The sequence below is a fragment of the Pagrus pagrus genome, assembly GCF_965226575.1.
Source record: "Pagrus pagrus genome assembly, chromosome: 10".
Taxonomy (NCBI): Eukaryota; Metazoa; Chordata; class Actinopteri; order Spariformes; family Sparidae; genus Pagrus; species Pagrus pagrus.
Genome location: NC_140194.1, coordinates 27,574,938 through 27,696,833, shown reverse-complemented (window position 1 = coordinate 27,696,833; position 121,896 = coordinate 27,574,938). Strand labels below are relative to the sequence as shown.

Sequence of the window (121,896 nt, the reverse complement as noted above, 5' to 3'; positions counted from 1 at the left end):
TTACATCTAACAGGTAAAAGAGTCTGTGGCTGCTGCTACAGATACTACTACTACTCCTATAAATATCAATAACTACTCCACAACACATTTTACTATTAATACCCATTGTGTGGAATATAACATAGTATATTTACTCAAGCATCATACAATAGCAAGAACAAGTGACTTACTTTAACTTTTTACTCTCCACTCCATTTATTAGAGAGTGATGATTATAGGACTCATTTTGATCCTATAATAAAGTAATTCTAATAGCATATATTAGTACTACAGTACATTGATAATATAATATCACATTAAATCTTTGTTTCTTTCTTAATATGTTTTCTTAAATGTGTGAATTGCATTTTATTATAGGAAGCTTTCATACAGTACGTGTTTATACTCTTTGTTTAATGCTTTAATGAACTGGCAGGAGGGTCAATGACAGCTTAACATCTTGAAGATATTCACCTCTCCCGTCACTTAAACTCATCTAATACCTACTAAACAGGATACTACTACCGTTTACAATTAGTTAAACATTAATTATCAATTCAGTCGGTTCACCATAAATGAAGGACCTTTATTGTGAAAGTCCAGCCTTCCTTGGCTCGGCCCGGAAGTAACTGCTCTGTTTTCTCGAGGTTCCTCCAAGCAGCTCGTCCGGCCGAAGCGTGTCAACATAGTGTTTAGATGTAGCTGAGGTGACAGTGTGACTATTTAAAATATATTTACCGTAAACGTTCACGTTAAAGCTGTAATGCCCGTCAGCCTCCACTCACACGGCCCCGTCCGGTTTAACATGGTGAACGCGGATGAAGTCGCCAGGTTGTGCTACGAGCGTTTCAATCAACTTCCCCGGAGAGGGAAGCCTGAGCCGGGCAGAGAGTGGACCCTGCTGGCCGCCGTGGTCAAAGTCACCCGGTGTGCTAACTCTGACACAGGTTGGACAGCGGAACGAGCTATATAGCTACAACATAATTTCCCCCCCAAAATACTTTATTTACTTATTATCATCTCTCGTCCACCATATCTAATACAACAACGTTAACAGTAACTCCACTCAGGTTTATTCCATGTAGGCTAAATGTGGCTGTCTGAACGAAGACGCAGTCAAAATAACGCCGCAAGGGAGAAACTTTGAATAAAATGAATGTTTGAAAAGTGTTCTTTGATATGTAACGTTGGGCTTTTCAGTAGCACCTACAGTCGTGGTGAAAAGTGTATACACTTGTAAAGAACGGCATTTGGTTAACTTTGGGAAGGCCATTCAAAAACCTCAATTCAGCCTGATTGATCCATTCCTTCACCACTGATGTGTGTTTGGGATCATTGTCCTGTTGGAACACCCAATGCACCCAAGACCCAATCTTCTGACTGATTATTTGAGGTTTTCCTGAAGAACTTGGAGATAATCCTCCTTCTTCATTATTCTGATGCACCATGCTTGACAGTAGGTCTGGTGTTCTTGGGGTTAAAGGCCTCACCTTCTCTCCTCCAAACATATTGCTGCTCCTTGTGAAAAAACAACTTGCTTTTTGTTTCATCTGACTACAGGGTTTTCCTCCAGGAGGTTTTTTCTTTGTCCGTATGATCAGCAGCAAACTTCAGTCGAGCTTTAAGGATCAAGAGCTTCTTTCTTTCACAGCAGCCTCTCAGCTCATGTTGATGTAAAACACACTTGACTGTGGACACTGACACCTGTTCTTCCAGCAGCTTCTAATTCACTGCAGACTTGCCTTTTGGTGGTTTTTGGTTGACTCTTGTTCTTCCTGACCAGTTTTCTCTCAGCAGCAGGGGATAGTTTGTGTTTTCTTCCTGATCGTGGCAGTGACACAACTGTGCCATGCACTTTATATTTACAAACAGCTGTTTGCACAGTTGATCTTGGGACCTGTAACTGCTTTAAAATGGCTCATAGTGACTTCTGCAACTATAGACACTCAAATGAGAATACAAACCCCATGATATGAAAATGAGTTCAATATTAAGACAAATGTGAAAGTACAAAGACAAAATATCTAAAAAATGACATTCTAATGAAATGTTTTTTCCTTTTACAGATAAAATGGAGGTTGTTTCTCTGGGAACTGGGACCAAATGTATTGGACGCACTACTATGAGTCCCAAAGGTGTGTGGTCTTGATGTGGTTACAAAGTATTTACATATTCAGTTGCTGAAGAATCAGTGAGTCCATCTTCCATACAAAGAGGATATATTTGCATCCCAACCAAATAGATTTTCCATCCGGAAAGTATATTTTTTGTATTGTTGTGTTCCATCTGTCCATCCAGCCGATCATAACAAAACACTTCTCAACTTGTGGACAGCACTGACATCAAGGACAGCATGTTAAAGTCCATTGTCAAAACCATCATTTAAAGTATTGTCTTAATTTCTGAAAACAACCTTTATATCAATCATCAGATCAATTTATATCAAAGTTTTTATTGTTTTTCTTGACTCTCTCATCCATTTAGGTGACGTGCTTAATGACAGCCATGCAGAAGTCATTGCCAGAAGGGGATGTATCAGGTGCGTGATGGTATTGAATTTTGAGTGTCCTGTAGCTTGTTGGCACTGTAACTCCGTACTGACAGTTGATCGTACAATATGAGTTTAAACTCTTAGCGTTTTGTGTGTGAAACTGTAGGTACCTGATCCAGGAGCTGCACAGAGCTGTGAGTTGCGGGGACAGCTCTGTGTTTCGTCTGGCAGATCAGCAGGGCAAGTGGAAGCTTCAGCCGGGAGTTTCCTTCCTCTTCTTTACCAGTCACACTCCCTGTGAGTCCAGTATGCTCCCAGTGTACCTAACTGGCTGTCTGTTTCACAGGAATTGTTTAATGGGACCACCAGTAATTTACATAAGATAATCCACAGGATTTAAATCAAGCTATGTACTTACTCATGTACTTCAGATTTTTTTTCTTTCTGTGGAGTAGTGCAGGATTTATCCATGAACCCTGAGTTGTTTGACATTCTATATGATGTTTTCTTCTTCTTTTTAATCTTTGTTACGACCAGGCACATATGACCAGGGTCATAACATCTGTCTTCACAGTTTCTGTTTATTGTAGTTGCTAAAAAGAAGAGACTTTGAGTCTGCCATGTTGATGTAGATTCTGTTTTAGGGACTTTTCATTTAGTCAGACAATCTTAGTACCAAAATATCAGTAGAGCTGCAACAATAAGTACGATTAACGTATTAGCCAACTATTTTGATCATCAGTTAATCCCTTCAGGCATTTTTCAAGCATAATTGTCAAACATTTTCTGATTCCAGCCTTTTCTTTGTAATTTATGATAGTAATGAGGAGTCTTTGGCTTTTGAACAGTTGGTTTTTGACATTTTATAGACTAAACAACTAATCGATTAGTCTTTAAAATAATCCGAAGAATAATCAATAGTGAAAATAATGGTTAGTTGCAGCCCTAAATATCCGTATCTCACTCTTCATAAAGGTATAGCCGAACTCTGTTGCCATGTCAGTGGTTTGTCAAGCAAAAATCAGCCTAAAAAGTCTTGTGTATTGCCAGGTGGTGACGCCTCCATCATCCCTATGACTGACAGTCAGTCTCAGCCCTGCCCTCCTGTCACATCTGTAAAGGGCCATGGAGAGACTGTTGGAGGAGGCGTGAAAAGGAAAGCAGAGGAACCAGGTGAAGGGAAAAACACTAAACTTCCCCATCTGGAAGAACAGGAGACAGATGTCGAGGACAGAGGAGACCCAAAACAATCCCTCTCTTCAAATTCATCCAGGAGCGAAGCTCCATCACAGAGTCCTGCTGCAGAAACACCTGAAACTGTCTCACAAGACGCAGCACAACTTGATATAAGAAGTAGAGGCCCTCCTGACAGTGCTGGACTGCAGCCACAGGCCCCAGACATTCACAGAACGGGTGCCAAGTGTGTTCCGGGTGGCCCAGCGGACCCCCTACACCCTGGGATGGGGTACCATAGCACAGGGGTCCTCCGGGTGAAGCCTGGACGAGGAGAGCCGACTTTGTCCCTCTCCTGCAGTGACAAGATGGCCTGCTGGGGGGTGCTGGGCTTCCAGGGCGCACTGCTGTCCCATTACCTACAGGAGGCGCTCTATTTCAGCACTGTGGTGGTGGGCAAGTGTCCATACAGCCAAGAAGTGATGCACAGAGCTTTGGTCACAAGGTGAAGAGTAATGAGCCAATTAATAAATATCATTTTAGATGAGATATCTTTGAGTGTTATACTGTTGATCAGTGGGCGTTGGGAAATTACTGTTATTGATTTTTTGACTCTGTTTGACTCTGGATTAGAAACTTGTGAAAGTTTCCACAAAGCTGGAAAAAGAGCCGTCTAAGATCATCTTGATCTTTGAATATTCTCTCAGGACTCAATTTTTAAAACTGCTGTAATTAATTTTTGCCCACTTGGGGGCAGTGGAACAGGCTGTTAACAGCATCTTTTATGGTGAATGTGTTGGCAAACAGTTGCTACACCAGCAGACACAGAGCAACATTAGTATTCATTTAGAGTTGTGTCTTATCTAGTAAGTAAGGGAAACTCTTTGTGCACTGCCAGCCACTTTATAGTGCAGGAGTGACATGTATAAAATCATGTGCGATTTAAGGGGATGTGGTCAACAAAGCAACATAGACCAACAGATGTTATGATGGCAAATGTTAGAACTACAAACCAAATAACTTCTTCTTCTTCCTAGATGATGTTAATACAGTGGAAAAGATCAAAATTGAATATTAGGCCTTGAATACTGAGTGACCATAGTACATCATGAGGCCAATACACTGGTTTTCTGACGATAATGGCTTTTTGTCATAAATTGGATATTAGAGTTTTCCATCATGGAAGATAGAAATGTAGCAGTTAAAATTTTGAGCTATTCATATAAAGATTTTCAGATGCTGAATATCTACACTTTCACCAGCTTCATAAACCTCAATATCAGTCCTGTGGGAGAAATCCACGATACATCAGTCAGTGTTACTTTTAACAGTCATAATCAGCAGGCCTTCTTGAATATAGTCCTCTTGTACTTCCCAGGTGCTCCCATGTATCCGACCTCCCTGCTGGTTTCTCTGTGTGTCACCCTGTGTTGCTCCAGTCCAGCCTGGAGTTCCCCTTCAGCCAGGGCCAGACCGAGCTCCGACATAAGGACGGACAGGGACGAATCTCCCCCTGTGGGGCAGGTAGGATTGTCTCTCAACATCCACGTCCTAATTATGATAGGAAACTGAAATATAAAAATGATTTTGTGCACGTGAAAGTGCCTGAATACTAAACAAATGCAGCCCAGTCAATGTTACATCGTCAGTGCACTGTGTTTTACCCGTGTAACTTTCACTCTGAAATTATCCAACTGTCTGAGGACGTGAACACTTAAAGTAAACGGGGACTCTTGTCCACTGATCCCATGTAGATGATAGAGATAATCAAAACCAGCATGGCGTGTTTCTCAACATGTTCTTCAGAGTTAGCTTTTAAATTCTCTCCCCTTTTCTCCTGGAGAGTGCAGAAGGGCCTGGCATTGATATTGTGAGAGCTGATAACTGTTAGTGAACTGAAGTAGAATTGAATAGAGCTCTTTGTTTGCTTTTGGTTTATTTGTTTTTATTGTTATGAGTTTCTGAAAGTCTGTTTATGCTGTTGGTGATTCATGATTATATGAAAATGTTTTAATGCTGCCCCCTTGGTGAGGGGCTGGTTCTTCTAAGCAAGTCCAACCAAGTCTGATGCTCGTTGGGTTACCTGTCTTCACTGACCCGAACCTAGGTAATCCTGGAAAACTGGTAGCTGGTTATCAACTGACTGTTATGATATTCAGTGAAATGAATCACAAAGTGGCTTCATGTTGTTTTAAGCTGCAGTGATGGAGTAAAACTGTAAAAGGTATCAACACTGTCAGGAATTAAAGATTCTTTGCATGTGATGATGCATAACAGTAATGCTATTGTTCTGAACTTAGTATTTATCACCCACTCAGGACCCTCTAGTAATGATGACTATGTGTTTCCAGTGATCTGATTGGTCAGTAGTTGGACAGGTATTGATCAGACCCTTTGTGTAATGACTGTCACTGCTAGAAGGGGGAGACAAAAGTTCTGCACAGCACATTCAAGCTGACAGATAGCCAGCCAACCCACCAAGCTCACTTCACGGTACAGGCCCCAGGTCTCTTACATGTACCTGGTTTGATGAACAGCTTTTTACCTGTATTGGTTGATTGGTGAGGTCACTGGAAAGACGACCTCACCTTATAAAAGTATCCACGTACAGGACGTATGTATCAATTACGCATTGCTGCTATTTCACTTTTAATTAGAAGAAAGTCCCAACAAGAAAGCTACAGCTGCACTGTTGGCCACCTAAGTTTGTTTGGTATCCTGTTCTGGTTGAAGTTTGTGCCTCACACATATCTGTTTCTTCTTCTCTCTTCTGGGGTTTGCAATTCTAGATTTTTCAAGTCCTCCTTAATTGCAGCATACCTCATTTTAGGGGAGACGCATGCACCATAAAGTTGGGTATATGTAGAAAAACTGAGATCATTACATTTTTTTTCAGTTTGTTAAAGACTGCGTTCCCAGAACTCTCCCAGCAGAGTCTTCAAGGGCTCTCATTTTTACATCATGAGTTACGAAGTCACCATAAAAAATATGGTATTTATATTGTGATTTTTAAGAGCTCACTGAGTGTTTATTTGAGTGTCTTTGGTAAATACAATCCACATGTGTTACAGCCATCAGCTGGTGCAATGTGACTGAGCAGCCAATAGATGTCACTGCCAACGGCTACAAGCATGGAGTCACCAAGAAGGCTCTCGGCACAGCTAAAGCCAGGTAGAGCCAACAAACACTCATCATAAATGATAATATAAATGAGAGAGTGCATGTCATCACTATAGATTAATCATGTATACCAAATGTAAGTGACAGGTATGCATGTTTGTGTGTCTTCAGGTCTCTTCTGTGTAAACTGGAGCTTTTCCATGTCTTTCTGTCTCTGGTATCGGCCACTGACCCTTCAGCACTTCCCAGCTCTCTCAGGTAACAAACAAAAGGCTCTTTGATGATCTCTCTGAAACATCTGATCAACATAAAACACTAATGAAGATCCCCAAACCATGGTCTGGCTTTCATCAATTTGTCCTTTTTGGTAACTCTTATCTTATCTGCTGCTGAAGCATGTCGAATTGACAGTGAGGCAAACCAACAACAACAATAAGCAACTAATGTGTCACAGTCACAACATTAAGTGTAACCGGAATTAAAATGCGGAGGTTTTTGTTTCAAGGATCTGGTGTTTTTCTTCAAGGAGAACTCATTTAAAGGACCAGTTCACTATCTACTCACCCCTTTGCTGACAGAAAGTCGAGTGAAGGTTCGTCGTCCATAAAATATTTCTGGAGCTTAAAACAGCATTGCAGCGTCTCCTAAACAACTGGAGCAGACGGAGACTTGTTCTGAAACGTTAAAAAAACAACCAAGAACAACCAAAAATTGGATTTTGTTTTTGTTTGTTTTAAAACATCTACTTCAGTTGTTCAGGAGAATGCTGCAATGGTGTTTTGCTGTGAAGCTCCAGAATTTTCACTCGACTTTCCATCAGCATGAGGGAGTAGATAATGACTGAATTTTCCTTTTTTGGATGACCTGTTGTTTAATGAATGTATTGAAAGCTTCAATCGAGTCACAGTAATATCTGGATAATTAAAAAAAAACAAGAGAACACAGAATAATGAAAGACTCATGAGTTATGTCTGTTTTTTGTACTTGACCACACCATGTCCCAGTTAGTCCTTTCCTAAGAGTGTAGGGTGTCACATAGCTTGCTGAGATTACACCAAAAATTGTGTCACTGTGTGTGTGCTGTGGTGTTCACTGTGTCTTTGTATGTGACATTTAGTGCTCACATTTCAGTGTTTGTGCCTCTGTGTGTGTGTGTGTGTGTGTGTGTGTGTGTGTGTGTGTGTGTGTGTGTGTGTGTGTGTGTGCGCGCGCTGATGGCTGAGAATCCTCACCAAAAACGAAGAACAGGGGTCCCTCTGTTTTATCAGCATTTCAGCAGATAACCTGATCCCAGCCCAGTCTGTCCCAGCCAACACACAGGTCCACTGAACACTGGACACACACACACACACACACACACACACACACACACACACACACATAGACAACTTATGCACCCAACCTCAGTACACAATGACAACATTATCTGCAACGACGATGGTATGTCTGGTGACGAGAGATAACTGAGGGGATCAGGGAGAGTCCACTTGTCTGAGTTTTGAGTCTGACGGGACATAAATGTTTAAGTGAAGCAGTCGGCTACTTGAGATCCAAACTGCACCACATAATCTGCATAAGAATCTGCATTTTGAATTGTCATAGTGTGAAAAGCAGCAGGTATTGATGGCTTTTGATACAGTTTTATGGGGATCTTACAATACATTTCAATATTTTTAGACTATAACACAATACATGATATATACATATTTTTTTAATCTTCTCAAAAGCACTTCATAAATGCTAGGACTGGACGATAAAATCAAATATCACAATATTTTTACCAAATGTAATAATTCACCATACTTAGTCTAATATCAGGACAACAATATACACAGACCAGCCACAACATTAAAACAACCTACTTAATATTGTGCAGGTTCCCCTTGTGCAGCCAGAACAGCTCTGATGTGTCAAGGCATGGTCATAAGACCTCTGCGGGTGTCCTGTGGTATCTGGGCCCAGGACGTTTGTAGTGGATCCTTTGGGTCCTGTGTGTTGGGGGTGGGGCCTCCAAGGATCAGATTTGTTTCAGCACATCCCACAGATGCTCGATCGGATTAGGACCTGGGGAATTTGGAGGCCAGGTCAAGGCAAATTGGTGCAAATGTGGATAAAGGGATGAGTCTTTCTCCCTTTCTTTAACATTGTGAGATGGTGTGTTTTTCCACATTTTTGTACATTTCTCAGGGAATAATGCATGGATCATGATGAAAAACATTAGTATTTAGGTGGCTGCTATCTTTGAGTGAGTACAATTTAATGCAGATCCAAGATCTGGTGATCTTAAATTATGGTTAAGCTGCTATGAGTGGTTTAACATGTAGAGTGATACAGGGGATTGAATTTGATATTGGATGAGGCTTGATTGAATTAAAGGGGACTTGCCAGAGTCATAGTCAGACCCGCTGCCATAGCAGCAGTTTTATCAGAACTGGAAAATATTTCCTCATTAGAAAGAAAGAAAACAGTTCCTAGCGGCTCCTTTCCAGATGGCTTTGTGAAACTAACCATCTGGCATGTCAGGTTACCAAGTTCAGGCCATGTCTTACAAATGACACCTTTAAATAATCATGTAAGCATTATGTAAACAAGTGTAAGCATTAACTGGGTTTCCATTCGTACTTTTTGGGTTTGTCTCTTCAGGAGAACAGAACTGCAGACCTACTGGGACTACAAGCAGGCATCTGAGTCATACCAGCAGGCCTGGCAGCAGCTCCACAGCCAAGCCTTCCCTCAGTGGCCCCGTAGTGACAGAGATCTCCTTCTCTTCCACTGAAAGCACACTCTCTCCAGCTGAAATATCCTTATCACGGTTGATGAAGAAGTGGTTTTGTTGAAGCAAGAACCATAAGGTCACAGGTCAGATTAACTGCTGGTCTGTATTGTTTTGTTTTTCTCAGAGCCTGTGAAACTCACATTTCAAACTAAAGATGGCAGTAACATACTGGTGAATAAGAAACACTCTGAGTCATGTTCACTATGTCACATTTTTAATAAAAGGACAAACTTGACTAAGTTTGAGAGTCTTCATTTCCTAACCTCTGTTGGGTCAGCTGGTCAATCTGGATAAATATTATTTGACTATATTTGACTCTGACTCTCCTTGCAACAGCAGGACACCCTGCTCTGTCCTGCTGTTCAGAGGTTGATGACCCCTCCTCAGTGTCCTCAGATGATGCTTTTATTTTCACAATGTGTGTAACATGCTGTGTTAGATTCCCTGTCCTTGTTTGAACGCTCTCCCATAGTGTCTTCTTCCCACAAGCATTCTGCACAGTTATGATTGTACATACACCGATCAGACAAAACATCAAAACCACTGACAGGTAAACTGATTATGACCATCTCTTTATAATGCAACGTTCTGCTGGGAAACCTTGAGTCCTGGTATTCAGGTGGATGTTCTTCTGACACCTAACAACCATCTTAAATCTGGCTGAGTCCTGTGGGTTCTGAGTTGGCACCTCTATGGATCGGACTTGGTCCGGCACATTGCCGCCATGAAGGGGTGTGCTTGTTCTGCAGTGGAGTCTAGATGGGTGTTATGTGTTAAAAACATCCACCTGAATCCACCTCTATTCAGCCTGTGATGACCAGTAAACTTCGCCAGGCTGTTCTTAGTGTGTGTGAGAACAGATTTCAATCCTCTTGGACAACTCACTCATACAAAAGACAAAGAATAAGTTGAACCTGCACATTTTTGCACAACAGTCAGGTCCTTTATTGAAGTCCAGACACTGAATCAGTGCAGGGACTCAGGGTCATTGGCGTTACTGCTTTAGGTCAGCAGATTGCACTGACAAGTAACAACCCAATTCAGCTCTGCTAATACTGAACAGCACATTGCTGGTTACGACCATGAAGTCTTACATTGTGTATTTAATACTATTGTCAGTCCAATGCTGTAGAGATTTTTAGAGGTTGGGGGGTCTTGGTTGTAGCTGTGACCAACGCCTCCAAAGATTGCTCTGTCTGTCGATCGCTCCACAAAAGAAAATGTCTGGTCACAAGCTGAAGGACAGCTGGTAAACTGTGAATGCCAACTGGAAAAAGGGGATGTGGCAGCTGGAGTGGCTGATAACAAAAAGGCACACATGCCAACCTTCAAGCAACTTTTTATCTATGAGCCTTAAATATATTCGATGGAGGTCAAGTATTGGACAACTAACAATTCTGATCTTATGAGGACTCTAGATGAAAAGCCAGTGGTTGGACAAAGTGAATACAGTTCATCTTTCGGTGAACATGAATCTTAAGTTTGATCAAATATTTGTTGAGATGTTGCACTCTGGATCAAAGTGGTGAACCGAGTAAAACTGACAATTAGTTGTGTGCTCACGTGTCAAAACTTGTAACTCAATAGCGCCTCCAATGCAGCACAGAGTACCTTTAATTGATGAAGTGAAAGAGTACTGACATATTAAAGCTGCTGTAAGAGTTACTTTCTTGTTGAATAAGTGTTAAATAGCCCGATATTCCAACAGTAATCACTGTTATAGAGTGTTTGGTCAGTAACCCATGTCTCTCCTCTCCCTGCAGTAAAAGAGGAAAGACATTTTCTAGTATCCCTGCCCACTTTAACCAATCAGGACAGAGAACTCCATAAAGAGACTGTCCTGTCTGCTCGTAAACACACAGAGAGCAGGATCCTGCTGTTCTGGTTCCTACACTGGCATTGGCAGAACAGGAAAAGCTACAAATTCTAGCTCTCCTGGCAACGTCTTGTACTACCAAACAGACCAAGTGGTGAAAACCACTTGGAAAAAAGGAAAAGGCAAAGAGAGCTGCCTCGAAAGAAAGAAAGGGAGTCCTGCCAGTGAGGATACATGGAGAGAAGGGAGGGGATTGCTAACTGCAAAACGGACAAGAAGTTAACTAAAACGATGAGGCTTACAGCAGCTTTAATTATATTATGTTTTACTAAAACAAAAAAACTCCTACGATTCATTTTACATTCATTTTTATTGGTCAGGTCTTCCAGCTACCTCACCGTTCAAATATCTAAAATGTCTTATAGATATATTTAACAATCATACAACACTGATGACATTAAACAATGCTGAATATCTTAGCATTCCATCAATATATTACACATCTACATAACATGTTTGAAAGCCTGAATTAGCTTTGTGGTGCACAAATATGAATACATGGGTCAATGGGTCAAGTAAGTAAAGGGTGGATATATCTTACTGTGAATCAGCACCAAAGACTACAGCTGAAACCAAATGTCAGCTTCAGAGTTGTCTGAGTGAAGAGAAGAAAGATAACAAGTGGTTCTCATTTTGAAACCTCTGTAGCCAGAGACGTGAGCAACTCTTTACTTGAAGTATCTGAGACGTGAATTACAGTTTGGTATATTCTGACCTTGGCCCATATAAAAACAAGGTTCATTATAAGCATGTTTAATATGTGTATGTAATAATAACAGTAATAACAATAACTTGCATTTGTATAATGCCTTTCAAAGTACCCAAGGTTGCTTAATTATTAACATGTGAAAGCACTCTAGCACACTAAAAGTAAACTTTCAGTGATTTTATTAACCAGCATTTCCACTGAGAGCCTTCTGTATACACATTGCTAAAACATGAACAAGATATAATGGTCAGGGACAGGGTCAAACACACTCATGACACACTCATTCCAAGAACATACTTGGTGATAGCGTGACCTGCTTTGTGTTTTTGCTGCAGGATGTGATTTCTTACTTTTTGCAGAGTGCTCTTCTTTTAAAATCACAAGCTTTCTGCTTATCAGGGTCGAAGACTTTTGCACAAAACCCAACATGACTCTTAGGTTCAGAGTTAGCAAGTAATATACAAAATGCTGTTTGTCAAGTGTTTGACACTTGCATTCAATGATTATAAGATGTTTCATATTATAAAACAACTTATGAAGTGGTTTTGGCTAAAATGTTAGCAACATTAGCAGTTGCCAACCGACATGTCCAGTGGATATGGAGTAACATTAAAATTCATTTGAAGTGGTGTTTCACCTGGTCTTTTTTGCTCTGTTTTGGTCTCCACCTGCTACTAAGAAACATTTCTCTCATTAGCAGCTAATTTCACCAGCTATCGGCTAACTGTCTGTCGTTTGTTGCTAAGGAAGTAGTGTAAAGTAGGTTTAGCAGAGCTTTTTCACTGAAAATGGCTGCCTGCCACGTCTGGGTTGATAACATTCAGGATTATGGATCAGCAAACCAAAACAATGAATTGAAAAAGAGCACCAAGAGCAGTTAGTGTTACATGGAGAGGTAAAATGGCAGTGCTAGATAAATGTAGCAGCTGTGGACTGATGATGATGATCAGATAGGATTTACAAATGAACTCATTGTCATGTAATCAATTGCTAACATAAAAGTCTTCATTAGTTCTACTTTAAATTTTGGATTCATTGTTCCCTTTAATCTGTTTTGTAGAACATGGTGACTAGGTGTCACAATCTTTTAATTAGAGACCATTATGTTATGCACTTAATTTATTCATTTTAGATCAATTTAAACAATGACATCACATTAGCTTCAATACAATTGAGCCTGACGTTAGAATTTTCATGTCTAAACCATTGTCAGCCAGGTCAGAAGATCTGCCAACAGAAGCTTTTATTAACTTTTTTCACAGTACATATTTGACCTGTCATAGCAGGAAAGCGCAGATTAAATTAATAACACAAACAATGACTCCATTCCTTTTAGAAACCAAGAACGGAAGTGAAATATAGTCATTATTAACATTGTTATTTGTTGTTTGAAAAGTCAATAAATGTTTATCTAATGGCATTCTGGGAAGTGTAAACCACTCCCTGATGTAGAGGGTAGACAGAGCAGGTTAAGGGAGACTGGGTAGTGCAACATTTTATCACTGAGTATCTCTTAGACAGAATGTCACAGATTGATCATGTACCGGTAAGAAACTGGGTGAGCTTGGTTGTAATTTCTGTTTGTTGCCCTGTGATGACAACGTAAAAATATCACAACATTCGACTCAATAAACTTCAAGTAAAGTGTTGGATATCTTTAGCAGTTCACAGAGGTTCATGGCTTGTTGTTGGCATTATGGGTCTGATTCGTGAGTGGTGCTGACATTTGTTCAGCCAACATAATGTGCAAATACATAATATCCAGGCTGGCAAGCACTCAGTAACATCCCATAAACTGGTGCAGGTCCCTGGCCCCTGAGCACCATCATGCACCATCTCAGTAGCATGAACTGCCTTCTTTCATATGCTTATGTCCGCTCTCATGGCGCTGAGTGGAATTGAAGTTAAATACTCAAGTTTTTTATACATGATATGAGTCATACAAATACATCCATAATGTGGTTAATGATTCTATTCACATGATTATAGGGTTTCTCTCTCACTTCATTAAAACACAAATATCAGTGACAACAAATCTGGACTGAAAGAAAATGTAGCATGATTGGGTAACGTGTGATGATTGTGTGTGTGTGTGTGTGTGTGTGTGTGTGTGTGTGTGTGTCAGAGCCTAAGTGAGATTTTTTTATTTTTTTATCTGACACTGGAAAATGAATTTATATCTGACGTGCCTATAATGTGTGGTGATGTTTGTTTTACGGCAGTGTTAAAGATATTTCTCTCCACAACTGACCTTTCAACAGTAAAAAGACCAACCATTAAGTCAAGTAGTTCTTGACACTAATGGTCATCTGAGACTGTCAAAAAAACAGTTTGATTGTGGTGTCGTTAATTTTCCACCCTAGATGTCTAATTTTTTAGTATCAAAAACTGACCATAAATGTCTGTGCCAAGTGTATGGTGCATTACTTGTGTAACATTGTACACCAGGAAATGTCAGTGTGTGTGTGCGTGTGTGTGTGTGTGTCACTAGTATTAAGTGAAGCATTAACCCCGTGCTGTATAAAAGGCCTTGTAACCAAAGGTGTTCTCTCCGCTGTAGGCCACGTAGAGAAAGCCGTCCTCGTCCTTCTCCTTGTCGTACAGCTGGCCCATAGTCAGACTGCAACACACAGCAGAAACCACATTAGATCAGACACAATGTCAAGCAGAATTGATTATATTTACATATGGGTTTGTGAAGATGCAAGCATCCAATAGTGGTTATTTTGTGCTGATCAACAGAATTTCTGTTTTCAGTCCTAAAACCTGCAGTGGATCCTCAGAACAAAACACATGCTGCAGGTACAAAGATGTTTGTAGTGTCCTTATTTCTGAAGAACATAACACATACATACACATATGCAGTGAAGAATTCATAGATCATGTTATTTCTTATTCCAAAGTCTCTCAAGGCATCATCCAACTTGCTAACTGAGTTGAACCCAACCAATAAATCAGCATGGCAGATATTATTTGAGGGTTTATGATTATCTAAGTGATACAGTACAGTCATAGTAAATGACTGCTCCTGCTGCTCACCTGCTGCTGACCAACGATGTCAATGTCAGCAGATAAGTTCAAGAATTGTAACAGAACTTACCATGAGTGTATGTATTGGTTCGGAAATGGCAAATAATATCAAGTATGATTGATATAATTTTGAAACAGTGTTGCCATTACATAGGCTGTCTAACAGAGAGCAAACTTTTTCATTTCTGTTGTCAATTTCAACTGTAACTGTAACATTTAAGGTGTTGTTTGACTTGCTACTCATTGCTCTCTCTAGCTATCTTTGGCTGTAGAAACTAGCTGCCATTAGCAACTAGCTCTGTTAGCAGTGGAGTTTTAGATTTTAGCTGATGGTGAGTCTGTCTGCATAGCAACCTCAGATGACAGAGGGAATCACCATGGTCAACTGGGCTCAGTCAACCGGCCTCCCAGTGAAGTGGCCAGATGGCAGACTGGGACTGAACACAGCCTCTGAGACCGACAGATGCCAGTTTGAAGACAGGGCGTAGAGTACAGAGGTGATTTACATAACGTCAACACTATTGCTTCGTCACACTCTGTTGATAATGTTAGTTCATTATTTTGAATGTTTTAAACAGAATAATCTGACCATGTCTTACAAATCGCCCTTTTAAAGATATATAGTTAAACATGGTGGTCTGACGTCTGTGCCGTGCTTCTTTTAGTTACTGTTGCTTTGCTACCATATTTGATAAAGCAATCTACCCAACAGTGACACTTCACCACCAGTCGGACTAACTGCTAGTTTTAGGTAAACTCAAAGTGTCATTTCCTTTGACCCCAGCGGTAAATGAGTCGGCCAACATGAGTGAAAGTGTTGTTATCAAAGCATCGAACATGCATTTTAGATCACTGAGAGGTAAAATAAGAAAATAGCTACCTGACGCAGGGGTTTTCTACCTGAAGTTGTTGAAAACAAACGCTGTGATTGGTTCTGTGGGTCAGCCACTAAATAACAGTATTAATTGTATGATTAATGTAAGTATAGAAATTCAAGTTTGCTAAACTCCTCCCTCAAACAGTCATAGTTAAATCATAGTGTTATCTGAGCCAAAAACTGGTCCTCATTCTAAAAGTAATTTCTTGTAACATTACAGATTAAACATTCTATTTGAAAATATGACCAATCAAGTATAAACCTTAATACCCTGGGGCTAGTGAGAAGGACACATGGGCACTAAGAGGGTAAAAGCTACAACTGAGAAGAAGTTCGAGAAAATTAAAGATATAATCTATGAATTTACCATTTGAGGAAAAATCAGACCGAAAAAAGATTAGGTACTGCAGCTTTTTAAAAGATCTGTATATGTTTGTCAAGGCATTGTTTAGTAAGGAGAAAAGTTGCACCCTGAAAGGAACAAAGAGGGAGATGGCGGTGCTGCATACAGATTAAGATAACGACAAGGATTTAGGATTACCACTATGTCCTGTGTTTCTGGCTTTCATTTAAAAGCATGTCTCCTCTCGCCCCTGTACTGCAGCAGTCCGAGAACTGACATCTCTTTACCAACTTAAAAGCCTGAAAGTTTATTTTTTTCTACATAAATTTAGCCTTTATTTTTAAGTTTGTGAGTAGGGTTTATACCTTAAATTTTCAAGTCCAAACTTTTCATATATATATATATATAAAAAGATAAATACACACACACCTTTTTCACCGATCACATTTTGAGTTGTCAAAGTAGAAAAATAAAAAAACAGGCGTAAATAAGGAAAACTAATGGCTGAATTCTCTGTCCTTGTCTCTACTGGGACACTTGAATGGAGCAGAGCCATAGTTCATGTTATTAGTGACAGCTGAGCCTTTCCTAATAGTCAAGATGTCTGCTGTGGAAAAGGGCTATTCCCAAGCCTTCTTTTATATTAATCTTTGTCCCAGATTTGAGGATGTCTTAGTCTTTAAGGTAGCTCACTGAACTTGCTTTTTGGATCCTGGGGCTTCAGGGGATTTAGACGAGCTGTATAAAGCCATGTCTCAGTTGTTTTTAAACTTTTTAAAACAAGTCCCCATCTACTTCAGTTGTTTCAGAGAATGCTGCAACACTGTCTTGCTGTGAAGCTCCAGAATTGTTTTGTAGACAGTAAAACTTCACCCAGCTTTCCACTGGCATGGGGGTGAGTAGATAATGACTGAATTTTCGTTTTTGGCCAAACTTATTCTTTAACATTTGTGCTTTCAGCCAGGAGGGAGTCAATAGATCCTCATGTTTAAATAGGGCACAGTATTTTGGAGTTTCTTTCCAGAGTCCCATAAAAATTGAACAATACACTTGTTAGACATGATCACATTCCTGTGTTACCACCTAGGGAGATGAATCATTAGAACAAGGAAGTGGTGGCGGTAGTATTCCCTTTTAGCTCCTACACATCCAGATTCCTCTGTTGACTCATGTATCTCTGCCCTGATCATCTTTAACCCTGCTGTATCCTATTCCAACACAATGGTCTCTAAAGGGGGCTCTAATAGGATGCTTTTCACAGGAGTGTGAGGTCAAGTGGTGGGGCATGACTTTTCACTCGAGGGAAAGTGAAGTAAAAACCCTAAAATATATCCTCATGGTCAGTAGCCTACTGTTTGCTGCTGGGGATAAGTGTCAACTGGCATTCATTTGACACTTATCCCCAGCAACCCTAACTAAGAAGTAGCAACTAAGGACTTAAAGTTGTCAACCTTAAGCCTTTTGATGACACGTGGTTAAAATGTTTGACAGCAGTTTAATATAACAGTGTCTCTTTTCACAACACAGCCAAACAAAGTCTTTGTTTTCATAAAGAAATCAGTCAAAAATAATTGCAACCCTCATGTGATTTAATGCAGTGGAGGGTTTTACATTCATTGCTATTTGTATTATTTTGAGGAAATTACTGTTGCATAATCTGTTTTATAAATAAAAAACAACTATTAATTTACTATTATTTAGGTACAAGCAAAAGTGCTGATGAAAAACAGAGAAAGTAAAGATTATAACTTTTAGGGAGTCTAATATGTCAAGGACTCAACGCTAGGCAAGTACAAAGCTGCAGTGTCTTCTATAGGTTTAAAGGTCGAAGTTCGACATATCTGACATCACAGCTGGATGTGGTCAGGTTTCGTTCATTAGCGTGGCACTGTAGTGCCATGCTAAGAATATATGAACGCCAAATTTACATTTTAGGTATTATCAACACAATAGCTGTGAGAAGCAGGTCAGATTCCTCAGATATACTGCATGTTTTTGGACAACACCAGCATGTCAATAGGTATGAGTGTGAAATGAATCAGATCAGTGTAAATTGAGAGCACAGGTGTGGCTTCATGGTCCTCAGAGGGAGATGGATTCCTCACACACGAAGAGGTCACATGTTCCTGCTTTTCAGTAACACAGATGTACAGATAAACACAAATACTACACACAGATAGGAAGGTCACACCTAAGCTTTCACTGCATTTTGATTTAAGGAGGCCAGGCCCTTAAAAAACAATACAATGTGGCTTAGAGCCAGATGATACTGGATATTTGAGGACAATGCAGATATCAATATTTAGAAGGTGAAAAAATGTTGATGGCATGACATGATAATATCATGATAATCATAAAATAAATAAATACAAGAGTAATAAACAGATAAAATTATAATATAGGCAAAAGCACTCATCCAATTCATCACGTAAACAAACATTCTTGATATGATTTTGATTTTGACATGTTTGTTTTCACCGAGATACTTACTAAGCATAATATTTTACAGACAAGCAGCTTGTCAGTGCTCTGCTGTAGACAAACTATGAGATAGTGACAGTGTTTCTAAATGATATAAAAGCTCCTCAGTTGAGCAGTAAATCTTTCCTTCATGAAGGTTCATATGTTTATATGTTCCTTTTTGATTTAGAGATGTTTATTCAACTGTATTATCATTTCAGAGGATGTAGCTGGTGGTGCTGTTGAATTAAATTGTGTTACACAGATGTGTTTCTAATATTTTGCCTATCATCATTGATATAAATGAGTTGGACAACATTTTAGAAATTTGGACTTAACAAACACTTGTGATATATGTTGATTTCTTCGAAAAATGTATTTTTAATTTCTGTATGATTTAAACATGCATTTACAGAGTGTGCTCAATTTATGTAGCTTGTTCATTTCATTTGGCGAGAGGATTTTCATTACTCAGAAGCTGAATACAGGACTAGAGCAGTGACTTGCTGCCATGTCAGAAAAGAACAACAGATCACTATCAGTGTTATCCTGTGGAAGGTTTAATGTTACAACTTTATAGACATTTTTTTTATGTTATAACAAGATATGTTCACGTTATTGCTACATGTCCCATTTTAAACAAAAACATTTTTAATATACTATTTATCTTCTTATAACGTGAAACACTTGATGTTAAAATGTGATAACATATTGTGGTAACATAAAACAGGTCATTTTATAACGTTATAATATAATGTGAAAATATCTTATAATAATGTGAAACATTTCTTGTTGTAACAAGATAAATAGCATATGGTTATAACAAAAAAGGTTTGATAATATGATGTTAATATTTTACTACTTTACTTACTTATTTTTCTTTTTGTGGCTGAAACATGCTTCCAGACAGATGTTTACACCATCCTAATTGATACTTGTTAATAAACGTGGATCAATACAAAGCAAGATGGCTTTAGTACTTTTTCAAACTAACCATTAAATCATTTCAATTCTGAGAACTGACCAGAATCACCATAAAGAAATGAGACCATCAGCAAAAAGCTCCACAGTCTATAACAGCTGCAGAATGAAGTGTTGCTCTCACCTGGATTGGGGAACAGTTTTGTCAACGAAGAGGAAGATGGCTTTCTCTGAAGGCAGCTGGATACGTTTCCTGATGATCCACATAAACTGGGCCACTGTGATGTCAGAGGGCACCAGGTACTTCCTCTTATCAATGTCCACTATCTGAGAGCCAGAAACCTTCTCCACAATCACCTGGAGCACACACATCAACAGAAGATTGAGCTTTTAACACTGTATGGTATGGCATTGGTTTCAATACTCAGTACACTAATATCTACAGCTGTTATTAGCTGCTCTTTGCAGTTCACTGCTCTAAAATAACTTTTACGGCTGTTTTTTGACATGGCAATATCAGTTTGTCTGACTCAGCTGACCCTGATAAAGTACAGCCAGACCTTGTGTCTGGAGTGAGTCCTGTCCATCTGGAACATGTCTGATGTTGGCTGCTCTAGCCCATAAAATTTCAGTTGCATATGTCATCAGTGTTATTGCTGAGTCTGACAAGCGAAGTCTAACACGTCCTATAATGGCCACTTCAGGAACCTTGTTTAAGTTCAGTCTTCATGTAATCTCAGGAATGTTTAAGCTGCGTTAATCAGTTTTTTTGGCAACATGGTGGTAAAAGTTCACTCCAACAAGACAATATTATGGCTTTACAAGTTGGTATGTCTAAGGTGCTTACAAATAGTTACCTATTTACACATCCAACACAGGAACATTCACTGCTAAACTACCATTTAGTATGCCACAAAAGATTAAGTATGTTCCATTACATAGTATACCAAATGCTGTGTGTCAAAAATACCAGGATGTCTGACTGCATCTGGTAGTCTTTTGTAGTATTCAAGCCAGAATGCTTTACTGGCTATTCTGACCCTTAGTTTGAGAAAAACAATTGTGGTGATGCCACAGTTGTACTGGTTCTACCATGACACTACTGTCCTCAGATGCTCCATAAGGATGGCTTTCTGTATCAGTTTTGAGCAACTACATGCGCAGGCTCCTGAACCTAAAACATAACCTCCACGGCAGAGGTAACAACTACGGGATTTGGAACGCAGCCATTATTGGTCATTTGGAGTCATCTCTCTGACCACTGAACAAATGAAAGTGCTTTCACTCTGCTTTTAGGTCTGTTTTTTCCATTTGGAACAAGCCCTGGGGGAAATTTTATCAGGGAAATGCCCCATTACGTTCACCAGCTATGTACTAACTTCGTCTGTCTGCCATATCAGATGCCTGCTGTGTCAGAAACATGGGTATGATGAAAGCACTGGGGCTAAAACAACACAGTAAAGTTCCGTAAATTCAAAACATTGTGGTGAAACAAGCTACACCACTTCATTAAAGTAAAGGAAACAGCAGGGTGATCATTTGCTGTGGATTAATCACAAGTGACCCCTTTCACGCGACAGTCATTTGATCCATTGTTGTCTGATTGTGTGTTCTTCCTGTTCCTCCCGGCAGTTATTTAACAGGTGCAGAATGGAAGAACTAGTTAAAGGGATTGAGTTTAACTGGCATTATCACCCACACAAAAGGCTATGGTATAGATTTCCTCAGATCTGGCTGTTTAACACCTTATGTTGTCCACAACATCACTTTGTATGCAACAATGATCTGAGGTGTCAGTCTTCAGCACTGCTATATCCCCCTCCTGCCAGTGTGGCAGAAGTTACCTCAGTGGCTTTTTCAGAGGTGTTCAGAGCCTGGGTGAGAAAAATATTTTAAAAAAACAGGGCTGGACCAGGTTTAGAGCCACAAATCAAATTCACAAATTCAATAAAGATTTTTGATATAATCAAACAGATAACATGAAAGGAGCAGATATGAGGTTTCCTATCAGAAGCTAATGGTGGTTTCTGACCGTAACTGAAAGATTGTGCTAGTTTACAAGCTTGTAGCTCACAAGCTCTTTTTAGTCAGCTTATTGTGCTGTAAATCAATGTTGCACATACAGTGTAATATCAAATGAATTATTTAGTCATGAACGTACACAGCACAATACAGGACAATAACTACTTATTACCTTTAAATAGAATGAAAAATGGAAAGTCAGTATTTAGCAATAGGGAGCAGCAGGAATGAGGTATTTTTGTAGGCTAACCTGGAAGTTAGCATTGGCCTGGTTACCTCTACAAAAAGCCTTTGGGATTTTTAAATGCATTTTGAATTATTGCAGAAAATAAGCTCTGTGGCAAACACAAGTTTGTGATACTTACCAGCAAGGTAGTCATCACAAACTAATGCCACTTTAATGATGTTTGAATTCTAGATGGAATCGCCAAAAGTAAAAAACTAACATGAGGCTATAAACGAACTATATCACAGTCGCGTGACTTCTGTCATGATTGGAAGCCTTGGTGTGGCTGTCGTGTTTTTTGTACTTTTGTGTTTTCAGAGGTGCTCTGCAGTGGCTGGGTGTGGCTTCCCTGATGGCTGGAGCGGCCTCCTCTCTCACACCTGCAGCGCAACTGATTATCAGCTCCTGGCTCACATACCTGCAGCTCATCCTATCATCAGCTCCGGCTTAAACACTCCGGTATGCTCTACACTCACTGCCGGATTGTTTTCAACTCCACATCGTGATAGATGGCTGACTTACTCGTATCTCTCTCCCTACTATATACAGTACATCTGTTCTTAGACTTGTGGAACCTTGAAGCTACTTGATGTGAAATTGCAAAAACAACACTGTGTTTAAGTGGTAAAATAAAGGTTTACAATTAGTCCAATACATTAGTAAAACCAAGGGGAGCAGAGCTGAAGGGACCACCACCTGCTGAGTTGTGACCCAATTATTCTTTCATTGGCATTGCTAACATGGGGTGGTTCAAAGTCATAGAATATCATGTTAAATTTACTAATAGGTCACTTTTCAGTACACAAAAAGGTATCCTCAGACATGCTCCATTGACAAAGCAGACATGGAGACACTCAGATCTATGAAAAGTCATGGAGAAGTGGGATTTTACGCAGAGGTCAAAGTTAAAACTCTGGTTCTCTTAATTCTATCCAAATCCTAATCCGTCTATCAAGTCATTACTACTCTCTCATTCTCTTCTTTCCTATCCAAAACTGCCATTCACTCTCCCAGCCACTACTCCTTATCTCTTGACTTTCTGACACTCACTCCATGTGTGCCCTTAACCCCCATCCCACTGCGGAAAAACAACACCTCCCCCTCACTCACCGGTACTCTGTCAGGATATTTGTTGCGTATTTTGGCTGACTCCACACATCGGTGCTCTGAAGGAGAGACAGGAAACAAACAGGAAGTCAGAGATTAAAGGGATGAGTAAGGCCTCTCGGGAATCTCCTCTCGTGCCTTACTGCCAAATACGGCCAAGCCTAGTCAGATATAGTGATCCATATGCAAGAGCAAGGACAGCGTAAACACTGGCAGCAGCCTGAACAGACAGAGGAGTGGATGTACAGGATGCAGTGTGATTATCACAGATCACACCAGGTCTTTATTAAGTTATACTAAACATGTCAGTACTTATCATTATCAAAGAGCAAGTGATAGTGCATCTATTTCTGCTGCACTTTGTGGGCAGGACCAGATGTAGCAGGCAGACACTGAACAGAGAGATGGGTGATAAGATGCGGTGGATCCATTTAGGCTCAACACGTTACGTGCCTTCATTAGCCCAGATAGGAGGCCTACTTTTGGAAACATCTCTACCAATGTGGCAGCAGTGTTTCTTTAAAAAGGACACTTGAGAGAGAATATGAACACAGAAGGTCAAAGATGCTGAGGAGCTTAACAACAGTAAAAAATATTTACCCTGGCAATCTGAGAGAACTTTGCACCGAACTCAATTCACAATTCTGGAAAATGAATGTTTCCCTAAAAATCTCAAAATGTTCATATCAGTGTCACATGTTCAAAGCCCTGGAACAAATACTGAGTAAACACTGATCAATTTGGCATTCATCTAATACACACTCACTAGTTATTTCAATCATACATCTTTACATTTTTTTCACTTGAAATTTTCGCTGTCTTGCCAGCAAACTATACCCTGGCGGATGGTAAACACTGAGTAGTTTGAAGCAATGCAAAAAGTTAATGTGCTGTTGAGAGAAAGTGCTTCTTGGTGGAGCAGGCTATTTAACTACTACACTAGAGCAATTTGTTACCGAGGGTTTTCCACCAGGTTCACTGTAAGCAAGGCAGCATTAAATGGTCAGACTCTTGGCATTTGGCGATGACATGTCTCCATGCAGAATACAGACGCGTCTCGAGGATACTGTGTATCAATAATGTGAGGTGGACCCGATTCTGACAGCGGTCATTTGACTTGCAGGAAGAACATGTTAGCATGCGTTGCAAGTCACGCAACGTTATCCATTATGGATTAACATCAGTCATTTGCGGGCTGCCGTGACGAACATGCACTCCTGCACCTATGTGGAATGATATGGCAGAAATCGACGCTGAGAGAGCAAAAACAGAAAGGAGGGTGCATGACATGACAAGAACATCTCTTGTTTCATAACAACCCAAACCCCTTTACCGAGGGAATGGTCCTCTTTAAACATCCATTTCATCTTTGCTGGCTCCCCGCACTGACGCGTGATGGTAGAGTCGAAAGGCGGGCTTCTAAATGTGCCGATAATGTCGGCGCAATGTCCAAAAATCCAGACGAATGCGATCAAAACAAAACGTCAACAATGTCTCTCTGCCCGAAGCCTCCAACTGTCCGTCTAGCTGTGAGGTGACGTCACTGTCTGACAGAGGGGTGGGGGTAACGATGCTGCCTTCAAGTGCTCTCGGAAAGAATCAGTCCAACATGAGTTGATCCCTCACGCACAATGCAGAGTGGCCCACATGCAGGGTACTGCCAAGAGACTTAATTTTCCTGGCAAGACAACAGTTGTGGATGCAGAATTAAACCATTTTATAAAATAATGAAGTATAATGTGCTTGTAAAGACATTAAATACATCATCAATTATCTACACATTTTACATTATTCTCGTATTCTCTCTGTTATTTTAAAGACACTTAAAAAAATAAAAAATACATTATTTTGGTTTGGTTGTTATTTTTTATTAACAAGAATTGTCTGATCTGGCCAGAGAGATTCATCTCCCCTGAACTATTTTCTTTCTGTATCACTGAATGAAAGAAAGAAGCGCACAGTGGCTACTCGTGGAGAGGAGGCTAACTAACATAGCCAGCTTTTTCCAGCTCAGTCAAGAAGGATGCGTCAATGTTTACATCCTGTGTTGTCCATGAGTGGATGCACACTTCCTTCTGTGCAGTGACACAGTTGGCAGGTGTAGTCCGGTAGAAAGGAAATAGTTCCTACATAAAACTGCTCACAACAAGGTCTGTGCATCATCCTGAGTAACTGAGTCATGATTTCTCAAAAAGAGACATTGCTGTTCAGTATTTCAGATGTATTTTATTGGCGCTTCAGGCACCACAAGCTGAGTGTCATCTAGTTTTATAATATTGGAGGGATGGCAGACATCTCTACATCTGATATCAGATATCAGTTTAAGTGTCTGGTTTAAACTGTGTATTAAGAGCGGGAGTTGTGAAAGTTGGGGAGCTTGTAATTTGTTACTTGACAGTGTAATTCTAACTTTAGCGTATATATGCAAAAGGTTCTTTCATCACATTTTGCATTCAATAAATATTTCCAATCAAAGAGTAGCCTTCCAGTATCTAAAGGATCTAAAGGTCTTCCGAAAGGGAACATTGAATTTTAATTTAAAGCAACATTATGTAGAAATTGGCATTTTATGCAATCTGGCGCCCATCACAGTTTCTAAGTGCAACGTCGTAAATACAAACCCCAGGTCTGTAGCACTTTCAGTAGGTGCTAACTCAAACAAAACTCATCACATCATATCAGCGTTATATCTCGAAAACGTGTATGTTGAAGTAAACATGTATGTAACACTGTGATCCTCCCCTCTCACTGAAGTTACATAGTGCAGAGACAAGTGATGAGGGGGCAGATTGGCTGAGACAGAGACACCATTCAGCCTATCAGAAGACACTGTGCAATCAAAATACTTTAATTCAGTCAATTTAATTTTTAGATTTTGTTTAATGTGATTCTAAATAGCATATATTGTTGTTCAAAGACAAATCTATTATTGTATTACAATTAGGTACTGTTATTTACTGTCATGATATTTAAAAAAGTGTTATCAGGCTTCCAAAAAAAGAGGTTTGGTAGTTCATTGCAAAATTAGTGCAAAATGTAAACCATACTTTGGTGTTTCATTTTTAATTTTTTATCTCTTTTACCTTTGTTTCAGGTGTCATTAAACTCTTCTTTTTTATTTTTACAAAATGAACTTAAAATACTTAAATGTTTGTATGTTAAATCACAAGCTGGCAAATATTTTGCAGTGTTTAATGACGCACACATTTCCCCCGTTTGCGGGACTAATAAAGGAATTCTGATTATTAATATTATGCTGATTAGTGAAGTAGCATTGCTTTCAGTTCGATGAACAGCCACAGAAAGTGCATCAGCTGCAGGTCTATCATCACCGTCTCTTCATGTTACTGAAGATGTCAGACGCGCTGAGCTCAAGAAGTGGATAGGCTACTAAATGTTACCTCAAACAGTCATTTGCAGCAGTTTACACTGAAAGGAAATATGCCACACTAACATCAAGTTGTCTATGTTATTGTGTAACAATTATTCCATATACACAATTTTAAGAGGGTGTTTTTTTCATAAGTAATAACTTTTAAAATATGTTCACTTGCAGCATTTTGATCAGTTTCATTCTTAACGAACATGATTGATGCAAATAATTCTTCAACAGCAGAAACATTTCCATGTCATTTGAGTTGTTCTTATATGGCTACATCTATGTTGCAACAATGGGCTAGCAAATAAAATGATTGTAGTAATGTCTTATTTGGTGCAGTCTTTAATGATAAGCCAGTACTGATGTAGTAGCGTACATTTAGGCAAGACAGTGGATGTATTAAGGGGAAGGGGGCCCGCTGAGGCTTCATATATTGATAGGTTAGGGGCCCAGATTTTTGGTGCCACGCCACTGCTTCCACTTGGTGAAAGAACTCAAAGTGTCAACACAACGTTAGCAAAATGGCTACAAAGCATCGATTTAGGTCATTTAGGAGCGTTTAATGAGCTATGCGTAGTTTGTTTGTGTCTGCTGGTTGTTTGTTCATGAATCACTCCAAACATTTAACACCGCAGAATGTAGATAGGTGGATATAATGATGTGACTGCAGGGCCAGCAGCGGTGCCAGCAGTGTGGACAGCCTTTATGTCGACATTACAGGAGGTCTTCCTGTCCTCGCGCTGCACCGGTCTGGTCTGAACGGGGCGTGAACGCTGTCCCTGGCAGCCATGGTAACCGTGAGACGCTAAGCTAAGCTCGGACATGGCGCGGTGCATGGTACTGGACTAGCTAGGGGCTAAAGTAAACAGCACGTCAATACGCTACGTAACGTTTCGCTAAAAAATACGCTGTAAAATGCGAGTTCGTGTCGGAAGCTGTTAGATGGATGTTACTTAACGTGGGTTAATCCATGTTTGCTCAGTTTTTCGTGGACTGTGAGCGCTGGTCCTGGTAGTAGTGTGATCTACTTATTTAGCATTTATGCTAGCTTGAACATTAGCTAGCCGGTTGCCTTGATACACAACACTGGCGGTTACGGACGCAGTTAATATCTCTCCCTATGGCTTTCTATGAGGTGTATTCTCATCCGGCTTTGATTCGGTACAAAACGAGTGTTTGCACGAAAGCCACTTTGTTTCTGGTCATTGTTCTGTGCCTTACCTACATCCCACCTCTGCTGGTCGCTTACAGGAGCCAAGGTACACTACTGTAATGTGTAACTCTTGTGATTGCTGCTTCTGTCCTTATTGCTACATGAGGAACTTTACATATAAGTTATACTATGAAGTTTAAATACGCCCCAATGTAAATGGTTTTTTAAACAAGTAGACAGTCTTGCTCGCTGGTTAAAGCCATGTCATTTTTAGGTTTCTGGATAAAAAGAAGCACTTATGAGGAACAACCGGTGGTGAGGTTTCAGTACCAGACTCTGCTGGTGGTAGCGACCAGTACTCGGGGAGACTACGTCGCCTGGAGCACCTTTCCTCATCTAAACAACATGCTCGGAGCCAATCTCCGGATCCCTGCTGTCTTTGTAAGACATTCACCACTGTCCCCTCACATGAGCACCACTAATGCCTAAGTGGGTTTCCCTGTATCTACATGATCATCGCCTTTAGATCTTGCTATTTTTGACTGTGTTAAAACACAGAGTCAAAAATACAATCCCAGTTGTAACAGTGATTTGTCATTTTGATTAATGGTACCATGGATTTGAAAACCACTCCACAGGTGAGAGAAGAGGACCAGAACCAGGACGGGAAGTTGGACCTCTTGCTCTTCAACCTACAGCTACCTCTAAAACCTGGAGAGCAAGTGTACAGTGTCCAACTGCTGATCACCTTCAGCTACCAGCTCTTTGTATGTATTACCTACCGTCCACCCACTGTGTATACATTAGATGTGGATGTCAGTCTTTACTCACCCCAAAGTAAAACAAATCATGCAATAACTTGTATTCTTTGTCAATATTCATTACATTTAAATGAATATATTTTTCATTCTTTCTTTATGTTCTGCCAGCGGATGTCCACAGTGGTGATGCAGAGCCTGGCCTATGTGCAGCACTCTTCCTCTGTCCCTGGAGCTAGGCTGTTCATCAGTGGAGACCTGAGGCTGCAGCAGAGGACACCCCTGCCTCACCGAGGACTGTACAACATTTACAATGTGAGAGGACTTCGACTTTCTCTCTTTCTCTCTATACACCTGCTCTGTTTCTCCCTTTGCACAAACACAAAGAAAGGTAGGAAGGTGAAGCTGGTGTGGTGGTGGCCAGTAAACAATTACTTTTGCTTATGTAGGTCATATAGAGGCATCAGGGTTAACTGAAGACTGTTTCACAGGCAGTTAAAAGTTCCTTGTAGTATGTTTAAACTTTAAAATATCTGGCCTCCATTACATGCATATCATTTTCACGTGTTTGAAAAGTTTGAGGGATCATTGCAAAAATTATGTGTTTATGCATTTATTCTGTGTATACAAGAATATCGGCCAATATTCTTATATGCACAGACACTTCCCAGCATCAGCATGAATAATCAGTTATTGTTCATTCTTGATTTTTTGTTAGTTTTAGTCTGTCCACTGCAGAGCATAGGAATCATGCAGAACATTCATTCACTGACTCATTCACTAAAATCCTGTTCACTGTCTGGGTTTACCTTGAGAGGAGACGCTGTAACAGTGGATAATGTACTGATATTTCTATGGAGAATATTTAGAGGAGGATTAGTGGGTTGGCTCTCAACAGCAGTCCTGCAACTGACCTGTTCGTTGTGATGGCAACACAAAGGATAGCCAAGTGAAAGTAATGGTAATGTTACATGACAGTTACATTAGCTTGCTTTTTTCATAGTACCTATTCATAGTTTGTCCCAGCTGTTTCTTGTCTAACTCTTAGTGGACTGTAGACAATTTAGTTCATAAATAAAAAACACCAAATAACATTACTTACAGAGACGGAATGTTACTGAATGCAAAATACTTCTTGTTAGAGCTAGTGCAACAGCTCAAGCGACTAAATGAGCTTCTCAAGAAGATATATGTCAAGATACTGAAGCTTGGCTACTGTTTGTGATGCTGCAGGTGCCTGCGGGTCATTGAATAAGACTTTGAATTTGTAGTGCATAATGTATTGATAATAATTTTGATATTTTAAAAAAAATAATATTGATATTACATGTAATAATACACAGCAATAATACAATAATAATAAATCCAGTGCCTCTGAAATCATCTCTGTTTCTGTCACTTTCGCAGTGCCATAGTCAGGGCATGTACCTTAATGTTTGTTACCACATGCTATAAAATGAAAAAGATCACAGTACAAATATTTGATTACAGTAGACTACTACATGCTGACTAACGTGCTGACACAAGCAGAAGATCTTCATTTGTTAAGGTACTGTTCTGTTTGTCTTTTTTCTCTATTAATGCCAAGGTGTCAGTGATCAATGGCTCCAGCCCCTTTGCGAGCGCGTATGACCTTGACAACATAATAAGGAGCTACCAGGAGAGAAACTGTAAGTTCACAAAGGCTCTTATTTTGTTTGCTTGCTTTTATTAGGACTGAATATACTGTGTAACTAAACCAGCTGGAGCTGAACCAAAAAATTTTCCTCCCACAGTGACCACAGTATTGTCCTGTCCCATGCCAGTCTGGACTGTGGGACGAGCTGCTGGGTCTCCCTTTCAGCTCAACGCTGAGATCCGTTATCCTATGGAAATCATTACATATCCTTTCGTAAATGCAGGAAACAGTGTGTGTGTGTGTGTGTGTGTGTGTGTGTGTGTGTGTGCGCGCGCACATGTGCGTGTGTGTGGTTTTATTTAACCCCCAATTTATTTTTTTACTTTATAAGCACTATATGAACATTTGATAAATTACTTATAACACACTTTTAATCAATGTATATAGATACAAAATATAGGTTAAAATAACCACAGTGAATATCTATCAAAATATGATTTGAGCTATATTCTATCTATCTAGCTATCTAGCTATCTAGCTTCTTGAATCCTTGCCTTACTGAAATGCATGAGCTTGTCAGTTGATATCTGTTGATAATTAACTTCAAATTTAAATCAAACTAATTAAAAAAGTAAACAACTGAATACATTGATATATGATTAAATGAACAGTGATATGGGATGCTTTAATTGTGGACAAATCATGATATTGCGTTAATTTAATTCCAAAAACAATACTCATGTGCTTTATCAACTGCAATATCTCTCTGCTGCTCTTTATAGTATATGACACATGTATACTGTCGAGTAGAGTCCGGTCATTTTGACATGGTACAGCACCTAGCTCCAGACATTTGTTAATTAATGAAAAAATCCATCCAGATGCAGGGTAGAGTGGTCAAGATTTTCTAAATATATATAGTTTGTTTTCCAGATAATATACAGTATCCATATTTTTTACACTTTCGTCAGTGTCTTTTTAATTTAATATTTAAACAAATTTGACTACATCTAAATACAGTTGTAAAAAAACAACGTTTTCGAGTGATTTTATGAAGTTTTTGTCATCATTTCTACCTTAACGACTCCATCCACCTATCGCCCTGGCTTCTGGGAAACTATCAAATTTGCCTGGATTCAATATGTCAGTGTCCTCCTCATCTTCCTCTGGGTGTTTGAGCGCATACAGAGATTTGTTTTCCAGAACCAGGTTCTAACCACCGTACCCATACCAGTGGGAAAACCTCACCTCTCATGATGCAGTGGCAGTGCTTTAACCGTCAGGTATACAGGAACCACCAGGTTTCCTTTTTTCAGAGACAATATTTCACATCTCATAATTACTCACCAACACTGATACTCTTTGACTGAAATCTAATTAAAGCAGCATTATATAGAAATTGGCATGTTGTGCACATTGGCACCCCCTGAGTGCAGCACCAGTTACAATTACAAATGCCCGGTCTGTGACAATTTGTCAGACATGATGTAGATGCTAACTACAAACAAAACTCATTACAACAATGTTATGTCTTGAAAGATTGGATCTTGAAGTAAACATGTATGTAATGCTGTGAGAGGGTAGGATCACTGAGGTTACACAGTGCAGAAACAAGTGATGAAGGGCAGAGTCGCTGAGACAGACATTCATCCTGTCAGAAGACACTGTACCGTCAAAATGATTTTGAATCTGTTATTTTGCCCGGTCTGTGACAATTTGTCAGACATGATGTAGATGCTAACTACAAACAAAACTCATTACAACAATGTTATGTCTTGAAAGATTGGATCTTGAAGTAAACATGTATGTAATGCTGTGAGAGGGTAGGATCACTGAGGTTACACAGTGCAGAAACAAGTGATGAAGGGCAGAGTCGCTGAGACAGACATTCATCCTGTCAGAAGACACTGTACCGTCAAAATGATTTTGAATCTGTTATTTTGAAGTAAAAAAGTTACATAATGTTGCTTTAAAATGTAATCAAACATATGCATCTCTGGCAGCTTTAAAACTAAATATAGAGGAACTAAGTGGTTGTGGCTGTTTTATGCTACTGTTGAAAATAAGTAGTAGTAGCAGTGACTTGTTAAACTTTATAATATAATATTTTTGATAACTAACTGTTATCTCTTGAATATTTGTCTGGTTTTCCGTCATCACAGCAAATTGACCGATGAGCCTCCCATAACTGCCTTTAATTCATACAGATATGCTGAGAGACACACTAATTCATTTATATTTCAGCGCTTTCCTAGACAAGTTTCCATGCAGTCCCTCCTCAACAGGAGCTACGTTCTCTCTTTCCCTGGAAAATACATTCCTTCCTTTACTGCAGTTTGAAGCAACCGAAATGTATAGAAATTACAAATAGGTTTTCTATATTTTTACTGTGTATTTTTATGACAGTTTATAACAGAAATTAAAGACATTTGTTGATGTGCTTGTACATTTTTGTATTGTACAACTTTAGGTGATGATAATAAAGAATTTGTACATTTTGTGTCGTCTACCCATGATGCTTTCATTTACTTAAAATATTCTCTTGTAACTAACAGCAGTGAAACTTATCTGACTACTCTCATGTAATAATGATGCTATTATAACATGTCAGCACTACCTTGAAATTTGCTGTCAATTACGTTCTACTGCTCTCAGTCATTTCTTATAGGAACAGTTCACCCAAAAATTAAGCTACAAAGCTTAAAGTGTTAGCGAGCACCCCGTCTTAAAGTGAAACTACGTCGACGCTCTAGGAGCTCTCTGTCTCCTCCGTGTTGTTACGTCGCACTTGGAGATTGACACTTGACTGGCAGGACGGCGGCGAGCGGAGCAAGCTACTGCAAGCGTGAGTTGTTCAAAAACCTTTTTAGTAAACTCTGTACACAAACAATGCTCTCAGTGCTCGTGTTCATGTGTAGAGACCCTGGTGATACTCCGAGCAAAGTTTCATGTCATGTCGAGGCTTCTTAGTGTTTTAAAAACAGCGATTTTGATGCTACCGTAATGTTTCCCCTAGCACGCCGTTGAAAATTATTTTTACCCGAAAACGAAATTACGGTAAATGTTAAAAGTGGCTTTTTGGTCGTAATTATGCTTTTACACGAAGGTTTGACTCGGGTTTCTTCACAAAAAAAGCCTAGGTTGCATTTTGCCGAGAGTTACACTTTAAGTGATCTCGACCATGCAAACTCTATGTAAACTCCTTTCAAATCAATTTGGAATCCCAGATCATCCTGAGACTTTGGTTACACCAGATGAGCTATATAGAGCCATTTTATGTTTTGCTTTGTTGCGAAATTATATTATGTGAATATAATTTCGCAACATACAGGTGTACACACCCATCTGCGGTTTGCAGAAATGTTAACTGCCAACATTTTATTCTGGTGGTGACTGAATAAAATGTTGTCTGTTTAGTGATGTCACATGCTTTGCTTAATGAGCTAAGGTGTAGGCACTTAACACACCTGTATTTTAGCTGAGTGGCACCACTTACACTGATTCAAGACTCACTCTTTAAAGGAAAGAAAATATGACTTGGTACTAACTTGAGACCTTTTACACAAAGGTTTGGTGACACCAGATGAGCTATATAGAGCCATTTTATGTTTTGTTTTGTTTTTTGTTGTTGTACAGAAATAACTACAGGTGTTGTTGCTATATTTTTCTTTTCTTTTCAATTCTAGCCTCTATGTCATTATCTGCCATATTAATGATGTGTTTTGACACCTGCTTCTAGCCACTAACGCATCAGTATCCCTAAAAGATAACAAATCTGGATAATAACACATTGGTGTATTGTTAAAGACATGAAGGCTGTGCATGCAATGTATGCTCATTTGGCCTCATAGCTGCTGATATAAAAGTCAGATCATACACATATTTTGTGAATATAATTTCGCAACATATAGGTGTACACACCCATCTGCGGTTTGCAGAAATGTTAACTGCCAACATTTTATTCTGGTGGCGACTGAATAAAATGTTGTCTGTTTAGTGATGTCATGCTTTGCTTAATGAGCTAAGGTGTAGGCACTCAACACACCTGTATTTTAGCTGAGTGGCACCACTTACACTGATTCAAGACTCACTCTTTAAAGGAAAGAAAATATGACTTGGTACTAACTTGAGACTTGTGTCACAAATTAATATTTCGTGGCCATGACACATGAGATGACACATGCTTTGCTTCCTAAAACGTCTGCTTAATGAGCTAAGTTGTAGGCACTTAACACACCTGTATTTTAGCTGAGTGGCACCACTTACACTGATTCAAGACTCACTCTTATAATCGATCATACTGAAAGTAATTTTCTTGTCTTCGTAAATGGCGATTGTAAAAAGCTCTGCACATACAGGTGATACTGATTCTCTTTCTGGAAGTGACACATTAGCATACAATGTCACGAAACAATGCTGTACTGAAGTCCTTCCTCCATGTAGTAAACTAGGATGCTCTGTGGTCTCACTTGTTGTAAAAGGGCGGAGGAGTCATGTGAATGTGAACTTAATTACTATACACACACACACACACACAATAGTACACACTACAATTTCATAAGTAAACAGATGTCCCTTATAAACTGCTATATTGCTGTACTCTGTAGGAGGGTCTGCAGTCTTTTAGAGGCGAGAGTCATGGTTTTCATTTTTCCTCTGACTCAATGTCCCAGGAGGTGTTAGTAAATGTGCTTGTCCACACCAGTTTGTGTGTGTGTTTGTGTGGATCTGGACTGTATTAGATCATTTAAACCACTCACTCTGCCAGTTTGTGTTGTTCCAGACAGTTTACTGAGGGTCACACCCTGTTCACTCAATAAGGCTACATTTTAGAAATTGTGAAGCAATGGATCGCTACAAATTCAGGCTATGTTATTGGGTATTGAAAATAAGGACAAGCAAAAAGGAAAGAAGGAAACATATTTTTGTTAATTGTAATGTATGGCATTTCCATTGATGCTTTGTAATAACAGAAAATATGAAAGTGCTTTCTATGTTGCACAAAGGCTGTATTAGTTTTTCTCATTTATAACTTTAACATCTGATATTATTGTATTCTTAAAACTAGGGTTAGTAAATTATTCTATTATTTTTTATATAAAAGAAAATCTCTTTAACGGCAATCAATAAATCAAATGCTCTGACAAATAAAAGAAAAGAAAAAATCCAGTATCTGTGGCTGTTGCAGGCTTCTAATAAACCCATCCAGTCATTTCATTTGGCCCTAAAAGATTAAACCACTTGTCTGTCTGTACCTGCCTGCCAGGTCTCATGGTGTATGACTGGAGTCTTCCACAGGGCTAGGTGAATGTATTGCTAAAACTGTTAGTGAGCTAGTGACACTAGAATGGCTGAGAATGTGCAGCCCAAATTTCTAATTTACTAACACACTAGCTTGACAGCAGTGAGTACTAACAGTAGCCATGTTTGTTGTTTACGTTCATTACGATAATATTAGGTGTTTTCTTACATGTGAGTGAGACATGACCACAGCCGTGCTTTGAACTAAATGTTATCAGCGTACTAACATCCTCACATTGACAATGCTAACACGCGAAACCTAAGACGGTACAGTGCTTGTCATGTTCAGCTTAGCTTAGTAATGTTAAGGCTAGCTAGTAAACCTAAATTGTATCTACCAGATGGTTTGTAACTCAGAACCATCTTATGCCAGGTTCCAGACAACGTCATAATTTCCTAGTTGAAACTTTGAACTTCTGACCTCAAAGCGTTCCAGGTGCACGACAGCTCTTAGGCAAGCGTACACAGAATTGAACCCTCAGGAGTGCAGCCTCCTTGCACTATGAGCGAATAACCCACTGCGCAAAGAGACGTCCAAACGACGTCTTTTCCAAGTCATTTTTGCACGTCTAATTTTGGTCAACTCAAGGTGCAGACTGTTACTCCAGACAACGTCTTTCTTTCAACGTATACTTGACGTCCATTTATGACGTCCACAGTACCGCCGTGCAGGAGCTATTTCTAGTCCAAATATGGTCGTTGTGGACGTCTTTTCTACGTCAAATTATAACTCATATTACTCTTTTTTTTTTTTGCTGGTTTAGTTCCTATGCATAACCAAATGACGCTACAGTAAAATTAGCTGGTACAGGAAAACAGGTTCCTACCTTCTGGACACGTTTCTACAGTCACGTTATAATAAATCACAATCAAATCCTGACTGTTTTGTCACCCATTTTTAATTGCAGACGTCAGTTGACAATACAACAGCAGGCAGTATATACAAACGTGTAAAAAAAAAAAAAAAAAGGTTAGCTCTGATGTTCATCTTCGCTGTCATGACGCAGAAGTTCATCCATGTCTCTTTGGCCTTTCCGCCATTGTCTCATTTTCATAGCCATCTGTAGACACAGATGCAGTACAAGTCAGTTTAGTCTGACAATTTATTTGACTGGGTGTGTGCAAAGGAGCATGAGGTCACAATCTGTACCTTGTTTAGGTGGCTTCCAAAGGGCAGGACACCTCACTCACTTTCAAAAGAGGACCAAACACCACCTGACAAAAGGATAAGAAAAAAGGATTTAGAAACACCTTACTAACGTGGCTGTGAAGCGCTCCCTCCCCCCGCCTGTATATTGGTCTGTGCTGCTAGCCCCATTAGCTGTCCCGGGTGTTAGCAAGTGCTAATCTTTCTCTCTCTCTGTCTATCTCAGCAGCAGCACGTCAAAGAAAAAGAAATAAGCGCTGGAGCCGCGGACCCATAACCGGCTGTCACCGACAAATAAAGCCTCGACCGCTAACAAGAAAGATGGCTGTGTTGTGAGGTAGCTCGATGCCAACTTCGACTAGCATTAGCGGTTAGCATCCGCTGCTAACACCCGGCCGCTCCCCAGCTCAACACAATGGCCCTCCTGCTCGTTAACACTGGAGGCCTGTTGCCGATAACGGTCGTGTAATGGCCCACGGCTCCAGCGCTTCACTCCATGTATTTATTTTTCGCCGGTTTCGTTGTACGTTAAACAAAGTTGGTCGTGTTCAAAAGCTAACGTTAGCAGATGTAATGCTAATTGTAGCAACAACAGGTTTGAGGCATAAAGCTAAAACGGCAAACGCTATAAATGCATAAATGAACATAAAATTAACTTATGGGTCTATGTGCTGACCGAACTTACCTGCAATTTAGTGGACGACGCTGATTTTCGGGTTGTTGTAGAGGTCGAAGGTGCACAGAGCCGAGCGGCCATTTGCTTTCACCGTAGAGAAACACCTGGGCCAATGGGAGAGGCTCTTATGATGTACGTTGATGACGCAATGCCTCAGCCAATCACAATGGCGTTGACTGTAACATCCCCCCCCCCCTTCCCCAAAGGCTACACCTTTATTGTTGTAATAAACAGAATAACACTATTTTAAAAGAGAAAAACAAAAATGTAAACAAACAAAAATATTACTTTTATTCAAAAATAATGTGTAATCACAAAATATGTCATCATGCCCATACTACTACTACTACTACTACTACTATGATAATAATAATAATAATAATAATAATAATAATAATAATGTAAATAAATAAATTACATCATGTCAATTACCTGCACCTGTCTTAGACGTCGAAATAAGTGACCTAGCCCGACGTTCAAATGTTCAACTGCATATTGACGTCCAAGTGGGGTCATGATTAGACGTCCAAATAGCAGACCTAGTTTGCACGTCGTGTAGTGGTCCAGAATTGGTCTTGGACCGACGGACGCAATATAGACATGATCTGGACGTCTATCAGACGTCTAATGTTTGGTGGGAAGAGGAGGAAAAATACGACACATAAGGTAACAGTCAACATTATAAATTGGATATTAAGACACTTTTGTAGGCTAGTTGGAAATGAATAATTCATTCATTAACCTAATACAAATAGTGTCTACAAATACACCCTTGTCATACAACTGCTCCCTCGTGAACTCAGAGAAGATCGATTGGCCGCAATTTTACAAGCAGGAGTTTGTAAGGGGCATGCCTTGTTTTCTAGTAGGGTGTCAGTTATCTGGAACGCAGCATTAGAAACTGTCTGGAAAAAGGCCAGCCCTATCAGAAAGTACTTTGTAAAGGATTGGATGATCCCTCTGTCTCCATGGAGAAAGCCTTCAGTGCCACTCTCCGCTCTTCTTTCAGTAAAATATACTCTCCAGTTCTGATATCAGTTGCTATAGCAGCTCCGCTAACCACTTGAGGATTGGCCATTGCTGTCTTCAAACTAACAATCCCTTCTCCCACTGGTTGTCCAAAATACATCAGCCACGCATTTAGCTGCCAGCAGTTCCTTATGTGACACTGATTGGTCGAACTACTGTGGTTGGCCCAAAAGCGTATAGCTTGAAGTCGGTCAAGATGGACTTGTAAAATGACATGATCACAAGATTTTGCAAATCCAGCTGCCTCACAAGGTAAAGAAAGAGGCTAAGAGACTGGAGCTTGACTGTGCAAGAGGACAGACTAGAAACAAGAGCAGAGCTGAGTCTTTGTAGGAGGCTTGATTACAGGATGGGATGCAACTGGTGGGCCTCTACTCTACTCAGCACACCTGTCTCCACTTAGACACATGTAGACACACAGGGAGAGTGTGGGCTCTTCTTATTTCCACACTTTATGCCTGTTCGTCTTCTCTCTATTCCATCCTCTTGCCTGTGAACCCAAAACTGATCTCAGAGCACCAGGCTTGCTGGCGGAGCTATGACTGAGGATGCACAGTTGTGTCCTGGGCAGAAACCTTGAGTTGTGAATTACAGCTGAAATATACACCAATCAACTACAACATTAAAACCACCGGCAAGTGAAGTGATCTACAATGGTCATCTTGTTACAATGCAGTGTTCTGCTGGGAAACCTTGACTCCTGGTATTCATGTGGATGCCATTTGTCATACACCACCCACCCAAACACCCCTCCAGACTAAGTACACCACCTCATGGCAATGGCACTCCCCCATGGCAGTAACCTGCTCCCTGCCACACTGCAAAACTGTTACGGAATGGCCTGATGACAACTGACGACTGATGATGACTCCAATTCACGGAGGCCATGAATTGGACTTGCCATGAGGGGGTGTACACTCAGCAAAACAATTTGGTTTTTCTTCACAGGTGTGCTTTGGACTTTGGACTGTAAGCGGCCATTGAAAAAATATATTGATTCGGCATTAATTATTGACTTCACATGACTAGGCTTACAGATGTGCATTTTTTGGTAACTGCTTCTATTCGTGTAGTACTTATCAAACAAACATTTGCAGTGCTTCGCACCACAATATGTATGGTTATAAAGTAGTTGTCCTCCATGTTACTCTCTCTCCTTGAGGTAGCTCTCAGTCTTAAAAAGGTCTACCTGTAGATTGACCGATGTTGCCATTAACATGATTGATACCCATACTGGGGGTCATGTCTCTTAAGTTTGTTTGTTTTGACTACATACGAAACAACCTTTTAACGAGGTGTGTTAGAATCTAACAAGCCTTTTTTCACACCTTACTGCAAACTGATTCTACATCAGTGCCCTGGGGCAAAGTCACCCTCTACCCCTTCCACTCCTCTCTCCTCATCCAACAAGCATTCAATGGTGACCAGAGAGCTTTGACTTTGGCTGGAGAGAGCAGATTGACAGGATATGAGTCTGGCTCATACAGGAACCAGGTGCATCCTTTCATTTTTGTGTTGTATTTTTTTTTTTCTTTGGATGAATCTTAGGATCAATCTCTGAACAAAAAGCTTAACCAAAGCCAGTACTGGATGGTTTTGTGTAGTCCTCATACCAGTAAGTTGATATTTTACTATAGTAGAACTGTCCCTTCCCCCATAATTTGCATCTTTGCCGTGGCATGTTTGATAGCGTACAAGAAGGAAATGCTCCTGAATGAGGCTACATGTATGAACAATGAAAAACACAAGCGGTGTCTGAAAGGTTACCCCATGTGTGAGAGAGACCTGACAGCTATTGAATTCAGTGTGATCACTCTGTGTTTACTCCCCAAACCCTCACACCCTACAAGCTGCAGACGTAAAGTACGAGCACTGACAGTTGTAACATGGGTTTCAGGTGTATGAATGCAGTTGTTTACAACAGTCCCACCATCAGCACAGACAGTCTGGCTTGACACCCATTATAACAAAATGTCCCTCCTCTTCATCCTCTAACTGGTTTAATAGTGGAGGTGGCACATTGTTTTTACTTTTATAGACAATATTATTTGAGTATTATTACTGATGTATTCATATTTAGGTAGCATTTAATATTGTAGTTTAAGTTCTGTTTGTCATTATACAAAGCAGTATTGTGCAATAAATGCAGTTGTAGCCCCCAACATGCTACATCAGCAATAACATAGAACAGACTTTGTGCAGAACTAAAAATAGATTGTATTTACAAGTAGAAAATAATCATTATAATAATAAGATATAATAATAACCATATGACATAATACATTTACTACTTATTAATGATGATCTTTAAGTGTTACCCTTTTTAGTAATCCAACAGATTATATTCTAAATGACAAAAAGCAATATAACTATGCAACTATAGAATATATAACTTCAGATGAACAATATTCATAGTACAGAGACCCTGAGCCCATATCACACAGCATCATTGGAATAATTTGACTTGAGTCACTGTGACTTGGACTCAAGACACATCTGGACAATAACACATTGGTGTATTGTTAAAGACATGAAAGCTGTGCATGCAATGTATGCTCATTTGGCCTCATAGCTGCTGATATGAAAGTCAGATCATACACATATTCTGTGAATATAATTTCGCAACATACAGGTGTACACACCCATCTGCGGTTTGCAGAAATGTTAACGGCCAACATTTTATTCTGGTGGCGACTGAATAAAATGTTGTCTGTTTAGTGATGTCACATGCTTTGCTTAATAAGCTAAGGTGTAGGCACTTAACACACCTGTATTTTAGCTGAGTGGCACCACTTACACTGATTCAAGACTCACTCTTTAAAGGAAAGAAAATATGACTTGGTACTAACTTGAGACTTGTGTCACAAATTAATATTTCGTGGCCATGAATTAGTATTTCGTGCGCAGGTTATAGCTATATCGTGGCCACAATTTAATTTTTTTTTACCATGTCATGTCGAGTCTTTATAGTGTTTTAAAAACAGCGATTTTGATGCTACCGTAATGTTTCCCCTAGCACGCCGTTGAAAATTATTTTGAACCGAAAACGAAATTACGGTAAATCTTAAAAGTGGCTTTTTGGTCGTAATTATGCTTTTACACAAAGGTTTGACTCGGGGTCCTTCACAAAAAAAGCCTAGGTTGCATTTTGCAGAGAGTTACACTTTAAGTGATCTCGACCATGCAAACTCTATGTAAACTCCTTTCAAATCAATTTGGAATCCCAGATCATCCTGAGACTTTGGTTACACCAGATGAGCTATATAGAGCCATTTTATGTTTTGCTTTGTTTTGTTTTTTGTTGTTGTACAGAAATAACTACAGGTGTTGTTGCTATATTTTTCTTTTCTTTTCAATTCTAGCCTCTATGTCATTATCTGCCATATTAATGATGTGTTTTGACACCTGCTTCTAGCCACTAACGCATCAGTATCCCTAAAAGATAACAAATCTGGACAATAACACATTGGTGTATTGTTAAAGACATGAAAGCTGTGCATGCAATGTATGCTCATTTGGCATATCAGCAGCTATGTGTATGTGACAGATGTGTATGTTGTGATATAAAAGTCACAACATACACATACAGGTGTACACACCCATCTGCGGTTTGCAGAAATGTTAACGGCCAACATTTTATTCTGGTGGCGACTGAATAAAATGTTGTCTGTTTAGTGATGTCACATGCTTTGCTTAATGAGCTAAGGTGTAGGCACTTAACACACCTGTATTTTAGCTGAGTGGCACCACTTACACTGATTCAAGACTCACTCTTTAAAGGAAAGAAAATATGACTTGGTACTAACTTGAGACTTGTGTCACAAATTAATATTTCGTGGCCATGAATTAGTATTTCGTGCGCAGGTTATAGCTATATCGTGGCCACAATTTAATTTTTTTTTAACATGTCATGTCGAGTCTTTATAGTGTTTTAAAAACAGCGATTTTGATGCTACCGCAATGTTTCCCCTAGCACGCCGTTGAAAATTATTTTGACCCGAAAACGAAATTACGGTAAATCTTAAAAGTGGCTTTTTGGTCGTAATTATGCTTTTACACAAAGGTTTGACTCGGGTTTCTTCACAAAAAAAGCCTAGGTTGCATTTTGCAGAGAGTTACACTTTAAGTGATCTCGGCCATGCGTCATGTATGTAAACTCCTTTCAAATGAATTTGGAATCCCAGATCATCCTGAGACTTTGGTTACACCAGATGAGCTATATAGAGCCATTTTATGTTTTGCTTTGTTTTGTTTTTTGTTGTTGTACAGAAATAACTACAGGTGTTGTTGCTATATTTTTCTTTTCTTTTCAATTCTAGCCTCTACGTCATTATCTGCCATATTAATGATGTGTTTTGACACCTGCTTCTAGCCACTAACGCATCAGTATCCCTAAAAGATAACAAATCTGGACAATAACACATTGGTGTATTGTTAAAGACATGAAAGCTGTGCATGCAATGTATGCTCATTTGGCCTCATAGCTGCTGATATAAAAGTCACAACATACACATACAGGTGTACACACCCATCTGCGGTTTGCAGAAATGTTAACTGCCAACATTTTTTTCTGGTGGCGACTGAATAAAATGTTGTCTGTTTAGTGATGTCACATGCTTTGCTTAATGAGCTAAATTGTAGGCACTTAACACACCTGTATTTTAGCTGAGTGGCACCACTTACACTGATTCAAGACTCACTCTTAAAAGGAAAGAAAATATGACTTGGTACTAACTTGAGACTTGTGTCACAAATTAATATTTCGTGGCCATGAATTAGTATTTCGTGCGCAGGTTATAGCTATATCGTGGCCACAATTTAATTTTTTTTTACCATGTCATGTCGAGTCTTTATAGTGTTTTAAAAACAGCGATTTTGATGCTACCGCAATGTTTCCCCTAGCACGCCGTTGAAAATTATTTTGACCCGAAAACGAAATTACGGTAAATCTTAAAAGTGGCTTTTTGGTCGTAATTATGCTTTTACACAAAGGTTTGACTCGGGTTTCTTCACAAAAAAAGCCTAGGTTGCATTTTGCAGAGAGATACACTTTAAGTGATCTCGGCCATGCGTCATGTATGTAAACTCCTTTCAAATGAATTTGGAATCCCAGATCATCCTGAGACTTTGGTTACACCAGATGAGCTATATAGAGCCATTTTATGTTTTGCTTTGTTTTGTTTTTTGTTGTTGTACAGCAATAACTACAGTTGTTGTTGCTATATTTTTCTTTTCTTTTCAATTCTAGCCTCTACGTCATTATCTGCCATATTAATGATGTGTTTTGACACCTGCTTCTAGCCACTAACGCATCAGTATCCCTAAAAGATAACAAATCTGGACAATAACACATTGGTGTATTGTTAAAGACATGAAAGCTGTGCATGCAATGTATGCTCATTTGGCCTCATAGCTGCTGATATAAAAGTCAGATCATACACATATTCTGTGAATATAATTTCGCAACATACAGGTGTACACACCCATCTGCGGTTTGCAGAAATGTTAACTGCCAACATTTTATTCTGGTGGCGACTGATCATTTTCAGGAAGTGACATCATCTACCTTTTATCAGGAAGCTGCCAAACAGACAAGTAAGTGCTCCTCTCTTTTAATGAATTTTCATTGAGTTGTGTTTAGTTTGACTAAAGGGGACGATCATAGTGTGACAACCCGCGTTACCATAATATCATGTATTAAAAAGTTAAACATTTTAAATTAAAATGTGGCATCATGGTGTGAACCACATGGCTCGTAATGGCTGCCTAAAACATATTTCGTCAAACCTGTTACTGTCAAACCTGTTACTATTAACCCTTTCCCTGCCGTGTCCAAAACACACATTATTTATACAATACATCATTATTAATGTTATTTATATTAAGGATAGCATGTTTTGTCCCTAAATGTGTTTGTAAGCTAATTAAAATGATATATATATATATATATATATATACATATACCAAATTATTCATATGTTATTGAACACCGATGTGTATTTACCTCATATAATCTCGTTAGGTTTTGAAACTTCTTCAAATCATACAGAAATATGTTACAATATGAAATAACCTATTGTGAGCAAGAAAGGTGATTTAATATGCATTTGTATTTTACATGCTTTTGTTAAGATGCCTCTATCTGCAGCAGAGAAACAGCGCCGATACAGGCAGCGTAGGGATGCTGTGGACCCTGCTTGACGATATTGTGAGGCTCATTCCTGCACCCCAGAATGTGTCGTTGCAGCATGTAGAAATTCAGAAAGACGTCTGAGCAGAACTAACTGAATAGAGAAGGCCAATTCAATCAATACTTACCTGTTATGTTTACTTACCTGTTACAAGAGAGTTTTAAGCCAAGTACGCTTGGCCTTTGCTTGATCCGAGGAAAATGTTACTTTGTCAAATTGTTTATTGCTGTTGTTTATTGTTTATTGTTACTCAATCAATTTGTGAAATTGTTTCTTAGTGTGCTGTGACAAATATTTCCTGTGTTACTTCCTATGTTACCGAATATTTGTTTTGTGTGAGCAAAAGTTTGACCAGATTGTTGAATTTGCAGCACAGTTTGTTAAAGGAGAGGCTGCTCTGCTGTTTTTTATCAGATATTCCTGTGAGATTTGAATGACACCGATTGTATTTAGGAGGATGCATCAGAAAGCATCATTTCAGGTTGATGTAAATGAGTTAAGTTTTTAATTATTTCAAAATGTTGATAAAATAACTGTTTTACATGTATGTGTGTCAGCATTCATGTCCATAATGTTCTATGCGAAATCCACTTACATACAGTCTAAAAACAAACACATCTCCTGAACAGGTATTCTATTGTCAAACTTGTTACTCTTAGAATACTCTCTATAATAAATAGAAAAAAAAGACAAATATAAATAACCTATTTTAATGTTAAGTAAAATATAACAATACCCCTTGAGTATTTAGGATATGATTTTAAACATATTACTTTTCTCATGATTGTTTTCCTAAAAACTAACATACAGTGGCTTGGCCGATATGCATTGAGCATATCCATCCATGTAAAAAAAAATGCCTTGTTATTTTCATTTATACACACTCTGAATGTAAACAGGGATGATCTATCTTTCATAATATACCAGACTTATTTTGAAGTGTCACTTCAAATACTTACTTAATACAATTTGGTGTTGGTAACGGATTGACAAAACACACATGTGCATGTTCATTATTTTAGGAAAATAAATAAATATATAAGATAGCCTGAGAGGGCACCACATTTTTTTCTGACAGGTAAGGGTCTACTTAAACCAATAAGTCCTTACACACACAAAAAAATAATACTTTGAAAATCAGATTTTCAGAATGGAAAAATGGCACGTTTTCATAGAGTGACCCATATGCTAAATGTTTAGTGGTCCGGACCTGTAAATTTAGCCATGCCTCAGACACAGGACCGTGCGGGCTTCTCTCGCAGCATGCCGCTTCTCTGCTCCTGCTGCTGGGACATTGAATGAGTTGGCTCCGCTCCCGCCTGCTGCACCACACCCACCCACCACCACCCTCCTGTATCTCGGACCACCAGCCCCCCCCCCCAGCCCCACTGCCAGTCAGCTCAGCACAGCCTCTGGCCACGTCTCAAAACACCGCTTTGTACACAACCGGACAGTGGAGGTAGTCGAGCAGCTGCTGGCCGGGGACAGAGGGGAGGAGACGAGTGGACCGCAGGGTGTTGGGACGCTGCGCACCGGCTCTGTCGACAGGCAGCACGGCCGAAAGCTAAGCCTAAAGGTAAGGTATTTATGCTAAAAGTAGTGAAAATAGGACAAGTTAACGGACCCCTCTTCGGCCAGGACCGTTTGTTCTGTTCAGCTTGGTGAGTCGTGGAGCTAGTTTCCGAGGGACCGCTGGGAAGAAGCTTGCGGACGCACTTTTTGGGACAACGCATGAATAATTTCGCCCTTTTCGTCCTCAACATCGAGACTAGTAAGGAAACTAGCGGTTTGCTTGGTGACAAAAGTCATAGATAAAACTATGCGAACTTCAACTAAACTCGGAGTTTATTAAAACCCCAGAAAGACACGGGGGGCTCCATGACACCCCATTAAGTTTTGTCATGTTAAACAGCATTAGTATTGTTACCATTAGTGTATATGAGAGGAGGACCTGGGGTCATTGCAGTGATAAAAATGAAAACTCCATGCAGAGACATTAATGAATCACCCTCCAGTGGGGTGTCCCAGTTTGAGGCTCAGTGACTTAACGTTATAGCCCCAGAGAGGGGGGCAGGGTCATGGAGGTAAAGTGAGAACACTCTGTATTTGGGTTAGTTTCACAATATTTTTGGTTTTTGACTATTTTTCTGATATTTATTTGGCAATATATATTGCAACATCAGGCAAAATGCTTGCAATTGTACTGTAACTATACTAAAACAAAAACTTAAACAACCAACATTCATTTATGGCACTCCCCAGCCCTCATGGTCTACTCTTATGGAAGCTAACAACAAAGCTGATGATACATACATCTGTATCCATACTTTCTTTAAACACATTCCCTGTCATGAATGCATTAAGTGATTTCATTTAATTTGCCAAAAAAGCTTTTTGCTGTATATCCACCAATGGCCTGAGCTCATTTTGTTGAGATTGTTGAAGAAGACTGCATGACTGAGTAGTTTATTTATCTTTTGATCACAGGGCTCTTTCCATGCATACTGATGATGCTTTTTATGTAGTTTGGAGCTCTTGAAAGTTATATTCACAACATTTACAGTGATGCAGTCAATGGCATTACATTTATAGTTCTCACGCTCCCTCAAATAGTGCTCACACAGTTTTTATAAAAAGAAAATCACTAGCGAGGACAAATGGAAGACAAAATAGTGCAAACATCAAATATATAGTTAAATATAGTTAACATCTAATGGACAGGTAAGAACAAGATGTGCACGTAACTATATACACTGTGATGTTTGAACATAAAATCACAAAACATATTTACACAGAGATGTAAACAGGTAGTCAGTGTTAAGTGGAAGTAGTATAAAGATAAGGTGACATCCATGTATCAGAGTGATGCCAGTAAGGTGTCATAGTGATGAGCTCAAGGGTTCAACACACTTGTAAACTTGCAACATAGATAACAACCATTTATGACAATGTAACAATAAACGTTATTGTCCAAACTGACATTGCAATGAAACTCAAAATGTTATAGCTATGCAATACCCCAAACATCTTTTTCTGAATTATGTTCTACAAAAAAAGTATTCATATCAGTGCTTATCCAACATATACAATGATACAGATAAATCTGTGGTAGGCCAGTATTAGCTGACCGATATAGCTAAATAAAACTAGAAAAATCATCCCAGGTGTTGTCCATCCTCATCCCTGAAACGGCTTCTGTTCATGTGTGATATAGATTTTTTTTTCAGCTAATACCAATTATCATAACCTGCTTCTCATGACCGATACGATAAGATAACTGATTATTTTACATTTGGCTATCATTGGCTGATAGCTGATTATATACATTCCTTATTAACTGGCTGATAGTTTATCAGCCCATTATATTGTGCATCCCCAGTTCTTTCCATACTCTCTTGGGTGTTTAAATAAACATTAAAGGTTAGACACATGATGGCTGCATCACAGTCATACATTTCAGGCTGTGATGAGCAAATAGCAGATTTTTTAGCCTGCACATCCAAAATTGAACTGGCTATCAGAATAACCTCCAAATGAGCAGATGACAAAATGTACATTATACAGACCTTCATGTCTATGAAAATGACAAAAAGTAGGCTTTGGACTACTCCTAGTGTATTATTCTAAGGGTTTATAAGCATCAAGAACACGATCCCTCTCAAACTCTGACAGTACAGCTACATTTGGGGGGGATTGAATCTGGGTCTTTGCAATGTAAATGAAATGCCGTTTTCATGTCACTGACTCAGTCACACACATGTTTAGGCATACAAATGTGCTTGATACTTTATAAGAAAGACAACGTAGGCACAAAGGCAGAAAAGGCTTGCTGTTTTGTCATTTAACAGCATCTCCGTTAGTAAGGATGGTAAGCTCTCTCTTGTCGAGTTACTTTTGGAGCACATTCAACAGTTTGGCTCTGCAGTGCTGTATCGTGCAACATTAATCCTGGGTTGACAAACTGTTGAACAATCCAACCTGGTCTAGATTTCAAGGATATAAGAAGATGTTTGAAACTGCCGATTATCTGCATCCAGTCCCCATGAATCACATCCGCAACCACTTAGAGGAATTACATTATGTGACAACTCAGGAGGAAGCATCCTGCTTTGGGCCAGAGATTCAGCCAGAAGTTTCAGATAGCAAAGGATAGTCGGAAATCATTCCAGAGAATGGAAGGGCCTTATGATTCACTGAATAGTAAAAAAAATCACCAATGACATTCATATGACAAAATACAAAACATTTATACACTGCCTGGCGGAAAAAAAAGGTCACCACCTGGATTAATTTAGTAAATAGGTTAGTACCTTCCATTGGATAGTTACTACAGTGATTAATATGTTTCATCTGACAACAGGTCAATTAACCCTAACTGATGCAGTGAGGAGCTTCTGATTTCTTAAACAGCCATGTGGGAAGATATATCCTGTGGTCGTGGAAAAGATGTTACTCTGAAAAGATCGGACTCTGGAGCGATGGAAAAAGGTCATGTGGTCTGATGAGTCCAGATTTAACCTGTTCCAGAGTGATGGGTGCGTCAGGGTTAGAAGAGAGGCGGAAGAAGAGATGCGCCCATCATAACTAGTGCCTACAGTACAAGCCTCTGGGGGCAGTGTTATGTTCTGGGGTTGCTTCAGTTAGTCAGGTCCAGGCCCAGCAACGTTATGTGCCCAAAAACTCAGCTGACTACCTGAATATACTGGTTGACCAGGTTTTTCCATCAGTTGATTTTTTCTTCCCTGATGGCACGGGCACATTCCAAGATGACAATGCCACAATTCATAGGGCTCAAACTGTGAAAGAGTGGTTCAGGAAGCATGAGACATCATTTTCACACATGGATTGGCCACCACAGAGTCCAGACCTTAACCCTATTGAGAATCTTAGGGATGTGCTGGAGAAGACTTTACGCAGCAGCCCGACTCTTCCATCATCAATACAAGATCTCGGCGACAAATTAATGCAACTCTGGACGGAAATAAACGTTGTGACATTGCATAAGCTTATCAAAATGATGCCACGGCAAATGTGTGCTGTAATCAAAGCTAAAGGTGGTCCAACAAAATACTAGTCTAGGACTTTTTTTTTCAGCCAGGCAGTGAATATCAAAGGGGAGACGGGATGAGTAGAAGCTACAGACACCAACATCGAGTCTTTGTTTCCCTAAATGACAATTCCAAAAGATATATCTAAGATATCTGCATTAAAATGTCTAAAATTGTCTAGACTTTTGTTATATATTTTGTTGAGTTGTGTACCTCCGTTATCCCAAATGTTTCCAACAATGTTCAAACTCAGAGAGATCGACAAGTTTGTTCAAGGTAACATTGCGTTTCATTTGCTGCGCTAGTTTGCAGGATCATTTGCATTTTGCATAATTTTCGTTTATTAGTGGTTCCCTTTGCCCCAACAGCCAGATTACTGCACAATATCCATAAAATAACAAGCAACAGCACACACTGAGGGTGTGAATGTCTGTCTGTTTGAATTCAGGTCAACCTCTCACTAAACTCAGCACTCCGGTTTCCTCTCTTCTTTTTCCCCTCTCTTCTCTGTATCGTTTCGATCTTGTAATAAAGAACATTTCCTGTACAGCTCCAGTCAGCAGTCAAATTTATATTACTTAAACACCAATAATAGAGGTCACCTCCATGGATCGCTGCCCACAGTCAGGTTGATGAACAATCGATACACTTTGTAATCCTCTGCTCTTTACCCATCAGTAAACTGCTCCAGATCAGGGCAGAATCCGATGTGACTCCCGGTGTTTATTTCTCCAGAAAGTCTGGCTCTGCACCGGGCTCTCTCCTTCAGAGCTGGCTGGCTCTGATTATCTGAGCAGCAGCTCTGCTACCCCGCGCCTTCTGGCTCTCCCCACACAACACTCAGCAAACATCTGTTGTTTTAAAAGAGAGACCTCCTGGTCAGAAATGACATATTGTACATTTAAAGTGATTTTGTAAAAATATAGCCAGTTTAGCCTCAATGGGATTTTTATTAAATGACATTAATAGTTCATGCTGATGGGTGTTTCACCTCATTGACTGCAAAGTTTGGGTTATCAATCATAACAAGGGTGGATTCTTACACTGTACTGGAGTAAAGTTGCCAACGTGTTTTTATGTTGAGAAGATCTGATCTGGGTTCTAAGTAGATAAATGAATGCAACCTGAATAGTGTGTATATGTGGCGTTAACGTTACCAGCTATTGATGATTACTAAGGCTTAATGATAGGGAGAGAAGGAAAATAGAGGAAGAAGGATCTGTCATGATCTCGGATGTTTACCTTTGTATCCTGAGGGTCTGAAGGTGAGGAGCTCATGTCGGGGCTTGTTCAATAAGCACAACAGATTATGGTACGCTTGCATGGATCACCTCAGTCAGCAGTGACTTGTTCTTGCACTGGAAACTTCGAAGGACAGTCCGCAACACTGTCTGTTTCTTCTTTTCTCTCTCTTCACTGTTTCAGGAATAAATTAATTTAGCGGCTGGATAGACCACTAAGTAGGTGTGGTGGGTGTTGCTGTTTCTATCTAACTCTAAAAGAATGATCCTCCCATAATGGCTGCAATGCTCCTAAGGAGGCTTTTCCACTATGAAATGTTTTGGGGAAACACTTATAATCTGTGTTTTCCTAAATGCTTTGCCAGAAAGAGAGAATTCTTACTAAAGAAAAAAAAGACAGATTATGTAAAGCATTGTTAGCTCATCACTGAGCATTGGATATGGCTCAACATCAAGGCATTAGAGCATCAAGATTCAATTATTCTGGACCGTAAATTTCCCTCCTTACACACACACACACACACACACACACACACACACACACTTCTAGCTCCACATGTGGCACATGTGGAGATTCAGTACTTTATGTTCCCTTTAGTCTACTGGCTCTTTCTCTTAGGCCCACCTACACTTGTTTTTTACTAGGTGATCAAGTTGAACTCATTCACATTATAGACTGCAGGGGTGATAAACATGTGTCAGCTCGTTAGGTTTTATTTGCTTCACAGCAGCATATATAGCAATAGAGTACATTTTACAGTAGTTGTTTGTACTTGATTAACAAGTTCATGTGACGTGAGTTTTACAGGATCATTTTATTAATACAAAAGTATACAAAGAGATTTGTCACACGCTGTGGATTTACTTAACACACTAAAGGGGTAAATAAATCATATCAGTTTTTATTTATATAGCTTGAAATCACAAGCACATTGCCTCAATGGGCTTTACAATCTGTACAGTGAACGACATCCTCTGTTAGACCCTCGATTTTCAGGAGGTCTTAATCTACAGGGTCTAAAGGGTTTCCAGTTGGTAGTATTTTCTGTCTTTTAGCCCGGACTACATGACAAGGAGAGCCATCTTGTAGGATTCTTAGTCACCTCAGTCATCACCCTTACATATTTCTTCCTGCTCTTATATTACCAGTGCCTCCTGAAAATTGAGCCCTTGCTAACTATTACGTTAGGTGTCATTTTTATGTGTTCCTTAACTGAAATACTTCCTTATACAATGTTAAGCATGATGTGCAGAGATAGACAAAGCTTTTATTTAGGTATTCTGACAGAGAATTTTTTGTCATTATCCACTGTATTTTAAAGGTGATTTGTGCATTGTTGAAATATGTATTTAATAATATTAATGTATTTTATATTCAACATTTCAATTATTTCTCTTTCTCTCTCCTCTCCTTCTCTTTCTCTCTCTACTTCCATTCCAACTTTCTCATTTACCCTCAGCTTTGTCTCAGGCAGAGGCAAAACACATCTCCACAAAGGACGAGGAAGAGAAAGATCTGCATCAAGCACCTGAGACTGACAGTGGTCCGCCGCCATCATGCTCCGCTGCAGAGTGAACCTCAGCACCATGATTTTCCTGGTGATCCTCCAGGGGGCAGCAGTGGTGCTGTTTTGTGGCTGGTACGTCCAACTCAGTCCGTGTGGCTCTGCCCCCTCCAATGGCAAAGTTCACGTTCTGCTGCTGTCATCGTGGCGATCAGGCTCATCCTTCCTGGGTCAGGTGTTTAGTCAGCATCCATCAGTCTTCTACCTCATGGAGCCCGCTTGGCACGTGTGGACCAAAATGCAGAAACCTGGTGCACGGGTGCTCCGAATGGCAGTTAGGGATCTGTTGCGGAGTGTTTACCAGTGTGACTTCTCTGCGATAGAGCCCTACCTTCCAGAGCAACACAATGTGTCTTCGTTGTTTATGTGGAGTCACAGTCGGGCAATTTGCTCACCGCCGGCCTGTTCTCTCACACCTCGCGACCAGTTCAGCAACCAGACTCTGTGTCACCACACATGTGATGCAAGAGGCCTGCGTAGGGTGGAGGAGGCATGTGGCACTTACAGTCATGTGGTGTTAAAAGCAGTGCGATTTTTTGAGTTGGAATCCCTATACCCACTCTTGCAGGATCCAAACCTAAATCTCCGCATCATCCACCTGGTTCGAGACCCTCGGGCTGTTGCGCGATCTAGAGAGGAGTCAGCCAACGCCTTCATGAATGATAATGCCATCCTTTTGGAGCAAAGAAGCATTCCAGCAGGCGAGGTGCAGTATCAAGTTATGCAAGAGATCTGCCGTAGCCATGTGCGGATCAATGAGAGGGCCATGATGAACCCCCCTCCATTTCTCAAAGGCCGCTACAAAATGGTCCGCTATGAGGATGTAGCGCTCAACCCACTTGGGGAGATAAGTGGGATGTATGAGTTTGTAGGTCTGGACATGAGCACACAGTTGGCAGAATGGATCTACAGGGTGACCCATGGGAAAGGCAAAGGCTCCAGGAAAGAGGCCTTTAAAATCACTTCACGAAACGCTGCTGATGTCTCTCAGGCTTGGCGCACCACACTGCCCCATAACAAGGTCAAACGTATCCAGGAAGTGTGTAAAGGGGCCATGTCATTGCTCGGGTACAGGACTGTTAACAGTGAAAAAGAACAGAAGAAACTTGACATAGATCTACTAGTACCACAGGAACCATATCAGTTCAGCTGGATGCCAGCTAAAACAGACCAACCAAGTGATAGTTAAAACATGAGTGATGAAGAGATTAATACCAAGAGACTACATTGGTCTTGGTCAGGGCCTATATTCTTTATAGGCTCTAATAGCTGTTTAAGTCTTTTTTTCATTTTATAATTATCTTTAGGTAATTTCATCCCCATGAGGTTTTGCTTTCCTCTCTTACCAACAACCTGAGTAATAATACCTTGATGGATAAGCTGACATATACTATCCTAGGATGGTGTGAGGCTAAATTGAAACATTAATACATTAACATACAGAAGTCATAAATCACAAGATACAGACACAAGTGCATTTATATCACATTTATTCATCTCACACCTAACACATACACCTCTCATCCCAGCCCCGACATAACACACACATCCTCATTTTCATCACTTGTGGGGACATTACAAAGACTTCAATTCAGTTCCTGGAGCCTTACCCAAATCCCTAACCATAACCACTACTTGTCTAACCCTAACCCTTTACCTTACCTGAACCTAACACAACCCCACAAATTCACAAAAAAACAAGACCACACACACACACACACACACACACACACACACACACACACACACATTAATCATATGTCTTGTGTTGTCTATTGGAGGCCTCACTTTCCTTCCCGGCTAGTTAGTTTTTAATAATGCTTCCATTCCTCATAGAAATGCTTAATTTGGGTGTTATCTTAAGAAAATGTCTTTTCTCAATCTTTCTAAATCTGTTAAGTGTGTTAAGATTTAAAAATTAATAGCTGTAAATCAAATTTTTGTTTCAAAAGATATATATTCTTAGATTTCATTCCAGACTTTGTTTACTTTGGTACAAAAAGCAAAAGTGATTGTCATGAGAGCCACACTTTTGTATTGTATTAGCTGTAGATCTTCATTTCTTTTTGAGTTGGCTTTAAAATGGAGATCTTACTTCCACGTATCATACAACTTTAGCAATTAGCAATGTTCCGATTGTTCCTTTAGCATTTTGTATGCTTTGTCTGTTAATTTATTCTTCTATTCTCTTTTGAAAAGAACATCCTCATAGGGTCCTGGCTCCAAATCATAGTGTAAATTACATTTTGAATTTTATATGATAAATGTTTGATTCCCCTTGTACAATAAGTGCCTCCTGTGAGCTACACATTTGAGGTTTTATTGATTGATTATTCAAAATCTGTGATTCCTTAGGGATACTAAATTGCACTCCTAATATTTTTGTACATTTTATTATGTGATTTAAATGTGCTATTTATAACAAAGTTAGATACTTTTACATTTTGTTTTGTAATCAGAGGTGTAAATAGGTTGGGAGGCTTTCACTTTTTGCTTTTAATATTTATCCACAGTTCTTAAACTGTGTTATGTATTATATGATCTTTATAAAACATCAGTGGGCCATAATAATACAGCTCTAAATTTAGAAATCTGAGACCTCTCTTCCTGCATTTTGCAGAAAATTTCTGCTAAACTGTGCCTTAATTAGACCAGACAAAAGAGGTGAGTAAAGCATTATGTTGCATACGGAATTACCTTGGAGGGATTAAAGTTAGAGATTGGTATATAATAAGAAATAAAATAAAAATAATCATAATTTTCAGCAGATCATCAACATATTTATCCTTCCAATTACATTTATGGGCAATTCTGACCATTTGTATACTTTTAGGTTCACTAACTGAAGAAAGAAAGTTATCCTTGTATAATTGTGTTTTTTCAGAACTTATATCACAACCTAGGTACCTTAATGTTTGTTCAATTGAAAACATCTTAGTCTTTTTGAATGCTACATGGTCCTTTATTAATTTGCATAAATTTGTATTTTCAGTGTTCAGGATTCATGTGATTCAGGATATTACCTGATAGTTTTGAGAAATCCTCTACGACCTCCATTGCCTTTGGAAGAGATGTTTAGTGTTATAAAAATAACATCAAATCATCAACAAATAAACTCGGTTTTTATTTTTCTTAATCACATTTATGCTGCTTACTTCCTCTGTCCAATTTTCTGAGCCAAAGGTTGGGTAACATGTAAACATACATGAGGGAGATAATGGGCAACTATCTCAGAAGAAGTTCCATAAATCAGTGCTGTTGTTGACTTATCAATTTATAAAGATAGGCCCATTCCAAACTTTCTCTGGTTTTGCTTCATTTGCTTGGCATTAGTTTTAATGAAGTATTAACAGCTTCTAATATTTGTTTTGAGACTTCTATCTTGTAAAATGTCTGTTTGATGGTAGCACTTTTTTTTATTATTTCTTTTTTTTTTATTATTTATTTATTTACAAATACAGCACAAAACGAAAATGTTTTTTTAACAAACTCACCATGCTGCCTGCACTCCATAAAGAGAGATACAAAATTATATTTATCTATATGGATTAATCATTAAATCATAAAACAGTAGGACCAAACAAAATATCATGGGATTTCAAAAAGCAGGCAGCACATTTATCATTTTCACATCCCAGCATATGATTTGAAAAGCAAAGTGGCCTACATAAACAGACAAACTAACAAAAACAAACAAAACAAAACAAAGACAAAACAAAAACAAGAAACAAACAAAAACAAAAAGAAGAAAAGGGAACTGTATAACATCGAGGCTAAAGGAGGGAAAAAAGGAATAGAAGATAATTATGTTCATGGCCAAAGGAATGCAGAAAAGAAAAAAAATATCAAGATCTAACTCCTATATTGACTTATATTGGTGTTGTGGTGGCATCAGCTCATCGGCAGAAGAGCTGAGCTGAGAATTGTTGAATATATGTTATTGAATTGTTCAATTCAGTTGGGGTATTATGATTTGTTTTGAATGTGTGTTGAGTGTATCTAGATTGCCGAGTATGCATATGGAAGGAGAAAGTGGGATGTTACAGCCAGTGAACTGAGATAGTGTGGTGGTTACTTCTTTCCAGAAATGGTGTGTTGGTGGACAGAGCCAGAGTGCATGGAGGTAGTCATCTGTTGTATTGGGTGTACAATGAGTGCATATGTCTGAACCAGTTAATTCCATTAAGTGCATTTTGTGTTGTGTAATGTGTGTTCTGTGGATGATGTTGCATTGTATTAGTCTTATGTTGGCCTTCCTGGACATACTGAAGGTGTCATTGCAAATGTTATTCCAAAATTGGTTATCGGTGTTGATGTTCCCATTTGTTTATTGGAATATGGTGTGTACTGTCAGTGGGGCATATAAGTTCATATAGTCTTGAGAGTGGTTTGTTTGATTTTGTGATTTTATTGATGCTGTCCAATAGTGGTGGTTGTTCCAGATGTGTGTTTGATATGTCTATTTTTGTCTTGATTGTATTTTTTTAATTGGATGTATTGTAAAAATAGTTGTTTTTCGATGCCATATATATCAACGAGTTGTTGGAATGATAGCAGGGTGTTACGGTCAAAAATGTGGTGAAGGTGTGTGATTCCTTTTTCTTTCCATTTAGTGCCTTTCAGAGGTGATTTATTTGCTAATTTCATCTGGAGTATCTTGACTATTCGATTATTGAGGACTTTGGTAATATTGTCACTACTAATTAAACTTGCAGGTCCATACTCTGCTGTCCTGGTTTTGGTATCACACTGATTATTGCCTGGTGCATTGTTTGTGGGAGAATATGGTGCCTCCATGCAATGTTAATAACATTCATAAGTAATGAAATAAAAAAATAAAAATAAAATTCTTTTGGTAATCCATCCATGCCTAGCGCCTTTTTCCTTTCCTTTTTTTTTTTTTTAAAGAAGGCTATCAATAAGGCTTTTAACTTCCAATATTGTTATTTCCTTTCTTAGATCCTGTTTCTGTTCAGCAGATCGACATTTAAACTTGACTGATCTTAGAAAGGCCATTGAGTCAAAATTCTTTGTTATTATGTGAAATGTATATACATTTAAATGCTGCAAACTTCTGATAAATTCTACTTCATCTGTTATTTGCATGTTGGAAACGGTGTCCTAATGCCACAGTGTACCTTTTTACTACTCTTTACCCTGTGTCTTTACACTAAAGTGCCCAGTTATTTACCTGTTTTATTTTCTGATTTATAAGATACTTGATTTGAATAATGGCTTTTTTAAGGAGCAGATTTTCATGTTCAAATTTAATTTCATCCTGGGCATTAGTATTGATTTATCTACTCGGTCAATCTCTTTATCTTTGTTGTTCTTCTTTTTATCTAAAAAAATTATAGGATACTAAAACACAACATCCAGACAGACACAGTCTGTTCACCCTGCTGCCATCTGGCAAAAGAAACAGAACTATCCACAATGTACCACCAGACAACAGAGCAGCTTTTTACTCCTCCTGAATTTATTCTCAACACTCCATCATAAAAAAAGTGTGTAGAAGTAGAAACTCGATGCAGATTACAGATCATGTCTAACATATGATAGAAGTTCTCTGATATGAAATTGTAGCGATACGTTTTTGCATGTGAATAATATACGTAGTCTAATATTGTGGAGTGAATTACCCTTCATACACTGAACAAAAATATAAACGCAACACTTTTGTTTTTGCTCCCATTTTTCATGAGCTGAACTCAAAGATCTAAAACATTTTCTATATACACAAAAGAACCATTTCTCTCAAATATTGTTCACAAATCTGTCTAAATCTGTGTTAGTGAGCACTTCTGCTTTACCGAGATAATCCATCCCACCTCACAGGTGTGGCATATCAAGATGCTGATTAGACTGCATGAATATTGCACAGATGTGCCTTAGGCTGACCACAATAAAAGGCCACTCTGAAATGTGCAGTTTTGCTTTATTGGGGGGGGGGGGGTCAGAAAACCAGTCAGTATCTGGTGTGACCACCATTTGCCTCACATCTCCTTCGCATAGAGTGGATCAGGTTGTTGATTGTTGGGTTAGGGTTAGGCACAGGTGTGCCTTAGGCTGGTGGAGACGGCTTATGGTAGAGAAATGAACATTCAATTCACGGGCAACAGCTCTGTAGGACATTCCTGCAGTCAGCATGCCAATTGCACGCTCCCTCAAAACCTGCGACATCTGTGGCATTGTGCTGTGTGATAAAACTGAACATTTCAGGCCTTTTATTGTCTCTGGATACGACAAAGAGCGTGTTCCAGTTCCTGCCAATATCCAGCAACTTCGCACAGCCGTTGAAGAGGAGTGGACCAACATCCCACAGGCAACAATCAACAACCTGATCAACTCTATGCGAAGGAGATGTGAGGCAAATGGTGGTCACACCAGATACTGACTGGTTTTCTGACCCCCCCAGACCCCCCCAATAAAGCAAAACTGCAATTCCCGAGTGGCCTTTTATTGTGGCCAGCCTAAGGCACACCTGTGCAATATTCATGCTGTCTAATAGGCATCTTGATATGACACACCTGTGAGGTGGGATGGATTATCTCGGCAAAGGAGAAGTGCTCACTAACACAGATTTAGACAGATTTGTGAACAATATTTGAGAGAAATTGATCTTTTGTGTATATAGAAAAAGTTTTAGATCTTTGAGTTCAGCTCATGAAAAATGGGAGCAGAAACAAAAGTGTTGCGTTTATATTTTGTTCAGTGTATATATCCTGTTGTTTCTAACATTGTAGTGTATGCATGTGCAAAAGTCACATTGCAGGACGCACAATGTCAAATAAGGTAAATTAACTAAAGATTTCTCATTCTTCTCATTTTCATTAACTACTGTACAAGAAAAGTGTGTCTGATGTCACATAATTTAGTCTGATTGATGCACTGAGTTTGATCAGTTCCTAATGTGCTCTGGTGAAGGATGCTCTTCATCAATTTATCAAACAACAAAAGCAGTCTCCACTTTAGTCGACTACCACACCCTTACAATGAAGATGACTCTGTATGCACAGTCTGTGTAAACGTCCATGTAACGCAGCTGTCACAGATAGTGTGACAAAACATTTTAAAACATCCAGCAGTAAAGATTACAGAACTGCTTGTATCTCAGTGGAGACATCCTGCACTGTGTCCTGAACATAAAAACTGAGTTTACATCAGACAAAGCGGGGTGTGGGGGATACTGTGCTAGTAGTGTTGCTAACCGCTGACAGCTGTGTTAGTGAACTCCCCAATCATCTTCCTTTCCACATGTTTAGGTGACCTAAGCAAGACACTGAACCTCAGTGCCTTGCATGACATCATTGGTGTAAATGAGTGTATAAATTGTAAAGTGCTTTGTCCTTGACTGTAGAAAAGCCCTTTATAGGATTACAAGACAAGATGATATCTACTATATGGACATCTTTGTTGAAGTTAGACATTCTTTCCCCATTGCAGACATTGTAATGATGACACAACTAATAAAGTGGTACAGAATCAAAGTAGCTGAAGTGAGGCTGAGCTCAGATGTGTGAAGCACTGACTCTGATGGTTGCTGCTTGCAGCTTTACTTTTGGGTCATTAGTCCTATTTGCTTCAGTTGTCATTAAAGGGGAAAACCACCGCTTGAAGCTTTATTTTGGTATGCATTCTTACAGCTTTCTGTACAGTTAATGTTTCACCATGAATTCATTATGCATTCATATCCCAGATATAAGTCCTATGAAACTGGGACACAGGCCTGGTTTAGCTTTACACACTGGTGCACATGATGCATTTGGATTAGTGGTGCAGGAAATTCAAAACAGGTACTCTCGGGGATTGTGCCACAGAGCAGCCCATCACAATGTGAAGTGGTGGCTGTTGTTTGACTTCTCTTAAGATTGCTCAATGAGCAGGGGTAAAGATGAGGGTCTGACTCTGTGCTCCACGTGTCTGTCTGTCTGAGACATGGAGCATACGGAGCAGAGAGCTCGCTGAGTACACTGTGTTCTCTCATTGTGTGTGTGTATGAAGGAGGGGGTGTGTGCAGAAATGCTCATGGATTTTCCAGTGAACAGAGTGTTATACTGTGTTGGCATGCTGCTTTTGCATGCTGGTTTGTCATTTGATGCATTTAAGGTCCAAAGATTCAAAGGTTCATTCAATCATGATTTGACAACACAGGGTTTTAGTCCCTTTATGCTACACAAGAAAAACTATTTTTTAGGATAAAGTGCTGATGATGATATCTGAAGCCTCACAGTCTGAGGAATGCAGCTGCTCTGTAGTCTGGTGGTATGGCAGCAGATACTTCTGTGTCATCGGGTGGCGGAAGCAGGTGCTGGTGTCAGTCTGATTGCCAAATGGGAATTAGAGAGCTCTCCAAACATAGCCCTAAACCAGCCCAAACCAGCATTTAAAAAACAAACAACAAAAAAAAACTTTAAAACCTCAACCTAAACAAATCTCATAGTTTTTAAATTAAAATTTTTATGTGTTATATTTTATATTATTTACACTATTGTGAATTGTGTATTATGCAGCGCAAGCAAGTTGACTTTGATACCGATCTAAAAGTAGTGCAATCAAGGAATGTTTTGGTGAGTGATTAACAGAAATACAATCCATGATTAGGAGTAAGGTGTTCTGAAGCAGTTGTTCCCTACCCAGTGTTTGGGAAAGCAAGATAAATCTGATGATTAATGTAAATAAATATGAATATGTCAATGTATGTTACGGACCCTCTAACAGAAAAGCTCGTAAAGAGGATGCAACATATTCAAAAGGACGCTCAGACAAACAAATTAAGGAATAAACCAAATGTTATTAATAAATCAAGAAAAGAGTAAAACTAAATACCAAAAGAAAAGGTTGGAGAACCCAGCCGAAATAAACAAAAGGAGAAAATCGCTGGGCCAGCCACGCAGTGGGCCGTCGCACCCAGCTATCCCCTCTGAACTAAACAAGAAAAAATTATTCTAATCCTAGATTAACTAAAGAAAAAACAAAAACTAGACTGCTGGTGATCTCCAAAACAAGACTACAATCAAATTAACAAAACAAATGCCCCAGCACTGAAAACATGTGGGGGACAAAGGTAACAAAGGAGACAAGGTGAAAAATCTCCTCCTTTTGGTGTCAGCTGGGCAGTGGCTTCTGAGAGAGCGTGGCTTCCACTCAATCCTCCTTACATGCTCTCAGGTAACTGCGACACCCCTGGACAGGTGTGTCTTCCTGAAAGAAAACAGACACAAAAGGAAGAGAGGGCGCCAGAGCGCAACAGAGAGAGAGACAGAGAGAGAACACAACCAGTCGGGCACAACAACCATCCCTATAGGCCCACACATAACAATGTAATACAAATGATATAATACAAATCAACATACCATTAAATGCAACAGAAATATTATTAAAAATAAATGTAGGGTTAAATACATTTATGAAATATGACAGAAACATGACAGACATTGTACTCCTTCTGAGCCCTCCAGACTGATATGTGTGTTAACTGATAGTATTTGAATATCCTGACCCATTTATAACTCTAGAGAATTAAAAAAAAAGATCAAGTTGATTTTCATTCTGGAATTTATTTAATGTTTTGGAGAAAGTTTCCACTGATTTCATAAGGAAGTTTCTTGTATTAATCTGAAGCAGAAACTATTTGGTATTAATGACAGCAATAAATATTTACTTGTGACCTTTGGCTATTTTTATTATGTTGCCTTTCAAAGAAAGCTGCTTAGAAACCTGGCTCCATGATGTTTCCTCAGTAGGACATCATTTATGTTTGGGCGCCATCTGTTGGCTACTCATTGAGGAGGGATCCTGTAAGAAAAGGATATAGGATATAGTAACTACTGAATTAAATTACTTTAGTTTTGTAGTATATCAAAGTAACCACTTGTTATTTAAATGTCCCACTTCACAGCAAACACCTTTTCAAAACATAGTGTACAAAGAATTACATATTTATGACCATTATCCTATTGACATACTGCCAATTATTAGTCAACGTATGGTCTCCCATATATTTATATTAATTTGTACATATACATATCAACAACAAGACTCACCCTACATGTCTTTGATATGTATTTGAGCATATCTCATTAATATTTTAAAAAATACATACAACATGAGCAAAATAGACACAGGTAAGTGGTCGTGGAATATAACTAACTAGGCCTACACTTCCTCAATTACTGGGGTAACTCCACTAGTTCTACACGTTGAAGTGAGTTTACAGGTCTTGGGCAGAATAACTGCATATGTGGAAAAGTAGTATAAAGCCTTTTGTGGCCTTTTGAGGAAGCTGCATGTAAAGTGACAAATTGCCTCTCGTGATATCACTCACTGGCAAGTTGCATTGTGGGTAATGTAGGTGGCAGGCTTTAAAAAGGAAGAAGAATGTGTGGAATAATAAAGGTCATATCTCTGGTTCTGCTGTATCGATTTTGATCATCTTAAACTGTCTAACAGTGTCAGAGAAGTGCAATGCTAGACCAGTGGACTGCACATTTCTTAATCTGGCACACATTTCCTCTGTTTTCTGTAACTGGAAAGTCAGTTATAATGTAAGTCACATGTAAGTAAGAGGAAAACAAATGACATTTAGATTTATGTCGTTAATATGTAAGTGTATTTTTTATTTTTTTTTTATTTACATCCGGTGTGTTAAGTGAAGCTCCTGCAGGTGAGGTTGGAGCAGTGCTGCAGAGAGAGAATGCTACAACAAGACATAACAAGAACTGCTTTCAACAAACAGGTAAAGCAGGAAATTAGGTGTTGTTGTCTTCAAAATAAAAGGTTTGACAGTTCCATGGAAGATTAAACATATTATTTAAAATATGTACAAATCAAAATGTGAAAAGTGAAGTATTTTAACTAAGTTACAGGTGAAAAAGCACTGAGATAACTGTAGATGTATAGTTTTAGCTGGCACAAAAGCAAAAGGGCGTGCAGTTTGTAAAGTCGATATATGTAACAGCACATAGTGCAGGAGAATAGGACAGTGTTTGTAGTGTCAGAATCACTAAGATGCACACAAGAAGAAATTAAATAAGCAATTGAGAGCTTAACAAATCTTAGATTTTAAATGTATAGAGCATTCTGTAGTCTAAGTTTTGGAGCCAGCATTGACCACAGTGGCTCAATTTTCCAGCTGTGATGGTTGCAGCCTGGATAATGTGGTTTTTTTTACAAAGTCATGTCTTCTGTTGATCTACGCTGATCTGTTATGTACTTGTCACAACCATAAGCAAAAGGTAGCTCAAGTCACCAAACTCTCTCTCACTGAATTGACACTGCCAAAACAGCAATATGCCAGTTGGCATCAAATTGCTGGAAGAGATTTGGAATGTAGGTCATGAGTTAATACTATGATTCAAAAATAACCTAATAGCAGATAGAATATAGTTCTATTTGTCCCTCCTTATTTCCTTTAAATTCACACCAGGCACTACAAATCACAATCTTTATATTATTACCAACCACTTCCCAAAGCATATACCATAAGTGTCCAGAAACTGGCTGCAATTCATTTTGGAATGCATGAAAATCAACTTGCAGAGACTTAAAAACTTGCTTGAGATGAGTGACACAGTTTGTCCACATTTTTTTGTAGGGAGCCCTTTGAAAACTTCCATGAATGGTGCTCTCCAACATCCACGGTTGGAAATGTCACTGCTGAAAAGCATTGCATTCAATAACCCATGTGAATATCCGCTCAGCAGACAATTTTCTTTCAACAGAATCTTTGCTGACAGCCTGAAATCTCAGTCATTCGTTGGGATGTTATTAAATACATCAACGGTGCAATAAAGAAAAATTAAAGACAGTCGTAAAGGCAGTAAATCTCTCAGGTTTGATCAGCACTAATTTTGAGCCCCTGCTATGTCAATTTAAAGCAGACATGGTTAATATTTAGAAGATGACTTGGGCTCGTAGGTCTAATTACCTATTCCAGACACTACGTGTAAGGATTCCTCCAAAATGTTTTAAGCAGTTTGATGGGCTCTGTAATTTGTTTCTTTGACATAACATGATTAACTTGCACAGGTTGCAGAGGCCGGTGGACCAAGGTGGGCTGGGCTTTCCAAAACTCCTTTTATACCATCAGGCTTTTGGTTTAAGACATCTCTGGCCCATTGGACTCTCCCCCCTGAGCGTGGTCCACCCTGGTTCTCTATTGAAAACTCCCTCTGTGAGGATTTCCCCTCCATTCGTTATATACCAGCAAAACTACAGAAAGAGGCCAAGACTCACCCTATAATCACTAACATATGCAGCATATGAAACCATTTCTTTGGAGGGTCTGGGTGGAGAGGAGCATCCTTGTTTTGAGGGACGTGTTTGAGGGGGGACAATATGAAATCATTCACAGCTCTAAAACAAAAGGTTGCTCTACCCCAACACCAGTTTCTTCTTTTAACTTGTTCAAAACCCCTGGACTCAAACACTCCCTCTTCTAGCCTTGGTATATTTGGAACAGGATATGAGGCTTCAAAGTACTGCTCCATGCAAGTCACTGAAACTTAAAGCAAGGTGGGAGACAGATCTAAACAGGCCATTAAACAAGTCATTTTCTGAGGAGGCACGGAAGAAACATTTGAGGAATTTCAAGAAAATGTCCAGAGAGATTAGAACAAGATCCGTCCAGTTTAAGATTCTAAATAAAATGTACTGGACACCTTAAAAATTGTTCAGAGCTGAGCTGAGGGAGAGTGCAGAGAGCTGGAAATGTAACAGTTATGATGGCACACTTGTACATCTTCTGTGGTCCTGCCCAAAAGAAGAAACTGTCTACTTCTTTTACTAATCATGGTATTTATATTTCTGGTTACTTCTTCTATTGTTTGTCTTTGGTATTGTCCTGTTTCATTTGAAATTGAAATGACAATAAACAGTTCGCCATTAAAAGAAAACATCTCAATCTCAAAACATATGGAATACTTACTTGGTAAACAGTAATTTATAAGGAATATAAATAAAGTTAATGAGCTAAGATGTTACCTTTCAAAAGCATCCAAAAGTCAGACTTGAATAAAAGTAAAGATATTAAATAAATATTAAAATATTACTTTGGTAAAAGTGAAAGTGACCCATACAAGTAAAACTCTTAAGGGATCTGATCATAATTTACCTAAGTATCAAAACTAATGTTCTGGCGATAAATGTATGAGTATGAAAAGTTGTCCAAGTAAAAGTAAATTGTTGATACATCAGAATTTGAGTTGTTTCCTTGTTTTATCAGATTGCCAATAAATACATTCAATTGAATAAACAACTAAAGTTATCAAATAAATGTAGTGAGGTAAAAATACAATGGGCTATTTGCCTCCAGAATGTAGTGGAGTGGAAGTATAAAGTAGCAGAAAATGGAAATACTCAAGTAAAGTACAAGCACCTCAGTTTCAACGCATTTAATGTTGCAGGGTGATGGTTCAGGAGCAAGGACTTTATTTTGAAATGCGCTCGGAAGTTCTACGGTGTTCTTGCAACTGTAAATGGAGGACAAAAGCTGCGAGACGGGATGGAGACACCTGCAGTCATACGCTCATCTCATACTTCCCTTATACTTCACTGACACGTAAAAGGCCTCTGTATCACACAACGCTACCTGTGATTCATGTCAACCAGCTTCTTTCTCCTCCCGGCAACCAGCAGGTGGATAATGCGACAGCAGGAGGAGGAGGAGGAGGAGGAGGATGGGTCTGCCTCTCCGGGCTTTGATTGACATTTGAACGCGGATCCAGTCGCCTCTCTCATTTGCTGATGGAGCAACAAGCTGCGTGAAGTCAGCCAGGATCAGTCACAACATTATAACAAGCCTGGTAACTTCACTTTCAAAATAAAAGCACAAATTGTTAGCTGAACTATGTCTTACTGTATGCATCTTTATGCAGTTGTAAATAATAACGTAAAACTATTTGGTAATATTGAAACCCACACTTTTGCATGTGTCTGAAATACATGACACAGAAACTACAGAACTATACAGCATTTTTCAAATATAACAATATGGACATGTAAATAATAAGAGCAGTACTGACACAAATTACAGCAAAAACACAGATATACAGAATAATCTATGATCAGCTCTGTGTGATAAAGAGGTGGAATTATATTGGACCGAAACAGTCCTCTGCTGTAGGACTCAAGTAACTGGGAGTTCAATGCCTTGCTCAAGAACATCTCAATAGCAACTGCTAACAGAGGGAACATTCACAGTCTGCTTCATCAATTCTTCAGTCTGTAGCCTATATTATATGTTTTGGTTAATCAATTAGCTGCTTGGTCTATAAACTGTCAGAAAATGGGGGAAAATGTTAATCAGTGTTTCCCAAAACTCAAGATGACATCCTCGGGTGTCTTGTTTTCTCCACAACCCAAAGATATTCAGTTTACTGTCATAGCAGAGGAAAGAAACTGGAGAGAAGAGTTTTTACATTTAAGAAGCTGAAGCAGGGTATTTGGACCACATTTTCTTTAAAAAATAAAAATCAATAAATACTCAAACAATTATGGACGAAATAGTATGCAAATAATGTCATAGTTGGCAACTAAGCGATTAATCGCTGCAGTTCTTGTATTTTACTTTGATACTTTTCATTGCTCAACAAAGTTGCAAGGTGTTCATGACATTAGTTTTATTTTTGAAAACGTGGACCGGAAGTGGTGCGTTCAGTGTAGCTACGTTGACGGTGTTGTGATAACGAGGTGCAGCTGCGCTAGTTGGGAGGTGGACGTTCAGGAGAGGACAGGACACTGAGCCGAGCACGAGACAGCGGACAGCATCAATGGCCTCGGCGCCTGACGAGTGAAGGATGGGCTCCACGGTTTCAGAGCCATGGCCAGATCCACCAACAGAACCGCCGAGGACGGGGACTCAAGGGTAACCGCCCCCACAGACCGCGCAGATGGACGGGACCTGGCCGAGCCCCGGGAACTGTCTCTGGAGGAGGTGCTGAAGTCCTACGAGCAGCCCATCAACGAGGAGCAGGCATGGGCGGTGTGCTTCCAGTGCTGCAGCGCGTTCAGGGTGCCCCGCCCGCCGGCTTGGAGAGTCTGCCGTGTGAAGGACCCGTCCTCCATCCTCCTGCACAGGGACGGAACCGTGTCCCTACGGCCGGGGCCCCTACATAACGGTAGGATAACTGTCCGTTGATGCCCGGAACTTCCCTTTGCCCCGTACAGTACGCTTGTTTGTAATAATGTGAAACAAAACTCGAGTGTGAAAAAAGGAAATTCTAACAATGTGTCCCTGCTGTGCAATTTAAGTAAGCGCTTACAATTTGACAACACATTGTGTTTTTATTAAAAGGGGCCACTTTCCAATTCGGCGCAAAGTTGTGTCCAGGAATCAGCACTCTGCTCTAATAAAATCTCGACTTTTCCACCTGGTCCGCCTCGTTCCCACTGTCCTCCTCCAGTCAACTACTCCAGCAAGCAAACATAGCGAAACACTGTTAGTGTACAGAAATGTAGTAAACTGTAACCTGCTTGGCTGACCACACCAACGCGGAATTTAGTAATGTGGAACAGTGTTTCGTGAAATATATTGCCTCACGTTATATCTGGCAGGGATCTTGAACTAAATACAATGCCGCAAGAAATTCAATGAATTCCATACGGAGTTTGGTACACAGGAACATCCTGCTCACAGGCGATAACCGGGCGCATCTGTTCTCTCCTGTCCCATTTCAGACAACTTATTGTTAACCGAATCGACCTTCAGCTAGATTATTCGATAGTTTTGTAGAACCACGAGCTGCCTTCACACGAATGGACCCAGTGTTCGGATCAGCTAAGTGTGTATTTTTGTCGCACTCCCGACGCCAACGAGGATGACTTGTGATATGCCGGTAAATGATTAATAATTCATGGAGCACAGCTTCACCCCAGCATCCCCTCTTGAAAAGACTGTTTTGGGGACTTCAAACGGTGTCTGGAACCCCAAAGGCTTTCATGCAGTCTTCTAGCTGTTCCCCCCACTGGATTTCGCCTCTACCTGCATAATGTCTACTGGATGTGAAGTATTTGTGTCCTCAATGCGGGCTGGGCCCAATAAATCTGCTCCAGAAGTCTGAGTTGCACAGAGACAACTTCAGGCCAAAGTTAATTTAAAAAAGGTTTTATTTGGACGGTATATTTCCAAGCTCATGGTGAACCTGAGACTTTTGAGAACCACTTGAATCCAATAAACCACACTGCACTTGTTTAAATGAAGTTTTCACCCCTTATTCCCAAAGTATTGAGCAATGACAGCCAATAATTCCAGAGAATTATGTTTTATTTAAGTACTGCTTAATATAATAATAATAATAATATGCTGAAAGTCTTATTCTGTACTACTTCTGGTGTACCTTCACTCTAAAGCAACATACAACCAGAATATTCAAACACCCTTACATGTACTTATGCCTAGAGATTGGAGGAGACCTAATAAATATTAAAAATGGAGAGAAATGTTGAAAAAAGCAGGGAAGTGAGTTATCCAATCTCAGTAAATAGAAAAGATAATCACAGCTCTTGTTGACAATGTCAGAAGTGGTCAGAACCGAATCAGCACGCACGTTTGTTCTGGTGTTTTGCCCAGCAACAGCTGTGTAGCACCTGGCAAGCAGTCTAACAGGAAAAACAGGAAAAGTTTATAGGCGATGCTTGATGCATGTTACTTGGCAACAGGATTGCATCTATCTTAAACCATTGTTCAGTAATATTAAAACTTAGCTTTGTTCTAGATAAGACTTAGATTTAAACTTTAAAATGACTCCCAGGGACCCACTGTACACCCCACAAGAGTTTGGTTGATTTTAATACTCCTTCATACTGTGTGTACATGGTGAGGTGGTAATAGTGGTGAGATACTAATAATAATTCCCTTTTATATTCTGCTCAATCAGACTATAGTGACTTTAAAGTGTTCCTCATTTTGCTGGGGGCCTGTTGAATCCCCCTCATGGACCACAGGGGGACCCTGGAACTGATGAACTACGTTTACAATGGCTGTGATCATTAGTTCTCAGCGCTCACGGAAGAGATATTTGTTTATCCTTGTTGAGCCTGTGTGGATTTACGCTCTGCTGGTCCATGGGTAAACACAATCCGTAATATAAAGGGTGGTGCAAATCCCTTAACCAGCATGAAGTGAGTCTATTATAGTGAGTCTGTTTACATTATTAATGCAGCTAGTCAGCTAGAACCATTTGCATTCTCTAAGTGGCGGAATTCATGTCAAAATATCATGGCAGTTTTAGACTGGGCTATGGAGGTCACAGTCGATATCGAAGAGTAATCTGGGATCCAAGCTTCACTATTAATGACTATTTTTACTCTCCACTTTAATTGACATTTTGTTGTTTATATAATGACTGTAGGGGATAAAATTGTCCACACAAAGGCCTGTCTAGGGATGTGCAAGAATGTGCTCAGTCCAGACAAACCGTCTGAAATCAACATACAGTCAGTGAGGGGACTTCACATGTTTACAAATTTAAGTGTCAGAGGTACAGTGGCCTTGAGGGTCAAAACACAATGACATTTCCGAAAACACCACGTTATTTCCAAAAAAATCTCTACGTCATTTCCAAAGACACAACAGCAATTGGTTTGTTACATATAGTGATGTCATCCTGTTCTGTGTGTCTGGACAAAATATTAATCTTACTTCCTTAGCTCAATACAGATGCACCATTTCACAATTTCAAACTCTCTTTTTCAAATTTCAAAAACAAAAACAATGAATTTGCAATGAAAAAACTGCAGATTCAGATAATAATTTTTTTGTTTGTTGCTATAAGTGATCACTTTTTTACATTACACATTACAAATATTGATAAATGCAGCTTTAAGCATACAGAAGAATCAAAGCTGCTGTTAGTGTTGTTGTTGTTGTTGTTGTTGTTTTAGCTAACTTCCTGATCCTGCTAAATAAAGTGGGCAGGGATACCACAAAATATCTTTCCTCTTTTACTCCATGAGCAGGGGGAGGACAGACATGGGTTACTGACCAAACACTCTATAACAGTGATAACTGTTGGAATATAGACCTTTTCAACACTTATTTTGATTTGAAAATAACAATTACAGCAGCTTTAATTACACTGATTATATTTGAACATGGGGCGGCTGTAGCTGTGGGTAGAGCAGGTGACCAGCAGCCAGAAGGTTGCTGGTTCGAACCCCGGCTCCCTGGGTGGAACTGAGCTACGTGCCGAAGCATCCTTGAGCAAGATGCTGAACCCCTAAACTGCTCCTGATGCGCAGTTGGCACCTTGCAAGCTGCAAGGCAGCCTCTGCCATTAGAGGGCCCTGGATGAACTGGCGTCTCATCCAGGGGTGCACCCTGGCCTTCGCCCGGTGAGAGCTGGATTTGGCCCCAGTAGCCCCGCAACCCCCCGAAAGGGGGGATAAAAGCGGCAACACCCCGCGACCCCAATAGGGAAATAGCGGAAAGAAAATGAGATGAGATGAGATATTTGAACATATCTTATTTTTTTAATCATTCTATATAACCCAACAGAACCCATCTGCATACCAAGAAAGTTCTGATGTTGAGAAACTGTGACGATTGATAAACTAAGATATACTTTTCTTCAGCATCGCTGCTTTACACAAAACAATCATCTGCATACATATTAACAGCATCCTTCTGATATTTCATCCATGAAAATGCTTATTTTTATTTTTTAGAAAAGAGCCTATATTCATACATTCAACAATAAAAACCAATAAGGTGAATAACACCAAAGAGACTATTCTTTCTGTCTAGGTTAAGATAATGATTCAATAACACGTTGGTAAAGTAAATAGACCTGTGTCTTGTATGAAAAAGTTCAAGTTTCAGTACGTTTTTATAAAGAAGTTTTCAAATATGAATTTCTATCAAACTGCTGATTGCTATTAAAAAAAAAGAGCTTTGTCCGAATAAAATAGTTTAAATTTGATGTTGCATCACAGAATAAGTAAAAACGAGGGTTGGAACTTGATGTTGCATGTGCAGCTTTGCCCTAATGTAAATCAGAATATCTATAATGGCACAGTACCTTCAGCCTCATTCATAGATTTATGACTAAGTGGGTCTAATCGAAGTCATATTGTCCCTCATAAAAACCTGTCCCACATTCCTAAGTGCTCAGTTTGAGACCGTGTTGATGCTGAATGAGATCCTGAAAGCTCCTGATTTGTCATCTATTAAACTTTGGATATCTTCCTCCTGCATCAATTGGGCTGCATCCTAATCCGAAAACGATAAACAGACGGAGTCAGGGAGGAGATTTAGAAGCAATTCCTTAGTTTGAAATGAAGCCGTTTCTGAAGGTTTCTGCTTGAAGGCCTCTGAACTACACTGCTGGACAAGACTAAAGGGTGGGGCTCAGTGATTTACTGAGTGCACCTCAGGCCAACAGGAAGTCAAAGTCCAGATACATATCGCTCCTGTCAGATAAAAAGCTTGCATCACCCAAATGTCAACTGCTTTTATCAAGATGAGAGAGAAAAGCAAGTTTTTATCTGGCTGACTGGACATTGTTGCAGCGGTCAGTTCACATGGCGTGTAACTCTAGATCCGAATGCTTTCCTGATTTATTTATTTATTTATTAAATTACCTCCAAATCTATAAATAGAGATTATTACTACACGGATTCCTTTTCCCCTTGATTATGACTCTCCTGCAGTAAATGCACTCTTAACGATTGGAAAAACGTGCAACGGTCAACTTTGACCTGACATGTAGCTAAAGGTGCAAGTGATGAGATCAGCCACACGTCAACATCCTGTCTCCAGTACTACCACATCCCCTTTTGTGTGAAAACAAACACTATGAAAGTGCTGATGCAAGATTGAAAACTTCTAATAGGGACTTGTCTAAAAGCCGCTGTGTTACGTTTTTCAAGTCAAACAATACAATATCCCAAAGGTTATGATTTTATTTACTTCCCCAAAGAATGAAGGGCATGTTAAGAAGAGATTGGTGGCTTCATGTCATCCACAGAGAGGATGAAAATTGTAAACCATGAGACCCGGCCCGTAAATATGTGTTCATCTGTGTGAAACACTTCATCACAGGTTAGTTAATGATGTTACTGAGTGACTGACATATGTGCCGATTGTGTCTGTAGATCGAAGTGAATCATAAAAGCACCTTTGTAAAGTTGTAACTACAGTTTTTACTGTGAAAAAAGAAGGCCCGACATTAAAACATCTGCTTTTAGAATAGAGTTTGGTTCACTGGTCTGCCAGGAGCAGAGGGTGTTTTAATGTTAATAATACACAGAAACTGAGCTGCCCTGCCTTCTAATGATGAACCTTGTAAACAGCATGAAGTTAACGTTGGAAGTGGAGCTTAACGGACCTGCTTTCACCTCCTCTCAGCTCAGAGTCAACAGTCGAGTCATTCAACACAAACGGCTGTCAGAACAGAGAAAGGAGGTCTGCTTCACCACAGTGATGTGATTAGTTAACAATAAAGTCACATTGAAACGATTATAAAACAGCAACATAAAGAGTCTTAATGACAGAAAACATGGTAGATGACAGAAAAATGACCTGGACATTTAATAAGGCAGTTGTGTGTGTCGGGTTTGTGTTACGCTTCGTAGTAGGGTTAGTTGTTGGACCCAAAAGCAGACACCAGGACAGGGGAAAGGTATAAAGGTATTTATTGAAATACTAATGGAGGTTTGTGGTGGAGGAGGGCTGAGGCTCAGGTAGATGGCTCCGCTGGTGTAGAGGGGGAGACTCACAGGGGCGCAGGTGGAGGGAGACACAAAGGCTCCAGTGTTTGAGTTGGCTGGTGGCAGAAGTGCTGGAGGCTGGGTCGTGGTGTGGCACGGAGCTGGATCCAGAGGAGGTTTGTTCACTGGAGAGGTTGAAGAAAGAAAATTAGTCGATTGGCAAAAACACTAGAACAAGAGAAGCTCCAGCAAAAATGTGTGCTAACTGGTCAGCCAGTGACCTCATCTAGTTGAGCTGCTTTTCTTTGTTATCTTTTTTTACCACTCTTTTTGTCTTACCTTTTCATTTCTAACTAGCTTGGCTCTTCTCAGCCCAGTTTTATGTCACTTTTTGGTTTCTTTGATTTTGGTTTCTCAGACATTATTACCATGGCAACAGATGGCAAAGTCCTGCTTGGGAGGGGATGCGTTTTAGTGTGTGTGCAAGCACGCGTCCAGCATCTCTGACGCATTCAAATCCAAAACGATGCAGTACACTCAATATTGATGCGTCCAATTTTTTCCCCTGATGATGCTACAACAAATCCATGTTGAAATAAGTAGGAAAGAAAATTGTTGTCATAAAAGAAAAAAAGGAGAAGAGAAAGAGAACCAATTCCTTTACTTTCTGTAATGATTAAATGCTACTCTGTGCTGCAACAAAACCAATCCTTGACACGCAAATCTCTTCAAACTTGGTAAATAAACTGACTGGGCATGGTCAAAAACAATCAACTCTGATCGATTCTGTATTTACTCATGCTCATGAAACCACACAGTGTTTCCCCTAGGATGGAGTTGTAGCAGCAGAGGTGTGACGCACACAAATTTTGTTTTTGTAAGTTCACAAAGTGCGCCGTCGAGTACATATTAAGGTGTGACGAGCCAGTCTAAAACTCCTTTATTGTCCTGGCAGGTGCGCCTTGCTAACCGCCTAGTGTTTGTAGTGTAGCTGAGTGTTTTCTCGCTCTGCTGCTGCATCCTGCAGCCTTAAGGCATTATATCTGCTGGGTTATTTGGATCTGTAGCTATTATATGGATCCTCACTAGAGTGTGTTGAACTTTACTGAAAGAAATGTAGTAATCAACTTGGCATATTGGTATAATTGGATTAATAATCATTGTCAAGTAATCAGCACCAGGATGATGATGATAGCGTTAGTGGTAGTAATAATAATAATAAAAATAAATAATAATAATGATAATAAACAGTTTAAATGTAAGGGAGATTGGTTGTTAACATCACAAGCCTAGACATCATTTCTCTGTCCATAAAACTAACTGGGTGAATGTGTTCCAACATCCAAGCTTGAAGGTTCTTGACAAAGTTTTCATTGCAGATTCCTCTCCTCTTTTGTGTTTACTGACCCACAACCATGGGAAACTGGCAGAGGTATCACGGTTACATTATGTGACCTCAGCCATTATTAGTTGAACCTGTCTGACAGGTTTGCAGGAGTTCGTGTTGTCTCGCTCCTGTGGGGAGGCCATTATTATAGAGTTTCTTTGCTCTCCTGTTGCTGTGTCTGTTGCTGCCTTTTGTTGCAGCTTGAAGCTGGGTTTGTGTTCACACGAGGAACAGTGATACTCTGTTGTCTGAGGCTCGCGTCCTGCTCTCAGCACTTTGTAGTTGACAGGGGAGGATGCTGTGGCCGGCTGACGTGCCCCCATCACCACATCCACACCTACACTCCCCGTTTCTCATCGTTTTTCTGCTGATCTTTCTCATCTCTCTCTCTCTCTCTGTTGTGCTTTATCTCTCACTCCTTTCATCTCTCTCTCATCCCTGATGGTACCAAGGGTTCTCTCTCGCTGTCTTTGTCTCCTGCTTCTCTTGTCTGTCCATTCTCCTGTTTCTCTGCAGTGCGAGCTGCTGATCAAGGAGTTTCAGACCTCTCGGGTGTCATTACTGACATCTGAGCTGGGAGAAAGAGCCTTTTTACTCTCCCTCTCTCATCTACACACACACACATACACACACACACACAAACACGTGTACACCGCTCCAAGTGATTGTGGGAAATATGGAGTAACACATTTGTTTTAACGAGTTGAAGATTTAAAACAGGCCGACTTTGTTTTTATTATTGCTATAAAGTTCACAGTATGATCACACACACACATTGTTTTCTTCTTCTTGGAAGAATGACTGACTGATTTTTGATTAAAATAATATCTCTGTATCTCCAACCGCAGGAAGTGACCAATCAAATTTAATATAAAGTATAAATCTCTCTTTAACATTACTGCAGAAGTTTCAGCTTCAGTTTATTTTGAAAAGATAACTATTTTGTCACTTCTCGTCTTATTGTGGTTTTCCAAAATGCTCTCGTTTATAAAATAACTAAATGAAACTGAATGAAAAACTCCTTAAACTTTCTTCAGGAGCAGATTAAAGTGTAAGGTGCAAAGTAATCAAATCAAACCTTTCATTTAAAATATGGATTTAAGTTTGAAAAGTGCCGTTGAGCCAATTCTTTTATATGGCTGCACATTCTGAGGAAACATGGATTTGGAGTTCTGTGAAGAAATGATCCAAACCTTGAACACTGAGTTAAATTAGGATAATATCCTCTGACATGTAAAAATAAACTATTGTATATAACAGTCATAAGACTTGCACTGTTATTTTGCATTCCTGGGATAAGAAAATTAAGTTCTAGTGATAAATAGATGGAAACTATTGCTACTGCTCAATAGGCCAAAACATAATCTCTACACAAAAAATGTGTAAACTAATTTATTTTGGAGAAAAACACTTTGTCACTATTGACAGCTGGTCAATAGAGGGCGATGGGGCGCTACCCTCCTTGACCCTCCAAAAAAGTTCAATTACAAAGATACTTTTAGAAGTTCACAACTTTCTGCTAACATTTAAAAATGGACAAAAGTGAATTAACCCCAAAATCATACTTTTTAGTACAGGTCTGTGTGTCTCAGGTCCTAAATGGTTGTTTCTTTGTTTCTTTGTCTCTTTAGATGACACTGATGAGCCTCCTCTTCCACCTACCACAGAGCGTCAGGTGAGACACAAATCGCTTCATTGTTTAAATAATGATGGTAAAAATGCATTTCATTGTAGAATTTACCATAGATAAAAGCTTTATGGTGAAATATATTAAACATTATGAAGTTAACCCTTATGTTTCAATATGGACCAGTGTTTTGGAATAAAATCTCCTCCTTGACCTTTCTAAAGTCATCTCTGCCATCACTTTCTTCTTCTTGGACTGTTGTAAATTTCATGTTACACTAACTTAGAACCTTTTGTCTTGACTACATTTCTCTCATGTAATGCTTACAGTAGGTAAGAGGTGACTGCTTCGAAAGCAAATTACTGTCAACTACTGCTAACACTCTTAAAACTTCTATATATGTATATGGAATGCCCCCATCACAGTAATGTCTTCAACACCGAGCTCATGTGATTTGTTAACTTGACCAATCAGATGCACCATAGAAAGCGGAACTTTATGTGAAACTTGGTATGAGAAATGTTATTGGTAAACAACAACCTATTAACTGTTGCCTCTTCATCCGACCCTCCAGCTGGTCCAGTCTCTGGGTGTTGCCATCTACCGAGCTCTGGACTGGGGGCTGGACGAAAGTGAGGAGCGGGAGCTTAGCCCGCAGCTGGAACGCCTCATCGAACGCATGGCTGGGGGGGAACAGGACGGAGAGAGCGACAGCACCGCTGGGAACGGTACAACAGATGAGGGGTACAGTGACCAGGAGGAGGAGGAGGAAGAAGAGGAGCAGGAGGGAGTTATTAAGCCGGTGTGTACCTTCCGCCAGGTGATGGCTCTGTGTGCGTCACGGCTGGCCAACCCAAGCTTGGCTCCAGAGCACTACCAGGCCGTCTGCAGGGCTCTGTTTGTTGAGACTCTTGAGCTGCAGACCTTTCTCATCAAGATCAGAGATGCTAAGCAGGTACGTTCGGTTGTCATGTCAGTATTAAGGTTACCTTGAAAAGGACACATGTTTACTTGTATAGCAATGTAGCTGGGAACATAATAAATACATGGAAATAGATGCATGACCTGCTTTTCATTTACTTCAGTTGAAGTGAATGAATTCACTTTCATTGCCTCCAGTTGCCTACACCTCACTGTGTGTGAATAACACACTGCACCATTAAAATTCCTGTTTATAAGTCACAGAACAGAGACTGATAAATGACTGAAGAAACCGCCTCCACAGTTTCCTCCCAGGGCTCAACCTCAAAACATGACTTCTGTTGTGTCACTGCAGTGGTTTACCCTTACTGATCTTCCATGCATTTTGTTTTTTTGTTTTACTTTTACTATTTCAATATTTGCATTCTTTACATCTTAGCGTTATAAGTAGAACTAGGTACCAAATGCAAAGATGCCACCTATTTAGTCCAATGAGAACAGAATGGTGCAGGGATGACATATTTTTGTGGGCTAACCCAGAAGTTAGCATCGCCCTGTTTCCCTCAACAAGGGAATTGAATTGAATTTTGGATTATTGCCGAAAGTAAGCTTTGTCGCAAACACAAGCTTATGACACATGTTTTGCTCAGCAAAATAATCTTCACAGATGAACACCACTTTGTGATTTTCGAAGCGTAAATTACATCTCTAGAGGTAAAAAGCTACTGTTAGGCTATAAACAAACTATGTTGTGGTCGCATGACTTAAACGTCAACACTTAAGCGTCTTACTACACAATACTAATTACTATACATGTTTTTTGTAAACTGATCAATCTACAAGCTGCAAAGTTTAGAATAGATTGTAACTGAAGTCCAGCTGTAAAGGCGGACAAGTGAGTAGGTGAGTCTCCGTGTTCAGCGTGATGACGTTTAATGTCCCAGACAACATCTGTAGTCTCATTTAGACACTTGATAGTGGTCGCTGTTTTAACGGACATGTAAGAGCTTTATAATTAAATTGCGGGACATTTAATAATGTATTTTATGTCGTAGAACAAAAAGTCTGAATGGTAACTACAGACTTGATGTCACGCATTTAACCCAAAGCCAATTAAAAAGACCCATTGACTATGAGACAAGGGAACCGGATGTGCAAAAATGCTTACCTATTTCCGGGTTTTCGGACTCACTACTACACCACTCTATAGACCATGAAATTAACCTTGAAGCTTGAACTTTTTTACCTGTCATGGCTTGTACGGCCCAAAATTTTTTTTCTAGCTTTCGGGATTACTTGAAAAAGAAGGAAGGGTCATCATGTCAACAAATCTTGCTTTAGTGTCAGACTGTGATGACTGTTGTATTGAAGTCAATGGGAGATGCATGGAGAAATGCACTAAAACCCAACTTATCTACATTGTATGACTTCTGATGAAGAAATGCCTCCACAAATTGAAAGAACACACTACTCTCTTTACTTTCTTATCAGACGTAAAAGGACGTAGCTTGGGCTTTAGTGTGTTTCTCCATGCATCTCTTATAGACTTTAGTACAGCCGGCACGACAGTATGGCAGCAAAGAAAGATTCAGTGACCCTTTCACCTTTTTTAGGTTCCTTGGTTATGCTGCCCACTCAATCTGCGCGGTAGTATTTCTCCCGTTGGCCCCTTTCTGCATTTTCCCGCTCTGCCCATAGACTTGACATTGTGATGATGTCACAGATTTTATAAATCTCTTTTCTGGGTCTCAGGAAAGGGAACCAAGGGAAACAACCTCCATGAATCAAAAATCCGTATTAGATTTATTATTGACCGTTTTTTGCAGTTGGAGGTGTCCTGTAAACAGTTTTACAGACATCTCTTTTATAATGGCGCTCTATGTGGAAAATGCTTTTCTCGGCCACAGGAGAATTTTTGCTGCGATACCATGAGTGGCCACTGGGTACAATTGGAAGCAAGGCTGATCAGCATGGTTTACATCTGTGTTTGCTAGCTAGGAGTCTTCTTCTTCTCTGCTCTTTGCTGGTGAGTTGCTATGTATCATCACACATGATCCTACCGGCTGCTGATCAATGGAACGGTATGAAAACGGCATCAGGAATGTGTATTGTTTTATGTATTTTTGATGTATTGTTGATTGTGTGTGAATGTGACACAAACAAAGACGAGACCTGCTCACAAAAACGATGCTCTGTAGCGCTACTAGTGGTCAAAACTCCACATGGTACCTTTTATTTCCGAATCGTGTTACAAGATATCAAAGCTAAAATTAATTCCAATCAAATCTGACGGCTCCTCAACAAACCATTGGGTCAATTCATTTGGAAATGAAAATGAACTGTAAAGTGGACGCTTACTGAACATACCTACACTGCCTGACTCAGCTGTGTGCACTAATGGTTTGGCTGTGCAATGAGGGATTATTTATAATGCTTACATTTGAATTCACTTTTGGTTTTAGCTTTTTAATTAAGTGGTAGCTAAACGATCAAAACCTGTAAGCTTGTTGTCTGATCTGTCTTCTTGTGGTTGTCTCCACCTGGGGCTAATTTTGAGCAATGTTGCCGCATCCGTCAGAAAACCAGTTTAACCGGCAACAGACAAGTTTTCTGCTTCAGTGTATCATTATAAAGTAAATGTTGATTGTGCAATGTGATGGTAGCCTAAAGAATAATTAAACCATTTGCATTTACATTCGTTCCCTATAAATCTTGCTAGCACTACACAATTTTGTCTGCCACCAGCCATGGGGTCAGCCGGGACAGGGAAGGTTAACTGACGATCCATTTCTATAATAGGCAACGTGATTGCATAAACTTATGTTTTGTCCTGTGTTGTTGTTCTTTGTAACTCTGTGCAAAATGGAAATCTTTGCAACAGCCGTACCAACAATAATACCACTTGGAAACACTATGGGGTAAAGCTGACTGTTGCCACTTTAAAACAAAAGCACAGGTTAGCCAAACTGCCTTTGAAGAGAAACAAAAGCAAACTGTAAAATGAATGAAACAGTAAACATCCATACCTTTTCACGGACCAACTTCCTGCTTGAAATTTAACCCACTGTCCCCCCGCCAATTAGATTGAGGGACAACGTTTAACAGCATATTACGACATAATAAGACATAATACATAGTTCCTGTTTTTTAAGAATGATTTTGCAGTGTGTTTTGACATGTTACTATTCTCACTGTTGAAGTTGCAATTGTTTAAAAAAAAACACACACAAAAAAAGCGAAATGTGTTTTTTTTCCTATTTGTCGTACAGATGCTAAAGAAGATCACAACAGAGGAAGCTGTGGAAGACAGGTCTACAGCTGAGCTCGATGCACTGAAACACAGAGACTGGGTGAGATTACAGGGAGGACAATACAGCAGTGTGTTTGACTGAGGAAGGCAGTGTTGTCGTGTTGACGCATGCTGATGTCTGTCTTGTTTCCATCCCAGGCACGTCTGTGGGTGCAACTGATGAAGGAGCTCAGGCAGGGAGTGAAGCTAAAGAAGGTGCAGGAGCAGCCGTTCAACCCGCTGCCCACAGAGTTCAGCCTCACACCCTTTGAGATGCTGATGCAGGACATACGAGCTCGCAAGTTCCAACTACGCAAAGTCATGGTGAGAGAGTTTGAAAAACCACTGAAAACTGTAAGTTGATTAGTAAGCAATGAGAGCAATTTAAAATTCAGGCAGCAGAGGTAAAGGAAGTATGCACACTGTAAATCATTGCAGTGTCAGTTGACTTGTAAATGCTGAACGCAGTTGAAGTGTCAGTTGAAGAGTAAGCTCTTATAGCTGATGAGATGTTAGTCTTGGTGTTAACTGCTGAGATCTCAAATTAAACCATTAAAGGAAATATTATCTTCCATGGTAGACTTTGTAGACTTTGTCCAAATGAGACATGAGGACTTTGAGGGCAGAGAGGAGTGAGCTTGTAACTGTGACCTTGAAGCCATTATCCTCTTTCAGCCAGTCCACTATAGAGCCTGACAGGTATATCAGTTGGCTAAAGTTGTCACAGGTGTAACCACATTTTAGGGATCATTATAAAAAATGTGTGTGTGTGTGTGTGTATGTATGTATGTATGTATGTATGTATGTATATATGTGTGTGTATATATATATATATATATATATATACCCTAACCCACCACACCGTATACTGCACAGTCTTTGTTACAGGAAGAAAATGGTATGTGGCAGACATACATGTGGAAGCCTCACCTTGAGGCCTTCTCCACAGGCAGATGCATAATTCAGCCCCAGAACACAAATATTAATGAAGTCCTCTCGGCCTTCTGTTGTTCTGGCAGCAGTTGCACAGAAAATAATCCCCCAACTGTGCAGCTCCCCTCAGCACTATGGAGCATTTCGGCTCTTTGTTTTGGTTTTACAGCCTGAAACTTAACTGTTTCAGTCTCATAGCTCTTATCAAACCTGTGTCCATCCACAGCAGGTAGCAGTTTTTAGTGAAAGAGCTCTAATAAAGCCACCATACAGTATATCTGCCCAGCAGCAAATGGAAGGCCAAGGTAGCTACCAGCTGTTGAACATTGTGGAGCAGTATAAAAGACAGAGTTAGAGTATCAAGAGTTAGCAGAGGCTTAAACAGAGCGAAAGGAACAGTAAATATGGGTCTGAAGTTTTTCAGGTGAACCCTAATGCGACTCTAAATGTATGCTAATGTTGCTGTGGGATGTGTTCATAGGTAAATAGGCTAACATGTTTGCCAAATTTTGCCTTAAAGGGTGCGCTGTCAATTTTTATGCCTCAGGTTGTCTGTCCGTCCATCCCGTCCTTCCAACGTGATATCTCAAGTACATCTTGAGGGAACTAATTCAAATGTGTTACAACAATGATTCAAGGATTAACTGATTAGAAATGTGAGGTCAGGGTCACTGTAACCTCACAAAACACATTTTTGGCCATAACTCAAGGATACATACAATAATTCCAATAAAAGCTGACATACAAATGTCTAGTAGAATAAAATGATGACGTTATGACATTTGATATCCAAAAGGTCAGAGGTTAAATGCATTGTGACATCATACTATTTGCAAAAATGTTCTGATCATCATTCAACGCCACAGCTCAGAAACAGCAGATTACCTGGTGCGCGGAGGCATACAGCTGTGATGCTGTAATTCTAGTTTCAACTTGTTGTTGCATCCCAAATCAACCAAAATGTAATTAATTAATTAATTAATTAATTAATAAAGCTTTACATTCTTACCATCGTACATTCATGATGTACTTACTTACTTACTTAAGAGACAAAAAGTGGCTGCGTCTTACTGTATGATAAACAGACCCAGTGCTACATTTGGTGTTTCTTGTCTTACCCAGGTGGGTGGGGACATTCCTACCAGAGTGAAGAGAAATGCTCATGAGCTGATACTGGACTTCATCAGATCAAGACCTCCACTCAAACCGGTGAGTGTGTTTAGCCTTGTAGAAGTGTAAAGATGCGTACATGTAAGAGTGCTGCTGTTCTTGCCATTTACAGTAAACCTTGCAAACTATTGAGTGTGTATCAAACATAAGCAGCAGAGAATGTTGTATGTGTGTGCAACCAGGCTTGATAAAATCTCTATTTATATAGAGGACAATTCGTAACTATCAATATTCCTAAAGTACAGTACCACAGTGCTACTGTGCACATTATTCTTTCATTGAGTACATTTATTGTCCAGTGATTGTCTTAAAGCTGTTTCAACAGTTATTAAACCCAGTCAAGAAACACTGGAGGTGTTTTGAATGGGTGGTAAAATATGTACCTGTATATGATGAGCAATATATCGTTATCATTACATGGTGATACAACACAGGTGTTGTCTTTTCCCAGTTTTAAAGGCTGCATTACAGTCAAGTGACGTCATTTTCTTAACTTACCTGACCGTTCGACTTTACCCAACCGTCATTATATCCACATTACTGATAGAGCCTGGATATACTCCTTCACCAGCATTGGTCTATCACAGATATGTATCACTGACAGTATTGGTGTATATGTTGTCTGATATATGCCAATATGAAAACAGAACATTATGCAAAGATTCTTGGGGTAATTTATGATAATTAAATTCACGGTGAAGTCCTGGTGAAGTCATTTTGGACAATAAAGTTTTATTGTTGAGTAAATTGCACGTAAGATCTTTACGGCAAATGTTTGTTTTGAACCACATTTGAGGAATCATCACAAAAAATGTGTTTATGTATATATTCTGTGTAAATAAGGCCGATATATTGTTATTGGAATTTTTTTACTCACTAATATCAGTATTGCCATTGCCCCAAAAATGAGTAATTAGAGCCTGAATCAGTCTGATGATTATTTATCAAAAATCTCATTGTGTTAATATTTGGTTGATTTTGTCCCCCAGTCCTCTCATTGATGAAGTGCTTTTGAGGACACTTAAAAATATCGAGCTTTATATTATTATATAATGGGATATAGGCTTACATAATCACAGTATTGTATTGAGGACATACCAACCCTAATATATGTGCATATTTCATTATCTCTCTCACGCTCAGAATTATGGATGTGCTCTATTTGTTTTCATTAGGTTTCAGAGCGCAGCCTCCCCCCTCCTCCCCCAGAGCAGCCATCCCTCCATGACCAGGTTCTGGCTGAGATCAAGCAGGAGAGGAAGCTCAGGCCTGTGGTCCTGCCCAGCTGTAGACGTAAGGGGACAGTCATTTACCGCTGTTTTTTGTTTTGTTTTGTACCCCACCATCACTGATATAAAGCTTTGCTGGCTTTCACCACCAGGTCAAACATTAAATGTAAAACATCATAGATATGCCTTTCATTTGACACAGTATTGTAATTGAAGTTCATTTTTTCAAAATGACCTCTGGTGCAGAATCAAAAGCTGTTTCCAACAGACAGACAGTTGGACGGTGTCTGGGGGACAGCATTGTGATGTTAATGAAAAGATGAGGTCTGGCAGCTGCTGTTGACCTCATACTTTATGTCTACTTGCCTCTAAACTGCCTATTTAAAGTCTTTGTGTGACGCTCAGTGTGACTCATGTTGTGCTCTTACTGAAAGTAAATGTTCTACTGAAGGTGAATGGACCACCCACACTGCTAAATAATGAGTTCAGCACTGATGATGTAGTCTGTACACTCTGTACTGAAGCCTGTGAGGGTCACATGCAGTTCTTTACTGCATTAAAGTTTATAAGCTGTAGTGTGTAACAAGAGCGTTTTTCAATTTAGAGCTACAGCACATGTGGAGGTGGCATTGCATTTCATAAATATTGACCACATTCAGTGTGTGTGCTGTAGATAAATACGTCTCAGCAGATGATATGTCCATGAGGACACCTCTGAATATTTAAAAGCTGTTAGTTCCCTGGCAACATGTGGCTTACTGGAGTAGATAAACACTTGTCTGAAGTTCTTTCCCCATCAGTTTTTACTTACATGTCAATTACTGGTGTTATTTAAGATGCATTTATTGACATGGAAATGTAAGTCCTCCTTGGAGCTCTCTTTTGGTTTTATTTACTACTGAGGGAAATATCTGGCCCTCTAGCTGTTAAATAGGCTTGTGTTTACATCAGTTATTCGCTAACTTTGTCTGTTGGCTGCCGGAGCTGGACAGGTGAGACTAAACTACGGGTGGTGATATATGAAATATATTGGAATCTCAATAAATGTGGGATATGGCAAAGGACCATATCGTCATACTCAGGTTTTCAGTGTTTCCGCTGAGTGGCCTCAGTGAAGTGTCACTGTTGCATCTTTTTTTTTTTTCCATCTGTTCTCTTCTATCCTCTTGCTGCAGCCACTATTGGAGAATTTACAGTGATGTCCTCTTAATTTAGAGGAAATTTATATCAAGATATTTTTTGTATATCGTGGAAAAACCTAAAAATGTTAAGATACTATTCATAAGCCATATCACCCAGCCCTAGGCTGAACCAAAACAGTGACTTTGTGGGCTGCGAAAGCAAAACAGTGTGCTGAAAGATGCACAGAAAAATGTGCTGAGTGCTGTGGTGTGAGTCAGGGAATAACTCTCTGTAACCTCTTTACATGTTGCACAGTCGTTCGACCCATTGTTAATATAAAAATATTGATTAGTGCTTTAAAGGGCCTCTTTGGAACTTCTGTGTTGTGCTGGAAGCTGGCCGTAAGTTTAACATAGAGCGCTCCATTTCTAAACTTTAACTTTAGCTACCGTTGCTCTCTGTTAGCAGAGCGAAGAGGCATTGAGACGAAGCACTGGAGAATAAAGTCACATCCTTTGGATTGTCACGGAACATGCGATCGAACAAATCAAACAAGTCGTCCACAGGCTTGAATAGGCAACTGAGAGGGACGGGGAAGGTCAATTTTTTCATGTCGCATTACAATCTACTCACATGACCAATGTATGTGTAGCATGTAAATTGCTACAAGTTGTTACATAGGGCCCCTTTCAGTTTACACTGGAAGAAGAACACCCTCTTTTTTTACACTGCAACAAAGCAAAACAGCAACTTTGCTCCAAATGGAACTCATTGACTTACAGTAACATTAAATGCAGGGGTTGTAAGTGGACTGCAGTCCCTCTTAATCTTGAAAATGCAGTCCAACACTGTTGTTGGATTTATACTCATCTCTCAATGTGAGTGCAGTGATGAGTTATTGATGCTAAATGCTACACACCATACATGTGAGGGTATTGTCAGACTCACTGCCCTCTGATCTCAGTGCTTCCACTTATTTGTTTCCTGAGTTTCTGTGTTGTCGTTTCTCTTCCCTCAGCATTTGGCTCCCTGCCCTGCCTGGCTCAGACTTGTCCTTGTAATGTCAAATCGACTTCGTGCATTGACCTATCCGTGTCCGAGCCTGGGCCCAGAACATCATCCCGCCCTCGAATCCTGCTTAAGGCTCCGACTCTGGCTGAGATGGAGGAGATGAACATATTTGAGGTGAGGCCACGCAGGAGCGCAAAAACCGAGATATTGGAGGTGGAGGAAGGATTCATTGGAATCATTGCTGCCGTTTCTTAGGGCTGACTGGTGTTTTTCACAGCAGCACATGCTTTGCATAAGTGGGTTAAGATGCCTCTGTGCATTTGCAGACTAGGACAGAGCGGAAAGTGAACAACAACTTGGGAAATCATGTCCCCCCCCCCCTTTTTCGTTGTGTTACGTCAACCATCAGAACTTGACGATTTGTTTCTCTCTTAACACTTAAGCATTTTGAAAAATGTCCTCAGTGGCCCAGAGGGGGAGCTAGCCTCAGGTCAAAACTCACTTCCGTTTCATCCAGTGGGAAAGACATGTTTACTGTCGGAGTTGTACCTCCTGTTTTCTTTTTCCCCTCAGTTTTCACATTTGCATTGTTTTTGTCATTTTTATGCACTGTATGCAAAACAAATTTATTTTAGAAAATGTATCGTGTAGAGCCTTCTTCTCTTCTACTTTGTTATTACATTAAAGTAAGGACTACATTTTGCTAAGATGACACACACACACACACAGACACACACAGTGAAAACAATACCATACTCTTACTTTATCCTTCACCTTTTCTTAATTTTCCTCCTTCATCCCCGCAGGAGGAGGATTCCCCAGACGGGGAGCTGAGGAGGACCGAGAGCTCTCCCACACCTCTGAAAAGAGACCGCTCCTTCTCAGAGCACGACCTGGCCATGCTCCGTGGCGAGATGCTTCCTTCGCTCTCTGAGTCAATCCAGCTTGGCGGGGCTGTCAGGCTGAGGGGGGAGAGGCCTCGGTCCAGGACGCTGACCGGCGCCAGGCCACCTCCTAATTACAGAGGTCAGTATGTAAATGTAAAGAGTGTCTTGACATGACCAGGGCAACCCCTGAAGCAAGGCTATTCAGGTGCAAGATTTATTCGGAAAGCAAAACATGTTGAGTTGAAGATGGAAAAATATACGACAGGGAAGAAAATAAAAACTGGTGATGCACCTCAAGCAAACATGTCAGTCATATCAAATCCAAGATATGAAGAAGCTCATCTTGCAGCTGGAGTCACTGTCAGTGACTAGCATATTATTTAGTATGCCAGAAAAAGATTTAGTATGTCCCAATACTATGTATGTTAAATGCAGTATACCAAAAATACCAGGTTGTCCTACTACATCTGGTTGAATTTTGCAGTATTTAAGCCAGCATGCTTTTCTGGTTATTCTGACCCACAATCCTCTGCATCATCGAAGATATGTCACATACATCATGGTGTGTTGCATGAATATAAACAAAGCTGAGAAAGCACAAACATCACTGTTTATAGCTCACTGACAGGTGACGGCTCATTTTACAGAATGACAAGACACTGCAATGACAGATGACAGCGCATTCAAGTGTAGGTTCTACATATGATTTGCGACCCGTGTGTCCAGTAATATATTAATATAATATTGCCGCACAAAGCTAAGCGGATGAATGATTGCAAATGTCCACCGCGGCAGCGAATTGTATTCACACTGCATGCAACAGTATGCAAAAAGAAAGTATGCGATGCGGAAGACACAGTCAGTGTTTGGTTTGTTCGTGGAAGAGGACCCACAGCCTGTGTAGATATTCTTTGTTTGATTTGTAATTTCAGGTACTAATGAAAACATGATTATGAATCTTACATTTCCTTTCTGCCAATAAGCTCCCCTAAATCCTACACACTGGACCTTTTTAAATGACATTTCTACTTGGCAATTAGTACGTGCAAGAAGCCAGCAAGAATGGGGGAAGGTTTACCATTTCGTGAAACACATGATTGTGTAAAGGATATTAATACATGGGCTCAGGAACACTTAGTGAAAACATTGTCAGTAAACAGTTTGTTAAAACATGATTGTTTTCTGTTTATTTACACAGTGTTCCAGTTTGTTTTGAATCAGGGTTGTAGTTTCACCGATATAGTTGAGGTTGATAAAAATCACCATATTCATATGGAGGTTATATGTTTTTCAGCCTCCAAATGATTTGACTTCAAGAATAAAAAGATAAAGTGAATGATGATCACATGATGGTGCTACTGACATTAAAACATATTAGTTGATCCAGTTTGCTCATGGCTCAACTTTACGCCAAATGACACTGAAATCAGGCTGTCTCACTGTCAGACTGCCAGGGTTTAATATGGGACACTTCAACAAAGCCAACAATAAGGTTATCAGGATCGGCTGTGCTTTTGTTACTATGAAAAGTCAGAATGTCTACTGCAAAAGAAAGTGTTTGCTGCTATCAATGATTTTTGAGGACTGGGTTTGCATCCTGGATTGCATCACGTTTTTTAAATATATTTTGTGTGCTGTACATTTAACATAGCTTCTCTTCTGCAGCTCTATTTCTTTTACAGTTATTGTCAGCCAGGCTTCATTGACATTCAGGAGTCTGCAGTTAACCTTCAAAGACCTAGACAGCCACCAGCAGCTAAAAATAGCTATTGTTCTAAAATGTTTAATAACTTTTGAACCACTAATCCTATCCATATGCTTGAAAAACGTATGTAAGGCAGAGTTTCTCAGCTTTTCACTGGGCTGTTCTTGTTTGGGCATTTATGGGCTCTGTATTGAACATGATTACCCCATCACATTCTGCAGCATTGATTCGCCAAGCAAACAAGGTCAGAGAAGACACAAAATAATTTGGAAGTCTAAACATCCAAGTACATTTCTCTAAATAAACAACCAACTTCTTCAGGTTCTGTCTGAGTTCATAGTAAAAAAAAATGTATTCATTAAAAATACATTTAAAATTCTGGTAAATTCTCAGACAAAGCGAAAGTAAAATCAGGACTTAACATAAGTCAGACTGAAACTTCAGGTGAATGAATCAAATGATATATGGCACTTGATGCCGACTGCTAAATAGGGTAGGAGAAAAAAAAAAATACAGGAGAGTCAGACACCCCAAAAATTGTTCAAGGTGTTTGAGTGTTAATGAATCATAACCAAACACTGCTGCAGCTCCTGTCAGGGCTTAGATTCTTATTTGGCTGAAAGAAAGATAGTTAATAAGATCAACCTGTTTACTGTTTGCTTGCAATGAAGATGTGCAGACTGTTGGCCTTCTGTGGCTGATGATTCACACACTGCAGTTCTACTTCTCCTCCCACAGAGGGAGACACAGTGTCAGTTATACTGCAGTGCAGTGTGTATTTTGTATCCTGATAAATGGATTAGTGAACCTGACATTTAGATATTTTTACATATAATTTGGCCATGACATCAAAGCCAAGTTAAACTGAGGCACCTACAGCATTGATACAGCACCTGCGGGTCTAAACACCTTTTTTTCCCTCTTTTTTTTTAAAGTTTCCTGCCCTCTGCCCTGAGGCGTGGAAGGAAAGTCATGAAAACACACAACACAAGCTCTTTCCATACTCCCTTTTAACTGTGTACGATTAACTACTGTTGTCTTTTCAATTAAAGGTTTAATGTTTTTAAGGGTTTTCTTTCAACCTTCAATGCAATAGAATTATATATTTGTTGTGGAGAATAATGTGTCAGTGCATCCTGCAAAAGTCCTTACAGAGAGTTGACAGGATCACATCTGCCATGAAGCTGTTGGGAGTTTAGTGATGGAGTCTAATAATTTATAGAGATGTGCTGATGAAGTCTAACTGAGTGAAGGAAGCCGGAAGCTAATGGGTTTGAATTGTGTGCCGCATGTTAGCCACCGGGAGGATGTTATCCGGCCTTGATTCATGCATTAGCAGGCTGGCTGTCCTTTCCCTGAGGTAATTGTTTGAAAAACAATCCTGACTTCAATCCATTCTAGATGGCTGCAAGTCGATCCACGCAGCTGCATGCCACAAGCCTTAGACAAGACCCAATAATAGCTCGATGGAGATTTATCTGTAGTACACGACTTGGCCAACAGAGGACTCTGCAGTGAGGATGTAAGCCTGTAAGCCCCGGCTGTCATCAGTATCTGATCCAAATTGTGTGCACTGATGATCTAAACAGGCCCGTTGCAGCCTTCCTCTCAGCCTGTTTGCTTTCCATTGGAGCCCAATTAACACCTTCCATTTGCAGGATCGAAAACTCAGCCAGTGTGTGGTCTGCTTTAACCCCCTCCCGCCATTAGTTAACTGAGTCTCTTCTGAGCTGCTCTTTTAGAGGCAGCCACTGAGCCGACCTCTCACTGAGATCTAAGTTACAGATGTAGCAGCATGGGCTGCATCACTCCACTGAAATCAGATGAATAATACATGACAGTGTTAGAGGCAATCGACAAGCACTCTGAAGGGCTGAGATGTGAGACGGCGCTGAATAAAAAGAGACTGATGTGTAATTCATGGAGTTGTTAGACTGGGATTTGTGGCTTTCTGTCATTCACTTTCTAAAGCTGTCCACATTTGATTCAGTCATATGTAGTTCCCATGATAAACTCATTATTCCCTCTGTCTCTTTCACTTTTCATCCATTTCCCCACCCCAGCTTCTTTCCCTGTTCACAGCTGGGTGCCACCCTCTCCGGCCCGCCTGTCTCTGAGCTCAGTCGACGAGACCACAGAGGGATCAGAAACAACGTCTGGCTCCAGAGCTGGAGACGAGCACCAGTGGATGGTGAGTCTGAATCACTGTTGGTGCTTTGTTTCGAGCCTCAGTGGTCCCACCAGTAATGAAAATGTACTGCAGAAATATTCATCCTATCAAGTTATCTTCCTCTATTATTGAGTCCTTTAAGAGGAATTCTCCTAAAACAAGTGAAAAACTCTTGCCAGTGTAGCAAGATTATATCACTCTATCAATTAACATGTTTCTAATATTTTCTTAAAGTGAGCATCAGTATCTTTTCATATAACAGAATATGATGCACTAGAATTCAGAAAATTCATGGTGAAGTGTTGAGGATGAGTTCAGAAGTCTCACAGCCTAAGGAAGGAATCTATACCATAATCTGGTGGTATGGCAGCGAATACTTTTGCAACTGTGGAGACACCTCTCTCACCATCACTGATGCTCTGTACATGTGTACCAGTGATGTTCCAGGTTGTTTTAATCACCTGCTGCTGAGCTTTCCCGACCTGGGCCGTGCACGAACCATGGCAGTTTGTGATGCTTGTGATGTTTCCAGGAGGAGTTCAGCCACCCTGTGGAGAGTCTCGCCTTAACAGTGGATGAGGTCATCAATGTTCGCCGCGTGCTGGTCAAAGCAGAGATGGAGAAGTTTCTTCAGAGCAAAGAGCTGTACAATAACCTGAAGAAAGGCAAGGTAACGGTGCAGAGCTTTCCTCACTGCTGTTTATGTGTTTCTGTGCTGTGTTTATAGTAAATGGACTCACATTTTGTCTGTGTGTGTGTGTGTGTGTGTGTGTGTGTGTGTGTGTGTGTGTGTGTGTGTGTGTGTGTGTGTGTGTGTGTGTGTGTGTGTGTGTGTGTGTGTGTGTGTGCCTGCCTGTGTGTGTGTGTGTGTGTGTGTGTGTGTGTGTCTCAGGTTTGCTGCTGCTGCAGAGTAAAGTTCCCTCTCTTCTCATGGCCATCTACCTGCTTACTGTGTAAAAGGTATCTCACCTGTTAAGACTTTCTGAATGTTTAACCCACACAACTCATTTATCTTTAAATGCATCTTAGAAGAAGAAGAATCTTTATTTATGTCAGCAGAACCCCCACCACCATTTATGTTTTATTCATTTGGTTAACTGTTGATTAATACATTTGTTTTCACAACAAGGAGTTGTGCATGTGTTTTTCAGAGCCTCTGTACTTCTTTTCATTCTTTTTTATTTATAGGATCCCATAAAAGGTTGCTAACAATTCAAATTGATTAAAATTCACAGAAAAGTGAACAGAGCATTCCTACAAGCTGTCTGCACACGCTTCTCAGTGCGTCACAAGGGAGTGCATGCACATGCTGTTAGAGTTTCGCCTGTCCATGGTGCTCAAGATGATGCTGATGCTGACTTGCATTTAATTCTGTCAATCATGCTATATACATATTTTAAAAAAAACATCAAAAACACAAGTTTTGTAAATAACACAGACATTTTTTTATGCTGTCAGTTCAGTGTGAAACAGAGCTTAATGTAATAACAGGTTTCAGCTTGCTGCCCCTTATAATTGATGTTACAAGGTGGAAGATTAAATAAGTAAAAGATTTGGCTGCTGTCTGAAAAATTAGACCTAAAAATGAATCTGTAATGAATTCTGTTTCTGTCATCTATTGTGAATGGAATAACCTCATTTTAGTGTTAGACCTGTTGTATATAAGCATGTGACATATGCACTTGTAAATGAAGAGGAAAGACAATACATATCCTGAAAATACACCATCATGATAGTGGCATTTCAGCCAGCAGAGATGAAGGTATTAGACGGGAAGAGGAACAGGAGGACATTAACGACAGAAACAGACGCGATTTAAGCGATTTAAAGTTTTATTTTCTTTAACTAATAACCTCATTTTACATCAGATACATAACATAGATCAACGTTCATGATAAAACATAAATATGTACATAAATATACACTTGTTAATAATCCAAGTCTCCGGATGACCCAAGATCCCAAATTGATTTGAAAATATTTCTTTTTTACCGCAGCACGTGTCAGCGTGTAAATAACATCTTCTCAGATTAATCTGGGATCTCGGGGGATCTAGAGACTTGGATTATGCCAGATGGCCATGGGCAGTTTTAACTATTTTAATACTGGAGTTGAATGCCCTGGCTAATTATAGTTAGTGGTAACTGTGGTATTGATCAATAGCCCAATTAACCCCAACATGGTTGTCATGATGTTTTATTATACAGGCTGGTAAAAGTAACCCTACAGCTGTATTGATCCCTTTGTATTTCTCTCACAGATCTGTCTGCAGCTCCTGCAGTGCAAAGGTAAGTTTAACAACTTCTGGTGTTTGTGTTTAGTGATGTTAATTCATCATATGCTTTTTGCTTTATTTTGAAAGTATGGTTGTGTGCTTATGGCTACATATTGCTTCATAAAACAATACAAGTAGTTGATTTAAATGAGAAAATGTTGTAGCACTTGTTAATATATTATTCATTTTGTCAAGTACATGGTGAAGTAAAGTGGCTGGTACTTGTGTTGATGTCAATTCTTCTGTTCTTTGTTGGTTTTGATTTGTCGCCTCAGTCCCAGGCCGTGTTGGATGTGTGGTTCTGTGCTCTATAGGTTTGAGATTTAGGCTGTTTGGATTTTGTGTGTTGTGTGTGATTCTAAATGATGTGTGTAGTGCTGTTGTCGGGGTGCTGTGACTCATTTGTATTGCGCAACATTACTGTGGTTTCTCTTTATTGAGAGCTGTGTGTTTAGGTTCTGTGTTCATTTGTGACTGTGTGATTTGTGTGACAGCTTGTTCATGGTTATTTCTTGTGTATGTGTGGAGTCCTTAATGTTTGTGTATTTGAATCTATTGGTTGTACTTTGAGACTGTATACATTTATTTGCCATCAAGTCTGTTATGTCCCCTCACAATACAGTTCTCTTTCTCTTCTCTTGTCTCTGCCTCATTGTTTTCCTCTTTTTATGCCTCCTCGTGTGCTGCAGATGAAGATTCCCTCGAAGAAAATGGCCCATATTCCCGTGTACACTGTAGGCTTCCACGGCACTCCAAAGAGCCATGGACACAAAAGCCAAGTCTATAAGTGAGTCTGCATTTGTCTATAGAACCACTAGAGAGACTATAAAAGCTGACTTAAAATGAGAGATTTGTACATAAATGCCTGCTTAGCCCAAAAAGATTCTACGGTACTTGATAAAAGATTATGGGTAAAAATGTATTTCACCATAAAGAGTGATGAAGATTTTAAAAGATTTTTTGCCTAGCTAGGAATTTGACTTACATTTCTTGATTAAATTCTCTAAAAACGACTAGACCTTATATATTTTGTTGAGGTGTGTACTTAAATGATCCATTATTATGTTAAAATCCATCGTTGTTACTCGAGGTAACGCTGCATTAGGTTGCGTGTTGCTGTTACTTCCAGGAGAGAGTCAGAGTGAGGAGGGAAGCTGGCAAATGAAACAAAACATAACACAAATAAAACAAACATTGCCATCCATGGACTTTGGCGTCTGAGTCACGTCTGATTAATTCTAATCAGCAATGGCGTTTGTTTAATGGTGTGTTCGCTGCCAATGAAGCAAGTTTTACCAGGAATCATTTGTGTTTATTCACGTTTCCAGAGGGAGTGTTTCTTCCCCCCAAACAGCCAGAATACTTTACTGTGCATTAGCCATTAGCCTCACCAGAGACTCTGAATTCCCCTCTTCTTTTTCCCCTCTCCTCAGATTCAGATTCAGACAACTTTATTTATTTACTGCCTCCTCTCTAACGTTATATTCATGAAGTAAAGTACATTCCCCCCCCATCTCCAGTCAGCAGTCAACATTACAGAACATAAGCAGGAGGTCACCTCCATGGGTCACTGCTGCAGTCAGGTTGATAAACAGAAGTGAATATAAATCTATTTTTGAATCCCAAAAGTTAAAAAGTCATTTCTGAGTTGTGCTGTTGGTAAACTCAGCTCCAGACCAGACCAGACCTGGCCGGCTCTAAACATAACTTGCACATAAAATGTTTTTAATGAAACAATCTGAAGAGGAAAAATCCATCTTTGCTTAAACAGGCCACCACCCTATGACATATACTGTAGTATGTAACTCTGTGGCAAGTAAAAATAGCTTTACATTGATAAATATCACAATGGCCAGGTCTGATATTCTTTATTAACCGCATTCATGCTCCTCAGAGCACACATCCAGGCTACACAGAATTAGCATGAAATGTATACATTCCCTAAGGGGATACATCTTTTAATTCCAGTGAACTTCAGTAAAGTGACAGACTGTATTTAGCCCCAATACTGTTAAGGCTCTAACAAGACTTAGTCAAGAGCCAGGCTAGCAGCTCTCTGAGGCTGAACTAAGCATCGAAGCACTGCCTGCTTAATGACGGCACCCTAATATGTTCACAGTGACAATACTAAAATGCTGATGTTTGCCACTTATAATGTCCAGTCTTATTTTAGCATGCAACCATTTGCTGATTAACTCATTAGAACAAAGTAAAGCTGAAGCTGATGGAAACATCATTAGTTTTGTAAGTATTTGGTCAGAAAATAAAATTCTGACCTGATGAAGGCACCAGGTGATGAAAAGTCAGGGAATCACCAAAGTGATTTTATCAAACACTCGAAAAAATAAACTAACATTATCAACAGTGTGAAGTGCTGACGTTATGCCAAAGACAAGAGATATCTACTAAAATAGCGTGCTAACTAGCTAGACTTGTCCTATCCTGTAATACCACTTTGTACCTCAAGAGGTGATAGTATGATAGCCCCGTAGTCTGCAATTTAATCTCACTAGTTAGTAAAATTAACTCATAAAATGTCAAGAAAGGAGATAATTTTACACCTGTTCTCCTTACTAAATAGAAAAATATAACCATATATTTCTAATTTCAAGTTTGTCAGTTTTACCAAATAGGGCCTCTTAGCTCCATGGCTAACTGAGCTACCTGCAAAACAGCAGCTTTTCACTACAGCAAAGAGCAAAGTGAGCAGCAGTTAGCAGTTTTGCTGCCCCCACTTGTTTTGGTGCTACCTTCGAATTAAGGCCATTTCATACGAATCACACCATAAATATTTGAACATGTAAGGTTCAATGAACATTGCAGCCCTACTAGGTCCACTAACATGGCTCCACCCCTGTATCCTTGTTCTCCCATATGTGACATTAACTTATTTACTGAGGATGCTTTATATAAGCTTATACCCATCTTTGAACAATGCAACTAATTTGCCTTGGTGTGTTGGTTCCTAAGTTCACTCAAGGTAAAGCTGACCTGACATTTGGATGGACTCCCAGCTTGTGACACAGACTTTCAGGCACAGTTTCTCCACAGTTCTTTCAGCCAGTCGTGATGCTTGTTCAGTCCAAGGACAAAAGCACACGTCAGGTTAAGAACGCAGGTTAAATCTATTTAGGTCTGCCCCTCCCTCACACCACTGACTGCTAACCTTCTCCAACCTAAGCAGATACAGCCTCTGTGCTTACCTCAACCAATCGCAGATTGCCTACTCAATCCAATCACCAGTGTCTACCCCCCGCCCCCATTCCTTTTGTTATATAATCAGTGCACTGCCTCTTCCAGGGCCTCTAAGCAGCCATTATGTAATAATTACCCAGCTGTCATTAATATCCTCACTCATTGTGCATGTGTGAAGACAGACATGGAAGTGAGAGTAAGAGCTGGACAGAAAAGGGAATGGAGAGCGAGAGAGCTAGACAGTGAGTTGGAGAGAGAATGAAGGCATGGTGTTGATCTGCTGTCTAACACCTGTCATCACTGACAGAGCGTGCAGCTAGGACAGAAATAGCAGGTTTTATAACAGCAAATGTTAGTTTTATTTTGATCAGAAAAGATTACCATAATCATCTCAGCAGTGGCTGAGATGGTCCCACCCCACCTCAGCATGTCTTTGTTTGTTGTTGCACTGTTTATCATGTTGTGATTATATTAAATAAGCTTAGAAAGGCAAACAAGATCAAGTTTTGCTTCATTTTTTCAAGTTTACTGTGAGAAATGACATACAGTACACGTCTGTTTGTCTTTTGAACAGTCAATGTTAATCAGTGTTCCATTTTAATGAACTCAGTGAATAAGAAAACAGAAAAACAAGACAGGAAGAAGAAATTACATAGTGGCTATTTTTGACATTACATTATTCATGCTGCTGTTTTTTGTTACCCAGCAGTGTGACTTTATATAACACGGATAAAGAAAAAGGATAAAACTAGGGTAAAGTCTAAATAATCCACAAGGCCTCTCACAGGATGTTTTTTTTTTTTACACATAATTTAAAGCAATTTTTTCAGCTATGATAATATGTTGATTTCTAACAACTACTGATATGAACAAATATTTCTACTTTGAGAAAAGATTTTAGAATCTTTTGAGTTTTATTTTCTATAAAAATTCACACTACTCTAACAGTATAATATTTGCACTTTAGAGCTTCCATTAAGTTAGGGGATTAAGAAGACAGATTTAAAAACAGTCAAAGCAGCAAAAAGCAAGACATACAGACTTTTCTACCCTAGTATGACTCAAATTTCAAAAATTCTGTGTATTACAGTTTCCATAATGTAACTCAATAGCATCTTTCTGTGAAAGCCTAGTCTCACTAGAAGGTATGGCTGCAGAGTTTATCTATGAGTAAATGCTTGCAGAATATCTGGGTTTATTTAACTTTTTTCAGCAAACTGCAGTGACGAGTGAGCTAAGCACAAACAGACTAGCGAGCCAGGGCACATGCTAATGCTAGACAGCCACAACTGTACACTGTACAAAAGATCTTTATAGATTTAATTTTTTACGCTCACTTGCTTGATAAATGTCAGTAGTGCAGACAGTATGTCAACAGAGCTAATGCAGGAGATGTTCCCACACTGACTCTTGTCTCATGAATGTCTGTTAACAATGCTTATTTTGTGGAGCATTTTATAATCCAACAGAGAAGCGTTAAACAAAAATGGCTGGTCTAAGACAGCTGATAGGTTATCATAGTTTCCTCTATTTTGTACTGTCTGGTTTTTGGTTCCCTCTAAAGTCAGCACAGTCGAGAAGATTTGCTTGTGGTCAGTATTGCAACCTCACATGTCAAATTTCACCAAAGTTGAACTTAACATGAAAGATTTGCAACGAATGTGAATATCACCGTTGTTACCGTTATGTCAAAGATGTCTATGAATTGTTTTTTAGAGATATCTACTTAAGTCAACATGCTAACCAGCTGATAGCCCTAGTAGTTTCAGCTATATATATATATATATGCCAAATGCACAAAATAACCTCACAGAATCTCAAGAAAGGAAATACCCTTACATCTGTATTCTTTACTAAACAGAAAAATACAACCCTACACCTTGCTGAGTTCAAGTTTCTCTTTTTTACTGAACTAAGATAAGTTTAATTCATTCAAGAAAATCCTCAGTTCACAAAGTGAGATGTGTAATATCCTAGCTCTACACAACATTTTCACCTGCTGTGGATGTTGTGACACTCTCTCCTCTCCCACTTCATGCCTCTCCTATCCTAACTTCTGTGCCTTGTCTTCCCTGGAGTCACGGGCCCTGTTTACATTTGGCATCACCATCCTTTCTAAGAGTCCTCTGTGAAACAACACAAAGAGGCCAGAACAACAATTGTAATGAGCACTGATTAAGCGCTGTCTGACTTCAATGTGGATCACTGTAATGTAATGTGTTTGGGCTCTCTTAACCTGCCAATGTTTGCAGCAGACATTTGTGAATGCACTGTCTGTTTCAACTAACCATTAAACAACTGTAGAAAGAACAATATCGTAGACTCCCTCACAGATTTAATGATTTTAAGTGTTGTTGAGGAAAAACTACAGAAAATGTTATATCATTCATGCCTTCTTGTAAATTCAGCATTAAATGTAATACATTAATATGTTCCTCTACCTGTAAAAAGAATCACTTTGTTGCGGCATCACTGTAAAAGTGTTTTCATGTCTCTCTGCTTCTGTGTCTGAATTGCGTCGTACCTCCCAGCAGCTGTATGAACACAGTTTCAACTAATTCCACCATTTACACCAAATTTCTTAAAGAATATATCATATTGATGGTAAATGTGTCACATTTTACAAATACAGTGAACACTAACTAATATAGGCTACTTCTTTGTTGTTTGACTCTCTTAAAGAACTGCTCAGTTTTGAGAGTTGTTGTGTGAGTAGAAACTGCATAAACATTGTGAAACGCTGTCTACAACACATTCTGAACTATTTAGGTAAACTTGTTAATTTCGCAAACCTTATAAATAAAGATATTTCTTTCTTTGTGCAATCGGATCACTCAGGACAGACGGTAAAACCAAATGTGAACAGCCTTATAGTTCTGTTCAGAGACGCTGTAAATCACCTCCTTACTGTATTCCCTGTCTTCAATCTGGCATCGGTCTGTCTGCTGTGTTGCCCTCAGCTGCAACTCCTGCAAGGTCACAGTCCAGGCGAACTCTAGCGCCACTGGCTCTACAGCTAGCTGAGCCATGAGCTAACTAGCTAACAGTAGCTAGCTACAGCTAAGGATAGCTAGCAAGGAGCAGCAGTTGTCAGTTACTCTGGTTATATGTCACCCACTATAATTTTGGAGTTATCTCTGAATACTGGCTGTACTTAACAAATAACACCCTTTTAAACAAGAGCTGCAAATGAGATTTGTTCTAGTCATCGACGTTTTCAGAAATAATAGTAAAACTCTATTGCATCAACTTGCATCTTGCATCATCAGCTACACATGTCTGAACCTCTGTATTAATATAAACATTAAAACCTTTCCAATCCTCCCTGTCCTTCTGCAGGTCCCTGCGCAGCTTATCCCGCCGCTCAGTGGAGGAGGAGTTCCCCCACCTGTATGCTCATGGCTGCACGCTGCGCGACATCTGCGCTGAATGCACCAAATTCATCGCAGATGTCATTTCCTCCAGCCGCCGGAGCCTGGACATCCTCAACAACACTCCCAAGAGGGAGGCCAAAGCTGCTTCTGCTGCTGCTCAGAGACCACAGCTGCAACGTCAATCCCACCTTGAGACTGGTCCTCAACCGGACCCTCAGTGTCACCCTCACCCACAGTCACAGTGTCACCCCCAGCTCCCTCTCCAGTCCCATCATCAACAGCAGTGGCTTCATGCGTCATCCTCGTCTCCTTCGCCGCGGCTCCCCACGAAGTCCATCAACAATGTGAACCAATGAGTAGACTGACTGACACTTTATCCCTTTCTGCTGACACACACACTCCTTAATGAGCTGTTCTCCTGCACTACACTGTGCACACACACAGGCACAGGAAAAAGTGGGGTTCTTTAGGGGTTCTAGTGGTTACATGCACATCAGTAATGACTCAAAGAGCCATCTGATTGGTTCAAATGAATATAAATAAAAAATGACCATACATAATCCAGTGAGGATCCTTCTTTTAATACTGCAGGGTTGGAGTATTAAATGCGTTATTTAATGGTTATGCTATGATATGTAAAGCTACAGAAACATTTCCTGGAGCTGTGTAGAACCTCAAAGAATCTGGCAACTCACCACCTCACCCATCATCCAGTTCCTAACTACATTATCTTCCATATCTCACCATCTCTCACAGCAGATGTGCTCACACACACACACACACACACACACACACACACACACACACGCAAACACACAAGCACAGACCCCCTCATCACTCTATGGTTTGAGTAAAAAGCAATTCTGTCTGTATCTGCCTTATCTACAGCATACACCATGACTTCTCTTCTCGGTGCTCACAGCTGCTGGAAGGAAAGCAAATGGGAGGAGAGGGCAGAGAGGTGGTTGGGGTTATTATACACTGTGAGAGAGAGAGAGAAGGTGGAGGTGAGGTAGGGTGGTGGTTGTTTGAGGAGGATAAAAGCTATGCAGCATAGAGTCAACATGTAACCCTAGCATTTTAGCTCTCTGTGGTTGCCTTGTTTTTGTCATGAATGTAACTTAGAGACACAGAAATAGAATTGTAAAATTATACGCTCGTACACAGCATAATAACATTTATTTTTAATCATCTGAAAATGGATTTGTAACAAGTGGCTGCTGCATAACGAAGCCTCTTTTGCATTTACAGCTTGTAAAGTCCCAGGTACAGCTGGATAAGGTATGATAGCGGCGACACTGTGAATGTAACGGGGTGAAGCTGCAGACTGCACTTTTAACCGACGCAGCATGATGATGCTGATGTGAAGCGAGCAGATCAGACTCCCGCCTCTCTCACTCCCCATGGACGCTTGCAATCTGCTCTGGTTTTGTAAACACTAAGTAAACCTCAACTGCAATAAAATCTAATGACAAACACGACCAGCGCTGCATCTGTGAGTTTTACTGATCACTTCTGCATGCTGTGTTCAGCTGATTTGTGCTGCCAGATAATGGCTTCAGTGGTCACAGCCTGGAATTTAATAAATAATTGGAAACAATGTTGTAGATCACAGCTTTTTTATTACTGTGCATATTCAGTTGGCGGCATACCCAGAAAGTAAACCATGAAGCTAGAAACTTTTTGGGCGTATGCACCAAGAGAATTGTCAGCTGACTGAATAGACTCCATTTCTTTCAGTCCGTATCTAGTCATACTATTGAATCTACGGGGAACAACAGTTAGTGAGTGCAACTCTAGACCTATTTTAATAACTCAATCTCAAGATGTGGTTTGTCTGAGGGTTGTGCCTGGCTCATGGGATTAAGATTTAAACCTGCAACATTTCATTAACCTGTCTCATGAACAAACAAGTTAGGTTTTCCATTACTTAACTCCTCAAGTTTGTTAACACAACACAGGGCTCTCTTTTTATTTTTGTCCTGCTACAAAGGAACAGGTAATGTTCTGCTAAATACACGAGTTATCACTTTATTAGGTTCATCTATCTCAAACAAATGCAGCGTACTATAACTATAAAACAACTGTAAATCCTATCCAATGTTCAGTTTTAGACAAACTGTTTCAGAGAGACGTCAACTCAAGTGTCATTCTGGGAGCTGTAGCTGGTGGTGCTGTTGAATTGTATACATTTATGCTGACAGATGTTTCAAATATTTTGTTTTTCCCACAATGGCTGAAAATGTCTGCAGGTCTCATGCAGTACTTCATCTCTTTATATGTAGGAAAAGCAACTCAAACATGCTGCTTCCAGCAGCTTAGCTCTTGTCATAGAAAATGAATGGCGGTGAATTGACCACTTGGTAAAATGCTCACAGATGTGACTCTGCCACAACTCTGCTGGGGGTGAAGACCAAAGGCTCATAAATGAGAACCCATGTTGTGACTCCACTGGAGGGCAGAGCTGTGAGAGTGTTTCTCTGTATTGCAGCTCTGTGCTATTGTTACAAAATGACCTGTGGAAGATATGTAGTTTCACTCAGTGAGTCCAAAATCTTACACCTGGTGACTGTTTTCTACATCAAGACAATCCAGACAGAGAAACTGAATGAAGTGCAAGTGCACTTTACCAGTAATGTATAAGCTTTAAGAAAATGTTATATAATCCGGCCAACTGTCATTTCAAGAAATCACTTGTCGGCATCAGGCCACAGAAGTATAGCAGTGTATTGATACCACACTATAAAAAGAGATCAGTCTCATGTTTTAATGTGAAAAATATATTGTTATAACAACACGGTAGTAACAGTGTAACAATAGTATCACATTATAGTAAGAAACTTCGTTATATAACAATATACTATTTATCATGTTATGAAATAAAAGCTTTCACTTTATAACATGATAACATGTTATAAAATGAAATGCTTCACATTATAACATGATCTTTTAATGTGAAAATATTGTCATATTACCTGAAAATGTATTGTTATAGCCTGAAACATTTACATTCTAACAATAAATTATTACATTATAACATGAATGGTTCACAGTGTGACAAAAATAGTGTATTGTTGTTATAACAATAGTGTTTCTTGTTAAAATGTAATAACTTTGTAGAAAATATCTTGTGATAACTTGAAAACATGTTCTTCTATCAATAAACATTTTACATAGATTATCTAGATCTAGACCATACTTTTCAATTGATCTATTTACAGAGACCCACCATTTCCCCCATGAGCAAGCACTTGGCGACGTGGAACCAATTAATATTTTTAGTACTGTTTATTCTTTTTTAAAAGCAGCTGTTTTACCTTTACAGGTACTCCAGCTGAGACATGACCCTGTAGCGTTGCTCTCTCCTTTCCCTCCCTTAAGGCAACTCCCTTTGTACCGGGGCTGTGGTGGATGGTTTTTAAACAGGCAGCCCCCTCCCTCAATGTCTTGTTGATTTAGGTCCATGACATCTCTGGAGGGCTCAACAGTATATTTGTGACATGTAATCCTACAGCCAACAGATCTGGTTGCTCAGTAATAGTAATTTTGTTGAGAAAGCTAAAGTTGTCACATACTTGTCGAGGAGGAAGAATAGGGCCGACTCTGGATTGCTTTAGAATCCTTTCAAATCCTGCAACTCACTTACAAAGCAACTAGAAAACCGTCGCGTGACGGTCTCACACCAGAACCAATGGGCCAAATTGGTTTGTTTTGTGCAGTAAAAAGATAAGAGAAGTGAGATTGGCAAAACAAAATATATTGTATCTACAGTATGTGTGTGTGTGTGTGTGTGTGTGTGTGTGTTGCTGAAATATTCAATTCAAGGAATGTACAAAAATAAACATTGTATAGTTCACCTGTTTCACCAAACTCACTTCTCTAATGTCATCTGTTCAGTTGCACCATTCACATCACAGCAGGTGTGATCCCACTGCAACACGGACTCCAGTTTTACCTGACTGTTTCATGACTGCATCTTGCAGGGCTGTGACATTACAGTTCAATAGATATAATGCAAAATACATAATTAAAAATGGCCACCATGAGGTGCTTTTGCAATGGCTCCATATCTGAAAATGTCCAGGGCCCTAAACTGTACAACTTTACCAGGTTTCATGCTTTTATGAAAGAGCTCACCTCAAATCTGGCACATATCACCTGGACTACATTAGAAAGTGATACTAATCCATTTCACTTTTTCTGGCATGACAGCATTACTCTTCCTACAGAAGAGATCGGTAAATATTTTTTATATTTTGTTTTATTGTGAACACAAACAAATTATTTGAGCTCAGAAGAAGATCATATCATTGATATTTCATGAACTCAACAAAATAATCTTGTATTATCTATTATTATACAACAAAGTAAAACAAAACATTTGAAGCGATAACACGCGGGGCTTGAGGGAAGAACTCTCTCTTACTGTGAGTAACCTTCAGTGTAATATTGATGACACACTTATCATTTGCTGTAAAGTTTTGCTGTGGAAATGTTTCGTCATCTCAACATCGCAGCCTTATTTTTCCTGTGATCATACATTGTTGTTCTTTCACAGAGTTAATTAGTTTTGACAGCTTATGAATGAAAATGAAATGTGGACACTAACTTGATTAAGATTAGAGGTAATGCAGCATATACATCAGCTGATGCATCTTATAGACTTAAAGAAAATAACAGATCCAAATCCTTGTGATTGCAACCATAGAGCTGTGAGTGGCTTCAAGGACAATGGACACAGTGACCTGCCAACAGTTCTCCTTCATGAGAGCTCAACTCCCCAACAGAACACCTCTATTGATTCATTACTGATGAGAGCTGCATTCAAACCACAATATGAAAACAACAGGTTGTAGTAGGCAGCAGTATCCATTAATAGAGCCAACACAGCCAGTGAACTTAAGAAGGCTTTGTCAGTGGATCTATAATGCGCCTGTGGACGCCCCGCCTCTATCATCATGAATAAATAATCTACAGGTCTACATGTCTATTGGCTCTTTCTGTCTGTCATCCGGCTCTTAGTTCACTCTACACACTGACAAGCCGCGTCAACATAGAATGAATATGATAGACTGAAACAGGAACCTGGTGGATTATACTTTCAAAATAAATGCATCAATCTGTGTCAATTTCATAACTGCTCCCTGTTCCACCGTGACCTGATCCCAACATTACCTCAGTAAGGATTTCAGAGGTTCACAGACTAACTATTTAAACACTTGGAGGCATGTAGTGGCCCCTGGCAATGCAGTGTGTTTAGGGCCATTATGAATGAATGAACTTGATTCATTCATTCATAATGGCCCTTGATTTGAAGAGGGCTGAAAAGAGTACAGGCAGCTTGTGATAACTGAAGTGCAAAAAAGACTCAGGTACACCTAGAAGTACAATGTAAAAGTCCTGGACAGAGCCATGCCAGTTTCCTTGCAATTCATTTAATATTCAACAAATTTGCGAGTAATGCTTTTTTTTAATGATCTACTTGAATTGCAAACATGCATACATAGGCTACATTAAAAGGAAAAGGTTCATCTATCTCAAACAAATGCAGTGTACTATAACAATACAACAACAGTTAATCCTATCCAGTGTTCAGTTTTAGACGAAGTGTTTCAGAAAGATGTCAGTTCAGGTGTATGGTCATTTTGGGAGCTGCAGTTATAAATCTATACTGACAGATACTTCAAATATTTTGTTTACCCACGATGGCTGAAAATGTCTGCAGGTCTCATGCAGTACTTCATCTCTTTATATGTAGGAAAAGCAACTCAAACATGGGTTGGATGCAGAACTGGGCAGAAGTAGTCAGAGACAGACAGCCCACATCATCCAGTGAGTCTTGTGATCGTTCATAAGACACAGTTAAAGCGTGTCAGATGGATGAGCCTCTTTACATGCTTGTCCCTGCGATTTTACTGCTTTCATTAACACCATTTTCCCTGAAGAGTGACAAAATCCTGAGTTGGGAAATTGAGGATAGCAGATTTCCTTTCACTCATGGCTCCATGCAGGAACTGTTTCTGAACATCGCAGGGATAGAGTGCATGTGTGAACAGGCCCACGGCCCAACGCAAGTGCAGACATTAAAATTAAAATTAAAATGTGTACTGTTCCAGTAGTGTCTGCATCACTTCTGGGGGACACAGTGGTCGCAGACGTTTTCATTTTGATCTCTTTTTAGACTCAACACTTTGGTCCAAAACAGATTTCGCGGCCATTATTTTATTTTGAAAGATCTGGCCGGATATATCCTTGTTTGGTTGTTGCTAACTTCCCGGTGAAGTGGGACAGCTTTAGAGCCTGAACTCAACAACAAGCCCTCCTCGGCTGGCCCATCACAGCCAGTTGTTCTTTTCTTTCTGCTCTCCCTGTGTTCTGGACTCCTTGTGTGTGTCCTCGCCCTCTGCCTGCAGTCACAGTGTGAGTGGGTGTGTCGATGTGCAGCCTAGCCGCTGCTTGTGCGCACTCTGAAAAAGAGGAAAAAGTTGATGATGAGTTTAGTGTGAAAGCGGCCCGCCTCAGAGCAGGCTAACCGTCCAAGAATGGCAGTTTGGACCCGAGCGGACAAAAACGGTCAACTGGACCTTCTGCTCCGGGACCGCTGGATCCGAGTGGCCGCCGAACTCACCCGAGAAACTCTCACTTTGACGGCCGAGGCGGAGGCAACCGGACAGGGGGGCAATCACTGGGACTACAGCAACTCTTCGGCGGGCCTGCGAAATGGCATGTCGAACGGAAACGACCCTGGAACGAGTCCGGGGAACCCTGGCCGCGGTCCGTCCTCGGGTCAGGACCAACTCCAGAACCAGAACCACGGGGGGCGGGGGCGCAGTGGCAGCCCGGGGCGCGGGGGCGCCAGTCGGGGCCAATACGACGGCAACTACGGTATAAACAGCCCCGGGAAGTACCCAAATAACGGCACAAACTCAGACTTTGGAAGCCCAGGCTCCAGCTACGGCAGTCCCGGGTCCAGCTTCGGGTCGAGACAGGGCGACTTTCCCGTCAGTCTGGACGGCTCCTCGGAAGCAGTGCGGAAAGTCCGAGTTGTCAAACAGGAGTCTGGCGGGCTGGGGATCAGTATCAAGGGGGGGCGCGAGAACCGGATGCCCATCCTCATCTCCAAGATCTTCCCGGGGCTCGCCGCCGACCAGAGCCGGGCTCTCCGGGTGGGCGACGCGATCCTGTCGGTGAACGGGAACGACCTCCGGGAGGCAACACACGACCTAGCGGTCCAGGCGCTGAAGAAGGCAGGAAAAGAGGTGACGCTGGAGGGTAAGTTGGCCAACGCGAGAACGGGGACTCGCAGAGGCCGAGATTAGACTCCTGTGGTCAGGCTACACACCTCAGCGCTGCTCCTTAGTCATTCGGACGTAAACGGGCGTCAGTTGGGTTTTGTACTTTTTACACACATGAACACATAAACACGTAAGTCTGAACTGAACTTGCAGTCATTATCACACTGAAATATGTTCAAGCATTCTGAAAAAAATGGAGCATGTAAATAATAAACAAGATTACCAACAGTCACCAGTTGCTTTGTCCCCAGAAGTGAAAGTGGAGCAGTAGCCTACATTTAATACAATAACGTGTGTTATTGTAAGTGAACTGATGCTCCTGTTATACTAACACGATCATTCATTCATCAGCACCTCACCTCTGGCACCATTTAAGTCAGAGCAATAGGATGAACACCGCCACTAAAGCTTGATGACCCGACTCCACACATGTTCTGTGGGTTTGAACTTTCAGCCATAAAAATAAGCATTTGGATAACTCATTATGATACAGAACAGCAGACATGCTGACATAAACAAACAGGCTCACAGCCACCTTGATCTATGACCAGGGGGAGGAGGAGCGGGGCTTAAATAATATCAACAGAACAGAAAACCCATGATTAGTGTAAACAGCAAAGTAACCACAGTTGTGGTCTCAGTCTCATTTAGATTCATTGTATCTGTATATTTGAATGGCTGTGGTTGGCTGAACATAAGAGATTTGTGTCTGTGTGACTACACTGATACTGTCCAGGACAGGGACAGAGAGACAGACATGCAAATGAACTTTGGGGAAATCAGCATGTTGTACCTCCGCAAATAACAATATAACAAGTTATATGTCATCATGAGAGAGTTTAAAGCAGAAGTGAGTCAAAGTGAAAATGTTGACGTGTCCAAAACAAACGCAAGTGAACCCACTGACCAGTGTGAAGGATATGTGTCGATTACTGTATGTGAAAAGATGAAAGTTAGGTGCATTTGATCATAAAATGTGTACGCGTTGCATTTGGAAGATGAAACGCACATATGAGACTGGTATGTTCCAGTATATCAACACTTAATTAATTTAGATTTTAATTTAAGTATTAGATTTAAGATGCAGCCCAGTATAATTTGAATGCTGATGTCAGGTAGAGTGTGTAATCTGAAAAACTTAAAAAAAAAAAAAAGGTCATAGAGTGAAACCAGTGTTGGGTTAGGTTATGATTTTTGCCATGAACAAGCAGCTCTAGCGTTGCCCTATTTAAGCTTATTGTTTTGGTTTGGCACATTTGCTTTATGCATCAAAAGTAGACAGGAAATGTTAGCAGCTAGCAGGTAAAGAATGTCAAACATCCAGCAGCTTAAGAGACAGATTTTCTCAGGAGACCAAAACAGACCTCAAATGACATTTGTCATGTCACAAGAAACACACCCTCAACATGTCTGCAGCATGTGAAATTAACCAAATGTTTGCTGACCCATTAGCTGTAACTTTATAAGCTGGTACGGTGGCTGTGTGTGTTTTGATGTATTTCTCTGTGAGGTAGTGTGATATCAGGAAGTCACCAGATTAAAGGCAAGTCAACTACTGATGAGGCGTTTCAGGAGCAGAGTTTTCTGTGGGAGAGAGGAGCTTCTGTTGGAGCAGAATTTGACATCTTTAACTTTCAAGCTCCTTTACACAGGTCTCCTTTAACACACTGTGGATCATTTGACTAGAACAGCTCAACAGAAGGTAGTACAAGGTCTCCTGAACGTAAGGTGCGAAGAGATGTGATCAACAAAACTGTCCACATATCAAAAAGCTGACTGAACTTCAGATGGAAGACCATAATACACAGACATAATAGGTGCTGGCTCATTATGAGAATGAACAGAGCTCCATGGAGATGAGTTCAGATCCCAAACTGTGCTGATTTCGAAACTGTTCAATCCTTAGAAAAGTGGAAAAGGAGTGAATTAGAGTGAGAGAGGCCACAGAGCCCCCGGGGTCCGGAAACTTCAGTCCAGGAACAGCTAAATGCAGTGTTTAATGGTTTGGAATGAACACCGGATGAATGCTGACGAGCACCAATTGTGGTAACTAATCAATGTGACACATTTCCACTCAAGTCCAAATGAGGCCTGTTTTGTACCTCGGGGAAAAAAACCCAGGTAAAATGTCCTGGACACTTTAAGCCATCCACTGGGCTGATTAAATAAGACCTGCGCATATAAATGGTTCAGCATCAGTTTCCCCTGATCAGATATGATCTAAAATACTGTGTTGTTACAGGCAGTTTTTGTTTTTTCAGCTAGTTGACGTGGATCTCTAGATAGGCACGTCCAAACGTTGCACAGAAAGTGAAACAGGATAATTTCCAATCTGCTGCTGGAATTTGCAACTGACATCGGTATAAAAAACATTTCCGGCACAGACAGGAGGATGTGCTGCCTCCTGCCACAGCCTCGGTCCAGACGTGGGCCTCTGTTCGGAAGAATGTGTCAGCTGCCTGTCACTGTTTGTCAGTTTGATAGGCAGTGAGCTGTGTTGTTTGTAGACTGGCTCTTCGTCTCAGTCCACCTCTTTTCCTGGCGGGCTCCCACTGCTCTGAGAAAGAAACTGCAGTCAGATAGAACGAGGCTTCACTTTCCAGGACACTGTGCCGTGTAAACAATACATAAACCCCCAGATATTCTCACAATTAGCTTAGGTGGCCCACATTCCTGACCTCTGCTCGCATGTGCGTATTTAGGGCAAAGGTCAACACTGACGGCTCCGGCTCCGATGAGTCTTGCTGCTCCACACTTGCAGCACACTTTCACTGACTTTTATTGCTGGTGCTACGTAAGGGAAGAGACAGTAGAGGAACACATCTGAGAAGGAGATGGGTGTCATAGAGGGCAGTGTCTTGTCTTGGAACAAGGGCTGTCACTGAGCCATTTAATGATTAGTAGCATGTTGCCTGAATATGTTGCCAATTAAATTCAGCGGCCTTTAATATCCGACTGTGGCCTGAGAATAGGCAACCAAACAAATAGGGGACAGCATATCACTAAAGTAACCCCTAACTGCTGCTAACTGTAGCTGCAGTTAGCTAGTAAGCTCTGTTAAAGGTACAGCTAGCCAATGTATTAGCTGACCCTGGACATACTTAGAGCTCATATCACCGGGCGAGTGTTGGTGTTGTTTACTATCAGACTATCACCTTTTAGGGTGCAAAATGGCCAAATGGAGCTAGCTGGTTAGTATGCTGACTTCGATAGATATCTCTGCAACATGATGTATACTGTAGATGTCTTTAACATAACATCAACACTGTTATTTGTTCACATTTTGTTGATCAAATTTGTTAATTTCTGGATGTTTAAACTAAAGGTCTTACATATTGCATCTTTAAAGCTACATGGCACAAAGCTAAATTTTAGGGGCTGCAACTAACTATTATTTTCATCACAGATTAATCCGCTGATTATTTTCATGAGTAACTGACGAGTCATTTAATTTGTAAAGTGTCAAAGAATTGTGAAAAATGCTCATCACAATATTCATAATGTATACATAAGCACACATTTTTTGCAGTGATTCCTCAAATATGGTTATCGAACACTTGGAACAAAGATATTTAATGGAGGAAGGGTAATTTAAAGTTTAACAATAAACTTATTGTCTAAAATGAAACATTGCCCAAGAAGAAGAAGAAGTTTTTTTATATTGGCACGTGTCGGTTAACATATACACCAATACTGATATATCTGTGATAGGCCAATATAGACCAACAGATATATTGGTTGGGCTCTTATAATAACAATGTAAAAGCAGCAAATCCTCTCATTTGAGAAGCTGGAACCTGCAAATGTTTGAGATTTTTTTCTTGAGAAATGACTGAAACAATCGATTATCAAAATAGTCGGCTACTATTGTCTCTCTATCGACTAATCAATTGATCAGCTTATCGTTGCAGCTTTAGTAAATCCTATAAAGTCTTTATCTGTTTCAGAATGATTCAATCTTTTTTTCATCCAGGAGAGATAATCCTATCAAGCACCTTTGCACTTGATTGTTAAACATGTTTCAAGATATCCATCCCATACTTAAAGGTTGGTTGCTTTGTTGTCACACTGTCTGAAACATCTATCAAGACAATAATATCAGTGTCTTTGCTTATTTTGAGAATCAGACCAATTTTGCAGATGCAGTATCAGCCTTGGTTTAACAAATTGCTAAAAATACAAAAGGAACAAGTGAGATCTTCTCTCCCAACATTGCTTTAGTCTGCAAATACTATTATCCAGTCATTTAGTCTAATACTGAGGCCAAGTTAAAGTCCTGTTTCCTCAAACCAAGTGAAAACATCTGCCAACCTGTTTTTTATATGATTTTCATTTTCTTGACTTGAATTGCAGTTGTGTAACGTATTCTGTTTTGTTTTTAAGACGCTGATACTAGATAATTCAAACATAGGACACACTTAGAACAAATATGAATGGAATATTCTCACTTTATGAGATCATCACTAATCATTTGTTATGCTGTTTTTTTTTTTTGCATCTTTATGCCCCTTGTCAGAGTTAACTTAGTTGATTTAGTAGAGCTGCAATGGTTGGAAAATTAATCAATTAGTCGATCGAAAGAAAATTAATTGCAGACTATTTTAGTAATCAATTAATCATGCCTTTTTCAAGCAAAATGTAAAAAAAAAAAAATGTGAATGTGTGAAAATCATCAGCAGATGAAAACAATTGTTAGTTGCACCTCTATTTATGTGGGTGGATTCATTCTCTAAGGACATTGAAATGAATGAATGAATGAATGAGCGAGTAAGTTCTTCTTCAACTGGCGTTTTTTTGTCCCGTTAACACATGACATACATATCCCGGACATGACATGCTGCTGGTTAATCCCCCTCCTCTCACCAGCTGACTGGTACACATAATATCCCACATGTCCAAATGATTAGTCGAAGCTCGCTGCAGCCCCTTGTGTCTTATTGGGTTAGCCTTAGCTGGTCTGTGGAAGGAGACGCAGGATGAGCCCTTTGTGTGAGTAATTGGAGGGATAAAAACGGCACATACCAGACACAGAGGCTATTGATGAAACGGGGACAGCCCTGACGAGGAACAGTTCTTTTCTTTTGTTCAGAGGCCAAAACTAGCCAAGCGTCCATTCACTGTGTCGTTTGCTGTCCTCACGGGGACAGATCTGCCACGGAGCATGAGTTTGCAGAGTTTGAAATAGGCCAAGCCAGTTTGTCAGCTCTGTCTCAGTGTGAGCTCCACTGCCTTTGATACCAATATGCAGATGTGTCTCTGGTATCCAGCTGTCAGGAGAATTTAAAGGACCGTCTGGAATGTGACAGAAACTGAAATGTGAATTACATGGGATTGCATTAGATGGGATGATGCAAATATAGTTAGTACAAAATACATTCATATAAATAAAAGATTGATGTAAGTTGTCACTGCTCCCCGAATATTAGCAATTTTAATTCTGTCTTTAGAAGGAAACAAACATGGCTCCATGAAGTTTGATTTATCAGATGAAAAGAATGTCATGGTTCAGTTCACGTAATTTGACATGGAGACATACAGTTTTTTTTTCTTCCAAGCCGTAGTGCTATCTAACCATGTAGATAGCTTTTATTTTAAAACTTCAAACTTGTTTTTAAGACACTATTACTTGTCGTATCAGTGAAAACAGTGAGGTCAGAGAAACCAGATCACTGTGTATGTACAGAAGATATTCTTAACCTCAGTTTTATTGGAATTTTTGGAAGAAACGGATATTTAAAAATCTATCTAAACATGAAACCGAAAATATCTGCATGGCTGGATATCACTTTGGATAATGTTTTCTTTTGGCAGTTGGCATCTTTAAATCTGCACTAAACATATTTTTATATTAACAATGGCTCAAACGACTATGAGTATTTGAAAGAAGTCACTCAAAGTGATGAACTCTCAGAGAATTATCATCAACTCAGCAGTTCTTCTACCCTCTATGAAGCATTTTAGCGTCTTGTTTTGGTTTTATGGCTGCAGCCACAGTTTCAGGTTAGTCTCACCAATATTAACAAACACATTTTAAACAGCAGGCAGTTTCCAATAAAAAAAAGCCCTGATAAACCGATTATATGCTACCTTAGCAGCAACAAACAACAAACGGACAACATTTGTGACTAGCTTAGTATGTTTACAGGCCTTGGGCAGTAATAGTGCATGTGTGAAAAAGTAGTATAAAGCCTTTTTTGGCTCGTGAAGAAGCCGCGTGTAATCTGAGGAATTGCCTCCAGTGAAGTCACTCAGTAGCTAAGTTGCAGTGTGAGTAATGAAGCCACCACGTGTTGATTAGCAGTCCACTGGTCTAGCATTGCACTTCCATAACACTGTTAGACCCGCTAAAAACCAGTCAAAATCCGTACAGCAGAAGCAGAGATATCACTTTTTTTTATTCCACGCATTCTTCCCTTTTAAAACCTGGTGCCAACATTACCCACAGTTCAACTTCCACTGAGTGACATCACTTGGGGCAATTCATCATATTACATGCAGCTTCCTCTGGAGCCATAAAAGGCTTATACTTCTTTTTTCACATAATGGCCAAAAAGCAAAACCTCCTATCTACAAATATATATATGCATATAAAAAAAACCCCTCCTATCTGCACTTTGCGAGCCACTAATACCTAGTCGGTATTGTTAACACATAATATAGTAATAAAGTCCAAAAACAGTGTATTATGTATTGGGTATCCTTAACAAATAGCATTCTGCAAGTAAACAATGATTTTTTTTAGTTTTCTCAAAAAAGTGCATTTTTCAGATAGGAGGTTTTGCGCTTCAGCCATCGATATACAGTAGTTCTCCCCGAGAAAACAAACTTTAATGTGTAAGATTGGTGAAGTTAACCTTTAAGTGCAGTGGCTTAACTACTGCTACTTAGCTACTTAGATAGAGATTAAGTTTTTGGCCACACAACAAACAAACTGGAAACGTTTGACTACCTCAGTGAGTGATACAGTATGAGTCATTATAATAGTTGCAGTGGCACCTCCCTCTCTCTCTATGTGTAATTTAGCTGTATTGTTATAATATAATACTATAAACTTTTTTGGCACTAGTGACAAGATTACATTTTTGATTAATTATTCTAATAATCAACTGATTAATAAATAATCAAAATAACTTTAATTGCAGCCCGAATTTTGACCACAGCTCCACCACGGCAGATGACATCCAGTCTTTCCCTCCCTGCTGGGACTGGCTGTGGATAAACCAGCATCAATCTGTGCCCTCCAGCCAACATGATGGGCAGACATTTGTAATCTTTAACAGTACACAATGATGAATGTGATTATTTCGTCCATAATCTGCTTTATCCTTTGTAGAAAGTTGGCACACATACTCAAATACACATTCAGGCCACACGCTGACCTTTAGAAAACTGATTTATGTAATTTCATAAATGTTACAGTGTGGTGTTGCAGATAAACATACTCGTGTGTTTACACTTGAGCAGCATGATTTCCCAAAGGTTTTTTCTCTGAACAAAATTAGAGCATGACAAAGAGGAAGGTGCAGGTGTGACTCTGTGTCTGAGGAGCCGAGGGAATACTTTTCCTTGTTGTGATCTGCGTGTGAGCATTTGAGAGATGGAGTTTAATATACTGCCAGGCAGTCTTGTAGCTGTAGGCATTTATATTTGCAAAAGGTATCGCAGGACATTTAGAACATTTTTGCCTTAAAGGAACAGTTCACTCAAAAAAGGAAATTACGCCATTATCTACTTACCCCTACGCTGATGGAAAGTCGGGTGAAGTTAGTCTACAAAACATGTCCGAGCTTCACAGCAAAACAGTGTTGCAGAATTCTCCTTAACAACTGAAGGAGCTGGGGACTTCCTAAAATCCCTCCATAAAGCTCGTCCGATGTAAGTTTCCAGATCCCAAATTGATTTGAAAGATGTTATTTACACCCTTTTCAAGTCAAAATCTTCACTGTAGCTACTAAGCTAACAGTGTTAGCCAAATCCCATATGAAGTGGGTGCACAAGCTCGACCGCACATTTAGGGTATTTATGTTTTAGGGTATAAATAACATCTTTTCAAATCAATTTTGGATCTCGGGGCTTCCCGAGACTTGGATTAAATGTAGATACAGAGAGGAATATGAGTAGAGTCATTTAGTATTTTTATTTTGTTGTTATTTGTTTTATTGTTTTGTAAGGTGACCTTCAGTGCCATGAAAGGCGCCTCCAAATAAAATGTATTATTATTATTATTTAGAGAGGGATAACACTGTGCCTGAACCAAACCGGGTCCATTGCAATCATATGGTACACATTTTAACCACAAGGTCACTAGTATGCCAGTATGTGTAATTTCTTATGGAAAATAAATTGAAAAAGCATTTATAGGTAAAATAACCAAATGGGATGTCTGTTTTTGGCTAATCCAGTGTATTAAATACCCAACAAAGCAAGTGAGTTCATCTCATTGATATAAAAATCCAATATTACCATAAAATGCAATGCAACCAGAGATATTAGATAGAAATGGTTAACCCAAAACTCTAAAGGTATTGACCAAACCATAGTATCTTGTGACATCCTGTGACCAGGAGGAATTGACAAGCTCTGACAGCCTCCCTTCATCTCCAGCATGACGAAATATTGAAGCTCAACCTTTTAGGTGTGTTACAGCTGAGAAATGTTGATGAAGCAGAGGCAGCGTGACCACTGAATGTTGATGGAATATCATAAATGGAAGCTGTTGTTTATTCACAAAGCTGTTTATAAAGAAGCCCATTGTTTAAATGAGACAAGTCCTGGGTTAGGGTCTGTTTCACTTGAGACATGTTGACACCCAGGACAACAAGGTACTGTATAATAATTAAGGGTGCTCTGATCAGGATTTGTGGGGCCCATCACCGATCACTGCAAGTAGTATTGGCCGATACCGAGCACCGATCAGAAGGATGTTTCTTCACTTTATTGTCATGTATAGTTGTTAGTTATAAGTGGCATTGTTAAATCATTAAAATGATGAGGAAATACATATTTACATTTATTTTATATTGATTGAAAGAAAACTGTATTTAGAAAAAGTAAATAGGACAAAGAACTGAAGAAAGATTTGTGTCTCAGTCTTTGTACTGAGGTCTTTGTGCCCTGAGCCACTACTCCACCACCTGGTCACCGCTTGTACCTGGTCACTTCAGATTGGTAAAATGTGCACAGATGCAAAGTGTCTCTCACTCCAAACTCAAAGTACTTTCACTCACTAACTAGGTTGTGTTGTCACGCAGCTAAAGTACTTCAGTATATTTACTTAGTGTTAACTTGTTGTGTTGTCACATTAAACTGCAGTTCACAGTTTACCACTTAATGTTCCTCTGAATGGTTCTGCTGTTCTTAGCACCACTGTAAGCTATTCGCTCTGTCAGCTGTTAGCATCAGTTGCTGTTTGCTCTCATGCTGCAGGGCTTGAAACAAACAGCGTCACATTGTCCCCCCACTCGGGACGACAGGAAATGTGAATAGTAAATCCCAAATGATAAACTGAACTGACTCCCTCTGACTGCAGCGGAGCGCGTCTTCTAATGCTGTTACCATAGTTATCTCTCTCAGTGCTAGTTAAAATCAGTGGCTTTACATTATGAGAATTGTTCCACGGTATCGGTGCATCTATCCCCTCAGTAACAAACAGCTGGCTGACAGGACCTTGCAAATATATTGTGCTGGTTGAACCAGGAGGGCACTGAAAATCTGTACTGATGAAATCTGCAGGAGGATAGTTAGTGAGCTGTTAGCCAAAATGCAAAAAAAAGGCAGATTTCTACATAATGTTGCTTTAAAGTGCAATAGTGCAATTAATGAATGATAGCTGAATTCTGTTCAGCTGCTTCAGTGTCACAGCTCCAGGGTATGCTTGATCAGATCAAAAGTGTGTATATTAGTTTCGAGCAGACACAGAACCCTCAGTCTGACATCATGTGAAGGAACAGGTTTCCAATCCATCCGGAAAGTACTTTTGAAGGACTCGGGGCCCCTTCATGGTCCTGGAAATGTTTGTGCTGGCTCACTCTTACACTGTCATGACTTACTGGGGTACTTGAGTGGAACAAAGCCTGCCAGCATTTAATCAATCTATACATACACTATATGGCTGTACTATAAGTGACCCTCCTTTAGAAATGTGTGAATGTACAGTATCTGAACGTGTGTGCTAGAGGAGGGACCCCATAAGGACAGCTACCCAACACACACACATGCACATATGCTCTCTCTATTGGGGCTGCTTTCTAACACATTGTTCTCATTAGTTCTCTGGCAGAAACAGACTTTGAGGGAGGGGGGAGGAAGAGAGGGAGCAGACAAGATTAAGAAGGAAAAGACAGAGGTAGAGAGTAAAGACTTTATGAGAGGTGTGGGAACAGAAAGGAGAAGAATGAAGAAGAGGATGGGGCAGGAGAGAGGTGAGAGATGAAGGGATGTAGACAGAGAAGGAGGAACGGAAGAGAAGAGTGAGAAGGAGGATTAAGAGAGAAGAAATGAGGGAGGAGAGGAATGAGGGAGAAAAGCCTGAGGAGTGAGGAGAGAGTTGTAGGCCAAACCACAAGGGAATTTCTGGCCAGTTTTGGGGGAAAAAATACGGAGGCTGGGGTCTGACCGCCTGACTTGCTGCTCTGCAAGCTATTATTTCGGCCATCCCATAAGATGATTACTTGTGTGTGTGTGTGTGTGTGTGTGTGTGTGTGTGTGTTGTGTGGTGAGAAAGAAGAGAGTAAAGTGGTCTGAAGGCAGATAGTTTTACGAGTAGCTTTGCACCACAACTAACGCCACAATCAAATATGTGTTGAGTCAGACCGTTGTGCCTCCTGCATGTAGAAGAGGAGCTACATGCTATCATGTTTTTTCTTCTCTCCAGCAAGGAATGAAGGGAAGCAGATGAACTGGCCTCATGGGATGCTTGTTGGCGTCTCTCTGGAAGCTCTCTCACACATTAATGTAGATGCATACACAGAGAAGCAGAAATATTTGAGCACACACGAACACACACACCACACATGTGTTGAGCTGGTAGTCCTCTGTGTACAGACCTAATTAGCACAAGTGGAGCTGAGTGGCAGGCCTGAGAACTAATGAGTTCATTTAACAGCACCAAAGGCGAGAAAGACAGACAAACAGACATGTGATGTAAACAGAAAGCGCTATCCGTCTGGGATACATGGGAAAACAAAGAAAAGCTCTAATGATGCTATAAACATCTTATGCAGATCTGCTGTTATTTCCCAAATTCCTAAATTTGATGTAAAGCGTTGGGCGATGAGGCCAAAAAATAAAATCTCAATTTTTTCAATTTTCAATTTTTTTTGTTCCAAGCTTGGGATAATTCACAATTTTTCTTTTTTCTTTCAAAATGCCTTCACTATGCATATTCAAAAAACAGAAATGGCTATACTGTCAGTATCAAATTCGTCACACTAAACGACTTTGAAAGTTGTCAGATCACTATCCCTTTGCCTAACTTCCAACTAAAAGGCAAAACGTTGTGTAGAACTCTTTGCCTTTTAGTGGGAGTCTTGCAGTCGTTGTGGTTTCCAAACTACACACTACAAGATCCGTGACATGATACAAACGGTCCAAGTTGTTTATGCCCTGATATGCAGTGGGAAAAAACAGGGAAAAAAAGGAAATAATGAGAAGAGTGGATTAGGATGTGTGTATGTATTCTGACATTAACTGTTGGTTATTATTGCGCCTGCTCCAGATGCCTGGTTAGACTGGGTTCAGAGAGCTGTTGCAGATGACAGCAGAGGAGGGAGGGAGAGAGGAGAGGGAGGTCTGTTATAATTGGCTGTGCCTCATACCTGGCTGCCTGAACTGTCTGCGACTCAGTCAGATATTTAGCCTCGGCAAACTGTTCCCAAGCTCCGGGATGGGGTCTTTGATCGAGCGTGTGCCGATCTGCTCCTGATTTGGTTCTTTTTTTGCTGGTCAGCCCCAAAAATCTAAGGGCTAAGATCTTGTAGTTTGAATTATCACTTTCAGAATCGACAGCTGTGAAGCTGACTTTTTTGCACGCTATACTACTTCTACTGACTTCCTCTTTTGCCGCTGTAATAACTACTACAGCCAATAGAGGTCACCTCCTACCAAGAAACGTCAATATGGGTTGTGCTAAGCTGCTTTCATTGTCGACCTATATGTTTTTTTTCTGATGAGAACAGACTGGAAACAGCTCAACTATTGGATGGATAACAATGAACTTTTCTACAAATATTCATGGTGCACAGATTATCTGACTTTGGTCATTCCCTTAGCATCACCATGACATTTTTGGCGTATAGTGACAACTGTTAAATGGACTTCCCTGAAATTTAGTCCATTCATGTTCCCTTTAGGATAAATTGGAATTGCTTTGATGATCCTCTGAGTTGTCATTTAGCAACATCCTGAGGTCAAAATTTTCATTTGTATGGCCAAATACCTGCAAAACTACTGATATTCCAATCGGCCTCATCTGTGCTTTGCATTTAGTGTGATGAACATGGTAAAGGTGCCAGCTTCTAAACAAATCCTCTTTATAGTGTCTTTGTGAGCATGTTAGCATGTGTTAGCCTGCTGAATCACAGCGTCTAGCATTGCTGTTGACCAGAAAATTTGCAATTTTGCTTCCTCAAATTTTTCAGCCCTGTATTTTTGGAGCAAAACCAACAAACCAAAAGGTATCAGCACCAGTATAACAAAATGTAAAACAATACCCAACCCTATCATTATGTATCTTCAGATATAATGTTGTTCATATGTAATGCTAGCAGAGTTCATACAGGATGACACATTAGTCATACTGCAGCACATTGTTGTCAATAGTGCTAACGAGGTAAAGTGTAGCAGGTAGAAACAACACAATAGATAAAGTTTGCTGTTCTGTTTGCAGCTGCATCTGTTAAAAGAGGCTACATCGCATGATGTTGGATTTGATTTCTTTAGCGACATCAAAGACCGTAACTGTTCCCAGCCCTGTCATTTAGACCCAACAAAAAAAACAAAAAAGAAAATGAATAGAAGCAGATGTACAGTGGTCCACACTGCCAACAAATTACACAACAGAGCATTCATAAGCCTTGCTGCAGCACACAACTTAGATTCAAGAAATGTTGGTTGTGAAGTTATCTGACAACACAATCTAAAAGATATGATTAGAAGCTTTTTATACACCTTACAAAAATAAATCATAACCAGAAAAAGGTTTGTCATCACCATATTTAGATTTCAGGTTACTACTCCACTCCAGTGTCATCCATTCCTCTCTTAGTCATGCTTTTAGCTATTGGCCATTTGGTTAGGGTGTCTTCAGTTACAGAACACAAATTATCTACTTGTCTCTTTGTTTACTGTATCAAGTGCAGTGCTACCAGTAACACAGCATTCCATTTTTTGTATATATAAAAAAAATAATTACACTGAAAACAATGTATCAGGTTGAAATCCAGCCAACCTCTATCGGGGAGCAGGCTTGTCTGCTTGCCATCAACCAATCCGTCACAAGAAAAGCAGTTAAGTAACCCTTGTCAGCCCAAAATAGTTCTATTGTCAGACGATGCAATGAGTCTTTGCACAGTCAATAGTGTTGGATGCTAGTAGGATATGCTTTTGATTGTTGCAGGGCTGTACACATCATAAAGTAACAGCCAGTTAACATTGCCATTGCATAATCACTCCTACTCCTCTCCCATTCCTAGAAGATGTTTGCCTAAATAACTGATAAGCATCACCTTGATATTTTAAGTGTTACTACCAGCTTCTTTGAGTATTGTTGATAGTGGAGGTCAGTTGGAGGTCAAAGGTAACTAACCAACAGAATCTTCAAATCCAGTGACAAGATTAATATTTGGGAACTCTATAACATAAATATGTGTGCAGGCCTGAAGTTGCTCACCGATTACTCATAATGATAATTACCTGCTGATTAATCAGAGCTTGCACTCTTTCTCTCTTTCCAGAGAACAGCCTACACTAGATTCTTGCTGGCTCATCACTTTCCACAATTTTTTCCTTGCTATGTCGATGACACTGATCTTGATGTCTCTATCAACTCTTACACTCAAGTTTGTTCAGACATGCCTGACATCCAACTAAAGGTGTCAAGACGACACCTTTAGTTGGATTTGTGCCCACTACTGAAAGGCCTACTTAAACACTGATAAGCACAGTACAGTAATACCCAGTGAGCTGTTCATCTAGTATTTGAAGATATAAGCATGTACAACCACAGAGAGCTTTGGGTTTGCGGATGGAAAATACCTCAGCTGAACATCTCTACACCAATGATTATTAGGCTGAAGGTCGTTCCTTCCAGAGACGTTCTCTTCCATATGACCCTCAGACATAAACATGGGCATTCAGGAATGCTTTCACACTCACTTACTTACTCCAAACCACTTGCGTTTGCAGAAATGATCCCAGACCTTGTTGTTATGGGTGGTGTGGTTAGGAGGGCCGGTGAAATGAGGCTCCATTTTTTGGCTAGTTGCCTCAGCATTACTACCATCCCCGCCCTTCACTCTGAGTCATACTGTACATATTATAATGTACACATAAGCATGCAAGGACTCATGCACGGTGCAACTCTCTCTGCATCTATAACTCAGTCTTAAACTCTATGTAGCTCTTGCTGAGCCAATCACATTAGAGTCATACACAAGGACATTGCTGTAGACTTTATCTTATATTTCTCTTGCTCTCATGTGCACACACACACACACACACACACACACACACACACACACAAACCTGACATCTCAGTCTACATTCAAGAATGACTTCACCCTCTTAAGAGTCTTGTTTCAGGTTTCATACAGAGCAGACCAACCCAATTGTCTAACACACACACATACACATACCAAGACACCCTTTCATTTCTCATATTCAGACTCACACGTATTGTGCACACAAATAGAATAAGACAGCATGCATTGGAAGAAACACGGGAGATAAAATGAGCATGTACAGTGGATGATAAAAGAGTGCAGGAGCAAATGAAAGCACGTGACTTGGTGCTGGTGGGGGCGGGAGGTGTACAAGGCTGCCAGTCCAAATTAGGAAAGTGAATCCATCACATCAGAGCAAAAGCCATTCTTTTACAAACATCCAACCTGGCAAGCTCGCAGCTGTATGGCTGACTGAACTCTTGTTTTTCTAAGATAATTTCACACAGGGGGACTAATATGTCCTTTTAAGATAAGCTAGAAGACAGCAGTTACTGTTGACATTTCAAGCTCTTGGCGGAAATATGATCATTGTCCTTTTGTCCATGTGATTAAACTTACACAGGAAAAAGTCTCTTTTCCATCCCACATGAATTAACAAGGTGATTGTTGAGAGAATCAAACCACAGCTTTCTCCAACAATGTTTAAAAATCTGACCCTAACTGGGCCCAAAAGTATATTTAAAAGAGTTTAAATGCTGACTTTGTTCAGAAAACATCCCAG

At 39.9% G+C, this 121,896-nt stretch overlaps 6 protein-coding genes and 1 long non-coding RNA gene across 11 annotated transcripts in view; 5 read left to right on the top strand and 2 right to left on the bottom strand.

Moving 5' to 3' along the window:
- Positions 1-614: 614 nt before the first annotated feature.
- Positions 615-9,774, top strand: adat1 (adenosine deaminase tRNA specific 1). Of its 3 annotated transcripts, XM_084364865.1 has the most exons (10): positions 615-926; positions 2,046-2,114; positions 2,464-2,518; positions 2,637-2,767; positions 3,521-4,148; positions 5,022-5,167; positions 6,715-6,814; positions 6,935-7,021; positions 8,012-8,083; positions 9,407-9,486. In XM_084364865.1, exons 1-9 carry the CDS (start codon positions 743-745, stop codon positions 8,049-8,051), a joined length of 1,440 nt encoding a protein of 479 aa, XP_084220991.1. In that variant the 5' UTR covers positions 615-742; the 3' UTR covers positions 8,052-8,083; positions 9,407-9,486. The 3 variants fall into 3 exon arrangements, with proteins under 3 accessions (XP_084220991.1, XP_084220990.1, XP_084220992.1); XM_084364864.1 differs by lacking the exon at positions 8,012-8,083 and having other exon boundaries at positions 9,407-9,774; XM_084364866.1 differs by lacking the exon at positions 8,012-8,083 and having other exon boundaries at positions 621-686; positions 9,407-9,774.
- Positions 9,775-12,286: 2,512 nt separating this feature from the next.
- On the bottom strand, positions 12,287-24,644 carry gabarapl2 (GABA(A) receptor-associated protein like 2). The gene is made up of 4 exons (XM_084364867.1): positions 24,444-24,644; positions 23,114-23,169; positions 19,940-20,112; positions 12,287-14,744 (listed from the first exon to the last, which is right to left on the bottom strand). The coding sequence occupies exons 1-4, from the start codon at positions 24,475-24,477 to the stop codon at positions 14,630-14,632; spliced, it is 378 nt and encodes a 125-aa protein (XP_084220993.1). The 5' UTR covers positions 24,478-24,644; the 3' UTR covers positions 12,287-14,629.
- A 2,597-nt stretch (positions 24,645-27,241) lies between these two features.
- On the top strand, positions 27,242-32,518 carry tmem231 (transmembrane protein 231). Of its 2 annotated transcripts, XM_084365454.1 has the most exons (8): positions 27,242-27,748; positions 27,917-28,083; positions 28,281-28,409; positions 28,572-28,715; positions 29,989-30,070; positions 30,176-30,281; positions 31,113-31,301; positions 32,263-32,518. In XM_084365454.1, the coding sequence occupies exons 1-7, from the start codon at positions 27,610-27,612 to the stop codon at positions 31,273-31,275; spliced, it is 930 nt and encodes a 309-aa protein (XP_084221580.1). In that variant the 5' UTR covers positions 27,242-27,609; the 3' UTR covers positions 31,276-31,301; positions 32,263-32,518. The 2 variants fall into 2 exon arrangements, with proteins under 2 accessions (XP_084221580.1, XP_084221579.1); XM_084365453.1 differs by having other exon boundaries at positions 27,246-27,748; positions 31,113-32,518.
- Positions 32,519-32,819: 301 nt separating this feature from the next.
- On the top strand, positions 32,820-57,079 carry chst6 (carbohydrate sulfotransferase 6). 2 transcript variants are annotated; one of them, XM_084364281.1, is made up of 2 exons: positions 32,820-32,863; positions 52,112-57,079. In XM_084364281.1, the coding sequence occupies exon 2, from the start codon at positions 52,209-52,211 to the stop codon at positions 53,403-53,405; it is 1,197 nt and encodes a 398-aa protein (XP_084220407.1). In that variant the 5' UTR covers positions 32,820-32,863; positions 52,112-52,208; the 3' UTR covers positions 53,406-57,079. The 2 variants fall into 2 exon arrangements, with proteins under 2 accessions (XP_084220407.1, XP_084220406.1); XM_084364280.1 differs by lacking the exon at positions 32,820-32,863 and adding an exon at positions 45,810-45,938.
- Positions 36,092-37,245, bottom strand: LOC311263724. Its single transcript, XR_014623394.1, has 3 exons — positions 37,152-37,245; positions 36,470-36,534; positions 36,092-36,380 (listed from the first exon to the last, which is right to left on the bottom strand). It is a non-coding gene; the product is annotated as an uncharacterized lncRNA (long non-coding RNA).
- A 9,802-nt stretch (positions 57,080-66,881) lies between the features above and the next one.
- spire2 (spire-type actin nucleation factor 2) lies at positions 66,882-100,641 on the top strand. Its single transcript, XM_084365445.1, has 15 exons — positions 66,882-67,335; positions 75,884-75,927; positions 76,454-76,834; positions 80,070-80,150; positions 80,249-80,413; positions 82,145-82,231; positions 83,368-83,485; positions 85,562-85,728; positions 86,361-86,580; positions 90,210-90,337; positions 90,849-90,986; positions 91,209-91,276; positions 92,577-92,604; positions 93,281-93,378; positions 99,126-100,641. Exons 1-15 carry the CDS (start codon positions 67,038-67,040, stop codon positions 99,514-99,516), a joined length of 2,412 nt encoding a protein of 803 aa, XP_084221571.1. The 5' UTR covers positions 66,882-67,037; the 3' UTR covers positions 99,517-100,641.
- Positions 100,642-105,626: 4,985 nt separating this feature from the next.
- The window catches only part of sntb2 (syntrophin, beta 2), a 31,155-nt gene continuing 14,885 nt past the window's right edge, over positions 105,627-121,896 (top strand). The window contains exon 1 of the mRNA XM_084365431.1: positions 105,627-106,432. Within this exon, the coding sequence (XP_084221557.1) occupies positions 105,703-106,432 (730 nt within the window). The 5' untranslated portion in view covers positions 105,627-105,702. The remainder of the gene's footprint in view (positions 106,433-121,896) is intronic.

What these genes read in the sequence shown, in the direction of transcription:
- adat1 (XM_084364864.1), top strand. Translation starts at nt 743, where the DNA reads ATGCCCGTCAGCCTCCACTCACACGGCCCCGTCCGGTTTAACATGGTG. An exon ending in CACAGAGCTTTGGTCACAAG is followed by an intron (nt 4,149 to 5,021) that starts GTGAAGAGTAAT and finishes TGTACTTCCCAG; the next exon opens with GTGCTCCCATGTATCCGACC. An exon ending in AATCTCCCCCTGTGGGGCAG is followed by an intron (nt 5,168 to 6,714) that starts GTAGGATTGTCT and finishes CATGTGTTACAG; the next exon opens with CCATCAGCTGGTGCAATGTG.
- gabarapl2 (XM_084364867.1), bottom strand. Translation starts at nt 24,477, where the DNA reads ATGAAATGGATGTTTAAAGAGGACCATTCCCTCG. An exon ending in TAAAGAGGACCATTCCCTCG is followed by an intron (nt 23,170 to 24,443) that starts GTAAAGGGGTTT and finishes TCTCTCCTTCAG; the next exon opens with AGCACCGATGTGTGGAGTCA. An exon ending in AAAACTGTTCCCCAATCCAG is followed by an intron (nt 14,745 to 19,939) that starts GTGAGAGCAACA and finishes TGTGTGTTGCAG; the next exon opens with TCTGACTATGGGCCAGCTGT.
- tmem231 (XM_084365454.1), top strand. Translation starts at nt 27,610, where the DNA reads ATGGCTTTCTATGAGGTGTATTCTCATCCGGCTTTGATTCGGTACAAA. An exon ending in GGTCGCTTACAGGAGCCAAG is followed by an intron (nt 27,749 to 27,916) that starts GTACACTACTGT and finishes TGTCATTTTTAG; the next exon opens with GTTTCTGGATAAAAAGAAGC. An exon ending in GAGCTACCAGGAGAGAAACT is followed by an intron (nt 30,071 to 30,175) that starts GTAAGTTCACAA and finishes TTCCTCCCACAG; the next exon opens with TGACCACAGTATTGTCCTGT.
- chst6 (XM_084364281.1), top strand. Translation starts at nt 52,209, where the DNA reads ATGCTCCGCTGCAGAGTGAACCTCAGCACCATGATTTTCCTGGTGATC.
- spire2 (XM_084365445.1), top strand. Translation starts at nt 67,038, where the DNA reads ATGGCCAGATCCACCAACAGAACCGCCGAGGACGGGGACTCAAGGGTA. An exon ending in GCCGGGGCCCCTACATAACG is followed by an intron (nt 67,336 to 75,883) that starts GTAGGATAACTG and finishes TTGTCTCTTTAG; the next exon opens with ATGACACTGATGAGCCTCCT. An exon ending in GCCACCTCCTAATTACAGAG is followed by an intron (nt 86,581 to 90,209) that starts GTCAGTATGTAA and finishes TCCCCACCCCAG; the next exon opens with CTTCTTTCCCTGTTCACAGC.